The 144179-nt window shown below is 28.0% G+C and overlaps 2 protein-coding genes across 3 annotated transcripts in view; one reads left to right on the top strand and one right to left on the bottom strand.

Annotated features, from left to right (window-relative positions):
• Positions 1 to 11973, top strand: part of LOC136089591 (ribosome quality control complex subunit NEMF-like) — a 15971-nt gene extending 3998 nt beyond the window's left edge. Inside the window, exons 2-3 of the mRNA XM_065815643.1 lie at positions 11565 to 11636; positions 11814 to 11973. Coding sequence (XP_065671715.1) covers positions 11565 to 11636; positions 11814 to 11973 — 232 coding nt within the window. The remainder of the gene's footprint in view (positions 1 to 11564; positions 11637 to 11813) is intronic.
• Positions 11974 to 30471: 18498 nt separating this feature from the next.
• LOC105844195 (uncharacterized) lies at positions 30472 to 120032 on the bottom strand. Of its 2 annotated transcripts, none has more exons than XM_065815372.1 (11): positions 119934 to 120032; positions 104671 to 104716; positions 63818 to 64312; positions 50483 to 50962; positions 49633 to 49702; positions 49377 to 49536; positions 48973 to 49198; positions 48811 to 48886; positions 47440 to 47489; positions 30995 to 31231; positions 30472 to 30915 (listed from the first exon to the last, which is right to left on the bottom strand). In XM_065815372.1, exons 1-11 carry the CDS (start codon positions 119961 to 119963, stop codon positions 30821 to 30823), a joined length of 1965 nt encoding a protein of 654 aa, XP_065671444.1. In that variant the 5' UTR covers positions 119964 to 120032; the 3' UTR covers positions 30472 to 30820. The 2 variants fall into 2 exon arrangements, with proteins under 2 accessions (XP_065671444.1, XP_065671443.1); XM_065815371.1 differs by having other exon boundaries at positions 30601 to 30915; positions 49377 to 49551.
• Between the last annotated feature and the right edge of the window lie 24147 nt (positions 120033 to 144179).

Below are 144179 nucleotides of genomic sequence, written 5' to 3'. Positions count from 1 at the left end.
GAAACCTAAACTTAATATGAGCACATCAGATTTACTTCAAATTTTGAGGATAGTTGGTTTTATAAATATTTTAAAAGAACCTTTGAATTAAAGAAGGACCCTTGCTTATTTTAGGAGCAGTGATTCATAGAAAAACATCAAATATTTAAAAAGTAAAATTACACTATTTTTTATTTACAAAAATAACCATGAAATAAATCAAATTTTAGTTGTACCCTTTTTTTTAAATAAATACAAAATTTCATTTCATTTAGTTCCAAAATAGAGGTGCAGCCTGGTTTGGCCTAATTCAACTTTTTGCTAAATCAAAAAAAATGCGGACCAATTTTTATAACACTTTTTTTACGGCAAAAAACGCATATTCTCACATCCCTAATATATATATATATATATATATATATATATATATATATATATATATATATATATATATATATATATATATATATATAATAGTTTATATTAGATATATATATATCTAATAGTTTCATATTATATGTATCTACGTATTATGGTTGACGTAGTATTAATATATTATGTAATATTTAAAATATGCATCTAAATTATTTATTACTTAAATACTAAAAAAAATTATTTAGTACTTAAATAGCGCACCTAAGTTTAAAAAAAAAAAGAAACTAAGTTGTAATAAATCTAATAAAGGCCTATGCAGGCCTTCCATACTCAAGGTGATTTTGTATGCTAAATTTGTGGTTCACATGGGTTCTATTCAACAAAGTTGATGAAAAAGTTATCAAATGAGTACAAAGAAGAGCCACTAAATTATGCCATTCATTAAGGAGAAAAAAATATGAAGATTGACTAACCCTACTCAATAGCTGATCAATCTAAGCACGTAGCACACGAGTAGATGCAATTCAGTATTTTAAGGAAAGCACTGGTCTTAAAACTGCATCCTGGATCCACCCTCCAAACAAGTCCCAATCCGGCGATTGTCCTGGGCCAGCAGGTGCAGTTAGGAGAAATAAGGAATGACTAATCAAACAGTTCACAAATAACTGTGGTCAAAGAGAATACTTTTTCTTAAATAACCTGGTTAACGTTTGGAACACACTTCTGGATGCAGTTAAAAACTCCAAAGCTGCTAATTTGCTTAAAAACAGTTGCGATGCCTATGTGAAAACAATAGAAACTTTTTATACAGTTCAGCTGTCATAGTTGACCATATTCATTTGGTCAGATCTGCTTTGTACCACAGCTCAATCTTATTATAAAATCTCCTTAATATGTATGTATATATATATATAAATATATATATATAAATATATATATATATATATATATATATATATATATACACTTATTAAGCTATTTAAATTTTGTTGTTGTTGATTGTATGCCTTGTAACTATGTATTATTTGCATGCTTTTTAACTACTTGTAACTATGTCATGTGCCTCCAATTATTGGAGTTCTATTTAAAGAGTTAACATGCTGAAAGCTTCATGAGTTGGTCATTAACTTTTTTGGAGGGGTACCGCATGGCTAATCAAGGCAAATCCTATATTTTTTTCAAAAGTCTGTATATCAAGCGCAATACAGAGTGAGGTCCATATATAGATGCAGATCTTCCTTCCTGCTGTAAATTATTTATTCAATCAGAAAGAAGAGAAACTGAAGCTTTGCAACTGTTAGAGTCAAACACAAATGATGAGATTAAATTTTAAAAAATCAGGAAAGCAATTTAAGAAGCCAAATAATCAACTTATAGTAGCAAATTCTACTATAAATATATTAAATGAACATAAAAAGAGACCTTCTAATATAATTATTTATTGAGTGTAAGAATCTAATAAAGTTCCTTTAGATAATAAAACAAAACACGAATTTCATCAAAAAAATTAAAAACTACTTCCAAGTTTCAAAAATATATACATATCTCCAGATTTAACAGATGCTAAACGTCAACAGGGTTTTATACTCAGGACAGAGCGAAATAAACTGAATAATGCCCTCAAGGAGATGGATGCCTTTTAGTATGGTATCCGTGGAAATCATACACAAAAATTTAAAAAGAAACCAATCAAAGTTAGGCAGTAAGGCTAATTGTGTGTTATTAATGAGTAAAAAAGTATTGAAAAAATAAGTTGCAATTTTTGACCAATTTAAACTATTAGTTGCAACTTTTAATCCTAAATTAAAGCATTACTGAGACATGGCTCAAACCTACTTCTCTCTGCAATTTAGTTATTATTTAAAGAAAAAAGATGTTATGGTTGTCAAGGTGGAGGTGTATGTATTTATATTGACAACAGAATTATTTCATATGAACTTAGCAATTATACATTTACATTGAATCAAATAGAGTCTGGGCAAGTTTGGCAATGATAAATATCTTATTAGATGTATTTATAGACCATATGATTTTACGGATATTGCAGATATTGAAAATGTATTTAAAATTGTAAGAGAATATGTCCCCCAAAAAGGTTTCAAAGATCTAATTATAGTGATTTTAATTTATCTGGGATAAGATGGTTTAATGGTTCAATAAATTCAATTAAAGGATTATCTGTCATGAAGCATGTTTTCTATCAAATAATAAAAGTGATTACCTATATCAGCATGTAAACCAATAATTCAAAAGCAGCAACAATTAATCTGTTGTAAACATTTTAGGTTTAATAATCACAACTCGTCATCAAGTATAAGTGCCATCGCTTGTAAATTTGTTTTAGGAAATATATTTAAAGGTCATTTGATATCGTATTTTGATTTTACTCTTAAAAATAAAAAAATGAATGTAAAAAAAAAGTAAAGAAATTTTTATATAAAAAAGCTGATTATAATAGAATTCAAGGTTTTATTTCAAGTGTTGACTGGCTTCAGTGTTTTCATACTAAAATGTTCAAGAAATGTATGATGAGTTATTTTATTACACTTAAGAGGCATATAACTTATATATACATTATACGTAAATTCATCATCGAAGAAAGTATGGATAAACAAAAACCCCACTCATTAGAGAAAAAAACAATTTATGGTACTGATATTGTTTTTAGTAATAGAAAATGTTTAAGTAAATGGAAAAATTCAAGTCTTTGTAGCCAATATAAAAAATTATCAAAAAGAGTTTTATTTGAAATTTCCATAGCAAGAGAAAAATATTAAATAATGATTGTGGATGAAGCTAAAAAGAACCAAATTTTGTGAATTCATATACCTGTATTTTATGCAGGTGTATGAATTCACAACAATATGTAAAAGACTAAAAAAACTTATTTCCCCACTTAATAGTCACACTACTAAGTGGTGAAATAACTCAAGGTTTAGAAGAAATTGCCTATATAATAAATAAAAATTTACAAACTTTTTTTTACAACAAAAAAAAAAAGTGCACTTCATTTTTTGAAGCAAGAATCAATAATACCACCTTTAATTTAACTCATGCAGATATTCATTGTGATGATGTTGTTGAATCTTGTTGTGTAGTTTTATGTGATTTTTCAAAAGCATTTGATACGGTTCCACATCAAAGTCTTATCTTAAAACTTGAAGCATATGGTGTTAGTAGCTTGGCACTTCATTGGTTTCAAGCTTTCTTATCTAACAGAAGGCAAAGAGTTGTTATGGAAGATGTTTTAACTTGGGCTAAGGTGTACAGTGGAGTCCTCAAAGCTCCGTCTTGGGTCCTCTACTTAATATACTTTTTATAAATAATTTCTAATTTTCTCTGAAAAATATTTCAAAATTGTATGCTGATGACACAAAAAATCATGTCAGTTGATTGATGAGTTACATAATAGACTGCAGTGTGATTTAATATCTGCATATGCATGGGCACAAGTTTTAATATTGATAAATATCAATATTACAACTAAGCAACAATGTTAATATCAAAAAGGGACCTAGGAGTAATTTTTTGAGTTAACTTGAAGTGGAAAAATCAGGTATTATTGAGGGCAAGCAAAGAAAATTGCATATTAGGCATAATAAGAAAATCTTTTATTCGATTTGACGCAGAACTGGTAAAATCTCTATATCTTTTATTCAACCAATTATTGAGTTTGCTGTACCAGTATGGGCTCTTTATCAAAAACAAAATACTTCCATATTAGAAAGAAATTAGGACAGCGTCGTGCCACTAAATTAATACATTCAGTCAGGAAATTATGCTATGAAGATTGACTTGCTTGTCTTAGAATGCCCTCACCTCTTAAAAGAAGACAACAAGGTAACTTAATACAATTGCATAAAATTAGGTTTATTATATAAGATTATGATAAAGTTGAATTTAAAGATAATTATTACTTCAAATCAAGTTGTACTGTTGTGGCAACAGTTTAAAATATTCTAATGAGTTTTCTATACATAATTACAGAGAAAATATTTTACTTAACTGAGCTGCAAAATATTGGAATGAATTTCCAAAAAATGATGTTGAAGTTATTTCTGTAAATTCAAAGTAGTAAATTCAGTAAAGCAAGACTTGGTCAATGGGAATCAAACCACCATGAGAATCAGCTGTCATAGTGAGCCTAAGCTTTGTATTAGAATTTATAAAACTAAAAGTATAGTAAAAATCAAAGTTACTGATATAAGTTTTACCATCCTTTCAATTCTTTAAAAAAAAAAGTGCTTCAGATCACCTTATCAAGATGTTACAAAGTATGTTACGACCATCGCGATATGTTTTTTTCTTTTGATAATGGCTTCTTAATTTTAGTATGAAAAGTTAAAGCCTGAATGATTTTATTATTGAAATCAAATTATAAAACAATTTTCTTTATTGTTTTATTCACAGTTTGTTTAATCATTATATTGCTAAGCTTGTTAAAAGTATTTATTTCTTTTTTAAAATATATAAGTCGTTTATTCCAAATAATTGATGTAAATATTATTTTTTGTTAAAAAATGAAAAATTTTTTCTAAAAGGCAATTTTTTTTAAGTTTAAATTTTGTTTATAGTTTTCACTTCAATTTTAAATGTTTTTGTTCATTCGATTCTCCTGGGTTTTTTTAAATGATAACAGAACAAAATCACAAGTGAAAGTTGTTATATTTAATAACATTTTTTAAATGCTTAAATCAGATGCTGAAAGATTGCATAATTTGGTTTTTTTATATTAAATAAAATTTTTAGGACAAAACAAGCTCTTCCAAAGTCTCCAAATAAAAGATGAACTATTGCAGAACATTTAGGTGCTGAATATAAAATTTTCAAGAAATTGACAAAGTAAACATAATGTCCCCTAGAAAAAAAGATTGTTTCAAAATTGATGAAGACAAAGTTCAAAAGAGCTATTTAGTTATGAATTTAAAGGAGCTGTGTTGATTATCATAATAAAAATTTTTCTCCAATAGGTGCGAAATTTATATTATGCTAATCAACACAGATGATCTTAACCTAAGGTGACTTTTATAGATGATCAAATTGAAGAAGTGAAAACCGTTAAAAATATTACAAAATGTATTTCTCCCAAGTAAAAAAATAGAAAGTTTTTGGTTTCAAAATTGTCTTATATTTTGTAACGGGTTTGTAAAACAATTTTAAAATTAATGTTTTCACGTTTCTCAAAGAATTATTTTTTAAACCTATGTTGGGAACAAGGAGCATTAAGGGGATTAACCATTACAAGTTTAGTAAAGCAATATAGTATAGATAAATATAGCAGCCAGCCTTTGGTCGCCTATTCCAAATTAAACAAAACTAGTATTGAAAAATCAAAATTGAGAACTATGCAAGGCTTGAATTAAGTGATTGCGAATTGCAATATCTGAAAATATTTCTGGTCATCAAATTCTCAGTTTATTAAAAACCATGAACATTGTTTTAATAAAACAATCAGTTTATAATATTGCAAAAATTAATGAAAAACAAAACAATAAATTTATTATTAAAAAATAATAATAGTCAAAACTTATATGTTTTAAATTATTGTTTGTTTAAACACCAGTAGTTAAAGGATTATAAATAAAATAAAAAGTTTTATAAGAAAAAAATAAAAATCACTAAAGGCCCAAAAAATTTGCTCTGTAATTAAAAATCAACCAATAAAAAATTATGCTTAAGCTATTTGCACATAGTATGAAACATTGAAATGGAATTTTGTTTAGGGGAAAAGTTTGAGAACTATTTGTTTATTTATTTTTTGATTTAAATGTTTTTAATTAGAAATTAGTTAATAAAAATAATGGTAGAAAAATTATAAAAAAAGTTCTTTTATTCTGTTTTAAATTACTTATAAAAAGTTTAAATTAGTTTTTGTAAATTTTCAAACGTCTTTATAAAAAAAATTGAATATCTAAATATTTAAAATATTTGATTATTGCTAAATTCCTTTAGTGTTGAGATTTGTGGGGTTTTTTTAGTATTACATTCGGGCCTTGTTTTAAATAAAAAATGCTTAATGCAATATCCTAATGTGAATTTGACGTCATAAAATTCTCTTTTATTTTTTTATTTTTTATAAACATTGACTTTTTTAAATCACTGCAATAATATTAATTACCACAAAATGAGTTAAATGTTATTAAACTTCGTTTCTATTATTACCATAAAGGAATGTTTATTTTCTTTTTACTTTTTGCCAATATTAAATAATTAAATTTAATATTGCATTTTTAAAATGTTTGATATTAAAAAATTTCTCTCTTTTCTCAACATTTGCCTAAAGGAATTAAAATATGTTAAATTTTTGAATTTTTAAATTGTTTCTTAAATTTCTAATTGCGGCTTTGCAACTACAAATGATTTTTTATTTAAAAAAATTTAGAGATACAAATAAAAAAATTATGTTAATTTATTAACTATATTTATTAAAAGTTTACTATTTTATTAACGATTTTGTTGTGAAAGCAAAGATTATTTTTCCAAACATCATTTATTAAAGTTATATCGCTGTATATATTGTTTATTAAAAAATAATTGCTGTGATTTAACTTGCATTATAAAAAAAAAATTTTACTTATGTTTTGCGCTAATTTTTGGTGCAGCCGTTTATTTAAAATATAATTTTGAGTAAAAAAAAAAAAGAAAGGAAAACTGAAAACACAATTGCGATAAAAATGAGTTAATTTTTAAGAACAAATAAAATTTAAATATTGAACAATATTTAATAATATTTTTAAATAAATTTGACAGTTAAGTTAAACCCAAGCATTAACTTTAGTTTTAATAAATTTAAATATATTTTTTAAATCAAAATTTAATTATAAATTTTTAAATCTAAATTAAATTATATATTTTTTTTATCAGAATAAAATTATATATTTTAATTAAGTTAATTTTAAATCAAATTTTTCTATCAGAATTAAATTGTATTATTATGATCTTTGCTTCAAGCATTTTTATGCAAAAAAATCAATCATTACAATATAATAAAAACAAAATAAAAAAATGAATTTTTAATTTTATTTGAGTTTTTTTCATTAGTAAGTAGCGCTTACATCTAACATAATTGTCACTCAAACTTTTGTAATAAATGTTTTTATATAAACATCATTTAAAAGTTGATGTGATTTTTTTAAATTTTTTACTTTTTTTATCTTACCACTTATAGAATAATTTGAAAGTTGAAAAATTATAAAAAGCTGCTTAACCTAAATCGCTTACTGCTTATGTAAATCACTCTATGCATAACACTTAAAAACAAGGCCTGACATAATATCTGATGATTTATAAAATGAATTAAAATATTAAACTTTAAATCATGATTTTTAATAATGATAAAAATAGTAGTAATAATATGGTTTTATGAGATTTTATTAATTGTTACTATTTTAGAACAGACATTAATGTTAATGTCTGTCTCAAAATAGTAACAATTGTTACTATTTTAGAACAGACATTAACAATAAAAAAAATTGTTGATAGATGATACAAAAATTTTATCATGAGAAGTAGTAAATAATCATACAAAGCATAAAGTAATAATTGTTTTTATTAATTGTATTTGTTATGATAGCTGGGTACTTGTTCTTGAATGTATATATATAAATATGTATACATTCAAGAACAATATTAAGTAAAATGTTGATAAAATTTCCACTTGGACAATAAAAATTAAACTATTTATGTCAGGGTTTACATAATTGTAAAAATTTTGTTTTAAAAAAAATTTTGTTTCAATGAAAAACAAATATATTTGTAGTTCTTTTTAAATAATTGCAAAACTAATTCCATAAAATGAAATTAATCTAACACTCACTTTTACAACTGCTTCTTAACCTCATGATTTGCTGATTACAAGCTTTGACATGACATCATTATTAGTTGAATTCATTGTTTTTTCGTTTTGAAAGAGGTATTTTGGATTCCCATTTTACTCATAAGTTTCTAATGGGGTTTAGGTGCAACTATTTAATGGTAGCCAAAATGCTGACCCTAATTCCAAGGTTTGGTAATGGAATTAACTTTCCTTTTTTAGAGAAATTGTTGTGTCACTTTTCTTGTGTGTTTAGTTGTTGTCTTGTTAAAAAAAATTTCAATATAAATGCAATTGTAGAGTGAATCAAAATAAACTTTAAGAAAGTAAATCCAACATATAATTGTCCTGTCTTCAATATTTACCATCTTTCCCATATCATTAGAAGGAAAGTATCCCCAAATATAAGTGAGCTATCTTCAGATTTAACAGTTTTTTAAGATTTCAATCAAATGGTACGTCACAAAGTCTTGACCAAACTTTTTTTTGTTTTTTGTTATTTTTTGAAATTTACTCTCAATAAACCATAATGCTGTATTCCAAAATGACTCTTGTTAATATTTATTTTGCATACGCAAATTGTTTTTTTGTTTTTGTTTATACCACTAATGAAGGGTTCACTTTTCTGTTGGCGTTTAAGCATATTGAAACATTCGATTTAAGATTTTCAAAAACTTGTTTCAACTAGTTATTTCATATTTTACTCACATCTTTCTAACTAAGGTTGGCAGATATCTAAATTGATACTAAATGCTGTATTTGAAGCATATTGAGTTAAACCTATGAGTTAAATCTATATATTTTGAGTTAAATTTTGATTATTTAATAGATTTTAACTTTTTTTTTTTTTTAAATAATTTTACTTAAGAGGGTGATTTGTTTTTTATCAAAAAATTATCAAATAAGTCCTTAAAGCAGCACCCTGGTGAAGTATTGTAAAGTGATGTATCTACACTTAACAAGGTATCCACTGGAAGTAGATAAACAACAAAGTATAATATGCGGGAATGGTATTCAAAAATAGTATATACTACAATTTATGAAGATCAATTGGTTAAGTTGACAATATTATTAACTATTATTTGATAAAAAAAGTGTATTATATCAAAAGTGTAAACATCAAAATGATTTTTGTAAGTTATCTTTACTGATTGATATGATAAAACTATTACAAACATTAGAAATTTTCTCTAAATTTTCCAAACATTATCAAGTATCTTTTTTTTAAAAAATAATGCAGTGTTTAGTGTATTATAATGTTCCAGTGTCTAAATAGGTTGAATTTTAATGCAACTTTTTGACTTATGAAAGTGTTGTCAGTAAGCACCCAGGCTTGCTGCTAAGCTAAAATTTTTACAGGTTTTGAATTGTTTTTTTTTTATTCAAGCGTCTTCGTTGACTGATAAAACAACTCCATACTATAAATTTCAGTTGCCTCATGATCAAGCCTTCCCAGGAAACGCGTGTGGTTGCATGCCTTGTTCGTCCACGCTTAAAGTAATTTTTTAGACAACTTGACCACATTTTTATATAGTAAGCATTTACGAATTTGAGGCAAAATAAAGCTAAGAAACCAAAGAGAATATAACAGCAATACTTTTAAATTTTTTAAAATTTTTATAGAACTTTTGTATTCTTTTTTTTACTGTTGAAAATATCTTTTATAATGATTTAACAATAATTAAAAATTTTGGTATGCCATTTATTCAAAATTTTTATCAGTCCATATAATTAAGAAACTAATTTGCTATGTATGAGAAATTTTTTTACATTTTTTTCTGATGTTTATTCGTTTTGTACGTCTTTTGACTTTTAAAAATCTTTTTGCTATATTTGATGTTTTTTTCTCAATACTAATATAATAAGAAAATAACTTATTTATTTGTAAAATATATTATTTGAATAATAATTTTTGTAATGTCGGAATAAGTTTATTATCAGCGTACTCTACAAAATATCTATTGAGGCTAGTCTGCATAATGAAAAAGGTGCCAATGTAACATCTGTTTCCACAGCCAGATTTGAAAAAGAGCAGAGATTTTAATTGATGAAGATTACAAAAATGAAAGTAGTTTACTCATAATTTCCACTGAAAATAATGATGATAGTTCTTCTTTTCTGGTACATCAGTTTCCAGACAAAATCCTACAAAAGTATATATAAGAAGAGTTTGGGAAAGAATTGTCTGTTAGACTCAAGAACACAATGGAATAGTTTGGTGTCTGTAATAGAAGATTTCATCAAATTAAAAAACTGCATTAAAAAGAGTCCAATTGATTTAAAATCACCTATTTTGTTTTCAGATGCCAAGTTTGAAATGTTGTTGGATATTCTTTCAGTTTTATTTCCCATTAAGCTTACAGTTGAAGCAATCTGCTGACAGGATGCAACTTTGTTATCTGCAGATGCAGCTATTCAATTTATAATGAAATCAATAACTGACCATCTATGTTCATTAAATTCTGAATTGAAAGCAGCTTCTTGAAAGATGAACAGAAATTTCAGTTGTTTTGCAATATTTACGCGATACAAACTGCAATAAAAATCCAAGTGATGATGAAGCCAATAAAACAAAAGATCATTATTCAACTGACCAGTATAGAATTGGAGAGAGCTTTTTCGGCAGCTGGCTTAATCTGCACCAGAATTTGGTCAAGGATGGGAGATAATTCACTCAACAATTTATGTTTACTGAGGTTTTATATCAACAACCAACAGCATGTGCTGAAGAACCTTAAAATTTTATGTTTTTTCCTTTTCTTATAATTAATATATAACTAACATTTTACTGAATTTTGTTTTTTTTAATTGGCAAACCATTTTTTAATTTAATTATTTATTTTTTATTATAATTATTATTATTATAGGAAAAATAATAATACCAGTACTAATACTGGAATCCCGGGATTACAAATTTTCATAAAATTTTCATTTTTGTTCCAGTATTCCCAACAAATATATATATATATATATATATATATATATATATATATATATATATATATATATATATATATATATGCATATATGTATATATATAAATATATATATATATATATAAATATATATATATATGTAAATATTAAAGTGAATACTTTTATATTATCATCAATGATTTTGTAAACATGTGCTCAATACATAAACTAGAGCCATATACATTTTACTTTACCTCAGTATTAATATTCTGTTAATATTCATTTTACCAACCTTTTTATTTTGTTTGAGATTGATTTGTTTTCAGTTGGTTTTTTTAAGCTCCAAATTAGACAATTCTGCTTGTAGGCATAATATGGTACATAAAAAATGATTATAATCTTTTTCAATTAGGTATTGATTTTATTGAAGTTTGATTTAATTTTCATTGCATATATATAAAAGGAATTCCTTTTTTTTTTAGCTCTTCAATAGGACTCCGTGTTGCAAATGTTTATGATATAGACAACAAAACATTTTTGGTTCGACTTACTCAGTAAGAATATTTTTAAACTTTGATTTGATAATGATGCTTGGCTGACAACAGTAAAGTTACGTGAAGTTTTTAATAATAAATACATATTTTGTTGAAATAGATATATATAATATAAAAATAGTTTTAGATATAAATATTATATTATACCATGAGTATGATGATTATCTAAATTTATAGTGGAGAAATTAAATCAACAATCCTTGTTGAATCAGGAAATCGTATTCATTTAACAGAGTATGATTGGCCCAAAAGTATGATGCCATCAGGATTTTCTATGAAGGTAGTTTCTTATTTTTATAATATAATTGGAAGACTTGAAATAGTTAATGGACATTAGATGTTGTCCTCCACTAGTTCAGCAAAAATAAACTACTATTTTTTATTTCATCCCACATAATATGAGTGCAATTTGAAAATGTGTATATTTTATGTATAATTTTTATTGCTTTTAAAACATCGTCTTTATTATAAACCATTGTGTTGTAGCCCTATTAAGAGCATAATATGTACTTAATTATATGCTTGCAAAATTTTCGTTTACTAATTTTATTTTTTTTTAATTTTAGTTTAAACATTTTTTGTTTTAAACATCGCCTTGTTGTTAAGAATCAATTTTTAAATTCAAAATTTTAAAACCAAGTGAATAATCAAAGTTGAAAGTTTAAGAAATTATGTTTTTATAAAATTTTATATAACAATTACAGTTTTCTATCTAATTATTTTAGTAATGTTAATTATTTGCTTGAATTTTTTAGCTCTGCTACAAGTTAAATTTGTTAAGTTAAACAAATATAAGGTAATGACACAAAAACAATTAAACTTAACAGTTAGGCTTCATAGTTAAAGGTAATTTTTAAATTAAAAAGATAGTTAAGAAAGATAAACATGAATTTATTAAAAAAATGAAACATGTTTTAAAGATCATGCTAGACTAAAACGCAAAATATTGACAAATAAAGTTTTTATATAAACAAAATCACAATAAAAGCAAAATCACAATATCTCAATTTGTAATTCTCTCTCTCTCTCTTAGCACATTACACATTAACTTTTTTGAGAGAGAAAGTGAATGTGTAAGTTCTCCTTTTAGAAAAAGTAATTTCTGCAAAAGAAAACTTTTCTTTGTGAAGTTTATACTTAAAGATATTGATATTATTGATATATAAATTTGAATAGCAAGTGATTCCAAGTGTCAACAACTTGGTAAGAGCAAGCTATGCTTGCAAATATCTAATTTGCGTTGTTGCTTGTGCATCTTGTATTTGTGACATTGTATGCAGATTTTGTTGTCAATTGAAAAAATGACAAAATCTGCAAAGATTTTGAATCTCAAGAAATGTTCATTTGCTTAGACATGAAAATTTTGTTAAAAAGTTCTTGCACATTTTTTTATTAATTTTTTTATTATATTTTTAATTAGCATTACTATAATATTAATGATAAGAGATCAGAAACACTGATGTGTTTCTTATCTCTTATCACTTATCTTTTACTTATATTATACTTATCTTATACTTATCTTATTTTTTATTTTATACTTATTATCTCATTTCTTATTTATAAAAAACATGTTTTAATTGTTTGACACAAGACAAAAATGGCGCTACTTGTTGTATAGTGCAATACTTCAATCATTTACATATTTATAAAAGAATTGTTTTATAAATTTTGTACATTATCTTCACAAAATTTTTTTTAAAACTAGTACTTTTAGATTTATAGTAAAAGTCTTAATAAATAATTAAATTATTGAAAAAACTTAAAAATCATCTATTCTTCTGTGTTTGAAAAATCACTTAAATTAAACATGTTTTTAGACTTCAGATACTCTGCTAAATATTGTTTAATTGAAAATTAAATCTAGTAAACATTAAAGTTTTAATAAGATTAAATACAAGGCTTCAGCTTTAAATATATATTTAAAATAAGTTATTTCAATTCAAAAAATAAAAATAAAAAAGTCAAACAATTATTAAACTTTAAAATAACTTTTTGATATATTAGTATTTAACTGTTTATTGTAGTGATGCTTTTATTCGCTCTGATGTTTGTTCTTAAAAGTTTATTGTGAATGACTGCAATGAAGAGTTACCTTTAGATCTAATGCAACCAAAAATATAATAAAAATAAGTCTGGAAAAAAGTATTGCAATAGTTTAGATGTTGCATGTGGTGCTATCGAAAGCATTTAAACAGTATTATTGTTTGTCTTATGTATAAAATATATGACATAATAGATATAAAATATATAACTTCTTTTCATATAGATATGTTGTTTGAATGCACTACAACTATTAAACGACCGACGTTGAAATTTGACCGGGTTTGGGGCCAGGTTTGATAAAAAACAGCCAGAGCCAGGGCTGGGTTTGTGACCAGGGCTGTATAAACTTTGATACATCCTGGTTTTTTTTTCCTACCTAACCAACTGGACCCAAGCAGGTATTTAAGCTCTTATTCCTTCTTGTCGATTTTATGTCAAGTTTTTAACTCCACATTTTTCACCTTCTTGTGTCATTGCTATGTTAAACCATAATCATTTTTTAAATCTTTTTTCAATAATATTCCTCCTTGAGAACAAATGTCTTTTCATTATAAGAGTCAAAGGTTCTAGAAAATTGAAAAATCTTCTGTCATTAACTAAAGTAACAGTGTCATTAACTAAGTAACTGTAACATTCCATCTCTAATTTATGGGTGTGATCTTATTGCCATTCCAGTTAGACAGATTAACCCATTGTTGGACATCTAAATTACTTCGGCTTCCAATGCCAAAATCAATTCTCAGTTAAACACTTCTATGACTGGTGGTTCACACAACATTGCCTTACAAAAGTATTCTCCAGAACTCTCTTCTCACTAAACAATTAATAAGTGCTAAATCAGATTAGTCTTCTCTCCATTTTAGTTTTTTATCTGAAGGTTTTGAAATGATTAATTTTTTTTCTAGTTACAGGAAATACCGAAAATGAAGAAGAGTTTCTGGAATTTATTTTATCTATTAAAATAATATTTATGCAGGATATACACATTCAGCTATAAAAACTGCTACCAACATGTGTCCTGTTTAAAAACTAAAACTTAATGCAGAAATTATAATTATCCGAAAATAACAAAATTATAGAAAGTATTAAAATTATTAAAGTGTACGTTAATGCTGCTTTAAATAAAAGTGGTTGTTTAATTTTTTTTTAAATAATGATAGTTATGTCGTATTTCTAATGTTCGAAGGTAACTCGTACTTCTGTCGTATTTCTAATGTTCAACTCATTAAAAAGTTTTGCTCCTGCAAAGTAAAAAGAGCTTTTTGTCATTTTGAGTTTTATTTTCGGAAGTCTCAACAATATTCCTTGTCTGGTACATTTCTTGTTTTTAATCGTTTTGAAGTGATTAGTAAAATTCTCATAAAGTTGAAATGAGAATGGTTAAAACCGCAATGTTCTATTTATGCTCCTGTTTTATTTCTTATCTACAAAAACGATCTTTTTGACAATCTTACATCTAAAGTGGCTCTATTTGCTGGCAACTCAACTTTATACTCTTGCCTTGACAAAAAGTCTTAACTTTTTGATTGCTTCAAATAAACAGCCTATCTTTATTCTGATTACTTTTTTGTAATAGCTTGGGACTTGTAGTGGCTTGTGGCTTTAACTCCAAAAAACTCAGTTGTTTACTGAAAACAACTACAGTTAATTCTCAATAACTCGAACCACTGAGGGACCAATGAAGATGGTTCGACTTGATTAAAATTTTGATTGAAATGATCAAACAAATATTTGACTAAAGCGAATTCCGATAAGTCAAACTTTGGTTGATTTGAGAAATTGATTTGAAACAAATAAAGTTTAAACATTAAATATGCACTATTATACTAACAAAAACATGAAAAATGTTTCAGTATAAAAAGTTTCACTCTGTACACTCAAAAGATAGTATTAAAAAAAGTTTAGCAAGAAAATGACTTCCTTATTGTTTGGAAATAAAATTGCATCAAAAAGCTAGCGAATTTTAATCAAGTTATTTTGATTTCTTAATTTCCAATACAAAAAATTTGAGTTAACTGAAGAAATTTGCTGAAAGGGGACAAAAAAAATGGTTTGACTAAACAAAATTTATTTTTGAGTTATCTGAGGTTCAAAAGGAAATTTTTAATATTATTCAATTAGATGATTTCAAGGAACCAAATTAAACAGTTCAAGATAACAAAAGTTTGAGTTAATGGTATTTGACTTACCGGGAATTAACTGTGTCATAATGTTGTGGACATTCCTATATTGATGTATAATAACTCTCTCACTCTCAGACAAGCTCCGAAACCACATTTTAAATGTAATTAGACCTGTTTTATCTGCCAGAATTGAGCCCATCTACCATTGTCATAAGGTTCCATCTCTTTCTTTTTTCTACAAACTCTCATGGTTGCTGCTCAAACATGCTATCATCCAAAATTCAATTAACCAAAACTCATTGTTGATTGGCTTGTCATTCAGCAAAGTATGCTTTTACTATACTTTTCCCTTCATGCAAAATTTATGCAAAGAAAAAATTTATGCAAAGAAAAATTACCTATGCAAATATTTTTCTGATTTAATAAATGAAACCAGATTAGGATTCTCCATAAAGTTCTCATATTTTCATGATGTTTCTCAACTTTTTCTAAAATCAGAACACCAAAATCTCAAATCATCTCAAATCAAATCACCAAAATATACGCATATACAAAAATTCATAGCTTTATATTTTTTTATATTATATATTTTGTAATATTTTTATATTAGAATTCATTTTATTTCTTTTCTTTTTCATACAAAAAATCAGTTAGTGATTATTTATATTAAACCCAAATAACGATTTGTTTACATACACATTTCTAGAATTTTTGAATGGTTATGTCTAATGAAAAATGAGTGTGTGATAAAATAATTAAACAGGATATATTTCTTATTTTGAGATCTGTGGTTTTTAATCATAAGTATTTATTGAATTCAGCTGATTATTAGCCATATACTGTAATGTTTTACTGCTTACATATTATACAATTAATATTGAGCTTATGAACTATGATATAATATATTATATGAATATTATAACTCATAATTATCTTATAGTTTAAATTGTAAGTTGAAAAAAAAGAGTAAAATTCACTTCCAAGAAAGCTGCTGGCAGCCATTATAATATCAATAGTTAATAAGATAATGTGAAAGAATGAAGAGTGAGAAAGTGAAAAACTGCACCACAAAAAATAGCAACGTTGTAAACAAAGCTCTATAAGTTTTTTGTTTCTGATATAGTAAGCTTGGTAGCACATCTGTAGGAGTCATCTTTATTTAATTGATAAATAAGGATTAAAGAAGCTTCTTTAAGTGGAATTGATGGATAGAGGTTTATTACATCAAATGAAACTTGAACTTTGTTTTCGTCTACATTCCATGAGTTTGCTTTGTTAATAAAATCAAAAGAATTTTTCAAACGTGTTTTATTTTCATTTAATATAGGTTGCATTGCTTTAACTTAGTAGTTAGATATTCCATATTTAGGTGTGTCGATAGTTGATATAACTATTCTCAAAGGGTAAGCTTTTTCAGGCTTGTAAGCCTTAATTAGACGATACATACGAGGTGGGATTAGAAAATAAAATAAACATTTAAAAAATGAAATAAACTTTCTTATTCAAGCTTTTAATAAAAATGGGTACACCGAAAGCCAACTAAAAAGTATTGCAAATCAAATTAGGAAAAAACGGTCCGTAATGAACAATAGAATTCAATCCGAGAAAAATGCATTCCCAACAGTATCATTAACGTGGATACCTTCACTATCACCCAAGTTAAGGAAAATATTTAGAAAAGATGGCTATAGAGTAGTTTTTAAATCAAATCCTAATTTAAGAACAATATTACCATGTAAAACAAGTCTAGATTGCCCCAAAATAGCCAGCCTGGCACATATTTAGTTGAATGCAATTGCTCAAAAAAATATGTAGGAGAAACAAAATTACAAATTAAAACAAGAATTCAACAACACCTAAAAAGTTCAAATGATGGCAAACATTATCAATCAGCAATTGCAATACATAGCAAGTTTTGCTTTGAAAAAATAAATTGGGAGAAAACTAAAACTCATAAAGCTGAAATAAAAAAATTCGACCGTAAAGTACGAGAAGCACTCAAAATACAGAGGCACCAATGTTTCCCATCGAATGGCTGAATAAATCTCGATAATGGGCAATTTGTCAAAACTAAATTTTGGACTCCATTTTTTATATTCTTGCGAAACAAGAAAAGAAGCCATATAACTTCTGACGTCAGTTAAAAAACTTTTTTATTAAACTATTTTTTAACGTTCAAAAATTTTGTAATATTTTACGAGCTGATGATGCTGGTGTCCATAACCCAGTAAAAATTTCTCAAAATAAACTATTATTTGTATAAAGAGAATTCGTATTGTTTGATGTTTTCTTATTAATATCATATACACTCTTATACACGATGTCTACTCTCTAATTATATATATATATATATATATTAGGGATATGACTTTTTTGCAACCTACTAGGCCTGTATCGTAATTCAATGAACTTTTATGTAAAAAGAACGAATAGATGTTTCATTTTGACATATTTTGAAAAAAGGTCACCCCAAAACCAAAAAATCGAATTTTCAATAGGTACACTTTTGTACAGTAAATGAATATTAAAGGCTGAAGATGTTGTAAGAGTCATACTCCTGTTGTTATTTTATTTATTTATGCAACATGTACTGTGATATAACAAAAAACATTATGTGATATATAATTATACAAGTATTACAAAATTAACAGTATCAAAGCGTCTAGTACAACAATATACATAACTGTCTGTGTCTATAGGCCTACTGTGTTTAGTACATGGGTCACATGATGCTCACGTCTCATAAAGAGTCTAGCGCTTATTACTTAGAATGAATCGAAGTTGCAGTTTGTCTTTCTTTCTGCAGGAAGCATACAGGTCTTGCATCACCTTGATTGCACGTTCAGCTATCTGATTACTTCGTGGTATGTCGATGACGGATGGCTCTTTCTTCCAGTGATTTTTGAATGACTGCAATGCCTTTTTGTAAGGCTTCAATACATCAGATAAATTCTTGAAGTCATTGTCATTGTACTTTTGACTACTAAACCAATGTTCTGCCCACTCATATGAAATGAACCTGCAAACCTTCTCCAAATTCTTTCTCGCTTCAGGCATAAGAATGAACGCCAGAATGGCGAGAATGGCTCTTGAGTTCCATCTGGCATTGCTCATATTAGGAATGTTCTGAAAGTGAATCAGAGGGAAGTTTCTTTGTTCTTCATAGAACCTAAACACTCTTGTTAAATGGTACAAAAACTTCATATCGTCTCTCCACCCTGATTTATCAAGAATTTCTACAGTTCCATTCACAAACTTATCCTTCAGTTCATCATACTTATTCAACAGTTCAGACACAAATGGGTATTCAATGTTTGGAGATTTGGTATCACCCCCAAGTTCTTCGTCCATCACCAGACGGAGAATCCTGTCTAGTACGTGATGCTGACAACCGATAAATTGTGGTATTGTGACACCCTTTAATTTAAACATACGTTGCAACTTCACAACAACTCCATTTCTCTTCCCAGTATTGACGTTTGTTGTATCAGTAATGATCATCTTAATTGAATTCCACAAATTGTATTCATCAATAAGTTTGGCAATTTTTTCAGCAACAGTTTCAGCTTTGCCATCTTTTAAACGCAGTGCATCAAGTTTCACGTCAGTTCTTTCATTCTGAAGTACAACTACCTGATATTCCTTATCATCTATTCGTTTGCCGTCAAAGTGTAAGGACCACTGTTCCATTTTAAGTTGTTGTATCATTTCTTTTTTTAATTTACCTGCCTCTTTGAATATGGACTTGTAAATTGCTGATTGACTTGGAGTTGGAATATCAATACCTTGTTGTGATAATACATTGCATATTTTAGCAGCTTTCTTTGTGGAAACTCCACTTGATGTAACCATACTTACAGCAAATTTACTTTTGTAGTGCTTTCTAGTTTTTTTCTGAGTGTCCTCATCATCGTCTTTATCACCGTCGTCGTCTTCATCATCTTCACTCTTACTTTTGCAGTTTTCAGATTCAGTACCACTGTCTGTGGTAGACAGGACTTGTGATGTGGAAGGTATTGCTGTTCCAGACTGGACTTTCCTTCTCTTGGAAGGGTGAATGGTTTCTTTACTTGCCACTTGTCCTGTTGAGTACCCCACCTGTCCTTTACTTTCTTTTTGTAGGTGGTATAGACGTTTATCTTCCGAGGATAACCACTGGCCATTCACTTTCGTGATGTCAAATAATGCATTGAGAACATCATATTTTCCACGCTTGACACATTCATCATAGACCTTCAGCACCTTCATAAGCTTTGCTCTTATCACTTGATCAGACACACGTGGAAAATTCAGTTTATTGTCCCACAATTTTGTAATTTCCTTAGAAATTTGGTCTATTCGTTCTTTTCTTCCTTTAACATATGCTCCGAGAAACTGGTATCTTCCTACGATCTGCAATTGAAGTGGTATTCTGGATTTTTCATCGAGTGAATGTTCTTCTACAGCCACGCTTCCTCTTCTTCTGTGTGACTCTTGAAATCTCACCAAATTTTTAGTCCAAGTCTTCTTGTTCTTTGTTACTGTGGTATGACTTTTCTTGTGAGACATCATATAATATTGTTACGACTTTACGGATAGCTGAGCGTAAATATCCGTTTAATAAAGTCGTTTAATTAATAAAATACTTTAACTGTATAGTAATCCAATTATAGTTCGATAATCCAGTCAATGTTGATAACAGTTCGATAATCCAGTCCGTATCCTAACGATAATGCTACAACTACTTATACTTCGTACACTTACAGCGTCTTTAGTTCGCTACAGTAGTTCCTTATTAGCTCAGTTACACGCAGAGTACTTCATAGAACTATTCACATTATCAACACTGAGCTCTGACAGCAGCTCGCTTATATAATTATTTAGAGCTTCCAGAATGTTCTACTAAGTTCTATAATCTTCTACAGTCTGTTACAGTCGTCTATATCACCGTGGTAACACAATGACGTCATCACATAACAATTCCAAGTATTTGCCGGCACACGGCCGTTTCGTTGCCATGGTAACGTGTGGCGTTATATTTATAAATTCATAACAAAATAATGAAATAAATAGAATTAAGCTGAGAATTAAGCTTAAGATTAAAACATCGGTCAAAAATGAATGTATAAAAATGGTAAATCAAATTTTTATTTTGGGGGTGACCTTTTTTTGTTGCAGAAAGCTATTTGGGCCTTTTTTCATGATTTTAGGTAAAAGTTCATCGATTTATGATACAGGAAACATTTTATTTGAAAAAAAATTAAAAAGTCATATCCCTAATATATATATATATATATATATATATATATATATATATATATATATATATATATATATATATATATATATATATATATATATATATATATTTATATATATATATATATATATATATATATATATATATATATATATATATATATATATATATATATATATATATATATATACAGAGCCGTAACCACAATTTTGATATTGAATGGGGGGGGGGGGGGGGGTTTACAATATATAGATATTGTAAAATATCTATATATTGTAACTTTTACAATAGTAGATATTACAATATATAGATATTATAAAATATCTATATATTGTAAAATATCTATATATTTTACAATAGGTTTCTTACAAAAAAATTATTTAAAAAAAAATTATTGGGGGAAGCTTTGGCCCTCTGGCTCCCCCGACGGTTACGGCTCTGATATATATATATATGTATATATATATATATATATATATATATATATATATATATATATATATATATATATATATATATATATATATATATATATATATATATATATATATATATATATATATGATTAAAAACTACTTTTTATGGCTATTTTATATAAATAAGTTGCTTTATTATTATATAATATTGGGTAATCTCATATGCTCAAGCGCGTTCGTACTACTTTACCACAATAATACATTAACTCTTTATATTATATATTAATATAATTACTTAGTAGTTAGTAAGGTTTGCGGTATCTGCCATTAAGGATACTGTGACAACCCATTCGATTGATAGTTGTTCGTCCAACAGTCGAATCTTGCTTTAAAAGAGATAACTGAGGACAGCTCCACAAGTTCTGAAGGCATTGAGTTCCATAGTTTTCAAGTTTCTAACTTGATTTTTAACAATCTTTATGTTGGTTTCTATCTTATTTATTTTGCTCATGATTTTATTTATCTGGTTTATATCCGCCCCCTTCCTTTTCTCTCCGTTCAGTTAGAGTTGTCAATCCTACTCGCTTTAAACGCTCTTCTAAACTAGTACACCAAATTGATTAAACCAATTTGGTGGCTCAATGCTGCACTCTTTCAATTACTTTACAGTCACTTTTTTGTTTGGGGACTAAACTAGTGCTGAAATCTCTAGAAGTGGGAGTTTAAACGTCATATAAAGTGATTTTAGTATTTGGCAATCAAATATGGCAAAAGCTTTCTTCATACGACCCAAAATTCTACTTGCATCACTTATTGAATTGGGAGTTGATGCTCTAAATATAAGAAATCAAACGATACAGCACAACTTTTTAGGACTGATGAATAAAGTTAGTCAGTTCAAGATGGTTAATTTTATTTCAATAATTCTTTCAAAGTTTTGACAGAACTAACTCAAACCTTATAACATTATATCAACATTAGGTTTATTATATTAACATTAGGTTCGATGTCTTCAGATTTAGTTACATCATTTAATTCAAGATTAAAAGGTGGGAGATTGCCTTCTTTTTCAATTGTAAAGACATCCTGAAAATGTTTATTAAAATGATTTACAATTTCTAAATGTTCATGGGATAAATCAACATTAGGCATTCTCATTGCTTCAATTGAGTTCTTGATTAATTTTGTACTGTTTGAATACTTGTATTGCAGTTTTGGATTATGATAGAGTTACAGTTTCTTTTCAAATAAAAGTAAAGCATTATGTATTTCTGTTGTAACTAAATTGAAGAGCAGTTTATATTCTTTAGCCAGGTGACTACCCTTCAATTAACTTGCACAACTTTGTATTTTAAATTTTTTTTTCTCCTCAACCATTGCTTGACATCATTGTTAATCCAAAAGACTGTTGAACTTTTAGTTAGTGAAGCGCCTATAGTTGGAATAAATGAGTTACATCCCTATGTTGTTAAGTAAATTACTTCGTTGTACATATTCTGCACAAATTTTGTTTCACACAACTTCACCCAATTAACAGACGTATCATCAGAAACTCTACAAAATTTAGCTTGGCTGTATGGAAACTTGTAATGATTATGAGCTAATCTGGTAACAGCTTTTCAAAAATAAAAAATAAAAAATCAAGTCTATGAACTCTTGTTATGTTACAAAGCACAAAACTTGCATCAACACTATATACACTACTAAATTCCGTGATAAATATTAAGTCTAGTATATTAAAGATAAAACCTTTAGCAAATTGAAAAGTTGGTATGTTAATATGTTGATAAAGAAAAGTATCATTTAAGGTTTTAAAGAACTTTTGTTATATGCCTCTGTCATTGGAAATAAGTATTATACCACCATTGGAATATTAAATGGCTGGGGAATTAAAATCACCCATAACTAATACATCTTTGTAACCCTTAACGTCACATAATTTTTCGCTAGTTTAAAAAAGTTATCCATATCGATCATACCAACAACATAATTTGGTCTGTAGAGACAACTAACTAGGCACAAGCAGCCTTAGTACAGTGTTTAGTGCCCTTATCTCAGAAGCTAGTGAACCGAGGTTTAGTGCTACCTCTGGACAAGCATTACAATATCGGTAAGGCGATTTTTTTTCTAATTTATTTTCTGGTGAGGTAGCATTCAAACAAACACACATAAGTTCTAAAATACTTTTAGGTAACGTGCTTCAAATTGTCTATTGGTTCTTCCAGATTTTATGTGATTGATTTCCAATATCAAATAGATAATATCAAATTATAGATGTAAGAGAGAGATAAAAATTTAAATTGTCCTCTGGTTGCAGGCGTATACAAGGGGTTAAAGGTAGTAACAAACTAAGAAATTTTTAAATTTAAAATTCTTGTATCAAAAAATTTTTTTATTTTAATCCAGACCAAATGCAATTATAAGCAGTCCATCTTACAATTGAGGCTATATGTATGGTGAGAGTTTATCACACCCAAGTATACAAAATCTTTAATTCGTATACTTTTAGTTTATTAAAATGAGTGAAACTTGTATGAAATGTAAAAGTTAAGTTTTACTACATTACAACATATATAAAAGAGTGCCCAGCAAACTCTCCATGCTTGGTCCATGCATGATCCATCATCTGTGTCATGACCAGCCCTCCATCGGTAAACTTGGACGGGCCATGCCAAGTGTTGCTCACCGTCTAATGCATAGTTCATGCATGGCAGCCGTTTTTTGAACGGCTTTTAACCTTTGCTTTGCCATTGCTCATTTTTATGCTACTTTTAGTTTATTTTGTCCTATTTTCACATTTTAGTTTATTTTGTTTATTTTCGCATTTTTAATAATGACCAATACGTAAACAAATCCTAAAATTTAAATTAAGGAGAAAATTGATAAAAAATTTGATACATCACATATAGCACATATATTCTTATTTAACATATATGTTCTTATATAAAGCATATGTTCTTATACATCAAAATACATTTTAGATGAAGCTTGACCATCGTTTTTATTCGATGATGCTAATCTTTGATATTTCCTGATCTTTAAATCTTTTTTGCCTGTCAAAATGTATATACTATATTTAAAATAAGAGATTTAAATATTTCATCACTTTATTTTTAATATTGAAAGCTTATTAAATTACTTACACTATAAAACTAACTTCATTAAAAAAATTATACGAATAAACTTATATTTTACCACCAGTCAACGCAAGATTGTTGCTTTTTATTGCAATAAAAATAAATCAATAAACTATTGTATTTGTAAAACTGTGGACACAAACAGGGTTCGTGTACAGGCTAGAACACTTTAAACCGTAATTTGTGACAACATAGACAGCTTGTAAAAGTAATCATAAATTGTATAAATCAATAAAAAGATCAAAAAGGAAGCAAATGGTTGGAAAACTTTGGTGCGTCAGGATTAGTGTTGGAAGAAGTTGTTGCTCAGTAAAACCACAGCTCCCCTAAATGAGGAACAAGAATATATATATTTGTAAAATTATATACACGAACAGGGTCCGCGTACTGGTTGGCTCACTTTAAGTCGTAATAGCCTGAGAGAAATAAAGAAAATTAAACTAGTAAGATTAAGTGTTAGCATCAGATTATCGAAATTGGACACATGTCCTGTGCAAAATTAAAGTTAATATAGAAGAATAAGAAAAGGGGACAAATATTCTTTTCTAATGACTGTCTGCCTATAACTGCCTAAGTCTACTCTTTATAAAGTATTACCCTGCGAGTATTCCAAGCAAAATGATCAACATCCGCCTACATCTTGCATAAGAATTATCACTTTTGAGAGCATAATTTTGGGTTAAGAAATCTAACCAATAAGAATTGGTTGTTTCCTATTGAATTTGTTGAGTCCTTCATAATAGTCTCGCCTAAGAAATTTTACTTTTACTATCACGTTTATGAGGTTTAGTAATCTGACCGATAGGAATTTGTCGTTCTTTGCGACGACTCCATAGTGATCTCGCCTAAAAAATTTCAATATTGTTTATTTTCGGAATCTTTCATAGTTTCATATACGAGATTTTACTTTAAATATCACGGTTTTGAGTAATAAAGCCAACAGAAACATGTCGTTTTTTTAAGACTTCTCCACAGTAATCTTGCCTCAGTGAAACTGAGGCAAGATTACTGTGGAGAAGTCTTAAAAAAACTCTATAGTCATCTTGACTATAGAAGTTTCACTTTTGAGAGCATAATTTTGGATTTAGAAACCTAAAGTATAAGAATTTGTTGTTTCCCTTTGAGTTTGTTGAATCCTTCATGTTAGTCTCGTCTGAGAGATTTCACTTTTAACATCACGGTTTTGGGGTTTAGTAATCTACCCAATAGGAAATTGTCGCTTTATTTAAAACTCCTCCAGAGTAACTTTGCCTAGGAAATTTTGCTTTTAGTATCATGCTTTCGGGTTAAGAAATCTAACTAATATGAATTTGTCATTTTATTTCAGACTCCACCGTCATGTCATCGTGATTTTAGGTTCTAGAAACTAGCCAAGAGGATTTTATGTTAGATTTTATGTTAGATTTTAAGCCAGATTGACTTTAGTAGAAGTTCATTATTTCATTATAATAACAATTTTAAATATATACGAAATAAATATATATGTTTTATGCTTTCTATACATGTGGAAAAATGGCTTGTCCCTATCTGTCGTCAAAGATACTTTTACTCCGTAACCTATCAACAAATAGAATTTTAGAAATAAAAATTTTTTAAATGAAACTTTTTGTCAAACGAATGTTAATCAATTTTGTATTGCCTATCGGGCACAGCACATTTGAAATAAAATTGTTTTGCGATGTTTTCTTTTTTCTAGTTATTATAAAATATGAGGAAAAAAAAAAAGATTTCCTGCGACAAAAACAGTAAGTTTGATTTTTAAACTTCTAAATTATTGAAAAGTAAAACTTTTTCTGTATTAAATAATTGAAATATTTAATAAATTTTGTATTTAAAAAACCGCAAACAAAGACATAAAGTTATACGTAAGATAACATATATATGTAAGAAATATTTGTAACTTTACCTTAAGTTATTTTACGATTCAATGTAGTCATACCATGTCAATTATAAGTGGATCGAAAGCATGACATTATTTTTGTAAAGAAAAATTTAGCGAATCTGCGATTTGCAAAAAGTGCAATGTAAAGATAATGTGCAAAGGATTTTGGACAAGTGTGCTTCTTCGTCATTTAAAAAATGCACATAAAAATTTGGATTTAAATATGAAGCGTCTACATGAAGATTGGTTTGAAAATTAAAATTGTGCAAAAGAAAATCACATTGTTTGTTAAGCAGCAGAATATCGAGGAAATTGTGTCAAAGCTAGCAACGGTGGATGGGTTCTCAATAAATGCCATAGCAAAAAGTGAATTCATTAGAAAATCATTGTCTGAAAAAGGGATGTTATTACCAAAAAATCTATTCCATGTTATAAGTATAATAAAAAAACAATATGGTTCAGCCAAAGAAACCGTGGTTTTAGAGATAACAAAAGAAATATCTTTTGGGTCGCAATTTTCTTTATCGTTAGATGAATACGTCTTTAAAAAATCGACGTTATTTAAATGTAAATTTACACCTATCAACAAAGTTTTGGAACCTGGGATTGACTCCGATAGCTGGATCACTTCCTGCAGAAGAAATTGTTGATCTGGTTGAAAAAAACAGTCAGATTTCAATTTATCAATTAAAAGCAAATCAAAGCTAGTGTCACTGACGGAGCATCCGTAATGAAAAAATTTGGACGGCTAAGTGGTATTGAACATCAGCAGTATTTTGCCCACAGATTTCATTTGGCAGTATGTGATATTCTTTACAAAAAGTCAGACTCTTCAGCAAAATATGTTGAATTTGAATCGCAGTTGCAAGATTCCGATGAAAATCTGAGTGATTACGATTAGTTTGATGATGTATTTGACTGTAATGATGAGTCATACAGCTCAACAGGCGTTACGTTTATTAATGATTTACAAAATAGCGTAAATATAGCCTTAACAATTCAGAAGGTTCGAAAAAAGGTACAAATGTTCGTAAAATCTATGTTTCATAAAGTACTGAAGCTGATATTAGATGTCAAAACAAGGTGGAATAGTCTTGTTGCAATGCTAGAAAGATTCCTTAAACTAAAAACATGTATAATAAAAGCAATGATTGATTTAAAAGAAGTATTGAATGTCTCCGAAGATGAATATGCAATTATGAACGCCATAACAATTTCTCGGAAACTGTTAAAAGTTGGAATAGAAAGACTTGTTTGAAGTAATGCTCCTCTACTGGACGCAGAAGATGTAATGATATTCATCTTAGACGATTTGGCCGAGAAAAAAAATTTGGTAGCTAATAAACTGCTTCAATCTGTGCAGCAGTGAATTGAAGAACACAGAAATGCCAAACTAATTGGACTACTAAAATATTTAAACTACCCAATTAGATATAATCAGGAATCAAATATCAACTCCAAATTACTCTTACCGTCAAACATGCTTTAAAAGCAGCAAAACAAATTTATACCTGGTTGTACATAGAGGATGCTAGGACTAGTTTATCAAATAATAAAATAGTTAAAGTGAGTCGTGATAATAAAAGCATGGTTTTTGACCCGTCAATACCTCAACTTGTTGCTCCAAATTTATTAGACAAAAATATTTTGTAACTTGAACAAAACTGGATGCGACTATTTGTAATGTCAAACAAGTAGAAAAAGCAGCTCTAGAAGACATTAGCAATTTAAAAATCTCACAAAAGAAATCAAACTTTTTGAGGCAACTGGAAAGCGTAGCGAAAGTTTAGAAAGAATATACTCCACATTAATGACCTTCAAGCCGACATCAATTGAATCAGAAAGAGCTTTTTCTGCGGCGGATCTATTTATGGGAAAAATTCGTTTACGATTAAGTGACAAATCAAACCGTATGTTATTGTATTAAAAATTATGTTGGGGAATCTCGGGAAATCCCGGGATAAATAAGTTACACACCAGGAATCCTGGGATGCTAAATTTACGGGAAATGAGAAACCCTAGTGTAGACTATATTTATAGGAGTCATTAGGGTAAGTGAGGTCATACAGGTAGAAAGATTGACTATCAAGCGCTATTAGGGTAAAAACGTTGTATTTATAAAAAACATACCAAAGGTAGGACTTGAACTCCAGACTGCTCTACAATATTAACGTAATAGGCGGATCGTTAACCTTTTGAGCTAAATTACCTAGTACTGATGTAAAACAATTTAAGTATAAATAACTAAAATATTACACTACGTAGTACAAACGAGAAAGAAAAGAACAGTGGAAATCTATCAATTAAATACCTATCATGCAAGCTGGAATCTAATGTATGAAAATCTGTGATCCTAAATATGCCTTGGCCATATTTACGAGTAGAATTAATTTACACATATGTTTATAATCATGCTTAATTTATAAATATGCGTGTTCATACAGAAGAGCTTCCTTTTGAATGCTGATATCTATTAAAAGCTTTACTGAATGAAATCAATACTTTTTTTTTAATAATTTTTTTTTTTTTTTTTTTGTAAAATTTGCCTAAGACTATGTACTCAAACATGGTCCGTGTACTAGTTGGAACACTATGAGCCGTAATAGCCTGAGAGAAATAAATAAAATTATACAAGCAAGGTTGAGACTACTAGACCCGAAAACACTATGCCAAAAGCGAAATTTTTTAAGCGAGATTACTGTGAAGAGTCTTAATAAAACGACTAGTTCTTATTGACTAGAGTACTTAAACTCTAAAACCGTGATATTAAAAGTGAAATCTTATAGGCTAGACTACTATGAAGGACTCTCAAAATGAGGGTGCATACGTTCTCCTTGCTTTTCCTATATTTCGGTGCCTACTTATTCCAATGTCTACACCTTATTGACACCATATACACGTAACATACTTTAATACTTCTACCCGGGAAGTCTAACCTGTACGCACTAGATTTAAGAATTACCATTTGTTTAGTCGACACGTAATACTTAACAAACCAACTAGATGTATGCGGATGTTGATCATTTTTCTTGGAATACTCGCAGGGTAATACTTTAGATAGAGTAAACTTAGGCAGTTATAGGCAGACAGTCATTAGAAAAGAATATTTGTCCCCTTTTCTTCCTCTCTATATAAACTTTAATTTTGCACTGGACATGTGTCCAATTTTGACAGTCTAATGCTAACACTTAATCTTACTAGTTGAATTTTCTTTATTTCTCTCTATTACGGCTCAAAGTGACCCAACCAGTACACGGACCCTGTTCGTGTATACAATTTTACAAATATATATTCTGACGCACCAAAGTTTTCCGACCATTTGCTTCCTTTTTGATCTTTTTATTGATTTATACAATTTGTGGTTACTTTTACAAGCTGTCTTTGTTGTCACAACTCAACTCTTGAATTATTTTCAAATTTAATTTGGTTTCTGTACCTTATGTACAAGTCGGCATGGTAGTAAAAGTTTTTTTAAATTTTATTAGATAGTTCTAGCCTCTGTCAGTATAGATTTTTATTGCTTCCCCTCTTCATCCACTTAAACTTTAATTTTGAACTGGACATATATATATATATACATATATATATATATATATATATATATATATATATATATATATATATATATATATATATATATATATATATATATATATATATATACATATATATATATATATATATATATATATATATATATATATATATATATATATATATATATATATATATACATATGTATTTATATATATATACATATATATATATATATATATATATATATATATATATATATATATATATATATATTTATATTTATTTATTTATATATATATATTAACGATTAACTATACTCACATTGTGAGAACCGTTTAACTAAATCAGCTCATAACCCAAAAATCACCAATATATGGTTAAATAAATTTTGATTTGCATTTATTAACATATTTTTACAAAACACTTTGTCAAAAATTTTGATGTAAATAAATAAATATAAGTAATAAAAATGTAATATTAAAGTTTTAATTGACGATTTCACTTTTTTTTTTTAAATAAATACATAACATATTTCACACTTTTTACAAAATACACAGGAAAAAAATAAAAATGTCGAATAAGTTTTTAAAAATCATTAGAAAGCTAATTAGAATTAATACTACGAATATTAACACTTATTAACAATTAAGTAATTAACAAGATTAGATAATAATATTGTTAATGTATTAAATTATTATAAATAATTTAATACATTGAGTCCACCCTGATGAAATCTATTTTAGAGCTTTAATTGACTATCAATTTTCAGGCCTTTAGATAAAATAGTAAAACAAAACACAATCCATTTTATGTTTGAGTTGTCTGTTGTAAAAAAGGCCATTTTGCTGTTTGGATCCATAACTCATTGTTTGATTTTCGAAAAAATAACCCTTTCGCGTTCCCTAAAAAGCAAAACCAAATTTATTTATATTTTAACGTTTTTTGCTTAAAAAAAAGCGCAAAAGCATTTCAAGAACTCACCCATCCATTGGTTAGATCCTAAACTGAATATTTTTTTATCATCTTCTTCGAGATTTACTCTGTTGTTTAGATCAATATTCATTAAAACCTCCTTTGTAAACTGATTGTTTGACAAAGTTACCCATTTCTTTAGCGAGCTGGAAAACATCAAATACGATTTATGATTTCGGTGAATAGCATATAGATCTCTTGTTAATCCATGGTGTCCGATTATTGTACCAATCCGAATATCTAAAGCTATTATTTAAAAATAAGTTTTTTTTTACTCAAATAACCTATTAAAATAAATGCTCTATTTTTCAAGTACTTTATAAAGTATTTGTTTAAAGCAACACAGGTTAAATCGAAACAAACACGGCTATTTGTTTAAAACAACACAAATCACATCGAGACAAGCACGGTTATTTGTTTAAAATAATTAAGGTTACATCAAAACAAACACGGTTATTTAGTGGCCAATAAAACTCACCAACTTTGTTTGTACACATAAAAAATCAAAAATTAAAAAAATTTGAGTTTATTTTTTGTTTTATAAATTATTTAAAAAGTTTTTCCCGTTTTCTATCAAAATGTGACGTGCTCAGTTTTACAACAAGTTTTTTTGGTTCTTTGGGATTAATAAATCCAATAAAAATGGTATGGTATCCAATAAAAATGCTATTAATATTATTTTTCTTCTACTTTAGCAATAAACACCAAACATTCATTTTAAATAGATTTAAGAAAACGATAGGCTTAAAACCATTTTTTCATATTTCAGATTAAAATCATAAAATATTTCGCTGAAAATACACCAAGATCGTTGAATAAGCTATATTGCATATTAAAAGTATTTTTATTTTATGCGGGATCATCTAGTAATGTGCAGATTTTAAAACGTTGTATATTCTATTAAAAAAAGGTGACGCTCTGATGGCCAGAGATTTGTTTTAATAAACTAAATTATTCACCTAAAGAAGTAGCTATGATGTTATAAACTAAGCATCGGCGTTACCGCACCGGCGGTAAAAAAATTTCGGTAAAATGCGGTAAAATGCGGTAAAACGCGTAATACGCGTAATACGCATTTTTACCGCAGTGCGGTAAAAATGCGTATTACGCACTTTTACCGTATGCGGTAAAAATGCGTATTACGCATTTTTACGCTTTCTTGTAACAGAAGACGGTAAAATTGCGTAAAAATGCGTAAAATCGGTAAAAATGCGTAAAAATGCGTAAAAATGCGTAAAAACGGTAAAATTGCGTAAATACGGTAAAACTGCGTAAAAGCGGTAAAAATCGGTAATTTCGGTAAATTGTGATAAAAGTTTGTATAAGCGGTAATTATTATGGTAAAAAATTACTTTGTTTTTATCAAGTCAGATAGTTGTTAAATAATTAATTACCCTCTAAAATTAAATTAGTCTCCTATATAAGCTTGACAAAAGTCAAAAAAGACTAACAACCTCAAAGTTCTTCAGTGATCTGATTAGTATACCAAAATCACTACCGAATCAAACCATCTTCAAGAAACAATGTCTCTTTGGAATTATTTTACCAAGCTAGACAGAGAAGAGGATAACATCTCTGGCTCTGGCAGAAAATCAGGATTTGCTGAGTGCAATAAGTGCAAAAAAGTGATTAAGCTGTCTCAAGGTAGCACCAGTGGAGTTAAAGCTCATTTAAAGTAAGTGTTTTACTCTTACTATAATTTAGTATATTTTAAACCACTGATCTCAAAATATAACTAGATAGCGTATTCTATTGTTGTTTTCGAAAAAATATTGAAGCAAAAATTGGCCTTCCAAGATGGCGGCGATCAGAGCTCTTAGCGGTGAACCGATGTACATCTAATAAGACTATTGCAATATGAAAGAAAATAATTAAACAGTTTTGAAAGAAAAACAAGACAATGAAACAAATTTTTAAAAAGTTTATAGAAATGAAATGATTTAAAAAAAATTAGACAATTAAAGAAATTGTTAATTTAAATGTTAAAGTTCAAAATATTCGATATAATTTTTTTATGTGCAATTTACGATTAAATTAATATTTATGTATAACTTATGTACCTTTTAGTTCTTAGTTACCCAATACAGTGTGCTAGAAGGTTGATAACACAACTGAATGGTAAGCGGCAGTGGTGTCTACCTACAATTTTGACAAATTTTATATTTTCAATAACGCAACATGCAGTTGTGCTACTAACCTTCTCAGGGCGTGTCTAGGGGATGTCTGCTACGTCGCTGGACATACCCAAAATATGTATCTTTATATATTTTTTCACAACTTCAATATTTTGAATAAATATGATGCGTCGGTAGATAAAAGCAAACAGAGCGAATAATTATAGCAAACTAAAGCAATAATTAAGCAAACTATACAAGGTTAATTGTTCGAACGGATGGTAAGAAGTTATTAATCCGGGATAACAGTTAGATTTACGATTTGGTATTTTATTATAACGCTTTTCAAATCGAGAACGGTCTAAAGTTTATTAAGAAACGATTTATATATTAAACGGAGGTTGTTTTAATTTTTGACTTAAACAAATTAATAAAAAACTTGAATGGACATACCTTTTTTATTAAGTTATAAAGTACTTCTTTTTTTAAATATTTTCTTTTGTTAATTTAAAAAAAATAAAAGTTATTATTTCTTAGAGAACAAATTCCGGACTTCCATTTCAATTAAACCCTTAGTAAAGTTTTAGTCAAATTCTTTTGATATTTATCATCAGGAGAAGAAGACTACAGTTAACAACAAGCATATATTAAAATATATCAATGGACATCCCCAATTGTTTTATACAAAGCTGTGTATCTTTTTAATTACTTGCATTTTGAACAATATAAAAAGAAAGTAAGGGTTTTAAACACTAAAAATTAAATTCGGACTTACGTTTGTACATACACTAAGCCGTCTTACCTCATATATGCGTTTCTCAATGAGGAAGGGGGGGGATGCTAAAATTTAACATTTTTGGGAAGGGGTTAAAATTGCGACTTATCCAAAAAAATTCCTGTAGAGGCCCCTGCTTCTAGCACAAGCATTGGGTAGTTAAGAACTAAAAGGTACGTAAGTTATATTGCAAATGCTAATTATTTTAAATTTGAGATTTCTGCACAAGTAAACAAATACTTTTTCTTCACTACTATTAAACAAACTAAATTGAAACAAACTAAAATTAAAACTCCTACTTAGTTTTACTGAGAATCTGTGTTTTATCATATGTGCCCATAATTATGAAAGTGGTCTAACTCAAAATTAAAAAAAAAATGAATTTATCACTTATTTCACACGACATGATTTTAAACTAAATATATTCAATGTAATTTTTACGATATCGTCAAAAATGAACCTTTAAAAAGTAGTTGTAATTACAACGTTATACGGAATTTTTAATTTATTCAAATGCGAATCATTAAATATCTCGAAATAAGAAATATGACTTAGACCACTTTCATAATTATGGGCTCATATTTATTCTAAAAAACGAAAAGCAGAAAGTTAACATACAACAAGCTATTGTAAGAATATGTTTTGTTAAATAAAAAAATATTTATACTTGAAGTTTATGTAATTATGTAATATTCCGTTATTTTTATGGAAAAAATCTTATGCTAAACAAAAAAATAGATTTTTATTTGAAACTTATCAATATTTGAGCTTAAGATATAAAATTTGATTATCATTAGTTTCTTAATTTTCATATAGCCGTTCGTTGTATCCGCCGCCTTCTTGAGAGGCCAAAACTGGCTTCGAAAAATTTTGCGTTTTTATGAATAAACGAGCTGGCCCGGATAGCGATCCGGGCTAGTTTGTTTATTCATATAAACGCAAAATAAAATTAAGTTGAAATAAGGACAACGTCGAGATCTCGGTAAACGGGCTGGCTCGTTTGCCGAGCCAGCCCACTTTCCATATAAAGAGGCCCTAACTCTAAATTTTCATCAGTCAACAAAAAAATCTATTAAAATGGCTGCCCACAGTTTAAAAACAGAACCTCTGATCACGTGGTATTAGTTTAAACTTTTATAGCATTTGTTTAATAAGACTGTACTTCAGGATAAAGTAACTACTTCACGCGTTGACAAATTACTAAACAAATTACAGGTAAATAAGGTAAAGGAAATTAGTTGTCGGCACGAACAGATTTTCATCATTTTTTCAAGATAAATATTTGTAAATTTGGGAACTTTTTTCGTGTAAACAAAGTCTGTCAATGATAAAATAGATCTGTATGGATAATTTTAAAATGACTAAAAAAAGTATAGCGAAGTATAAAAAAGCTTAAATTAAATTTTTTATTAAGATCTGGTTTCATTCAACTCCTTGGTCCTTCATTCACCAGCCTTAATTTTGTGTATTTTTTTAGTATTTTTTCCGACATGTCGCCATTTTTTGCCTCGGCTACCTTATAAGCTCCATAATTTATATTCCTTAATGCATTATTTTTTAGTAGGTGTATTTTCTTATAGACTTTTTTATAATTCATTTGATAAAGCATAACCTTTTAAAAAGTTATTCAAATTTATAATTATCTTGCAAAATGCGGTCAGATATTTCATGTTTTCGCTTTTCATATTTCATATATTATTTCAATTGTCATAATAAGCTCATAATAACCCATTTGTTTTTGTCAAATAAAAATTAGTTTATATATAGCTGGTAAATCATTTTATGTTAATATTAAATACTTAGTTATTCTTGCGGTTTGCCATAAATTGACTTTGCTAAATTCTTTAAAACTGTGACAAATTATTTTTTTCTTTATTGTATTTACATTCATTTTATGTATAAGTTATTTATCCTTTACTGTATATATTTCTGTTGTTAAACATAAAAATAGAAAATTCTATAATATTCATAAACTGGATGTCTACAGCAATATAATAGATGGAGTAATTCCCTAGACATGAAACCATTGTGCTCTAGGTAGCTACAAAACAATTTGATTTTGTATTATTTATTTTATCTCAAGTTATACATGTACTAAGGTAGTCAAGCAAATGATCTCAATTTCTTTTCATTGTCCGCGTTATTTCTTAAGGTATTAAGAATGTCTATCTATATAAAATTAAGCTTAAAACTTGGTTCTTTTGCTGTTATCTTTAATAAATGAGAGGAAGTTGAAATGACTGGTTAGACGAGTCCAAAAATTTTCGTTAAATCCGACAGACTTTAATATAATTTAATTTCTATTGCTTAAAACAAAAGATTTCTAACTATGCGCAACGAGCATGGTTCGCAAAAAAAACAATAGGTTGCACGTCCATTTCTTATATGTCCATGGTAAAATGCAACATAATAAAAAAAAAATTATTTAGAATTTTTAAAAAAACACTAATGTGTCTTGTGGTTCATGTATTTATTTTTTATGAACTATCTACTACTGAAACATTGTAATTCGCATCCTTTTAAACATATATAATTCCACTATTTTATTTCAGATCCTGCAATCCGCTATCTTTTTACCAGATGCAAAAAGTCGATAACGAAAATAAAGAGAAGAAATTTCAAGAAAAGAGGAATGCTCAGGCAGAGGCTGATAAGTCCAGTACCATAAGAAGATATTTTGGTCCTATTAATAAAAACAAAAGGCTTGATAACCTCCCACATGATGCATCATCAAGTCACCAAACAAAAATGGACGACTTTACTGAAACAATAAAGTGGCCTTCACATAGTGCTCAACAGTTGGAATTTGATATCATCCTAACCCTTTCACTAGTTCTCTCTAACCTCCCGTTTCACGTTATTGAAACTGCTGGCTTCAAAATGCTGCTGAATTATCTTTGTCCACAAGCCAACCTAAAAAGTCCAACCACCTTATCCAAATTCAAGCTACCGATGATTTATCGCAATCTAAGACGTGATGTAAAAATGCAAATTGAGAGAGACATCCCGCATTGCGAAATCGCAGCTTTCACTACAGATGGATGGACTGCAAGAAATGGTGATCCCTTCGTCTCCCTTACATTGCATTATGTTACCAAAGACTTTGAACTCAAAAACTTATCTTTGGATTGCCAAAACTTTATTGGGAGACATACAGGGGTTTTGCTTGCACAAGGAATAGACCACATGATTTCTCAATTTCCTGGTCTTCAGAGGGAAGACCTTTACAAAGTGGGTGTTACTGATGCTGCAGCCAACATGAAGAAAGCAATCACGGAAAGCAAAGAGATCAGTGATCATCTAACCTGTGCCGATCATCTGCTCAACACTTGTTTAACAAAGGCTGTAGAAAAATCAGAAGGAATCAATGGTATAATTAAGAAATGTAAAGGACTTGCTCAAAGGACCCACCAAAGTTCATTAGACTGGCAGGACATCAAGAAAGCGTGCGTGGAAGCAAATATAGAACCAGTAAAGATCATTCAGCCAATTGTAACAAGATGGAATTCTAACTTTATGATGCTTAAGTCAATCCTCAGATTGAAGGCTGGTTTACTGGTTGCTCTAGAAACTCTAAACAAACCAGATCTTCAAAGTTTGATTCCGGATGAGTTAGAGTTTATTAGTATTTACAACATTTTACCATTTCTGGCAGAATGTAAGCGATGCTCTGATTCCTGGTCTTCTGAAAATCTAGTGACTATGCATAAAGTTCAAAAAGACATATTAAATCTCCACTTGCTTTGCAAAAGAACCATAAATGACATTGAAGAGCGTGACCCTCAAGTTGCAGAGTGCCTACACAACTTCATGAAAGAATTTGAGAAGGGTTTACCTAATTATGGCGTTGGAGTCAAATACTATAATGTGGGTTCACTTCTGCACCCATATTATAGAGGATATACACTCAAAAATATTGCAAACAGTGAGGAAGGAAGGGAAGCCGCCATCAAGGAATTGGTTGACAATCACCCAACCACAATCCAGTTCTGCGAGTCATTGGTTGATGATCATACTTCGCTAGAAACATCAGATCTTGACGAAACAATGGATCCAGTGGACCTTGAGTTTTTGAAAGACAGGAGGCAGGTTTCAGCGCATCGCCCTGGGACTTCACAGCCTAGCCAATCAAAGCTCAAGCCACCCTTGATGCTTGAATTTGAAAAGTATCAGACTATGGCCTTACCTGAAAGGAATGTGGATGCTTTAGAATGGTGGAAGCAAAATAAAAATGAGTTACCTTTGCTAGCTGGTCTGGCTAGAAGTTACTTGGCTATACCTGTGACTTCTGCTTCATCAGAAAGAATGTTTTCAGTAGGAGGTAGGACAGTTACTGATTTTAGACATAATGTAAAACCAGAAAACACTAGCATGTTAGTTTTTGTGAGTCAAAATTACGCAAGGGTTCCTTCTAACCTCAACGATTGGGAAAAAACTTGCGAAGAAGAGCCGTATGAATTACCACATGTCACACCACCAACTAAGAAGACTCACCAACAGGGAAAATTACATAGTCAAACTGAAACTAAAAAAAGAGGTGCACTTGAAAAGGCTTCTCCAACTTTATCAGATACTTAAACTGGTCCTGAACCTAATAAGCAACAACAGCTACAGTTAGATACTCAAGAGAGTCAAAGGATTCTAGCTCAACAAGAAGGGTATGAAGTGACTCAAGGTAAAGACCAAACTCAAAGTGTCTCTTTGTTTATTCCAATGACACTCCAGCACAATCAAAGTAGAATCAAAAAAGCAAAATTAGGTAATATAATGAAGTCGAATTAGAAGGGGAATGAGAAAAAAAAGTACAGAGCATCTGAGCTTGCAAACATTTTATTAGAGACAGATGATGATATATCTGATGATTAATTTTTTATCAATAACTTGTTTGTTTAAAACTGTAAATGTAATATTTACTAATAGAAATACAAAAAGCAATTTAAAGTATCTTTTTTTAGTTTTTCGGTAATCAGCAAAAAAAGAGGTAATTTGTGATAAAATGCGGTAAATCGTGATAAAAAGCGGTAAAAAGTGATAAAAACGGTAAAAAGTGATAAATGCGGTAAAAAGTGATAAATGCGGTAAAATTGCGTATTACGCATTTTTACGCAAAATTACCGCGGTAATTACGCATTTTTACGCATTTTTACGCTTTTTACGCAGATTTACGCATTTTTACGCAAATTTACGCAAATTTACGCATTTTACGCAAATTTACGCATTTTTACGCATTTTACGCAAATTTACGCATTTTTACGCATTTTTACCGACGGTGCGGTAACGCCAATGCTTATTATAAACCTAAATGTAAAGTGTTAAAAACAAGTATACATAAAAACTTATAATAAATGAACTATTAATACATAAAATACATATCTTTAATGAATATAAAGATACGAAAACCAATATTTTCTTTAATTAAATTAAAGAAAATATTGGTTTTTGTATTTTGTGATTGTATAAATATTTCCTCAAATAGCAACTGGTTGTTTCAAAATTGTATAAAGAAACAAACTTTAATAAACAATATTTATAATGTTTTCAAATAACATTATTTTACATTAAATACTTCTGAAGAACAAAAATTAAAATGTCAAAGCTCTGATAAAAAAATATAAATATATATATTTTTGAATTATAAATAAATTGTTTTAACATGTAAAATCAAGCTAAAGTATCTTTTCTTTTATTACATTTTGTAATTTTGTTAAATAGCATACTTTTGTTATGTAAAAGTACATTTATAATTACTTTGTAGCATTTTATAATATTCATAATTTGTTTTAACTATTATAGTTTTAAATTTGCTCAGAAAACAAATTTGCTAGAATAATTTTTTGAAGCACTTTTTTCAAAACTGCATTAAAAACTACATACTGGTAATTGAAATCAGATCAAAACTTATTTACGTTTTTGTCACAACTTCATATTTAAAAAAAAAACGTTTTAACTAAAGCTTATTAACTTAAAATAAAAAAAAAAAACATACCATTAAAAAAGAGCAAACTAGTTCAACTGCTTTATTGAGACTTTAAAATCATCATCATACATTTTAATCTTGATTGAGCTTTTTTTTAAAGATATATTTATACAATTTATACTTAGTTTCTCAGCGTTAACTTCACATTGTTTTGCTTAATAGAATAGATTTGTAAAACGAATTTATTGATTTATTTATATATATTTAAAATAGAAATACGTTTAAACACAAAGAATTAATTGCCACCAACAATAGTAGAGTTAAAGTAGATTTCAAGAGACATCATTAACCTCATTAATTCTCAACGGAAAAATCTTTTTGTCTGCAGGTCTTTCTCCAATAAGAAAGTAAAGCGTTGTAACAACTTGTTAGATTTTATTGGCGCAGCTCTTTAATCTGGAACGAAATTTACGCGGTTATTAAACAAGTAAATATATAAATAAAGGCCTGTTAGAAAACATTGGAAAAATCAACCTATTTACCAAACCCCAAACATTAAAAAATGTAGAAGGAGAACTTTGTAGTGGTACACTGATGCATTTGGCATTAAAAATGGCTTTAAAAGCATTTTATTTTTCTATTTTTGTGTTTCCATTTAGAATACAAACATAAAATCAGCCAAAAGCATTGGTCTTTGCTGAATCCATCAACATTAGCATCGGCCAAAAATAGTCTCCAGCGCAACTCTAGAATAGTGTGAGAAGTGCTTATCATTTTTGGACCCTCGAATTTATACACCCAATAAAATATTAGAACTTGTATAAACCAAACAAAGTATAAAATCTTTTTAAACAACAAACTCAAGTTTGAATTAATGTTACAAAGTGAGGAAAAAAATTGTATATCCTAAAAAAAACAAATACTTACAAAAACCAATTAAATTGTTGAACCGGAATCTTTGCGACAAAGGAAAAGTTTACTTCCAAGTCAAAAATATTAAACAAAATATTTTATATAACTTTTATAAATTAAGTGGAACTATTTTATAACTGTTTGCACGACAAGTGACAGAAAGTTGTTTTTCTTGACGATATCATCACATGGAAATTTAAGTTAATTTAGTGCAAAAAAACATTTGGATTAAAGTATCTAAAAGTATTAGAATCTTATACTAGGCCAGAAGAAACTTTAATTAAAAAAAATTTATTTTAAATTTATTACTCATTTGTTCACAGTTATATAAATTATGCAATTACTTCCTTGTGTAGTACAGGCAAAAATAAGTTAAAACGTCCTTACCACCGTCAGAAGCACGATATAATCAATTTTGCAGATCGATTTTTCTTACTTGATTATTTTTTTAGGAAAACAAGAATACTCAATGTATACGAATTAACTGTATTTAATATTTTATGTTATATTTGTAATTGGACAATCTATTTATGCCTTTTTAGTTTTTAAAGATTCATTTACTTTAAAACCCATAAACAAATATACCTTAAGAAATAATAATTTTGTAAATAAACCGTTTTGTTAAACAAAATTTAATCAATTTTGTATTTTATATAGTGCACCGTATCTCTGGAACAGGATTGTTTTACCGAACTTTTATAAATCGATTACTTTTCCAGTCTTCAAAACTAAACTAAAACTTTCATTCTCTTAATTGAAATTATATTTGAATGCTTTTGATAATGATAAGGTCCCTAGGATCTTATCTTACTAATTACAAACAAATTTTTCAGATGCCTGTGTTTGTAATATTTTTTTTCTAGACTTTAATAGAGTGGTTTATAACCGCGCGGGAAAATAAGGAAGGATGTGAAGAAAGAAACTGGTACATGAAATATTTAAAGCTTTTGATGAAAAAAAGCTTAACTTAAGTGTCTTTACGGATCTAAGAAAAGCATTTAATACGGTAGATCATTATATCCTTCTATATAAAATTATGGCATTGAAACTCTAACTAAGCTTGGTTTACAAGTTATTTAACAAATAGAAAGCAATGCATTTTGTATTATCGCAAAAAAGCGGATTTAATGACAATTATCTGCATTAATTTCAAATCTGGGACTATTTATATAAAATGAGGTTAATTAAACTCTCAAATATCTTGATTTCAATTTTGTTTACCGATCGTGCTAACGTGTTTTATTCTAAAATAAACATTATTGTTTCATTTGCAACAGTAAACAACGAGCTTGCGAAAACAAGTCAATGGTTTATATCGAATAAATTTTTCATGAATATGAAAAAAACAAAATATATCTTCTTCTATTGTCTTCATGAAAAAAAGGATATTCTCTTAAAACATGTAATCATTTATTAAATAACTTATATATCAATAGAGAGCATTCCTTGTCGTTTCTAGGTGTAGTTTTAGATGAAATGTAACGTGGAAGGTGCACATACGTATAATCCAAAATAAAATATCAAAAAATATAGGCCTCTTAAACAAAACCCAACAATTGTTAAAACAAGCTTGTTTGAAATTTATTTCCTTTTCTTTTGTTCTTTGCTATCTAAATTACGTTAACGTTGCTTGGTGCAGCAATAATGTATCTAAAAATAATAAGCTGCTTGTTAAACAAAAACACACAGTAAAAGTATTTGAAAATGTATATCGCTTCACACACACACACACACACACACACACACACACACACACACACACACACACACACACACACACACACACACACACACACACACACACACACACACACATACACACATACACGCACACGCACACGCACACGCACACGCACACGCACACAAACATACACACACACACACACACACACACACACACACACGCACGAACACACAAACATTTCAGTTTAATAAAATACTGAACGTATTTCAACTTAACCTTTTTCAAATTCTTATATCTTATATTTTTATATATATGTCCAAAGTACTTGTGTCTCCAAGTCTCCAAGATACTTGTGATTGAATGGGAAAAGTTGTTTTTCTAAACATGCATCAATATAGGTTGGTTAATTAATCGCTAAAGTCTTGGAAATGCGAACAATAACTCGGACATATCGCGGTCAGATACCATATCCAAATTAATAATTTTTATGGAAATTTCTCTTTTCCTATAAATTCAACACTTTCTGGGCATATTTTCTTGTTGTTTGAGTAGCGTCCAGAATTTCCAGGCAAGTTGTCCACTGCAAAACAAAAGTATTTTTCGTCATCAATTACCAAAAGCAATTTTGTGTCAATGAGTTAACTAGTTTCCTGCTTCTTTTCTTTGCCTTTAATTGTTATTCTATGCTGTATTTTCGAGTCTTTTCACATTTTCTATATTAAATAACAATTTTTTTTAACTGACGACAAATAGTCAATTGATTTACATCGAATTTAAAACCTCTTTTTCTCTGACTGTAAAAACGTTGCAACAAAGATAGGTAATTTTTGTTGAAAATATAATTGATTTAAGCTTTCCTGTTGGTCGTTTATTACACAAGATTTTTAACAGAAACACCATTAAAATTACCTACTCATGCATGCCAAACTTCAAGTCAAACATCAATTCGCATAATCAAAATATTTTATACAATCATAAAAAAAGCAACAAAACCCTGCAGCTGCATCAATAAATCTACCCGCATTATGAACAACCAGTGTCTAAGTAAGAATATTGTTTATCAAGCTACTGTTTCATCCAATAAAGCAGAATACACAGAAAAAGTTTCTATTGGTTTTAGTGAGACCCCTTTCAAGTTAAGGTATGCAAACCATTTAAAATATTTTAATTTACGTAAGTACAGAAATGATGCGGAATTATCTAAAGAAATTTGGAATCTCAAAGAAAAAAAACTTTTCTTTTTTTACTTAGTGGAAAATTGTCAAGCGCTGACAAATATGTAATCCTTCGTCCAAAATTTGCAACCTTTGTCTTAATGAAAAGCTTAATATTTTAATGCATACAGGGAAAAATCCGTTGAAAAAAGGAATGAGTTGGTTTCAAATTGTAGACATAAAAATCAATTCCTTCTTTGGTTTTGTAATACAGGTGATTAGCTGATTTATATATAATTTTTCTTTGACGTTTTTTTGTTTTTTTGTTCGCTCAACTGTATTTTGTAATTTTGTTAAAGTTTTTTTTGTTTGTTTTTGTTATAGTGCATGGCTAATCATTGCCGTTTAGGCATGAAACTTATTGCTCCATAAAAAGTTGTTTTTTCTCTATGTAAAAAAAAAAAAAAAGAAAAAAAAAGAGAAATATATATATATCATAAAAATATAGAGGTTATCTGTCTCCCCGAATGGCTATCATTGGATAATAATTGGCACCACCGCGCCAGTGATGCTGTTGAATGTACCAATGATTTGCCAAGATCATTTCACAATTAGAAACGCTGTGCCAATTTTCTCAATCTTGCCGACTTTTTGCTAATCATGTTGTTTATGAAAAAAAGCTATTGTTGTATGTTAGTGTTTGCTTTTATTTAAGCCACGTGATCAAATCTAGTGCAAAACAAACGAAACTTTTCTAATGAAAGTTACGAAATAATAAAGATGTTGATATTTATTTTAAATTAATATAATAAAATAATAATGGTTCCTTTCTATTGTCAATGGTTTAAAAACTTTGATTAATTTAATTATTTCTTTATTTTCTATATTTTTAAAAAAGTCCAAAATATAAATCCAAAGTGCCAGGTTCAAACTGTTGTCTACCAGGATAAGCAGATTCAAGTCCTGATAAGCACAAAAATATCGCCTTATTCAGAATTTCTATGAGGACAGAAGGTTACTACAAAAAATGGATACAGAGATTGTTAGCTGTTGTTGCTCGGTATAGAGATTTTGACAACAATTTTAAAGAAAGACTCTCAAAGGGCAATACTTATATATGCGAGAGCCATTTTTTAGCAGAAGATATTGAATTGACTAGTAAGGACATTTTTATGTATTTATTTGTTTAGATTTGCTTTTACACTCTGTATTATTTAATTCTAAAAGTCTAATTTTGGGCAACTCTGATATATTTACGTTATTGAAATATTTTATATTTTAGAAACTGGAAAGAAATCATTCCGCTTTGAGGCTTTACTAACTATTAACTTATAAAATCACATTAAAAAGAAAAAAACGTACTTAAAAGACACATAACTCTTATAAAATATATTATCCCACAGAAACGAATAACCTATTCAAGCTTAATAGGTTTACTGAAAAAAACTCAAAAGTTAAAACCTAGTGGATGGGAGACGACATGTAAGGAAAACGATATCAAATTTAAAAAGTTATTGCCTATGTATTTGTTACCAAAGTATAAAGTTGTAGTGTATGAAAGTTTAGTGTTCACCATTATTGTATTTGGATTGGTCTTGGCAGATTTTTTTTTGACCAGTTTTCAACGACCAGTTTTTGTGTTGTTGATAATAAAAAGTTACCATAACGAAAAAAAAAACTATAAATATAATCTAAATATAAACATATATAAGCAATCCATGTATAAGCATATAACAAAATGTATGAATTATTTGTATTAAGTTTAAAGTTTAAGTATTTATTTATTGTTTGATTTACGCTTTGTAGTTTTGCTTAAAGATTTTACTTTAAAATTTTGATCATTATTTTTTACAGTTATATCTTTTGCGAATGAAAATGTACAAACTTAATAATAAAGTTCTATCATTTTTTATAACAAGTTAAGCTTAATTTCTTCATCAATGGACACAAGTTTCACATCATACGCAGTTGCATTGTAAAAACGTTTAACATTAGGATCCTTTTAATAGGTGTTTTGTTTAATTCTTAATTTCAGTATTTCAGAGGTTAGCAACTCAAGTGTCTTGTCTAAAATGCTTCTCAGCTAGCAAGAAAATCTGATACCATTCTTCAGATACTCCTGTTAAACCCCCTCTGTTTTAGGCATTTGTTAGCTTCTCTGAACTTGAAACTTCTTAAGTTGTTTGAAGTAATAATGCAATTACAGTTTGATGGTTCTGGCTTTAGTAATTTTTTGTTATTTTTGATTTTTGAAGTAGTTTTCTTACTACATACTCGCAAAAATATTTTAATCCATCCACTTAACGTGATGAAGTTTTTTCAACTTCAATTTTCTTTTGAAGAAGAGCTTTAAAAATAGTGAAATAATTTATCGCATAACTTTGTTGTAAATACCGTTGATGCAAATCTCTTGAAATTAAGATGTGTATATGAAAATAGAGCAGTAATGCTATAGAAACAATATTGCTATAGAAGTTGTAGCAATATTTTTTAGCATTTCCAGATGAATTTAATTTTTACGACATTTTTCTTACTTCATCAAAAAATTTTTTTGTTATTTTTTTTTTTTTTTAAGTCTTTTATTTTTGAAATAGCTTCAGGATAACGCATATTTGTTGACAAATCAGCTTAAGTTTCTGCAACAATTCTTTTTATATTTGTGATAAAATCATTATAATGCATATCTGTTTGACTCTTTGTGGTATTTTTGTTTTTAATGTGTCGTGCAAAGCCTCCTTTTGTTTTATACATTTTGAATTCGCAAACTTTGCACTTGAAGTCTCCAATATCGACTATATAATATATATTGAAAATAGTATGTAAGATTACAAACACTAAATATTATTACACAGTAACTTATAAATTTTTTTTTTGTTTGACTTTCATTTGCGTTAATCTTCACACCAAAATAAACAGTTCTAGTTAAAATTTAAAACTATTATTACCTTTAATAATGAATTATCAAAATATTCTTGCAAATCTGGATTTAATTCATCATCATAATTAATATTTATTATATAATCAAGCGTTTCGCCTGTAAAAAACTCTTCAGAAAACAATATTTTATAAGTTTGCTTTGCACTAGATTTGATCATGTGATTACTTTTTCCACACTTTTCAAGATATGGCTTTAAAATAAGATTAAACAACAGCTTTTCTAGACCAGGGTTTATTTCTATTGACTATGTTAAAATACAGTACAAAAAAATCAAATATTTAACGAATGTACCCTAACTTTATGTTAAGTTGTATTAAATTATTTATTATTAAAAACATTACCAATTACACAAAAAATACTGTTATTTGCTAATTATAAATTAAAAAGTTTTGAATTCTTTGCATCTGTTAAATGTAACACATTTTTTGTTTACTTTTGTTCAGATATTCTATGTTTTGGCTTTTTAATTTTTCCCCCTTTAAAAAGAATGACTCAAATTTACGGTTAAATATGAACAGTTTGGAAAGTTACTGAAAAAAAATAAAGAACAAAATTTATGTTTATGCCCCTAAAATAAGGTTTCAACGAATTAAACAAACAACTATTTCAACAAAAAGCCAGTAAATACTCAAACAATTACTTCACTTTAAATAAAACAAAAAAAAAAAATAAAAAACAAAAAAAACAATGACGTGGTTTGCTGTACTTTTAATCAAATAGAATTAAAAACAATTGATTGCATTTTGAAAATAAAACAATGGCTCACTTCTTGACCAAAGCGGTAAATTAATTTATTTTTAATGTTTGCGCTAAGAAACAGGTATAAATTTGCTAATAACTTATGTAGTCAATTTAAGAGATAAAGAAACGGTAGGGATATACTTAGGTAGAAAATATTGGTAATTATTATATAGAAATTATGTTTTGATAATTCATTAATTAAACATAAAATCATTATACCTTGCCAAAGTTTACCATTGTTTTTAGAAAAGTAACACGCTGCTTTGGTTCTAAATAGAAATCTTTAAATTGATATATAATAATTTGACATCAGATTAAAAAAATAAAAGATAACAAGTAGTATTTTTTTAAAGTTACCTGTTTTTTTCCAATAATTTCATGAGCTTACTTTTTCGGAAATAAGGTGTTTAGAAAACTGAATAAAGTTTTTTTAGTTTCCGAAATACTATTTAAACATGTTTTCTTATAAGATTTAATAATGTTTTATCGAAGCAGTGTTAACTACGATTGCTCGGTTGTTGTTGTGTTTTTTTTTTATTATTATAAGACCTTTTTTATTATGAGGCTTTTTTATTATAAGGCTTTTTTTTTTATTATAAGGCTATTTTTTTTTATTACAAAGCTTTTTTTTTTAAATAATGAATAAAAAGTGAAAAGTTTAATTAAGTAAGAGTGAAAAGAGAAAAAGTTTGAAGTTTTTAAAGATAGTCTATTAGAAGTTCTAAAGACCATATATATTAAATAAAATAATCAAAAGACTTTTATTTTTTTATTTTGTTGATGAATCTTTTTAAATTATCAAATACTCTTTTATAAAGATTATTCAAAATACACAAACGTTACTACTTTGAAAGTACATATATAAAAGTAAAACAAATTGTAAATTGTAAATACTTAGATAATATGAAAAAGCAAAACAAGTTGAGATCAGAGGCGATTCTGCAAATTAAAATGAGGAGAGGGGGGGGGGGGAAGGAGTGGGTAAATTCTTACGAAGACTGGTAAAAAATAAATAAAAGGGCACTTAAATTAAAATCATCTAACTGAATTTTGTTAAACACCCAACTACCTATATTCGTCAAAAAACCAACTTTTCATTACCTGAAAATTACCTTGTTTGGAGTGGAGGAGGATTGTTAAACACCCCCTAAAATCCCCCCGTATAATTGCTTCTGGGTAAAATGGCTTTAATGAATGAGTCTTATGAGAAAAGTTAAAAACAATTTTAACGAGCACAAATTATGTAGCCAAAATACAACTTTAGCAACTAAAATCATAAAAGTTCATAACCAGTTTACATAAGAAATTTTTATAAATTTTTGTTTCAAAAAATAGAAACTACGTCTTGCAATCATTTCATTAATGGTATTTGCAGAGTAAGAGAAAATAATATTTAAGAATGAGTGAGGGATGACAGTTGAAGTAGAGGTAGTATAGTTTGAGCATCCGCACGGTTTATCAATAAAACAATACAAAGTAACATTAAAAAAATTGCTATAAAATCAATGTAAAAACAAATCATATAAAAACAAAAGCTACATTAAATTTTGTTTTTTATTAAAACAAAAGAGTGTAGCAAAAAGCATTTACGTGACAACATCCTGATCCATACATAAATAAATATGCTGGTATTTGGTGTCCCAGTAAACTCCACGGCCAAGGTTTTCTGAAAAAAATTAGTTTTCAAAAAATTTTCAAAATATTTTTTCAAAAGAATTTTTAACACAATAAAATAAGAGATAATTAAGTTACCTGGTAACGAGTTTAAAGTTTTTGGTATTCTAATTTGACAGGTTTTGATAAATACCTCTTGCTGAAATTCTTTGTATTGGCTCCATACTTTTCCTGCTGAGCTTTGGTAAGAGATTTTAACATACGCATCTACCATAAAAGAATATGCAAACTGAGAACATTTTTTATTATGTGTAGCTTTAATTGAATGGTTAAAGTTACCAAGTAAAGTAAGCTTTCCAGGGAACTGTAAACAACAAATAAATCATTATTTTAACGGCTTGGATAAAGCATTTTCAAGAGAGCTCAACAAAATCTTACTTTACCGTTGTATCAATACTTTTCTCATTTAAATTTTTTTTCATTTTAAAGCAAAAAATTTAAATATAATTTAAATTTCAAAATATAATTTAAATAATTTTTACATGATATTTAATTCTTGAAGAGTCATCTTTAATAAATCCATTCAATATGCTTTCGGATGTCAAAGAAACAAATGATGGGAGATAATATTCAAGTGATAAGTTAAGAGCGCTTTTTCCTGGTTCGTCAGCATTTTTGAATAAAATAGTTATCGAAAATGTGCTAAAATATGAATAACTAATTTATAAAAAATTTATTATCATAATCATCATTTCATATTTTACAGTATATTAAACAATATTTTGTAAGATTTTTTACCTTTCTTCAAGTAAAAACTCAAAATCAATGTTCAATGAAGGTTTACAAAAGTTCTTCTTGCTTGTTACAACTTAAAATTTATATATATATATATATATATATATATATATATATATATATATATATATATATATATATATAAATAAATATATATATATATATATATATATATATATATATATATATATAAATATATATATATGTGTATATATATATATATATACTAAATATATATACTTTATAAAGGAAGAGCTGGGCAAGACAGTTAACGTTTTGAAAACCCTAAGTTATTGCAAAACTATCATTCATGAAGCAGTAATACTTTTTCAGTATGTTCATCTTATCATAATGATTCATTCTCATTTCATGATAATTTTCAGTTTGCAAGAAATAAAAAATGAAATAAAAAGTTCATAAATATGTCATCTGGTCACGTGACATGGGCAAGATGATTTATTATGCAATTTCTGACTCGATTTTTACAAAAATATAAAAACTACTAACTAATAGAATTAAAGAAGCACAAAATAAATGCGCGTTGCAAAAAATATATTCCTAAAAAAGTAACACCTGAAAGACACCATAAATAACCGAGAGCATTTTTTTTTAAAAGCAAAAAGTAAACTTATGCTTATTCGTATAAAATTGCGTTTATGATATTTAAAAAAACCAATTGGCGTTTTAAAATACAAGATGTAAGTACAGTTTTATTTTTACCCATTTTCAAATTTTTTTGTTGAGTTGCTGTATGAAAAGCATTTTGGCCCCATCCGCCACGTATATATTTATAAAGTTAGATACAAAAATACACTTTATTTACTCATTTTATAAAAAGATGCATTAAATTTACCTCCATAACCATTATATATAACTAAGTTTCGAATGTATCCTGTCTGTGCTTGGTACCAGGGATCCCCACTGTAAATTTTAGCATTTTGAAATTCTCTTACGTCGGTGTTACTTGTTGTAAAAGATGTTTCACCATTTAAATTTACACTGTAACTATAACCTCCGTCTACAATAACCTGCTTAATTTCGATTTTTGACCATACTTTTGATTTAATTGGCTTTGTATTAATGCAAAAGTTAGAATTGCCGTTAATCGCCGAACAAATTTGCAGACTTCCGTTTTTATATAGCCACACAGCTGGAATTTTGTCTCCATAAGTACCATCATTATTTCCGTTTGTGACGCGTAGAACACTATTCATTCCATCTTCAAGGTATGCCGGCAAAACTTCTACTGAAATCAAGTATTCTTTTGAAAGAGTTTTTAGAACACCTAACTGGTTTCCTTGACAAGAATCTGCTTCCTCAACAATTAACGAATCTAAGTTTATTAAATTTATACGTGCAGTTAAACAAAACATAAAATAAAAAAGATAAGAGAATACAACTTTTATCAAAGTTGTTAAAAATAAAATACAAAAATATAGCATTAAGCTAAAAGACAGAAAAACTAAATCGAATATATAAAGTAATGAAAACAAACTGCATATTTAAAGTTTGTTCTAATGCCGCTTTAACTTCGTTAGAACAAACTTTGAGTGTGCAGCTTATTATCTCTAATATGTATGTATGTATGTGTGCATGTATGTATGTATGTATGTATGTATGTATGTATGTATGTATGTATGTATGTATGTATGTATGTATGTATGTATGTATGTATGTATGTATGTATGTATGTATGTATGTATGTATGTATGTATGTATGTATGTATGTTTGTATGTATGTATGTATGTATGTATGTATGTATGTATGTATGTATGTATGTATGTATGTATGTATGTATGTATGTATGTATGTATGTATGTATGTATGTATGTATCTATGTATGTATGTATGTATGTATGTATGTATGTATGTATGTATGTATGTATGTATGTATGTATGTATGTATGTATGTATGTATGTATGTATGTATGTATGTATGTATGTATGTATGTATGTATGTATGTATGTATGTATGTATGTATGTATGTATGTATGTATGTATGTATGTATGTATGTATGTATGTATGTATGTATGTATGTATGTATGTATGTATGTAGGTATGTATGTATGTACATACATACATATTTAAACATTAAAATTATGAAACCATTGTCCATAGTTTATGAAATAAATTGCGTGGTAGGAAATTTGTTACTTGTTCACAGCAAACCATAAATCTATTGTCTATAGTTAACTTTATTATAGCTAAAATATTTATTTCTGAAAACATAATATAATTCTTGTTTTAAGAAATAAAGTGTGAGGTGGAAAATTTTTACTAAAACTAGAAATAAATTTCTCGTTTAAGAAAAATATTTCTTTATAAAAATTATTATTTTGCTGTAAATATAAGCATATACATATAAACGCACAGACTGACACACATATTCTTATTGAAATATACAATTTTATACACACGTTTGTATGCGTATACATATATGCAAGTATAAATTAAAAAAAAAAAAATAATAATTGAAAAAAGGCTAAAAACGAAGTCATAAGGGATATTATTTTGAGCTTTCTAAAATTTTAAAATTAGATTTCTTTGTTTTAAGCTACTCCTAATTATAATTGAATCAAGAATAATGGAGAACTTTTAAAGAAAAGTCTGCCATGTCAAGTTAAAAAAAATACATATTTATTTTTAATTAATTAGCGTTTTCGGGAAATAAAAAGGGAATATCAATAAAAATTAATAAAGATATAATAAAAAATGCTGGAACGCAAATATAAGTTTTTGGGGTGTCAATCCTTGTGGATAAGATATTTCGATGAAATTTATTTATGCGGTGAATGTGTTTAAGCAACCTGTCCAAAAACAACTGGGTTTTTTCAGATTACTTTATCACGTCATCTTAAAAAAAGATTAGGAACACGATTAAGTAATTTGTTTACAAAATACAATGGTACAAAAACTCCTCTTTCTGGTAAAGAAAATTTGAAAGAAAAGCTTAAATTTAATGCAAAACTTATATGGAATGGCTATTACAGCCATTAAGTTTTATCAAATAACAAAAAAGCATACTCATTTATTTAACTAGCTTTTCTGATAAACAGAAATACAGCTAATACTGTACAGCAATACGTCAGTATCACCATAATTTTTTTTAATTAAATATTTTAGAAGCCCCAACAAGTCCTTACGGTCTTATCACAGAGCGTTGCGGAAGAGCTTTTGAAAGGAAGTTCACGTCTCCTTCCATACTGATATTATTAAACTTGGACAAAGGTGGACCACGGATTAAAACTAGAAAAACTAGTTGAAACTAGAAATCTGTGTAGAAATCACAGACTTTGATCTTTCCAATCGTTCATTTCCTACAGGCTGACAAGCTACTAAAAAAATGACTATATGGTTAAGCCTAAAGTTCGCATAAATTTAGTACAGCCATGGTGTATTGGTTAGAGTTCTGGTTTCAAAGTTGAAAGTTCGTTGTGTAAAGACGGCTCTCGCCATATATACATTGAGTAAATTATTTTTTTTTAATGCTATTTTTAATTTTTTGTAAGATCTAGTACGTTTCTCCACCTACCGCGATATGGGACCACCTACCGTTATTAATTCTTTACCTACCATGAATGAAAAAATCGTATATTTTGATTTTGATTTTGTTTATTTAGCTTAAGAAAAAAATTCATAAATTTAATATAATTACTAAATAAAAGAAATATTGGTTTATCAGTTTCATGAAAATTATCTACTAAAGATTTTCTCTGAATTAGAACTTTGTTGCTTCGTAAGTATCTTATATTGAGTGTTTTTGTTTTTTTATCGTTTAATTCTTCGCTGTAATTTATAGCTGTAAGTGCTCCTGTAGTTGTTCGTCGAAATATGTTAACTTAACTATTATACCTTTTTCCGAATAATTTTTTTCTATTTCAAATCTTGAATCTTATTATAATTCATTTCATATCATAAATAAATTGTAAAAAGCATACCAAATAAATATTCTCTAGGGTTAAATTACTTTTAGTTGGTAAATTTTATTAACCTGTATGGTTTCTCAAAGGAAAAAATAAAGCAAATTAAAACACGTATAAAAAAATGTTTTTATAAACGGTAAGTGCTAACGAGTATAGTTTTTGTAATCACTCACCATGTCAAGGATTAATCAATGTTATAGAAAAAATACTACTACTTTTCTAAAAATTTAAAATAAAGACTAATTGAGATCGAGGAGACTTCGGACACGGGGAGGAAATGGAGACTTCAATTTCTCCAACCATGTTAACATTAGGACAATGATGTCTTTAGTCGATATGTTGGTAGACATACGGTCTTAGCTTTAAAATAGTTAGGTTTCCCGCTAAAAACAGATTTTAGAGAGAAAAAACAATTTTTTGGTTCTTTGATGTAAAATTTTCAATTCCAAATGAATCATTCAGATCCTAGTTATAAACTCTGCCAGAGTTGGTGCAATTTCTTTAAGAACAAACGGTTATCTATGGACGCATGAAATTTAAGTATTTGTAATCTATATATGAGTTTTTAACAATTCCCTTGATTTTTTCAATATACCTCTTATGAGGAGACTGCGGACTTTTTGGACATTCTCTAAAGTCTTCTCTGATGCTTTAATAAAATAAAAATAACAATTCACTATGAACAATTATCAAAGTTTTGTAAATTTCTATTTGCACAATCATTAACGGTTGCATCATAATTCCCATGTAGATATATTCCGCAAAAAGAATTCTCGCGTTAATGAAAATCCGTTGCGCCAAACTAAAAAGTAGTAGTTGCTAAAGTAAATAAAAAGAGTTTAACAATTTTAACAAGTTTTAGGTTTATTGTTATTTTCATAACAACTAATCAAATGATGACCAAAAACTATAAGAAAAAAACAAAGCGTAAATTCTCACCTGTAAAGTTAAGGTAGGCCGTAAAAGATGTCCGAACAAATAATTTAAGCATCAGAAAAAGTGCTGCTAAACACGGTGTTAGCAAATCAAGACACTTCTACCATATCAATAAAAATAAACATCAGAATGTTAATTTAATAGTTGTTGATGTAACAACTAATTTCAAGAAAAGTCATGTTTTTTCTCCGTTTATGGAAGCTTCGCTAGCTGAATATTTAATTAAATGCACAGCAATGTTCCATGTTCTAAAACCAAAAGCTTCAAGACGTTTAACCTTTGAGTATGTGGAAAAAAATTGTATGAAATATCCACGAAAATGAAGGCATGAAAGTCTGTAGGACCTAATTGGTTCTCGTCATTCATAAAACGTCATCCTAGCCTATCAATACGATCACCTACTGCTACGAGTCTTGCTCGAATGACAGTTACAATAGAGTACTAGCAAAAAATTTTCAAAATAAACTTTATAATTTTATTACACGTTGCAATTTCACACTATCACAAATTTTCAATTGGGATGAAACTGGGGTAACGACAGTGCAGCTTGTTTTAAAATCATAGCTTGGAAAGGGCAGCACCAAGTCAAACAAGTGACATCACGAGAAAGAAGAGTATTGGTAACACATACAGGAATCATAAGTGTGGATAGTCATACCTTACCACCTGTTTGAATTTTTCCTCGCCGCCAAAGGAAAATGATGCAAGGTATTCCAGACTCTGCATCTCTATTGATTCCCATGTTACCCAACAACAAATTTATCCGTATCCTAAAGCTGCTCCACGGAAATCAAACACTAATAATCGAGGAAAACGAAAGGGTAGGTCAATGATAGTCACAGATACCCCAGAAAAAGAGGCGCTTGCAGCTTCAAAAAAAGAAAAAATGGCAAAGAAAGTTACAAAAAAGACAATCAAGAAGAAGATTCTAGAGGGAAAAACTTTTAAAAAAGCAATCCTTTGAGAATTGTCGTTAGATTAAATTTCATGAAATTTCAACAATTGAGAGTACATATAACTTTGATGACAATGGATTCAATTACAGAAGCACTTTTGATGATCTGTAAGGAAGTTTTATAACTGTAATGGTATATGGATGTGGAAAACAATTAAGTCGCAAATACACAGCTAAAGTTGTTAAAAAAGTGAATAGTTGTTATGAAGTGTAGTTTTACAAAAGGAAAATCCCTTCCAATACATTTATAAGAACTAATGAAGAATTTGCATTCATCGCCTATACCGATGAAGTGTGTGCATTGCCAGTTCCTACTGATTATTAAGTGTCCGAAATCGACCCGCATGTGTCGACTTCGGAATACTGTTGCCGTGTCTGGAGCGGATCTTCAGATGATGCTCCTTCACTTTTAGCAAAGGTGCAAAAATGCATTGTAAACATAGTTGGACCTGCACTTGCATTCAACCATGAACAATTGTCTCTTTACCTTTAAACTAAGAATCAACTCTTTCTATAAATACTATAACTTACGCTGCAATCTCTTGTGTCATCTACTAAAACACACTCCGTGCTACTTATCATTGTATTAAGCCGCATCGTTTTATTGCGACTGTTGGTAAGTGCTCCAAAATTTCTTACTCGTCTAGATTTTTTTCCTCGAACATTGGTTCTTTAGAATTCGCTTTCATCATCTTGTTTTCCTGATTTATATAATTTACAATTCTTTAAGTCGTCTGTTAATCATTAGCTTACTTTTTAAACATCATCTTTTCTTTTCCAACAACTTTCCGACTCTATTACTAGTTGCTTGCAGCCATGTTGGAAGTGATGATGTTTAATAAAAAATTTATCAAACTATAATGAATTGCAGGATTTATTTAATTGTAAAAATTTAGTTTAAGCAAATGTAGAATAAACTTTTTTAAAAGCGTCTAATAAAAGTAAAAGAAAGTAAAGAAATCTTCATTTAAAACCATAGCCGTCTATACTAACAGCCCTCGTAAACGCTTAAATCTAAATCTAGCGCTGGGGACAATAAAAACAATAACAACTAAGAAAAAGTTAAGTGCAGCATGAAAATTTGCTTGTAAAAAAGCGTTTCCATTTTGTGTGAGTGAACTATAGCCAATCTATTTATTTTACTTAATAATTAAAATCTATTTATTCATAACAAGCTTCCAACAAAGATAAAAAAAAAAAACATTCCTTACCTATAAAACTTTCTATAAAATCTTTCACAAAATCACACAATCAGAGGATAAATAAGAAATATTTTATAGTATATTTTAAAATGCTGAAGTTTCGAAAAAAATATAAATTAAATATATTTAGTAACAACAAAATTTGTAACAAAGTTTTTAAAGTATTTCAGATATAGATTAGTACTAAATTTTTTACTTAAAATCACTAAACAAACAGAAAATATGAGTAACTTAGAGTTGTAGAGTTTTCACGAGTAAATTACACACACAATAGGTTTACTTTGAAGGCTTTAAGATCTTTTGTTGTGACTCTTTAGATGATCTTAGTGCATATAAATTAACTTGGTGCATATAAGTTAACATAGTTTTTAAAAAAGTGTTTGAAAGTGAAATAGGATGTTTCTTTTTCATATTAAAGTTAAAAGACTCTGATATTAACATTAATATATTGCAGAGTGACTTTTGGCAGACATTATGAACAATTTCACAAAACAAAATATAAGAAAGTATGGTCCACTGACGAACATTGTCATTTGGTATTTTCAAACCTCCACGATTTATTTTAGCAGTATAATTGCCGAATTCTTGATAATAAAATTCAGCTTCTTCCTGCTCTTCAACTTCATTTCGCACAATACATCCAGCTGTATATACTAATCCTGCTTTTGTATCTATTTGTATACTCTTTTCTAGCTCAGGCAAATTGTCAAATATATCAATAGCATTACTGCTAAGAAAATATCCACATTTCTGGCAGTTATGTCCACTTTCTGCAGATAAAAAGCGTACAGTCCTTTTGTATTGACTATTTTCCTGAACTTAACAAATATTTTAATAAAAGTTATGGTGTCATATGCTTCTTTTATATTAATGTTAGATTTTAAAGCAGTTACAGTTTCATCACAAAAGACTTGTAGACAAGTAGATACCTTTTGTCTTTTAATAGATTTCGGTACAACAGACATACTTGTAAGTTTAGACAATTTTAAAATACTATTTTCTTTGAGTCTGAACAAACTTAAGATATTAGACCAACATGCATATTCAGTTTCCCCATTATATTTATAACATAACTTTTGGCTTTTTTCTGCAATCCAGTTATTGCGAAGAGATTTAAGTAGATCAACAAAGTCACATAACAAAAACATATTGTCTTTGGTCTACATTGGATCAACACACTCAAACATTTTAAATAGTGCTTGATTTACACGATTATTATCACATATTAAGGCAACCGGTATCCCTCCAGCGCTCTTTATTCCCTCAAAAAACAAATTGAGTTTGTTTAAACAGAAATTTAGAATTAAGCTCAAAGCTCACAAACAGGTAAAATTCCGCAAAAATATTGCGGTCCTCCATAAAGTGAAACTAGTATAAAACTTAAAACTGTAGTTGCTAAAGTGTCTGCTTTCATTTACTGCTTTTCCAAAGATTGAGTCAGCGTGATAAGTAAGAGATGATTTGATGTATACTTATTCAATCAGTAGCAAGCACTTTTTTTGCATTTTATTTTCAAATTTAGAAAAAACTGAGTTTAATAACTCTGAAACATCCATTGCAGAATTTAGTTTTGCAATTAGCTTTGTTAGGAGAGGTATACTTTTGAAGATTAAGGAAAGATTAAGGGAGTTTCATAATCTTCCCTTAATCTTCCATATAATGATCTTGAAATTGCAAAGCATTCAAATTTTTTCCAACTATAATAGAACTCATATTACGGATGTGTTGCAAAAGATTTTCTTCTTTAACGGATTTTGTTAAGTTATTTAAAAAATTAATAGCTTCTTGTAGTTTTGAGCAAGAATCAAATATGAAAATCCTGTTTTTAGATAAAATTTCAATTTTATGTTTAACCCCACAAAAGTATCCCTCAAAAGTAAGATCATTCTTGATTTTAAGCATAAATTTGACAATTAAAGAGTTTTCTTAAAAATCTGTTGACTGAATGATCAGCAACTTTTCACCAGCTAAATACCAAGTTACTTTAACTGTACCAAAATCAATTTCTTTATTTTGTGATGTAATGTGCTAAAGGATGTAGTTTTATCAGCAGCTAAAAATATATCAAGTTTGTCGGGCATAATGTTACAGACAGATGAAGGCGGAAAACTCTTTCTTTATTTGCCTTATTGTAATTACAATTATAGTTCGTCACACAAAATTTATAGGGCATTTTTTGTATCTATAAACTAGATAACTGTTGTACTTTAATTAAAAATTAGTAAAGACGACGATTGCAATAATTGAACAAAATAAATTCAGAATATTGTTGGCCCCCAGCCCCACGCCTCTATGTACGTGTTTACGAGGCCTGTTAGTAAAGACGGTTATGTTTAAAATCAAATAATATTCCGTGATACTGTGGAAGAAATAGTAAAGTAATTTAGCATTTTTAACAATTTAAAAATATCTTCAAAATACGAAAACTTGAGTAAAGTAAAATTTTGTTTAGCTGAAATTTGCAGGATATGTTTATTTGCTACTGATGCTCCAGTTTTTTTTTTAGAATTTCTTAAATGATTGGATTTTGTTTTTAATTTATGAAATAAAGTGTAAAGTATATATTTTGTCAGTAAACTTGATATTAAATGATTTTTGATTAAAATTTTTTCACACTCGTTTGTCGAATGGTGTATAATATTTTTTTTTTTCGTGAAATTTCAAACAATAAACCTTTGCCTATAAAAAAATATTTTGAAAAGCTCTCTTTTTTTGTACTTTTTGGCATTATTGATATTTAAAGATATTTTTAAATATAAATACTTATAATAGTATTTTAAATAGCTTTTTTATCTAACGGAAATATTTATGTATATATTTAACAACTTAATTTTTTCTTGGTGTACCACCGAAGATGTTTATAATACTGACATATATTTCAACGTTTATTTAATGTTTAGTAAACATTTGTGTCAAAATGTTTCAAAATGTTGATTTCTATCAAGCGTCTTTTTTGGGTCAGCAATTTGCCGTTAAACGTTGTACCCACATTTTGACCAGGTTAAAATAAATATTTACCAATTATGAATGGCTCTGTGTTTACTGAAGTCCAAAAAAATAGACATTTTTTTATGTAGCATTTTACCAAGAAAATAAATAGAAATTTTTAGATTAGAAATTTTAAATTGAAATTGGACCATACTTTGTGAATAGGAATAATAATGAATATTTTGAAGAAGTCAGGAAAGATTCTTTTTTTTAAATAAATTGTTGGCAGTTTTTCAGATTGTTATATATAATAAAGACAATTTTGAATGATAGTATAACCTTTTTTTAAAACTGCTTTTACATGCCCAATGCCAAGATTGCTCTTTTTCTACAAAAATTTTTTACAATGATTTCTCAGCTCTAAAACACCATAAAAAAAACTTGGGTAAAAACCCTGAGCCTAACTCTAACCCTGACTAGCAAGTTGAGCGCAACCATGAAAGTGGTACGGATTCAGTTCATTACTTCCTTCAATTTCTAGCAAACCACTACTGCATTAAGATAAATAAAACAATTCGAAGTAGAAATACTATTTAGGCCTATAATATTTTTAACATTTATATTTGATTTAAATATTTTGATTTTTTTTCGGTTTTACCGGTAAGAGATAAAAAAAGAGACATAATACTCAAGAGACATTTGAGACATCATAAAATTATTAAATTTGTTTTCAGATTCAATTTTTTCGGAAAAGTTATCTTCAATAAAAAAAATTTGTTAATCAAAAGAGTTAACTGTTATGAATAAACCTGGCCATATGATCTGCTATAAAAACAGTCTTGTTGCCAGATGTTACACGACAAACATTATTATCTGATATAACACTTTTACAGTTTATTTTTATACACAAAATTGTATAAAAGTAGTTTGGACAGTTTTTCATCTTAAACTGACTATTGTTTGCAAGGTTAAATATGAAAAAAATAATATTTAAAGCCCATTCTGTTGATAAAAATTGATTAGGTAATTAACAATAATTAACGTAATCTTAAATCACCTATAAGTACTCTATTTTATTTATTGATGAGGAAACCATATATCAGACCCGTTTCAAAATTAATCTATAAAAGAGAAGTGTTGCCGGATATAAACGACTAACAGTGTTCCTGATGTAATACTTTTACAGTTTATTTTATTACGCAAAAGTGTATAAAAGTAGAATGGATAGTTTTTCATCTTAAACTGACTTTTGTTGGCAAAGTAATATTAATAAAACAATTTTCAGAACCTATTCTGTCGATAAAAATTGGTTTGGTAACTAACAATAACTTATATAAATCGCTTATAAGTCCTGTATTTTATTGATAAGCGGTCATGCAAGAATAAAGATATATACAACTTTTATTTGTATTTATAACACTGGGCAACAAATAAAAAATATAATAAACATAGATTTAATTTACAGCATTAGATTTTTCTAGATCAGATTTTTGAGCTGATTATGAATATGGAATCCATTTTAATCCTTTACGTCTAAATTCTCCTAAAACTTTAAATTTTGTTTTTTTTATTCCGAATTAATTTTAAGCTAAAGTTTTCGCACACTTTTAACATAAAACATTCCTTTTTTAAATTACGTTAATGTAAAGTTATATTTATACTCGATTTGGAGTAAAAATAAGGCGGAATTCAGATTATTTGTATTTTATTAGAATTTAGACTATTTGTATTTTATTGCAGGATGTCTTTAACCTGCAGACGATCTTGTAGAAATAGTTCAAACATTTTCTGTTACACTCAAAATTTCTTACTGCTTACGACTTCTATTTTGGATTCAAGGTGGGAAAATATGGCAAAATGTTGGCGCCTCAGTATAGTTGCACCCACTGCTACGTGTGTTTGACTTAACGGCTGAATGGAAAAGACCAACTGGCATGCCTTTTTCCATTCCTATTATATGGAAGGAGCCACGAGATCATACCACCGACTGCTATTTTTGTTCAACAAAATAGAAGGAAATTAAAGACAAAGGACGAAAGAACGTGTCCAATTTGTGATTCAGCAAAGTTGCCAGTACCTTACAGTGACAACCTGCCTATTCCAACTCCACTTAGTGTTTTCATCTTCTTGCCCGCTCCATATACATCAGACAAATGAAACAAAAAAAAGACGAAGATGACTTTATGCCTGAAACGGAATCAGCTCCACATTTTATTAAACAACAGGAGCTGAGCGATTTAGTCAGAGACTTACATCTATTAAAATCTACAGGAGTGGCACTAGTTAGCATCTGACACCAGAATGACCGTTACCAAAACAGACATAAAAAGTACTGAAAATATTTTATCAAACAAAGTAGTATCATCTTTTGTACGAATGTTGAAGGGTTGTTAACTAAACTTAAATGTGCCTAATACTCTAATCAATGGCGTCTCTTTATCGACTCCTCAAAATGCTCTCTAAAGGCAGCATTAGTTCATATTGGAAACAAATATCCTTCCATTCCAATAGCTCATGCAGTGGGACTTCAGGAAACTTACGAGATAGTGAAAACTGTACTTGACTGTGTTAGATATGGCAACCACTAGTGGATTGTTTGTAGTGACATTGAAGTAGTTGCCCTGTTGCTTGGACTGCAAGTTCACTAAGCATATGTTCTTCCTCTGCCTCTGGGATAGCCGAGACAATAAAAATCAAAATCTAAGGAAGAAATGTACCAAACGTATAGAATTTAGCCCAGGATACCACAACGTTAAACACATTTTCCTTGTTAAACCGCTGAAAATTGTGCTTCCTTCTTTGCATATCATATTGGGTTTGGTGAAATGTTTCGTAAAAGCAATGAATAAAAACGTTGCTGGCTTTAAGTATGTCGAAACAAAGTTCTCTAGAATCATTTCTGAAGCAAAGATTAAAGAAGGTGTGCTTAATGGGCCTCAAATAACAGAGCTCCTAAAAGAGAGGAAATTTTGAGGAAACTCTTACACCAGCTTAACGCAATGCTTTGCAGTCATTTAAAGCCGTGGTTCATAACTTCCTGGGAAACAACAGGGCAGATGATTTCAAAAATCTGGTAGAAAGTCTTGTGAAGCATTATCAAGAAGTGGGTTGTCAAATGCTGTTAAAGTTACATTTCTTGGGTTATCTTCTTGACTTTTTCACAGAAAATTTAGACGCAGTTTTAGACGAACATAGTAAAAGGTTTCATAAGGAGATTCGGACCATGGAAAAGAGGTTTCAAGGCAAGTGGAAAGAAGCTACGATGGCCGATTATTGGTTTTCAAAAAGAGACACTCAAAAGACTCAAAAATGACATTCCAAGCTCACTCATCATTTCTAAATACTTGTAACCATATCTTATTCATATCATGTTTTATATTTCTTTAAACGAAAAGTAGCATTTACACAAAAAAAGTTTTTTGAATATTCCTAGAAGTTGGAACGTATAGAACAAAAAATATTGGGATTTTTGGATGCAGCATGCTCGAATTAACTAGAGAGGCATAAATATCAGCTGAAAACAAATTTTTGTTGACCAGTGTAATGGATTGACTATTTTAAGCTCATACACTGTTCTAAAAAACTCTTGCATTTTGGGTTGCTTTATATACATTATAAAGAAATTTAAATGCACCTATTTCAATTTTAATGCACTATTTTAAAACTAAAAAAAAAAAATATAACAATACCAGCATTTAATTTGTGAGAAGTTTACTAATTTTTTCATGTTACACAAGAAATCATTATTTAATGTCTCAAGTTCTTGAAATAAGAGTACTCATCTCACCAAACAACAAATGAATTTATCCTAAAAAATGTTATTAATAAACTTAATTGGAATAACAAATATTTACTTGCGCGAGGTTTTATTTACCATAAATAAGTAATATTAAGTTAAGTTATTATTTTTACAGAGTTAGCTTTATAAAATAAAAGTTTCATGTAAAGAAGTGATGTACCGGATCCGGATTTAAAACTATAGACTTTTTTAATTTTATGTAAAAGTAGATACTTTGAATAAATTGTTAAAATTTGCTTTGTTTATTTTAAATATAAACTTTAAAATATAAAGAGAGCTTAGTAAAGATTATTAGATTTTAATTATAAAAACACTTTTTGTTTAATTAAATATTTGGTATATATTTATATAAGTAATAAAATGTTATTACTTTCATATCGATACTATGGACTTTAGTTTCTTTTTTATATGGCATTAATAAGTAATAGTAAGTAATTCTTACCCCAAGTTACATTTGTTATTTCTAAATTACGAATGAATCCAGAAATTGTAGGAAACCATGGAGTTCTACCAATGTAAACTTTCATATTTTGAAATTGTACTGCTTTGGAATTCGTTTTATTATAAACTATATCATCGTTTATCTTAACTAGGTAAAAAAAAGTATTTTGAACAAACTGCTGCTGAAATGTAAAGGTACTCCAGGCATTTGTTGGAAGTGGTTTTCCCGAAAAACAAGAACCTACACCAGGAACGTTGTTTAATGCTGCACAAATTAAAGGAGTTTGTTTTCCGTCATTTTTTATCCATGCGCCCGGTGACCTGTCTCCGTAGGTATTGAGAGAACCTCCAATAGTTAAGTGAATAATGGATGGCCATGTTGATGGAAAAGAACTTGGTTTTAATTCAAAGTATATAGTGTACTGTTTTCCAATATTTGATAAGATTGTAACTAGATTCAATTTTGTCGTGTCTACTTCCTCATTAACATAAAGGCCTAAAAAAAAATAAAACTTTAATAATAAACTAGTTTTACTTTTTTTCTTTAAACAAAAGGTAGTGCTTAGCAACACAAAAAATATAAAAGTTTTTAACTGGAAGTGTATAAACATTATTGGAATATTTGTCATTATTGTTACTTTTTCGAATGAACTTTTAGCAAAACCTTATATAAAATATCTTTTTACTGCGTATTGTATTTTCAATCTTTTCTTCACTTTAAAAGTAACAGTAATTACCTGTTACTAAGTTCTTAACAAAATTACAACTTTTGTATTATTGAATTTTTTGTAACTTTTCTTAGTCACATTTTTTGTGCAGCGCAAAGTACTTTTGCACTATCCAAAGATTCATAAAGTATAACTATTTATCTCCATGACGCAACAGATTTACGAAGATAACCTTTTTAAACAAATAAATTGGCATAAAATTTGTTAAGAATATTATTGTAACGGAGAATGAGCGAAAAAGTACGAGCTACTTAAAATGAAGTTAATCCTAAATAAGACTTGTTAAAATAAAAAGTATTTTTTTTAATCCTTTTTCTCTTTTTACTATTATATTAATATTTAAAGTAAATTTAAAAGTAAATTTTAATGTCAGGTTATTGTTTTTTAATATTAATTATTTTTATTTAAATATAAATTATTTTTATTTATGTTAGCAATTACTTTTGATATATTTGCCGACACGTTCCATTTCTTATGGCTATATATACTTTGTACATTATACATGTACATTATACATGTACTTATAGCTATTATATACTTTGTACATTAGCTAGTTAGTCCAACATTTTTAAATTGCAAATTGAATTTGGGAAAAATATTTATGGATCAGTATAAGCGTATAACAAATATGCGTATTAGGTTTAATATTCTTAAAGGTTTAAATTTGTTTATTGTACTAACACCAATGACACATTATATCTGGTAATAGCATAAAAACGTCAGAATTGATGGAACCACATTGGTCCAACGGGTTGTGCCTTTTGGAAAACATTCACTTACTTTTTTAAAAAGTCATCATAGTTGTATTTAGTTAGCTTTGTAATTAAAATAAAACTTTTAACATTTTTGTTTTTATATCTCCCTCAAATTCACTAAAAATTTTTATTCTTAAATATATCTCCCTCAAATTCAATAAAAAGAGCTCAGATCATATATATATATATATATATATATATATATATATATATATATATATATATATATATATATATATATATATATATATATATATATTTATATATATATATATATATATATATATATATATATATATATATATATATATATATACTATTTACTTAACTATAGCGTTGCAAAAATTACAATAAAATAAGTTTACGAAACTAAATCAGAAGATACTAAAATCTTTCCAATCAAAGGAATGTCACAAAAAATAAAAAAAAATTAATAAAGAAAAACAAGAAACAAAGTATTAGACAAAAAAGAAGAAGAAGAAGAAGACAAAAAAGTGAATGAAAATAAGATCAGTAAACAAATTCAATTATAATGAGATAATGTTATGTATGATGTTCAAATATGATGAAATAATGAAAATGAATTATAAAATAATGTTTGATGAAAAAATAAAATAATGTATGATAAAAAAATGAAATAATGTATGTTTTTCAAGTATGATGAGATAATGTATGAACTTAAGTATAATGAGATAATGAAAGCAAATTATGAAATAATGTATGATAAAAAAATGAAATAATGATCATTTAGTTAAATTCCTTTCAGTTTTCTATTTTCACTTTTCTTCTTATGTTCATTTTTTTCACATTTAATCGTTTTACTCAAGTTTTTTAATTACACCTTTTTATGGCAAAAATTGTATTTTTTGGAATTTTAAAATTTATAACATTTTTACAAATTTCTAAAAAAAGATTTATAATTATTAATAATAATATTATTTTCATTTTAAATTTCATCTAAATTTAATTTCAATTATTAGACATAAATAGTGCCACCAAATTGTTTTATCTCAAAATAAAATGTTTAAAAGAATAATATTACTCTTTTATCCACAGCTACATTCGCCATCTTTAACGAGCAAATCTCTATAATAATAGATTTTTTTTAAAGTTAGTTTTAAATACTTAACGAAGTGCTTGTTCCATACCTTCAAATTACTAAAGTCAACACTTTGAAAATCCAATTACTCGATTTCATATAGAGGTCTGTAAAACATTGTTCTATAGAACATGGTATTCTTCAATTAACACGTTCCATTAATGAATCTTAAAAAAATCTAAAATTTAAACTTGGTGATTGACTAGTTGAAAGCTTTTAACACCGTCGATTACAATAATTTGCTTAAAAAACTTGAGTGCTATATGATACAAAAAAAATTCTGGTTCAGATGTTATTTTATCCAACCAAAAGCAATTTGTTTTTAACAAAGATTCTTTATCTCAAACATTAATGAGCATAAAATATTATATCCCACAAGGATCCATATTGGGACTACTTCTTTTCATTATATAACAATCTTAATTTAATTTTAACAAAACATGAGAACAAACAAAGGACTTGAAAAAAATCTAAAACACTAACTATTGATAAAATGAAAATGATTCCATTCAAAATTTAAAAACCAGGTGCTGTATGTAAATATGTCTGAGGGGTCGTCCATAAATTAAGTTACGTAATGTTTTTAAACCTCCACTCTTTCCCTTGTCACAACATCGTATCACTTTAATTGCAAGTCCCGATTGAGTCGTCACAAAAACATTAATCCCCCCTTCCCTCCCTAAAACGTGACGTACTTAATGAACGACCCCTAATCTTTTTATCGACAACGCCATTCTGAGGATGCTTTTATTTCTCATTTATATAAATGTCTTTAGTAAATCCTCAAATATCTTAAATTCAGTTTTGTTAAAACTGAATTTAAGATATTTAGGAATTTAAAATATAAAATAAACTACTACAAAATAACTACTTTTATTGAAATTGTATGAAAGTAATAAGCAATGCATTTAAAAATAGTAAGCTCCTATTTAAACAAAAACAAGCTGTAGTAGCAGAAACTACAGATTCTGGGCCAAAAAAAATGAGCTATAATTTCTATGGTCATACATAATGACCATAATTTCTAAGCCAAAATAAATAAAAATTATAAAAAATAAAAAAAATAAAATTATGGTTGTTATACAACCATAAATTTTTTGCTAAATTATGTTTGCAAAATTATAGCAAACATTATTTCTAACGCAATTAAAAAAATTACATCAGAACAATTTTTTAAGCGTAATAGTAAAATTGTCCTATTAAAGAATAAAAACTTCCAGATTGTCCAACTTGTTCATCCCAACAGTTTAATGTAACCACTAATCTTCTTCCATTAGTAACGCTGGGCATAGAATCGGACTGATTATAATTTCTGTTAAATGAGATAGTAGTTGTAGAATCAGTTGTTGCTTTTGATTGATACAATAGTCCAGCTGATGTATTATTAAATGAGGTAATATTAGCACCGTTCCATGAAGAAAGATAAAAATCTTCCAAACCAGATGAGCAGAAAAAACATTTACTATCAACATCATATCCAAGAAATACTGTATAATTATTATAGTTATATGATGTCCAAGGTTGTATATCAGAGTTAGTATTTACAGGAGAATTGAGTCATACATGCGTCCTCTTGATTCCCACCAGTCTTCAGATACGCTAACTACATGAAATCTAGCATATTTTAAATAAACACTATTAACATTGCCTGTAGTGTTCAATAACATATATTCTCTACCAGAAGTTGTATTCAAATATCTAAATGTTGATTAGTATAATTTAAGAGATGAAATTGATTGTGGTATTAATGAACCTATTGCAATAAAAGGTTGTAACCAATATGTTAGTGTATTACCAGATTTATTGAGCAATTGAACTGTTAGATTGGTTTTAAATGGTAAATCAAGTGTAAAACATCCTCATAATGTATTATTAGTAAACGCATTACAACCTAGTAAAGAGTTTGGATAAAATGACCCACCAAGTGGAGCAAAAAAAAAATCGGCCGTTAAACCTATATTATTTATTCCGTTAATATTTGTAGAAGAAAAAGAATTTCTTATGCAAAGTGCATTATATGCGTATGTTTTAATAACGTTACTTAGTACACTTCCAGTAGTCATTGTTCCTGTAATTGTTTACCATAATCTTCTGGGAATTCCTGGACCAGTAGATTGATTAAAAATTGCTGTTCCTTCAGTACCTGTATGTGGTGCAAGAGTCTGTGATTTTACTCTAAGGCACGTTAAACTTGAATTTAGTATTATTTCTAAACTGCTAAGATTAGATTTTATTTTATCAACATAATATTTTGTAGCAGCGTCATTTAAGTTAGTAGGTTCTGCTACATTTATCAATTTATTAGAATTCTTGTTAATATTACAAGTTGAATTATTTTGTCCATCTCTCCTAATAAACAAGTTAGTAGCTTGAGATGTTGTTAAACAATTTGCTATTTGATTTGTAAATAAATTATTATTTAGCCCGAAATTATCAACAGCCATATTTTTATATATAGAACATTTTTTTTTGAAAAACATTACCGTAGATTATTAATAATATTCTGAAAATCACATCCTTCATCTGGCTTTTTTAAAACATATAGACACAAGTGTCCACAGAATGAGGTATTTGCCAACTGAACTCTTTCACTATTATAATTAACAGGACTTTTTAAATAATGAACAATTTCAACTGGTGGTGGTTGTGCATAAGAGTAAAAACGTTTTTTATCTCCGTTTTTGTTCCAGCAAATCAAATTAAATCTTATTTTACTTAAATCTCCTGTATTCTGCTGTTGCTGTTGTAAATCTGCTGTTGCAAAAAAAAATGGTAGTGATTGGATCCGAATTGCGGAATTAAAATTGGCAGACGTGTTTGTAAAGTTTTAATCATTGATATAATAATATTTGAAATAAAGAATTTTTATAATTTGGAAGCTTAAAATCCATTCATTCAAAAGTCGGATTTTATTTTCATCAAAACTTGAAATTCATAACTTCAAAACTTGAAATTCTGAACTTTAAAACTTGGAATTCAATCATTTAAAAGTTGGAAACTAGAGAAGACTACTTGGGTGATAAATCCAATTTATTGAATGAAAAGATCTAATCAGATAAGCAGAAAAGAAGCATGAAGTAGTAGAGAAACTAAAGTATCAAGAAAATATCAAGAAGATTCTTTTTATTTTTTATTTTTTTTTTTTTTTTTTTTTTTTTTTTTCTTGCTATCTCTGAGTATTTGTTATTTGAGACCATTTGTTTTTTGGAAGTGTTAGCTTGTTTACTAATTTTTTATTTCAATTTTCATTTATTTTTAACTTTTTAACTACTTAATTACTTATTGTTCTGGATTATTATAAGTGTATTTATATTTAGTGTACTACCTTTATATTCATTTATCATACTACTTCCATGATATCTTGATATGTATATTGGCATGATGTTGTTGCTTATATGCTAAAATTACTCGTTTTTCTTTTTTAAAGTACTGTTTATTGCTATTTTTTATTATAGTTATTGCTTTTTGGTACTTTTTATTATAATTGTTGTTGTATTTAGTACTTTTTGTTGTATTTGTTGTATTACTTGTATTACTTGCTTTGTTGTATTGTTGTATTACTATTTTGCTGTATTTGTACGTAGTTGCTAATGTTTTATGTTATGTATTATAGCTACTGTATTATTATCTCTCATCTCCTTGAGTTTATCATTTTTCATTACTGTTTACAAGCTATATTTCATCTAACAAACTCCATTTTTTTCTAAGATCATAAATTACTAAATATAACCAAATTGTTTTAAAATCATAATACCTCGCCATGCCATCTAAGACTATTCAATTTGGATCTTGTTCTGACCTTAAGCTTGACCAAACATTATCACACAAGAATACTAATTTACAATATTCTCTTGACACTACATCAAGTCCACAAAATTCAACTTCAGATCTAAATAATCCTCAAGATTCAATTAATTGTAAATACTATGACACCATAGATTTCAATAAAAAAGTTAATCCTAATTCAGATCTTTATATTCATCTCAACATAGCTTCTTTACCATATCACATTGATGATCTCTGCAGCTTTATTAGCACTCTTAATACATTACCTTTGGCAATAGGTATTACTGAGTCAAATTTATATGTAAATGATTCAAATATAACAAGCATATCTATAAATGGTTTTAACATTGAGCATTGTCCCACTGAGGCTAAAAAAGGGGGTGCTCTTCTATATCTAAACTCTAATTTAAACTACATAGTTCGCAACGACCTAAAGATCTACTCTTTCAAATATCTTGAATCCATTTTTGTTGAAATTATAAAGCCTCACTTAAAAAATATAATAATTGGCTGCATGTATCGACATCCATCTATGAATCAAGACGATTTCACTAATAATTATTTAACTCCACTATTAGATAAGCTAAATATTGAAAAAAAAAGTATTTTACTTATGGGGGATTTTAATATGGATATACTAAAATATAATGAATCAAATCCTATATCTAGCTACCTTGACTCGCTTATTTCTTTTTCACTACATCCTGTTATTACTCTACCGACACGCATAACAGCTAAATCACAAACACTTATTGATAACATCTTTATAAACTTTAATTCACCTGACCAAATCTCTGGCAATCTTACTATCTCAATATCTGATCATATGGCTCAATTTATCTGCATTCCAAGAAAAACTAATCACCCTAAAAAAAGTAAATTCTACAGGCGATGCTTCAAGAACTTTAACAAAAATATATTTATTGAAGATGTTTCCAACATTAACTGGGCCCTTTATATTAAAAAAGATGATGATGTAAATCAATCTATCAGTTTTCTTTTAAAGACATTTGAAAAAATATTAGACCAACATGCTCCATACAAAAAACTAACTAAGCAGCAAATTAAACTTAAATCAAAACCATGGATCACCAATGGCATACTTAAATCTATTTCTATTAAAAACAAACTATATAAAAAACACACAAAATGTAAAGATATTAGTACTAAAAATGAGCTGTTTTCTAAATTTAAGTTTTATAGAAACAGAATCAGCAATCTACTAAAAAGTAGTAAAAAATCTTATTACACAACCTATTTTAGTAAAAACTTAAACAATATTAAGAATACTTGGAAAGGGATAAAAGAAATCATTAACATAAAACCTTCCTACTATAGTTCAACTCTCAAACTTAAATTGAAAGAAAATATTATAACAGATCCAACTACTGTATCAAATATATTAAACAACTTTTTTGTTACTATCCAAAACAAACTTCAAAACAAAAACATACCTTCAACATCCAAATTTACTGACTATTTCAACTCTCCAAATTCTAATACGTTCTTTATTGATCCTGTCACAGAGAATGAAATCTCTGGTCTTATTAAAACCACTCTTAAAACTGGAAAAAGCTTTGGTCCTAATAGCCTTCCTACATTCCTTCTTAAACTTATTCCAGACATAATTTCTAAACCTCTCAGTATTATTATAAATAACTCATTTCAAAAAGGTTTATTCCCAGATGCTTTCAAAGTTGCTAAAGTCATTCCAATATTTAAGAAAGGTTCTATAATGGATATGTCTAACTACCGACCTATCTCTCTTCTTTCAAACCTAAGCAAACTCTTCGAAAAAGCTATGCATAAGAGGCTCTATGCATTTTTGAATAAATTTAAATGCCTTTACAAACACCAGTATGGGTTTCGTGCTAATCATTCCACGACTCACTCACTTATAAAAATAACTGAGTCAATTAGAAAAGCTCTTGATAATAAAAACTTTGCATGCGGTGTCTTTGTAGATCTACAAAAAGCTTTTGATACAGTAGATCATTCTATCCTACTCAAGAAATTAGAATATTATGGAATCAGAGGAATACCTCTTAAATGGTTTACCTCCTACCTTCACAACAGATCTCAGTTTGTCTCAGTCGGTGACTCAAAATCTACTCAAATAAAATGTTCCAACGGTGTTCCTCAAGGCTCAGTATTAGGACCACTACTTTTTCTTCTCTATATTAATGACCTCAATAACTCAATTAAGTATGCAACTCCTTACCACTTTGCTGATGATACTAACTTGCTCATTATCAACAAATCTTTAAAAAAAATTAACAAATACATTAATCATGATCTTGCCAATTTAATTCAGTGGCTTCGCTCAAATAAGCTTTCCCTCAACTGTAACAAAACTGAACTGGTCATATTCAAATCTAAAAAAACAAAAATCAATAAAAATATAAACTTCAGATTAAGTGGCCAGAAAATCATTCCTGTAAACTCAATCAAATATCTTGGAATTATAATTGATTCCAACCTATCGTTTGTATCCCACCTCAAAGACTTAGCCTTAAAATTGAGCAGATCAAATGGAATGCTGGCTAAAGTTCGCCATTATGTCAATCTGAAAGCATTGTTAAACATATATCATGCCATTTTTGGCTCGTATATACGATATGCTTGTCAAATATGGGGACAATCTCAACAGCAAGAAGTTTTAAGGATATCTCATCTTCAAAACAAAGCTTTAAAAATAATACATTTTCAGAATTACAAATCCAATCCTAATGTGCTTTATCTTACTTCTAAGATCCTTAAACTATGTGACCTTGTTCAATTCTTGAATTGCCAGTTTGTCTGGAACCACCAACACAAAAACCTACCTCTTACCTTCAACAATTTCTTCCCAAAAAATGCAAATAACCGATACTATCTTCGATCAACTGATAATCTCAATCTTGCAGTCTTAAATCATCGTTCTGTTACTTATGGATATAAGTCCATAAAAAACCAAAGTATAAAATCTTGGAATAACCTTCCCTATGACCTAAAAGCTCTTCATTCAATTTATGTTTTTAAGAGTAACCTATTCCATTCCTTCCTAATCAAATACAGTTTATAAATCCAATGATATGCGTATATATGTATAAGTGTTTGTGATAAGCTCATGTGAATAAGTGTGAGTGTATATGTATGTAAGTGTATATGTATACATGGATGTGTATGTGTGTATGTATATGTTTGTATATATTTATATGTGTATATGTATGTGTGCGTGTGTATGTAAGTATATATATTTATATATATATATATTTGTGTGTGTGTATGTGTATGTATATGTATGTATATATATATATATGTGTATATGTATATGTATATATGTATGTATGTATATATATATGCATGTATATATGTGTGTGTGTATATATGTGTGTATGTGTATGTATATATATGTATATGTGTATGTATGTGTGTGTATATATATATGTGTCTATATATGTGTGTATGTAACATAATGTGTGTATGAACATAATTTTATATTCTAATATTTTCATAATTACTGTCGTGTAAGGTTTTTATATAACCAACTTTATTAATATATTTGATTATCTATTTGAGTTTGTAAATCACAGTATAGTATAAATCACATTAATAAAATATGATAATAATATAAATCACATTAATAAAAGGTGTATGTGTGTGACTAATACTAAATGACTATTATTCTTTTTATGATTATTGTAATTATTTTTATTGTTGTCATTTTATTTTTATTATTATCATTATACTCTTATCATTGTATTGTTAGTATTGTTACTACTACCACTCTTATTATTATCATTATTAGTATTTTACTCCTTTAACTTTTAATGTTTGCTTTGTTACAGCTGTGGACGATTATTACTATTAACATTAACAATATATTTAGTAGCATTTATTTACAAGGTTTTTACTTAAGATTAGTACATGTACTATTTGTAAACTTCCGTGAATGTAACAACTATTTCAGAATATATATATGAATTGAATATTTATTATTCCACATTCTTTTTTCTGTGTATTTTTAGACAATTCATCTCTCATAAATGCACGTTTAAAATATTTTAGTTTTAGTTTTTTTGCTGCTATAATTAACTGAAAATTTGCTCATTTGGTAAAATTATTCCTTCAATATTGATAAGTTTATAATAATTGTTATTAATCTTTTCCATTTTTACATATAAATTATTGTTTTTTCTTCTTTTAACTAGTAGTGTCAATATGCTAATGTGTTTATACCGTTTTCTAAAATAACTCTTTGGTCTCTTTATTGACCTCTTTATTAATCTCTTCAAGCTCTTTATTGACCTCTTTAGCGTCTTTGACCTATAAATTATTGTTTTATTTCTTCTTTTAGTTTGTAGTGCCTTTTATTTAATAAACAATATTTATAACCTTCATGTGTTATATTTTTTTTAACAATATTTTTCTTTACTCCCTTACTTTTTTGTTATCTTTTTCGTGTACTTTGAAAGAAAACAACTTTTATCTGATTGCTATAAATTCTTCAAATTGTGCTCCTGCTGCTTCATCTTTAAAAATTCCTATTACTTTCTTATAAGCGCTAACTCTAAAACCTACGTTATTAATTGCTGGGTGACTGAGGTCAAATTCATTTGTATCAAATTTGCTTTCAACATCATTAGAAATATCTACATAAAAGTCTTCTGTTTTTATTTCGTTTGCTAAAGAATCAGTGAATAATATTTTTGCTCGATCAGAATATTTATTCTTTATGTAATCATTGTGAAATTCATACATTAGTATTTTACTTAAATCTAATATACACATACCTAAGTAAAGTGGTTTGTTATAATTTTGCTCTTTCTTCAAACTTTATACCTCTACGAATTTTCGTAATCTTTAATCATAATCTTTCATATAATTTAAGATTTTCATAATAAACTATATAATTTTTCTTATTATTTAAGTTTGGTATTAGTTTTTCAACATTATCAACGGTTATAATTTCAGAGGCAAGTGGATAATCATTATGATCATTCTGTAGATTTTCATGGTAACTTAAATTAACCTCTAGTATGCAGGAAATTGATTTCCAGTTTGTTAACTCGTTTTCATCCATCCATTTAAAACCATGTGTTGGAAGTGGTTTACTCATTGCTCACACATAAAAATTATTAGGATCTAGATACTGTATATATGTTGATTGTTTGCTTTGGCCACGCATCACCCATATACTTATTATTAGAAGTTCCTAATCTATTAGATATCATACTAATTCCACCTCTTATTCCTAGCTTTATCATCAATATTATATCATAATCACTCAGCAATTCTATTTTTAATTTTGCTTTCTTCAATGCTGCATATCAAGTTAATCCTGGTGATATGTAATACCAAGCAGAATCTAATTTATAGCAATTAATACAAACATCTCTAAAATTTTCAAATACATCAGTTATTAACATCACATCTGAAACGTTGTACAAATCATGGTAATCTCTAAACGTTTTACAATTAAACTCATTCCATACAATTTGTGCATGTAAGTAATCATCATCATTTATACCTTCATCATTTAATTTTGAAAAGAACGATTCTTTTGGTGGTAATTGTGGTCAAGACAATTTACTAACAAAATCAACCTAATCATACAATTTTTTTCTATTTTCTTAACAAATCTAATTTATTACCTAAATATAATTTTATGTGTCCCTACACGATCTCTTATTAAATTCTTTTATGAACTGTCTAAATTAGAAGGCATAAATCTATGACTATCTCTGAAACGGAGTTCACGCTTAAGTAGAACTTTCTTACCATCTTTAATAATAAACTTTAATTTCCTAGAATTTCCAACTTTAATTTCCTACAAAAGCTAAGATACTTTTCTTCACTGTTTAGTATACAACTCAACTTTCCTCCTGATAATTTTTTTATAAACAAGTGACAATCATAACCATATAAATTGTGAAATATAACTTGAAAGAATTTTGGAATTTTATATTTTAAATTACAATGATGAGCAGCACCTCTATATTTTTCAGTAATATGACAGTGGTCACTAGATCTTTTTTAAGATTTTTTTCACAAATATGATATGATATTGCAGCATTAAAATCATTATTGTTTTCAGGACAAATCATCTTTATTGGAAATTTAACCATGTCAAAAATTTTTTCCTTATATCTTCTTCTAAGCTGTCAACAAAAATTGGTGCAACATCATCCTTTTTATTACTTGCAGTAAATGTGACTGGACTGCTTTGAAAAATAATTTTGTCAAAACATTTAATATAATAACAGAATAAACTTAGAACATGTCTTTGATATTGCTTAGTATAGGAATCATTCGGATTTGGTTCACAAGTGTTAATTGATTTGATAAAACTTTCAAAGTCGGCATATACTACAAACGAAACTCTCTTAGATTTGCTATGATTATTGAATTGCATTGTTAAGTTTGGTTTTGGAAGTTTAATACATCCTGAGTTATGTGAGTCACAATACAATTTATGTTTAGGTAAAGATTTTTTGGTATTAAATCCTAATAAGCAATTTCTGCAATAGTGCATAGTCCATCGATTTTTAGATGTTTGTGAAGAAAGTAGTCTTCTTAAACTTTTTATTAAGCAATAATGATTAGTAACACTATTTAAGATTATTAATAAATCAATTAAATGTTTACGATTACTATTTTTTGACACACGTAAAATGTGAACTAATGAATTTTCATATCCAAATACATTGACACTGATATCTGTATTATTTTTCTAAAATTGTGCAATTTGGTTTAATGATACTGGAAATTCTATTTTTTCCCAATTAATTTTTCAGCTTGATTTTTAAACTCCTTATCTACTCTTTTAGGATGATCGTCCGTTGGATTTAATGCGTGAAACACCACTTAAAACACTCATTATTTTTATTTTTTATATTAACTATTGTCTTTTTAGTTGCTAAATTTTTATCAAGTGGAATGTATGATTTAGCTTTAATAGGATTATACTCAATAATATTTATATCCATCTTTTTAATAGAAACAAACCTCCGTCCTAACCCTAACTGTTGAAATGATGATAAGTTTTCTAGAATTCTCAGCTTTGATATTTCATATAATTCATTCAAATCTGTTGATTCTATTACAACTTGATTCTTCGCTGCAAATGCAGCAGTTGTGAATTTAGTGTTTCCTGTTTTAATATCACTACCCTCCATTTTACAAGAGAGAACTATATAAACTTTTGATTTTCTATTTTTATTTCGTATTTTAATCAGACTATTTTTTGCAAAATCATAAATGATAAAGCATCATAACCTTTTTCACCTTTAACTGTAAATTGTTTTGTAACATTCTTAATTGATGATGGTGGTAATTTAGATTCTATTGGTTTTTTTAAATCCCAATTTATTGTACAACTTTACAACTTTAGATTTTATTACCTAAATCTTTTTATCAGATGTTCTTTAAATTTTGTCAGTAACAGACGGAATCCAATCTGCAATAAAATTATATATATTACTTGATTCTTTTTTAGATATTGCTGTATCAGTTGCAATTAAAGGTGTAGGGGTCAAAATTGATCAAGATGCTATATCCGGAATTGGTTCGTCTAATACAGTTTGTAATAATCTTATGAGATCACTTTTCCACACTCTACAATAATATTTAATTTATAGCTCTCTAGCGATTTGTCTCAATTCTTTGAAATTTTTGTTTTCCATTTTTTTTATTAAAAGATTTTTTTTTTATATTTTTAATTTTCTTATATCTTTTTTAAAAATTTTTATTTTCTTAGCATATAGTTTTTTATTTTCTTTATATGCATTTATTAAAAAAATCTTTACAAATACATGTAAAGATTTTATATCATTTCCGGGACTATTGTTTTTTCAGTTTTTTCAGAACTAAATATCTCAATTTTAACACCATTACCAATCTTTCCATCACGTAATTCAAAATATCTCCACCTATGCATTGTTCCACGCATAGCACTATATAATGATGCATATACAGTAATTTTTCCTGTTTCCATGTTAGTTATTTAATAGACACTGACTTATTTGTAATTGATTTTAATCTTTCATATTTTGTATCTGTAATTTTTTCTGGTATTTCACGATTTTTTCTAGGTTTCCAAACTGGATTCTTCACATTTGTTTCTTTTACTGGATGTATTCTAGGTCTACCAATTGGTCTTTTATCATTTACTTCTTTCACTTCAGTCATAATAGATTCTTTATTTAATACCCCATTATCCGTAGCAATCATTAGCAATGTAGCGAGATTGTCAGATGTTTTTGAAATGTTATTTTCTTCAAACAGATTTTTAAAATTTTTCTTTGTATATTTCATATTCATTTTATTATATAAAGAAAAAAAATTAATTAATTTTCAAAAAAATTTTAATAAACAATATTCATTTCCGTCTGATTGAAATTGTAACAATCTATCAGATATTACAATAGCAATGCTTCAGTGTCTTCTGGAACAGCTGCATTAAATGTTGCTTTAATTTGTACATCTACTACTGATGATTTTAATCTTTCTGATTGTTTAATAACAACAAAAACAAAAAGTGGGTATAAATCTTTATATTCAGAAATAGGTATGTTGCTTTGTGTGATCAATTCATTCATTCCATAAAATTTTTTTACTAAACGTAGATGAATCTCTATAAGCTCTTGAAAATTGCTGATTTGGGAATGATAAATTATGATCAACAGCAGGATATCTTTCCTGATTAAGTATAAGGTACATAGTTTTCAAGTCACAATGATCAAATATTAAAGGATTTAAATATTGACTTCCATCCTTATTTGTTTTAAATCCAACAATAATGTATCTTGGTTTTTCAGGAGATGTCTTTACGCTCAATTTCCAAGAAAATGTAGTAGATTGTGGAACAGATATAGTATCACAATGCCGCGTGCGAAAAGTTACTGGAAATGTCACTTTTGATTCAATAGTTCTATAAAAAATAATCCTTTCTACATCTGATGGATCACATGTGGTATGAAAAATGATATTTTATCAAGATTAATTTTTCCTGCAGCTGCAGCAGCAAGTCTAAAAATTTAATCATCATCACTTTTTCTAACAAGAGTAAGTGCTTGTTTAAATCCATAAATAATTTTCTTGTAATCATCATGGAATCCAAAAATTTGTCTTAAAGGTATGCTAAATGAAAATGTTCCTTTTGTTGTTGGTTACTGAATTATGTATGCTTGTCTTACTGCAAACACTGAGTTATCAGCAAGTACTGCTGTTGTAATAGAATCTTTATACTACAATTGATTTAATCCTTGTGCTAATTGAAAGTCGTTTGGGTATTTAAGCAATCCTAACATTGTAGTTCCGTGACCTGAATGATAAACAGCTTCTACTTCTTGGTTTGATATCTTGTTTGATAATGTTATTTGACTAAATAAATGCATAATACCATTATATGTAAGTGACACTGCATTTGCATTGGCATAAGCTGTTCCATCAGCTTTAAGAAGTCTTCCTTCAAACAAGAGAAAAGCCTGAAATGGAAGTGCAAAAAATCTTGTTCTAATTAAAACAAGATTATTTAAATCTTGAACTATTTAGATTTGTGCGAGCCACTAGCTCATATTCATGGAATTCAAATCTTTCAAATCTTTCATCCACAGTTGGGATTTCTGTAAAATTCATTACTTCAGAAGTTGCCACTTTGTTTTTTTACATAAAAATAAATATTTTTTTTTTGCCAACTAATAGTTGTATAAAAAATAACGCAAGTCTAAGACCGCGTCTTTTTTTAACAAGATCTTCTATTATTATAGCATTTTCATTTGAAATTTTTTTCTCTTGATTTTTTATCGCAGCACCCATCATTAGTTTACCTATATTTGTCGTTACCTCATCAGTTCCATTATTTATCAAACTTGAAATTATTTCTTTACTTTTTTTATTAATAGCAGTATTTGGATGTAAAACTAGTTTTGAAGATGCTTTATCAATTAGCTGTTTTCCTTTTTCAACTGCAACATCTTTAGCAGCTTCTATTGCTGATGTTGAAAGTTCTTTTCCTGCTGATTTAGCAGCAGTTAATGTAGTTTTTCCTAATTCGCTAGCATTCAACCTATTCAACATAGCTGATGATACTCTTGTTGCTTTTGACGCTGCATCTTGTTTAAATAAATTTTTTATACTGACGAATATAACACTTCCTCCAACAACATGTTTTTTCATATATCTCTTATTATGAACAATTAGCATTTTTTATGTGCTATATATTTTTTTAATATACATTAAGATATATGTAATTAAAAATTAATTTGTATCGATTTATACTGTGCACTATTTATAACACCTTGCCGTAATAATTCATCACAAATTGCAACAGCTTCATTTCTTGATCCAGTATTACCTGCTTTCCATGCAGCTATGCGTATTTCAGGCATTTAAATAAGTGTATTAGGGTCGCTAGAAAGAATTATAGCTCGTAATCCTGTTCCTTTTGATTCACATGTTTTCTTTTATTCCAGCTTGACTATCAATTAATGGGTAGTACAATTTTGTCAAGTCTAACTGTAAATTAGCTTCGCCCATCTTTTCATTTAAATTTTTCTGCTGTATTCTTTTTTTACTACCTAAGAATTCTCTAACAATTTTATCTCTTTTTTCAGGATTTTCAATTTTTAGAAATGACATTTTATTTACTATAAAATAAAAAAAAAAAACCTAACGATAATGTTGCGTTTTATGGTTTACCATTTTTTATTTTACGTTTTTTTACGTTTTATTTTGATAAATTATTTTGTGTTTTTACGTTTACATTTTTACTAAACCTACTTTGAAGTATATTATTTGCCTCATCTCTTCCTTGTTTAATTAATAAATCTTATAGTATAGTTTGTTCATCAATTTCAGTTTTTATTTTTGTTCTTATTTGTTCGAGCATTACTTGAAAATTTTCAAGTTCACGAAGTATTAATTCATATTGATTGTCATATACATGTTCATCATCTAAAGCTTTAGAAATATAATCATTTATTGTATTTAGTTTTGAATCAGCAAATACCTTAGTCTTTCATTGCTTTTCTGCTTTTAAATTTAATTTTTTATCCACCTACTATTGATAACACACCTGCTCCTAATGCTATACCTTTACATACAATAACTACTGGTGCTGCAATATTGTTGTAAAAAAACTAATTCCAATAGTTCCAAGTGCCATAGTGCTAGCTAGTAATGCACAATCAATTGTTGAAAAAAAACTATTTTTACAGCTCTTTGATACTTTTTACTTAATATAATTCTATCTCACGCTCTATTTCTTTTTGAATCTCAGTAATTTTTTATGAACGAATATATATGAGCTTGGTTTTCAACACGTGTCTAATTTTCAGCAGGTGCATCTGGAAGAGGTGGGTATATCTTATTATAGTTATAACCCATTTTTAATGAGGAAAAATAAAATTTTTTCAAAAACTATTCAATAAATTAATAAAACATAAACTACTTTTTTAATTAATACATCAGAGTCAGAATCATCAACAACATTTACTACAATATCAGCATGAGACTCTGATATTACAAAATCTTGTAAACTTAACATTTTAAATTTAAATTCTTGTTTTAGTGAAACTAATGCAACACCTTCATTAACCAAACTTTAAAAGAATATTTTGATGTAATAAAGATTTTATTGTAATGTCATGTTGTGTAAATAATTCATATCTATTCTCATTCCTTAATACTGAAGGGTGTTCTAAATTTTTGTGTGGCTTAAAAAGTATTTTAGGAAGTTTAACTCTTTTATATTTGTTTTTAAATTTATGCATTGGCGGATTATATCTTGACATTTTATTATACATATATAAATTTTTTTTTATATATGTGAAAAAGATTTTCAAAAAAATCAGAGAATCATATTCAAAAATGGAATATTAGCAAATGGTGAACTTGGTCCTAATAATAAACCAGAGTCTGCTGATGTATATCCATTCCCACTACGTAAATACATTCCATCAACTACAGAACATCCTTTACTCCATGGTCTCAAATATAAATCCTGCAGCTGTAATTTTAACTCCTTTCCATTCTTTTTTAAGTACACAATACCGCTTCCAGAAATTTTATCAACCATAGCTGATCCAGCTGCTGAACCTACTCCTGTTAATAGTCCAGTTGCAAGTGCTGGAGCAACGCTTGATAAAAATCTTCCAGCTGTACTAAGTAAAGGTAAAAGTGCGCCAATAAATCCTCCCTCTATTTGAGAATTGTGAGCTAGTTGTTCTATACTTAACGTAATTATTACACTGTTACCTTTTACATTTACTCTTGTAATTCTATTCAATTGTGTATTTATTACAGCTAATACATGTTCACCATTAAGATCTGAATGTGATAATTTGATACTAGCTCCATAACCATCTTAAATTGCTTCTTTAAGTTTTTCTAATTGCTTCTGCGAAGCATTTACTTTAATATGAGTTTATTTACTCATTCTATATTATAAAAATTATTTTTTTTCTCTTATATGAAATCTAATAGATAATTCTTCTCTTCGTAAATTCATGATTTCCATTTTGATCAAGCAATATAGTATCCATTTTCGAAATTTTTTTTAGTGTTACTGGTAAGCAAATTAAGTTAAACGGCTCTTGAGCAATTTTAAATCCAGGATTTACAGTTGGGAAAAATAAATATATAACGTTTTCCGTTTCTCCATATATATATGATGATTCTATTATATCACTTGCAACACGTATACTATTAACTCTTAATATGTTTACTATATTAGTTGATTCATGGTAACCTGATGAATACACTCCACTGTTAAAACCAAAATCATTTCTAACTTTGAAGTTGAAGTTGCAAAATCAACATTATAACCAGATGCAATATTTAAAACTGATCCTAATGTATTCTTATTACCTCCAAGTTTAATACCTGCAACTCCTGGGCTAACATTGTTGTTTTTTGTCATAATAAATTGATTATATCTATTCATATCAGCAATCTCACAACATCCTTCTGGAATGTTTGTATCATGCCAAGTTGCTCCATTATTTGTACTAAATCTAAAATTGTTGTTTGAAGAATCAATATTAGGAAAACTGTAAGACTCAAAGATCTCTAAACTAACTAGAGCTATTTCATATTTTTTATCTTGACTAAGTTGAATAATATGAGCAAACTTCGTTTTTATGTTTTGCTATTTCGACTTGATAATATATAGAAAGACATTTTGTTTTTATATTTATAAATTTTAAAATTTACAAATTGGTATAAAAAAATTATCTAATCCACTTCTATATTTTCCATAATCTCTTTCAGAAAATAGTTCTATAATAACAAATCCATGAGGCTCTAACATTGCCTCCTAACTGAATCTTATAAACTTTTATAAACTATTTTAAATCTATTAAACTTTTAAACTCTTAAATCTTATAAACTTTTTTAAACTAAATCTTATAAACGTCATTTTACTTGAAACATGATCTTTATAAATATGATTTAAATTTTTTGAATCTTGTGGAAATAAGCAAATAAAATTTGTGTTTTCTCGTACAGTGTGCCTAGGTAACATAAAATAATTTTGTTCTAGATAGTTACAATCTACATTACTGTGCCTTCCTCTTTTATAATATTTTTCACACTAATTTTGCTTTGTTAAATGTAAATCATCAAATATCATCAAACTATTCTTATGAATTTCAAGATCTTCAGGATCCGGTACATCATCAGCTATTTCAAAAAACTTACAATCCATATCTGTTTTCTCAATTAAATTTTTTGAAGTATCTTCAATTAAATAATATAAACTCAGGGTTTGCATTTAATTTTTCTATTTTTTCTTATAACTTAAGTAATTCAAGAATAGCTTCTTTTTGTAACTTTTTTTCAAAAGATCTTTTTATTATTTTATATTCTGGTTGAAAAAGAGATTTTCCAAAAACTTGTTAATTACTATAGTCTAACCAATCAGGTCTTAAAAGTAAATTCAATAATAAAGTAGTTTTTCTACAATCTAACTTTCCAAAAACGATTTCTCTTATACTTTTAGGTAACAACTTATAATTATTTTTTATATTATTATTTACATTCCATGATAAATCTAAATATCCATTTTTTTATTTACTCTATATAAAAAATGTATTGTGTTAAATGTATAAACAAAAAAAATACATTAAACTTACAAAATGCTGTACGTAAAAACAAAAGAAATATGTTATGTGGAACTTGTGCTATTTGTGGAAAAACAAAAACTTGTGGAAAAGCACAAAGAAATGAAGCTGATAAAATTATGCTCAAAGAAATGGATTCTATAAAAAAACCAACAATAGGTGAAAGAATTGAGCAAAGTATTATAAAACCTATTATTACAACTAAAGCAAAGTTTGGATTGGGTGTTCAAAAAAACTTCCAACGATCTGTAAAATAAGACAAGGAAAAAGAGTTAAAATGGATTGACAAACTTGCAAACGAACTTCATATGCCAGTTGTAAAACATATCAGAAAAAGAAAATCATATTGTATATGGAATTGATGAAATATGGGCTGTTAATGTAGTCGACATGCAATCTTTTTCCAAATTCAATGACGGTATAAAATACTAATTAATGGTGATAGATGTTTTTTCAAAGTCTGAATGGATTTTTCCATTGAAAAGTAAAACTGGAGTTGATGTTGCTGATGCATTAAATAAAATCATTAAAGAAAGAAGGTGTCATAAAATATGGGTTGATAAAGGTTCAGAATTTTATTACAAGCATGTTAAAGCTCTCGGTGTTCAGTTATATTCAATCTTCTTGCCCCAGCCGAGTATATACATTCTATAAAAATTAATTTTGTAAATTTTTCTTTGTGGTAAAATATATAATAATGATGATAATAACCCTAAAATGAGAAAAAATGATAAATTTTTTAGGAGTTTTTATTAAAGAAAATTTGTCTTAGAGATCAATTATCAATAATATTTCTAATAAAGTTGCTAAAAGCCTTGGAGTTCTTTAAAAATCTAGGTATATTTTTAACAAAAAGCAAATAACACAATTATGCTACTATTTTATTCAGTATCATATAATTTATGCAACTATCGTATGGGGAAGTACATATAAAACTAGACTAAAATATCTTTATCGACATAAGAAAGACGCAGTTCGTATGGTAAATATTTAAAATTGTTTCTCGAACTCTGAATCGCTTTTTAAAGAATGGACGCCTCAAATGTTTATCAGCTAAATCTATTTAATGTATGGTGCTGTATGTACAAATGTGAAGAACTGTTGTCCCCCAATGTTTTTGTAAACCTTTATAAAATAAAACCTCAAATCAAATATAATCTACTTTAAAACGGGGTGACTGATAATGAAGATAAATATAACAATTTCGCCTGTTAGTAACAGAAGTATCAGCTTAAAATGTAATCAAAATAAACAAACAATTCTATTTTTTTCTCTTATATAATATATTAATTATAATATATAATTATATATAATTTGTTGGGATAAGTTGCTTTATAAAATTTATTAAAACTTAATTATAAAATTATTTACATATTTAGATGTTCAAGTGGCACATTTCAGTTATAATCATATGGGAATATACCACTCGTCAATTATTCTCATCATTTATATACTTTCACTTTATCAAATACAGTTTGCAAATGTGAAAAATGTTGATAAAATGTGGTAAGTGTATCAGATATGCTATCAGCAAATAATACATTACTATCTAGCATTTCAAACATTGATTTTTATACTACATACATATATATATAAATATATATATATATATATATATATATATATATATATATATATATATATATATATATATATATATATATATATATATATATATATATATATATTATAATATATTATATTGCTATGTTTAGCATATTAACATTAAATTAATTATTTAATTTTTGATATATTATATGGTTACTTATTTTAGATATATATTTATTTGATAAAGTAAATAGATGTTTTTGTTGTAAAGGAAAATGGATTTATATTGTTAAGGGCTTCGCGTTAAGGTCATTAAGATTACTGTAAATATTATTATTCGAAAATAAAATGAATAAATAAAAGATATACTTAAACCAAAAAAAAAAAAAAAACTATAATAAAATAACTAAATAAATAAATAAAGTAGTATAACCTCAATAAATTGTTTTTAAAATAAAAATAAAAAGTATTTACTTAAATTAACAGACGCAAACATATTTTTGTATTGTTAAGGGAAAAAAAATGTGTTATATTTTTTACTATATCTATTTATTCTTGCAATATTGTTGCTATTTATGGTGTTTTATTATAACTGTTTAATAACTTACTTTCTATAAAGAGTACTTGTAAACTATTATTATGAGATATTTGTAAAAATACTTTACGCTTCATATGGGGTCATCTATAAAGGACGTCACACTAAGTTTAACTAATGGCTTGAAGTAGGAGAATGTTGTGCGGCCGTGGCGCAGTGGTTAGAGGGCTTGCTTTCAAAGCAGGAGATCCAGGTTCGAAACGAGCTCTGGACAAATTATCGCGTTACGGTAAGGAAGGAGGGTTGAACTTCCTGGTTAAATGCACTTCCGCGGTGCTCTGTGATAAGACCGTTAGGACTTCTTAGGGCACCTAAAGAAACAAAATAAAAAATGTTGGCTCTCGTGCGCAGAGATTTGTAAAGTATTACAGCGCTGTATGTTCAATGAAAATCTCCGCGGAAGGAAGCCGATAAACTTCTATTTCTAGTTAATATTTTAATTCTGAATGACGTCTTTTATGGACGACGCCTTATTTAATGTCAATCTGTCAATATCACGTGGAAAACTACGTTAATGATTTTGAGTTTTTTTAGGTAAACACAAATAATTGTTGAATTTGTCAATTGTTAGTAGAATTCACAAATAATTGTGTTCCCTAGTCACAATTTAAGGTGTTTTGCTATTTAAATGTAGATTGCTTTGTTTATCTAAATAAAATAAAAACTTTGTTTCTTATCGGACAAAAATATATAAATGGAAAAATGTATTGAAATTTCTACAACTAATATATTTTTGGAGTTTTTTTTTTACATATTATTTTTAAAACTTTATTTACTTTTTCAATATAGTTATAGTGTAATTATTTTTCAGTATAAGTTAAAGGAGGGAGAGGGAGAGGAGGGGGGTTAAATAGTGTAATTATTTTTTAGTATAAGTTGAAGGAGAGAGAGGGAGAGGAGGGGGGTAAAAATTGACTTTTTATGGATTTTCTGTAGTTTAAGTGAGATGCACCCCCAAAAAATTTCAAATGTTCAAAAAAAAACTTTTAGATACATTAATATATGGGGATTTCAAAAATCGTAGTAGCAATGTCTGAAAATTTCTCTAAGTATCAACATTTTGCATTTTTCAACACAATGTCGTAACAATGTCGTTTTTCAAAAAATATAAATTTACATCTTGTAGTACACCTCAATAAATAACTTCTTATGCAATGAAAACTTAGATAAATTTTGCAACTAAAAATCTTATTTGGTTTCTTGTTAGATTTAAAGAGCTTCTTGTTAGATTTATAAAACTATTAGTAATAAAAAATAGTTTTTAAGTTAGTTTCATCTCAATTATTATTGCAACAGAAATAAATTTTTTTAAAGTTTTTAAACACGGTAAAATTAAATGGAGCTAAAGCAAGAATAAAACGAGCAGTAATAAGAAAAAGGATTTTTAATAGAAAGGTGTTACGCGGCAGTAAAATTTTAAATAATTTAAATCACCTTTTAAATGATAATATCGAATTTTTTGTTAATAAACAAATAGACGTCTTCAAAACGTCATGATACAGTTATTTGAGTTCTTTCTCAGAATCAAGAGGTCTGAGGTTCAATGTTAGCACTGAGGAGATTAGCGACATGATTAAGGAAGGATTTGTAAACTTCCTAGTTAAATTGTTCTTCCACGGTGCTTTGTAATAAGATGTCTAGTCCTTCTTGGAGCATCTTAATAACTAAAAAAAAAGCCATTGTATGTGATTAAGGATTGTTGTAAGGACTTTCAAAGTTAAGTAGAAACTTTAAATTATTAGCATAATCTTCTGTAGACATAAGAAGATATTTTTTTGTATTTTTACTAAAAATTATAATTTTAAATGAAGTGGATCTTTACTGCTACAATTTACTATATTTTGATTATTACTAAAATCCATTCATCAATCGTTTTTCGACATTTAATAGGTCTTTCTGTTTTCAAAATATTTATTGACATCTGATTTGCAAGTAAATGGGCTGTCTTGTTAAGTTCAATCTTATTTGAAATTGTTTAATAAATTACAAAAGCCTGATTAAAAATGTAATAGGGGAGAGTGGGGTAATGGCAAACGCGGGGTAACTCCGAACGTGGTCAAAACAACATTGTAGAAAATAAATTCAACAATTCCTTTTTACCTACTGAGAAGGGATCCTATGCTCAGTTCCAGACGTGCAGTAGTGTAATGAAGCTGCGGATGTTGTTTACTATAACTTGATTTTAACTTTTTCTGATAATTTTATGCAACATTTTTCTTGAGTAACACTCAGTTGTAGCCTCTATGGAAATGAAGCCTCTCCTTTTTTTTGCTGTTGTTGCATAATATAATGTTTAGACTTAGTTATTTCAATTACTATTTTATTTGTTATTAAACAACGGTGCTTGTGATTGTCCCCCGATGTGTTTGGAATTACCCCTCGTAGGTAGGGTAATTCCAAACACCAATGGTTTTATTTTTGCTATACATTTTTATTTTATAATAAGATTTTAAAAAATTGCTTTTGAGGGTTTGCGACTGAATAGTTAAACTAATTGATAAGCAATAAATATGATTAATTTTGTGTAGCTGGTGTCTTTAATTTGCATTCCCGTTTAGGTGTTTGCCAATACCCTACTCTCCCCTACATCAGTTATTCCAATATTGTATCTTTTTTCCAAACTCATTATACTTTTTTATTTTCTGTTCAAGAAAGATAGTTAAATTTTGCAAAACTATTTGCAAGAATGATACAATCATGCAAGTTTTTTGATGCATATATACAAACTGCTTCAACGAATACTGAGTAGTCAATCTTATTTAATGAAAGTTTCTGAAATATAATTTATTGTTGACTTTATTAAAGACAAGTACAAAAACAACCCTGAATGAAGGCATTTTTTATTGATAAGTTTTGTCCTTTACTGGGAGGTTTCTAAAGAAGTTTTTTAATTTAGTTTTATTGGATTACTAGTTTATGATTTAATGATTTATTACTTTGTTACTTCTTGTTGCAATATTTTTCATTTTACTCGGTATCTAATTACGGTTAACAAAATTAATAGCAAAGTATTTTCTAGCGAAAACAATATTTTACACTAGATAAGACTGATTTTCGTTTAAACGCAATTTTTATTCATTTTAATTCAAAGTTATCCAAATTTAAATTGCATAAATTTTAACAAACTTTATAGTTGCATAAATTTTAATAAACTTTAAAGTTGCGTAACTCTGCGTAACCACACGCAAAGAATACGCTGCGAAGATTGCTAATTTAAAGTTTTTCAATATTTTTAAAATGTTAAAAATTGAAGTAGAAGGTCAACCGCAAAAAAGTAGCAAAAACTGAATTGTTTATTGAACTTTTCTTAAAAATTAATTAAAAATTAATAAAAGAATATATAGAATTTTTGACCCCTTCCCCTCCCATTTATAAGGTAGAAACGCAGCAAAACAAAAGTAAATTAATAGTTTTTTCAAAGAAACAGAATTTTGCCTTTTCCAATTTAGGAAACCAGTTGCCTTGATTGAAACAATATGGTGCCTCGACAAAACAGAATTTATTTCATATTACAGAGCAATTAGTTATGTCAAATTATAGTCAAAAGTATTGTAGGGTTGTCTGTTTGTATTAACTAATAAATGTTTTTATAGTAAAGCCATCTTTGGTTAAAAACATTAATTCTTAAGGTGTTACAATTTCTCAATTCTCCGCTATATTAATTAGAAACCTTTCATTCTTTGAAGAAATTTAAGTGTAACCTTCAGCAACTTATTTATCTTTAATATTTTATACATGAATATTTTCACTTTGACATTAATATGTAATTATATTAAAAAGTTTAGAAACGATTAAATAAATATATTAAAAAATACAAAAATACAATTTATTTTTTTCATCTAAAAAAAAAAACGGCGTTAACTTTTTATAAAATTTAAATAGACCAATCAATAATAAAATGTTTTTGCGAGTGGTTTGAATCGGTACAGACATTTTGCGCCAAACTTAAATTTTATTTATTAGAAAACAAAGCATATGGATCATTGATCTGTGTACCTCATCCTACCATTTTTTAATTATATTTTGAGATTATACTATCACATTGATGACATAATATCAAATTGATATTTGCAGAAAATAAATTACAAAAATTAGACATTGCAATTATAACCATACTCCTGAATGAAAAATTTATTGTTATTGTAATAAAAAAAAATATTGTAATGTCAAAATTTAACAAATATTTTAACAGTCCAGTCTCCGAGATATGAAACCTGGAAATAAGGTACAACTAAAATATAATCATTGATTCTATTTCTATTTCATTTACTGAATATCACTTGTCCTCGTTGCAAACTTTATATAGCTCTAAAAAAGTGTGTTTGATCTGACCTGTACTTCTTTTACCGATCTTTTACTGACATGATCAATTACTACCATTTCTTTTACTTAGTTATTTGCTTTTACATTAGGCTCCTATCCAATTGTTTCAAAACTTACTCAACTAACACTTATTCTAATATAACTTTGTCTTTTGTTTCCCTGAGGCTTTTACGACTGTAAGGGTTTCATAAAGTAACTGGACTTTTAAATCTAGTTGCAAAGTTATACAAGAATTTTGTTACATAAATCAAGAACAATAGTTATTTCGTATTCTAAACTGCCTCATTTTTCAAAGATGACCCCTTACAAAATTTACTGGTACGAATTGATAGGTGATGAGTAATCTGAAAATGTAGTAATTTTTTTTGCAAAAGTAGTTCATATTTTTAACTATCTAATTGATAATTATCAAGGTCAATGGTTCCCTGATTCCAAAACGCTGTAATTTATTAGTCATTGACGGTTAGTTTTATTAAAAGTTATTCTCATGCGCTTTATATAGTTAATCAATTATTTTAGACGTCATTATCCGGTGAAACATTTCGATATCAGTTTAGACAAAATTATAAAAAAATCAAAAGTTCCACTTCACAAAGTAAATAATTATTTAATTACAAGAATATGATAAATTATATATTTGGATGACTTTGAATGAATATTATTACCCAGAAGGCATGCGTCCTCCTGGGGACGACGCATGCCCACGTCTTACGGTCGTCTGGACGTCCTTGAAACGTCCTACGGACGTCTTCTGAACGATGCGTGCCCACTGGGTAATGTTAATTCTAAATAAATTATTCTTTAAACAGTATTTTATTGAACTCAAAATAAATAAAACTTATTTATGCAAATGGTTGCTAGAAACGCTGCCACGAGCGCTCCTGAACTTTATATTTATTAAGTATTCGTAGTATAAATACTTCTTTGGCTTTCCTGGCTTCACTTCACTTCTCAAAATAAATAAAGTTTATATATATAAATGACTGGTAAAAACGAGCGTTACAGGCACCTCTGAATTTTCTAGTGCTTAAATAAATGCGCGGAAAAAGAATCTAAATACTTTAAAATACAATAGCTATTGGACTTTGAAATAGTAATACAATATACCACGATAGTTATTGTAACTGTTTTTCATCCCAGCAATAAAAATCGTTACAAATCGTTACAGCAATACATCGTTAGAAAAAAAAACAATACAATAATTATTGTAACTGTTTTTAATCACAGCAATACAATAACAATAAGTTATGTTTTAATTACATCTCTGTTTTTACAATTCAATATTATTGTATTGTAATGTGTTATTGTATTTAATTTTTACAATTACAATTACAACAGTCCGATTTAACAGCACTGAGAAAAAAATTTGCAAAGAAGCTGCATTTATTAATTCTCTAAAAGTTTCTACATGTTCATTGTATTTCATTAAGAAATACAATTAACTTGTTCTTTGACATTGTAGTCACTACTGCTAAAAGTTTAAAAGATTCCTAATTTTCTGAATCTACCATGGTATGTAGATAGACAATTTGCCATTGACTTGGTATTTAGACAAAATGTATGAGTATTGGGAATTTATTTTTACAAGTAAAGTAATTTGCATTAAAAAATTGTTTACTTTTACTAGAAAATGTAACTTACTTTTAATTGTAAGTAGTGAAAAGTAATTTACTTTGAAAAGTATCTCTAGTTTTTAACGATATGATGTAAGAAATTTGCATTGAAATGTAATTTATTTTTTATATGTAAAAAAAAAATATTATTCAAGTAATCTTACGTAAATATAATAATTAAAAAATATAAAATTTTAAAAAGTAAAATAAAACTAAATTATAAAAATGAGTTAGTAAGCAAACTAATTAGCAATGATAACTTGCATAAAAGTAATTAAAAAAAGATTGCTATTTACAAATACAAATAAAAGTAAATTTTGACTTTAAAATTGTTTTTATTTTTTGTTTCTTTGTTAGTAAGTAGAATGTAAGTCATATCACTTACTACTTCTAAGACAGTCATTTTATATTAATTTAATATAAATTTTGAGATAGGTAGCGTATTCTAAACCATTGCCTGTTTGTGTGCGCTTCTGGGTAATGCTTCGAGTATTACTCTGATATATGTGAGCAGTGTTTGCGGTGGGGTATTGTAAAAAGATTTCTTTTCACATATATCATGAAGGGTGATTCTATAATAATTAGGGCCTAATATAGTCAGCATGCGGTTATACCAGAAGCGTAGAGATGGGCCCCAAACCGCGTAAGAGCCATAGTGCTAACAGCACCAAGGTCTCCTAAAGATTTATAAATTTTTTATTTATTTTTTGAGCAGAAATAGGTTATTAGCTGTGATAAAACTTTGGCGGCGGGCATAGTTTCTTGCGTATTTATCAGATATAATCGTTTATTTCATTTTATCAGATACTGTCTATCTAAAAAAGGATGGTTAGGAAAGCTGGTCAATCTTCCACTATAGATTTTGGGACCCAATTAACCTTCTTTTTGTAGAGTTGATTTCCAACCCGCCCAAGGAAAATTAGAAAAATAAAATCTTATTTATTCAAAAGAGTGCTTAAGAATAAACTTGCAATTTTTTCAACCGTTTATTTGACCTCACGAGTAGCTTGTCGGTTATCAGTTGCCCGGAATCTTGCGATTGATTTTTCGCTATCTTCCAGACTAGCTAGAGCTCTGAAACTTTCAGCATTTGTGTATTTTTGATAACTGTGCGTAATAAAATTATATTCAGAGCCAACCGAGGAACTCTATTTTGTTGAATCTTGCTATTGGTTTTGGTTATCTTTCAGACTTGTTAGAACCGGACACTTATAGCATTTATGAAGTCCCAATAAAAATGCATGTTAAAATTGTTTCTTGGGCACGGTGGGCCGTGCTTTAAACTTTTTTCTCAAACTATTGTTATTTTTTTAAATTTGGTTTATTATTTTTTAGAAAGTAAGACTTTTTGCAAGATAGTTTTAAAAAGGCATTTGTAGCTATGCTGCTGCTTTTTGCTTCTTGTATTCAGCTTGGTTTTTGTTAACAACTTTCGAACCAAAATAAACATTAATTGAATTGGTGAGAGGAGGCACAGTGCTAGTTCATTTCTTGTTATTTGCAATTTTTTTCATAGTTTCATTAACTTATGTCGATCTCTCTATGTAATACAAAAATAATACCAGTCCATATTTCTTTCATTATTTTTTGCCATAAATTAAATTGATAAATAGTTTATAAACTATAACCGTTTAAAACTTAAACATTGATTATCTTGAAATGAAAATATTGGACTAGTACTGTTTTTCTCTTCACCGATTCAATTATTGTTTTTGTTTTTTTAATACGAACTTATTTATAAAACTTTTGTCTGGAACAAACTAATTTCAGACAATAATTATTCCAATTATTCTTTTCCAGAAATAACGTTCATTTTTATTTTAGAGTGGTTTTTAACAACGACCGCGCTGAATAAAAGAAGCAAAAAAATAAAACTTAAAATAAAATTGCAAAATGCCTTTTCCAAAGCAAAATAATAAACAGAGTGAACAATAAGACAGTCTTTTAAACAACTGATATGAGAAACATCAAGTTAAATTTCTTTATTTAAAAAAAAAAGTTAAAGTTATATAAGTAAAAAAACAAACATAAAAAAATGGATATCTTTTGAAAATCGCAGCAGCTGAGTTTATTAAAGTATATTAAAAGTAATTACGAAAGCGTTCAAAAAAACGTTTTAACCTGAAATTACTTGGTTAATAGTAAAAAAAAGTGTTCTATATAAAAAATAACATTATGTTTAAACTTTTTTTAGTAAACTTGGGTCAATTTTTTGACTTTAAATTTTTGAAAATTAAAAGTGAAAAAACTAACAAAATTGCAAATCACACTATTTAAACAATCAGATTCCAAACGCATATTTAAAATCAAGCTTGTAGAAATCTTTTTGTTTATGTTTAAACAAAAATGCTTGACAATTCAAATTTAAGCAACTACATGAAGCAAACTGCAAACATTTATTTGTTCATATTTATGTAAAATAAAAACCTTGAAAAAGAATTGCGAAAATCTGGGAACAATATACACCTTAAATATGTACCTCACTCCCATGCAATTAGCGTGAGAGAGATAAGTTTATAAAACAATTTGTTTTAGTTTTAAAATATATTTAAGTTCATTGAGAAGTCGCAACGTTAAAATTATCTTGTTCTATTCCCAATATATTAAAAAATTTCTTTATTACAAGCCATTATTAAGCCATTTTCTAAAAACAGGAGAATATATTAAACAAATAATATAAACTTTGAATTATCTTATTTTTTAAACGTTTAAAAATAACGGTTCTATATAAAAATATTGTTCATGAAAATATCCACGACAAAAGCAATGTAAAAAGGTTTAATAATTAAAAAATGCAGCGACTCCGTTCTTTAAAAAACCGATTTGAACTAATAAATATAGATGCACTATTTAATATTCTATATAATACCAATGAGTGTTTATGTTGACTTAACTCAAAACCAACAAAAAATGACTTAGTGCGTTCTGGCAGTATACCCTCGATATATACTTGATGAAACACTTTTTCGATTATGTCCTTTCCTTTAATACATTATGACATTATTACGGCATAAGCAAGAATATACTCAAGCGCCAAACTTAAGTATGTTCTTACTTATATCTTAATAGAATGTTTAGATGATAATTAAAACAACCGCTTCATTTGGTGAAGGTGTAAACTTTATAATTTTTATAACAATAAAAAATTATAATATGAATTTTAAAACCTACCGAGTTAAATTTAGTGTAAGAAAATAAAAAATTACTAGTTTGTTGCCCTCATATTTAGGATAGGGCTGATAAATGTTTTAGGGTATTTTTGTTTCCAGGCTCCAATAACGACAATTTTTATTTCTAATCTACATATAAATCGTAGCTTCGCCACATATATGTATATTGCACATATACATATGTGTAATACATATGTATAAGTATATTATATGTATATTACACAGTGGCTTAGCAAAGTATTTTTGTCAGTAGCCACACGTGACCAAGGTACCCAAATTCTGTTTCCCTTGAACAATAACTATTCTGGAAAAAAGCTTTTAAAATATATTCCAAATTTCCTAAACCTCGCGGCCCTGGGCCCAGTTGCTGGTATACGCAGCAAAGCCTAGTAGAAATAATTCTTACAAAAAAGAAATTGCATTAGAAACGGATTATATTTTCGAAACCACCGTACCTCGTTCTGTTATGACCTAGATTTTGAAAATATTGTGTCAGTATGTAAAAAATAAAAAGGGTTTAAAAAAAACTAGTCCAGAATTTTTAGTGTTCTAAATAGATAACTTCCAGAAAAGGTGCTTTCATAAAGTTTTTTAATAACCATAATGCAAAAAAAAAAATGTTTAAGAAAAAATTGCGACATTCGGAGCCTTGAAACAATATTAAACCTAAAATTTGGGTCCTTGTGTCCCATGTATGGTTACAATAAAAAATATTTGTTTTTTCATAATATCTTAAACTAGGTTAAAATTAATAAACAGACTTCAAATTTCATGAAAAATATCTTTTCGTTAAAAAGTTATTATTATTTATATTTTATTATTCTCCAATTAACTCCAAAAAATAACTTTAAAAGGTCATAAGTTTTAAAAAAAATGTTTTTATGCAACGAAATTTAAAATTTGTCAATAAATTTTGATTTTAAAATTTGCCAATAAATATGAAATAAAAAAAGAATTCAAAAACGTTTTAAGAGCGTTACGTTAAGGACGTGTTCTTAGAGTTTTAATATGATTGAGTCCGATCACTTGGACACAAATAAAAAGACTTTATTTTTTTTTGTTTAGGTCTTTAGTGATATTTAACATAACAAGTTATTAATAACTGTTTCATATTTTACAAACTAATTTTTTAAAATAAATTATAAATATTTAATCAGAAAGACTTTTAAAAAGAAAGTATGACGAGAGTTAATAGTAACAATAGCTTTTGAAAATTTTAGAATAATTTTTGTGACTTTTGGATACCTTGTCACCGTTTTCCCAGAACTAACCAAAATTATAATGACAAGACTCAGAGGCTTGTTTACTCCAATAGCCTAGACCTTTGTTTAGATAATCACTTGATATCATTTTTAAAAATGCTACTGTATGTTTTACTAATGCAAGTACTTTAGGTTATACTCTTAACTCAAGTTTACAGCAGGCTTTTTGATAATCTTTTAATTTTAGTTCGTATTCGGGTTTTAAAGTCATTACTAAACAACTAACTTTAACTTCTCTCAAGCATTCAAATACCTCTGGTATGAAAAAACGATATTCATCATTATCTAGTAAAAAGACTTGATTAATTTGTTAAAAATATCCAAACTATAAGGAAAATTTGAACACTGTTTTCCCTTAAATTTCCCACCATCAAGCCTTGGTCTTTTAAGTCCCAGTTTTTCATTCCACTCCTCTGCTTTAAAACAAAATTCTTTAGATTTTGTATATGAATCAAGACAATTAAAAATTCTTTTGTAGTTTCAACTGAAAAGGTGTAGCTCCATTGGAGCGAACTTTTATAACCTTTGTTCCATCTGAAAGATCGATATAAGTGGTGAGTCTACACAGTTATGATAGGATACACCAGATAACTCTGATTTTTTAATTTTATTTGTGCAAACATTTTTGTACTTATTAGCTAACGATCTAATCATCCTAAGCGTTCTATGTTAACCTTGAAATTCAAAATTTTGGGAATCATCTCTGCTAGCTATACACCAAGGGCAAAGATGAGTTGAGGCTGGAGTTTCTATTCCAAATTAAATATTGGCTAACTTCATATTGTAAGCGCAAAAATATTTAACACTGTTTATTAAATTAAGAAAACCAATAATTATTTTCATATTTGTGTAAACTTGCAAATTTTCTGCAAGTGCAATTATAAGAGTTTGATAGCACCACCATCATTTTTCTTAACATTGGCTTTGTCATAACTAAATTTTTTCAGCTTTTCTTTAGATAATTAAGATAGCAACAATCTAAGATATTTAAACAAATGTTCAAAAATTCAGGTCCTCCATCAATGCTAACTTTTAAAATGTACTCACTTGAAATATTTCCTTTTTTGACAACATTTTCCACCAGTCCTAGAATATCTTTGCAATAAGTCATCACCTTTCCAACCTTATCAAATTTAACAGATCTTACGTCAAAGTATTCATTTAAAATGGCGTCATCTTCAATCAGTTTGTTTTTTGTATTTTTTAAAAATGGTTTGCAACCTTTCCAACTTCTAAAAATACTTAAAGTTTTAGCCCTCTTCTGAGTTTATGAGACCACATGCATTTATTAATTTGTTCACTTCACTTGTAGGTATTGGTGAATCAGTAAACAATGCTTTAGAAGAAGTTTTTGGTCTTTGTATACTAATTGAAGTTTTGCATGTCGCAAAATTAATTAAATCGCCTTGTTTTTCAAAATTTTGTTCAAGTGTTTTGAAACATTGCAATTCGGCAAATCTATTGTCTTAATAAAAATCTACAGTATAAAATTTTTTATTTCTTTGGAATTTTTGTTACAATTTAGTTTTAATAGGAACTTAATAACATAAGTATTATTTCTTACCTTAATCTAGTTGCTTCATTAGGTTTTCCCTTCTCTCTAATACAATAGGTGTGGGCTAATCCCGGTTCAACAAAATTTAGACATCTTTTACAAAATTTAATTGGTCCAGGAGAGGGTGAAGCTTTCATGTTGAGTTTTGGTATTCCTCTTTTTTCTATATTTGATCCACTTATTAAATTACTCCTTGCTAGAAGGCATATATCACATTGGAAAAACTGTTGGTTTCTAGTAAGTATAGTTTCTTTGATCTTAGGGAAATCAAATGGTTTACATAAAACTATACTAGTGTTACCTTTTCCCATTTTTACTAAATTAGTTCGACATTAGGCTGTTGCAAAAAAAAACAATGATTAAAAATGTTTATCTCCCTCGCTGTTTTCTGGTGATGGGTAGCGTAAAAACCCTAATTTTCAAATTTTGGCCCAAAATGTTAAACTTAACCCTTGTCCCTAGTCCCCCAAAAATCTAATTTTTTGGTTTTTCAATGGTTTTAAATTATTTTTAATCTGTACTTTTTTTTAGAAAACAAACAAGTATATTGAGTTTTACCTTTTATTTTACATATATGTAAAATAGTTACACATTATATATGTTCAGAAAAAAAAAATCATAGTCATGGTAGCAAATATAATATAGGGATTAAAATATTATAAATATTACTAATTTTTCATATTTATTGGTATTTTTTATATATAATATTATCGGTATTTCTTATATTGGGTAACTATTAAAAGTAATCTCATTAAAAAACAACAACACACTTTCAATCTATTTTACATTTGAATATGAAGAAATACACAAAGCTATTACAAATTAATTTTAATAGGAAAAAGTAACTACATCAATTAAAGTTTGTTTAACGATTACTCAAAGTTATCTTTGTGATATCGATAAAACACTTTCTATGGTTTTCAACTACTTGTAACTCACATTGCTTGCTTTTTTTCTCATTTGTGAGGAACAATGAAAAGTCTTGCATCAAATTTACACCTCTCTCAGCAACATCATTAAAAACTCTAATATTTTTAAAAAAGTTCATTGCTATAAGATAAACTTTGTACTTCTCCCATGTTTGCATAAGAGTTTTTATCCACAATGTGTTCAAACCAAGGGTTTTAAACAGAAGCCTAGAGTTTTGTCCAAACAAGGATTAAACTTTTTTGTTTTTTGTCACTACAGGACTACATTGGTAGAATTGAAGTTTTTTTATCAATGTTTTTTATTTCATTGTTAGACAACGTTTTTGAAAATAATGAAAAAACTGCAATCTCCTCAGTTAAATACCAAAAATGATTTTTAAATATTTCTGAGGTGCTTTCTGATATTTCCTTTTTGTTGACTTTGAAATCCTGCAACTCATTGAAAAGTTTCAAGTCATTAAAAGGATTGTCAACCTCGGGGGCATGTTTACCAGTGCTTGATATACACAAGAGCATTAAAAAGACTTATTTCTCTCAGCTTTGCAGTAGTTACCTCATTATAGTCCATAGAATCTTTAAAGAGGTACATTTTTGCAACGTATATCGTCAAAAACATTCATCTTGGGTGATAATAGGCCACTGGCTTGCGCCAATGTACACCTCTATATGGAATTTCTATACGTAAAGTTAACATAAATTCTGTGCATTCCTTGTTATCAACTCTTATTTCGAAATTCTTATTATTGAGCTGCTCTTTGAAAATAGAAATTGCAGAATTTTGTTGTAGCTTCATATTTCTGACTTTAAGATCTAGGCATTTGAAGTCATTTTTTTCCAAGATAGAATCCCATTTTTCCTAGAAAATGTGATGTCTGCGTAAAATTTGAAATTCTTTTAGAAAAAAAATTAAACAATTTTTTTCTAAAAGAATTTCAAATTTTACGCATACACTATTCTGCCACCCTGAGTTTGAAACAGTTGTGTCAAAGACAATTTCACTATATTATCTGCTAAATCCCATTACTGTACAAGTAAAAATGTAGCTTTAGCGTGACTAGACCCAGTGCTATCCACTATTTCTGGAACGTCTAACTATTTACCTTGTTCGTAGCCTGGAGTTCCTGAAATGAACACTGCTAGTCTGATTGTTTCTTGTTAAGGTCTTTCATAACTTTTCCATCCCAGTTTCAAGCACAAATTTCAGGAGTAAAAAACAATTATTTTATTTTATCTTTCATTATAACCCTATTTTCTTGTCGATATCGATGACACAAAGTTTTTGAAATACCCACATTGTCTTTATCAACTCTAATACATTTTAGTTTTGCAGCCGCGATTTCTGTAGCTTGATTAAGGGATTGATTCGAATGATTAGCATTAGACAAACCCCTTTAACTTTTAAAGAATTAGTAAGTGATCTTACAAGCAGTTCTTTCTTAGGCTTTTTTAGAGGAAGAAATTCTTCATCTGTATAATCTAGATCATAATCTTGTGGAGAATCTTCTAAAATCACTTGTGTTGATTGATCTATAACTTTTTTTGACGTACTTTTTACATGATTATTTTCTTTTTCAACAGAGTATAAAACGACTTTTTCACCATCTTTTAAAGTATCTAAAAACTTTAAATATTCACTTTGTTTAGTGTTCCTTAATTTTTCACAGTTTACAATATCAGCTGCTTCTTGATATGCAATATAAAAAAACTCTTCAAGTTGATTTAAAAACATCTGTGATTTTTCATCATTTCAACCTTTATGCCTGGTTAAGGTTCTGTATGATTCATACATTTTTTTAAGTTTCTGTTTTAATTTGCTTTTCCTTTGCGTTTTTTTTCCTGTTTTCTTCAATATAGCAAAGAGCTTGTCAGTTATCTTACTACATATAACTGTGTTACTAATAGAGTACTCATCATGTTTCATAGGCCCTTCTTTCAAAAAAAAAAAAGTATCGCAATAGCTCACGCTAAGTTTGGTTTGAAGGTAGTTATTCCAGACGATTCCCTTACAACCAAATTTGGTATTTTGAATGTAAACTTGATTGACTTGTATTGGCAAAGCAAGCTTTTACAAAACGCGCTGCATAAATTATGTTTCTGTTGCTATGTCTCATAGCAACATAAACATAATATCTGTTTTTAAGTACAACAAAACAAAAAGATTGTAGAGACGACAACTTTAAAGAACGTTTCAAATGTATTGTTTGTAATTTATATTTAACTTGAAATTAGCAAAACTCCCTAGAGACAACTATGTACATGTACACGATTATCTCAAAGAAGTTTTGTATGCACTTTTGATAATTATGTACATGTACATAACTATTCCAAGGAAGTTTTGAATTAATTTTCATTGAACATAATTGAACATAATTATCAATTATGTACATGTACTTAATTATCCCAATTATCCCAAGGGAGCTTGGTATATATTTTATATGTCATAAACTATTTTTTCAAAAATTGTTTATGACATATATACACTGATAAATTGTAAACACTATTAAATCATAATAGCTTATTCAAATAAGCAATTAACACATATGAGCGTTAAAACTAAAGACAGTTAATTGATAAAATTTTGATGTGCTTTTGATGTATTTTAATGTATTTAAAAATACCAATAAAAATGAAAGAATCAGTAATATTTATGTTTTAATTCCATATTAAACTTGTAATCATGGCCTTTGACTTTTTAATAAAATAAAAGTTTAAACTAAGTTTATTTGATTGGTAACTTACAAAAAGTTATAGAACAAAAATAATTTAAAATCTTTGAAAAAACCAAAGAATAAATTTTTTGGGGGGACTTGGAACAAGGCTTAGGGTTAACATTTTGGGCTGAAATTTAAAATTTAGGATTTTTACGCTACCCATCACTTAAAAACAGCCGGGAGATATTTTTTAACTTTGGTCTTTTCGGAACACCCGATTCGACATCTTCCACAAATTCCATTTGGGAAACAGTTATCATTTAATTTGATATTGTCAATGAAATATTTTTTAATTTTCAATAAAACTACACTTCTTTCTTGTTTTTTACTTAATTTTTTCCTTTTTCAAAGCAAAGTAAACAAACTTTACTCCTACTCTGGCTTTGAATACGGCATTTTATAGGTGAAATAATTATTAATATTCAAACATTCAAAGCACATCTAGCGATATTGCAAACGCAACACGTAGCTAAACACAAATTACAATAATGCATAAAAATCAAAACTCGTTAAAGCTAAATGTACTTTTTATTTAATAAATTTCAAATATTTTAGTAATAAAGAATGATTTTAGGTGTTATTTAAATTGACGTGACACAAATTAAAAACTAGTGTGTAAAAGTAAACCATCTAACGTTTTATATACACGCTTTGGTAAGACATACAGAAAAATTAAAGACAAGTTCCTTTAAGTAATTATCCACAAAGAAGCAAACAAGACTCTGAATTTTTCATCATACTCAACTCTGGGAAAATGGTTACGAGCTATCTAAATGTCTCAAAAATTATTGAAATTATTTTAATAAAGCTGTTGTTACATATAACTCTTGTCATACATTCTTTTCTAAGTCTTACTAATTAAATCTGATTTTTTTCTTTTCATATTTATTACAATCAAAGTTTATCGAAAAATTTTAAATTTCATTCCAAAAAAGATATGCCGTTTAAAAGTTGTTACCTTTTAAAGTTGTTTTTTAAAGTTAATTGAGGAATATTAAACTGTAAATAAAAATACCTTTTTAACGTAAAAAGATTTTTGTATGAAATTTGAAATCTTTTGATTAATTTTAATCTAGTATAAGATATTATAAATTTTTTTTTTTTTTTATTGAAACCATATATGGGACACAAGGACCCAAACTTTAGGTTTAATATTGTTTCTAGGCTCCGATCATCGCTTTTTTTTCTAAAACATTCTTAATTGCATTAGTATGATTTTAGAATATTTTTTTAATTCCAGGTCATAAAAGAACAAAGTACAGTGGTTTCGAAAATGTTATCCGTTTTTGGTGCACTTTTTTTTTTTTCGTAAGAAATATTTTCACTATGGTGTGACAGGTAAAGATATTTACATAGAAAGCCAAGATTTTTATAAACCAATAATTTTACAGTATAAGCATATTCTTGTGCAGGTGGGCATATTTGTATCAAAAAGGCAAAAACATCAAAAATACAAAAATACAAAAATAAAGGTTATTGAGGCTGTATTCCCATGCTCCTAAACTTTCAGGGCATGGGAATACAGCCTCAATAACCTGTGGCAAATTTCCACTTTCCACCCTTAATTTTTAGATAATAAAATTTCATCCTTAGTTTTTAGATAATAAAAACATTAACGCAAAAACTTTTAAAAAACAACTAAAAATTATGCCAATTTAGTAGATCCTCCTAATATTTTTGCAGAATATAATTTTTTTTTGATTATTTTTGTATATACTTAAATATATTTACGGTTGTTAAGTTACTCTATAATGCACAATTTTATTTTATGAATGTTAAATTATTAAATCAATGATGTAACTAAATTTTATAGTATTATGAACATTGGGGTCTAAAAACAACTTTTTTTGGTTCTTTGTATCAATTTAAAGTCATTTACAATGGATATTAAGAACAAAGATATTAAGACTGTTTTATAAGTTTAGTAAATAGGTTTTATTCAATAAAAAGTCTCAATTAAAAGTCTCGAAAAAATCAATGCCTAGACGTCTAGAAGCTGTAGTTTAAACAAAAGCAGGCCCTGTTAAGTATTTAAAAAATGGTTTTGTTATTTATTAATTTATTACATAACAAAAAATGCGATTGAAAAAACATTTTTTGACAATTGAAAATCTAAAGTTCCTATATTTGAAGGCTTTCTGAGGCTTTATATTTTACGCAAACATAAATAAACCTTTTTAAAATACGTACTTTAATTTTTATTTGCCTTGACATTTGCCTTGAGTTGACCAAAAAGGTTTTAAGTTTCAAAAATATAACCCTTTTTTTATGTAAAATATTTTTAAAATTGTCTGGTTGGATAATTTTTTAAGATATTATATTTACAACACAAACTAGAAGTTTATTGTAAATATACAAGTAAAATTTATCGTATACATTAAACTAAGGTTAATTGTAAACATAAAAATAAAATTTATTGTAAACATACTAGTGATGTTTATTATAACCAAAAAAGTGAGATTATTGTAAACATAAAAATGAAATTCTGATCTTACACCTAAAGATTATACCCATACCTAGTATATAAATAACGGGTATAATAAGTTAACTCGATAAATTAATTCAATAGCACTCAGGGTATAGTTTATATAAAGGTATACTTTGCATTAAAAAAAATGAAGATATTTATACAAATTTACTAAGTTTATTAAAATTTAATAGTCCGATTTTCTTACTAAATACATCTGCAGTTGTATTGCTTACCATCCAAGCTATGAAAATCTATACATAAAAATAATAGCTTTAATAATTTAGAAATAATTGTTCAAAATAATATTAAATAGTAAAATGTACGGATAAATAGATACATATATGTATATATATAATAATAATATATATATATATATATATATATATATATATATATATATATATATATATATATATTACATATATATATATATATATTAGGGCGCAAAAGATGAACAAGATCCTTCAACGTCTGACAGGTCCTTTATATTATTAAAAAGAATTTTTTATGTTTTTATTTATCATGTTGGGTATCAAAAGAAGCGAAACTTTATAAAAATTGCAACAATAAAAAAAGAAAATTTATATAAAAATAAGTTGAATAAGTTCTTTTTAAAAAACTAAAAAAAAAAAAGTACTTAAATTTTTAATTTTCGTTAAATTCTATAGTTTTTAAAGTACAAAATATGAACCAACTATCTACATGAAGGGTGCCGGTATTGCGAAACAAATTTTTCCCCCATATTTTTTTCCCCCCGGAAAGTTTGTACCGAGACAAACCTTCCTCCCGGAAAGTTTATTCTAGAATAAACATTCCGGGAGGATAAAATATTTCATCCCCGCCCGTAATAAATGTTCCCCCGCTAAAAATGTTGCAAAACTTTGGTTTTTTTGATAAAGGGTTTGTGTGTTTTTTTATTTATATTATTATAATTATTGTTACGCTATTTTAATTATAAAATAACATGCCATAACGTTAAATACGAGAACCTATACCAAGAACGTCGATATGCATGGCGGTGCTTAAGGCGAAATTTTCACATGCCTTCCATATTTCATTTAAAAAAAAAAGAACCAAATAAAATAAAACCGTAATTTAGCAGTATTACCTGTATTTTACAGCATTTTACAGTAATAACTTATAAATATTGTTCAGTAATTGTTCTAAATGTGAATAGTTTGCATCGCTTTATTTTTTCCACGTTTACGTAAGACGGTTATCGGAAAAGGTTTGATGATTGATGTTTCCAAACAGCTGATGAGATGTGAACGCACCATTTTGTTTTTAAACGTCTGCGTTGTACCATCTTTTCCATAAATGACCAACTGAAATGCAAAGGCAGCTGCATAAACACCACAGTCTGATGCATTCGGTTGTAGTGCGCATGGTACCACAGTTACTGGAAGAAAACCCTCGGTATTAACAAAATTAAAATACAGTTGTCTCATTTGAGTTTTAACATAGTTTGAAACAGAACCATGAAGGCTATCTAAATACAAAACCTCTCTGTCAATACATGCAGTTGTCACCCAATGGTTGACGTCGTGAAGAATGATGATGGACTCACAGGTAACTGCTTTGAACCCAGATCGTGTCTGAACTAGAAGAGTCGATTGAATGTTTTTGTTACCAAGATGTGTTGAAACCATTTTATTGACTGCATCAATAATTCTGTCGTTCAACCATGCGTTTGAAAACAGGATCTGTTTATCTCCAATGGTCAGATTGTACTTTGAAATCCAGTATTCAGATTTTAAAACCATTTGTTGATTATCGATTGTTTCTGTTGCTATAACTTCATCATTATTCTGATCGGAGGCATCAGACTGATTTGACATAGCTGTATCCCGTTGTTCACTCCATCTTTTTAAGTTGATACCGTTAACAGTTTGTTTCAATATTCTTTTTTTATCTTGCAACCGATAAACTCCTTTGTCCAAAACCTCTATTATCGTGTAAGGGCCGTGAAATCTCTGAGCCAACTTATCGCCCATTCGTGTGTCTTTACGCCTGTTGCATTTCAAAACTTTGTCACCAACTGCAATTTTTTGACTTGAATGTTTAATATCGTAACGTTTCTTCTGAACATTTTGTGCCGTTGCGATGTTCTCTTTAGCTGCGTTTCTTTTCGCACCAATTTTTTCAGCGAAATCTTTCATTCGTAATCCTTGTTTGGCTTCATCGATTTTGGTATCCCATTGAAAAACTTCTCTTGTCTGGTTTTCTAAATCAATTGGAATCTGAGCTTTAACTCCATACATAATCTCAAAGGGAGAGTATTTCGTAGAAGCTTGTTTATTTATTTGATATGCAAAAGCCACCGGGTCCAGTAGTTCATCCCAGTCATTTGCTTCGTTGTTTACGAGCTTCATTAAATGGGTAATCAATGTTTAGTTAAACCTATTGTGCAGATTAAATAAATAAATTATAGTTAGTAACTGTTGTATTTAAAGCAAGTAATTAATGCTCCTTTTTTAAACAAAAAACTAATTCTAAAGTTACCATTAAAACTGTACAAAGATAAAAAAAAGTATAACCATTTATCACCTTTCTGTCAGTCTATTAGTCTGAGGATGATATGCTGATGTTTTGGCGGATTCCATATTTAATATCAATAAAAGATCTTCCACGAGCTTGTTACAAAATTTGCGTCCTTGGTCATGAAGTAGAATGTAGCAAGCTCCAAATCTGAATACCAGACGGACAATGAAACGATGAACAGATTCCACGTCTTTTGCTGCTATGGAATCAACTTCAGCCCATCTAGTAAGGTATTCTGTTGCTACTACAATATATTGCTTTCCACTCTTAGTTTCTTTCAACGGACCAATTAGATCTATTCCCCAACGGTGAAAAATGTCATGTGTTGGGATTGGATGAAGCGTCGCATGTGATAGTTTGTTGTTAGGATTCGCACGTTGACATTCAGGGCAGGATACTACAAATTTTCGTATGTCTTTTGAAATCGACTTCCACCAATACCTATCAGTTGCTTTTTTGATAGTGGCGTTTTGCCCAAAGTGACATCCTCCAACTATGTTGCTGTGGAGAGTTTGTATTATACGGATTCGTTCATTTTCTCCAGTTACCACATGTTGTAGTTTTTTTTAATTTCCGATATGAAATAAATCTCCGTGTACCAACCGGAAGGATTCTGCTTTCTTTCGAAGTTTTCTTTTATCGTCTTTCGTATAGTTAGAAGGATATTCATTTTTCCCGAGATACATTTGCAGAGCTTTACTTTCTTCATTTTCCATATTCTTGTTTAAAATAACTAAATCATTATATCGAATAAAAACAACTTATTTTTGCAAGTAATTTGTAATTTTATTTAACTAGTTGAATTATAAACGTTAGCAAGTATTCGTGTTCGTTACAGAAAGCAAATAGCTATAATAAATATGAAATGAAAGTTATATCATAAAAATTATTTGCAATTTATAGTATTATTTTACTAAACATAACAAAAAAACTTATATAGATTTGAATAACATAATCATAAATATACAAACAAAAATTCCAAACAACCTTTTCAAAACATTTAAAAACGTTCTAAACTTGCACGAAGTTATTTTTTTAACAATAAAACGTATAATTTGTTAGCAACTTATTAGAGATTTGCATGAAAAAACTTTGTATAACAAAAATAATTATGAAAGATGCGTTCGACTCAAGCGAAACTTTGTTTTTTTATGTAGATATTGTTAATTTAGCATTTGAACCAAAAGTAGCATTTAGCATTTAGATCTATCTATATGCGCATTTAATTGCACAAGTTATGTCAATTTGTATATTATTAAGTATTAAGGGGGAACTAATATCACGGAGGAAACTTTATTTCGCAGATAGAGGAACAGATATTACGAGGGGGGAAATATTATTTCGAAATAAATTTTCCCCCCGGAAAGAATATTTCGGCCGGGGGGAAATTCTGTAATGGGGAACATTTATTTCGTGACACCGGAAATGCCAATTTTTGAAAATGTTTTTATTAACACGTACAAATCATAGACAACTTTTAGTATTAAATTTGAAGCCAAAAAAAAATAAAGGTTCATTTTAGATATTTGAGAATACCTCTCCTACGTAAAAACAGGAAATATTACACTGTTGCTTCCACACAACTAGAAATTTTACAATTTTTTTTGTTTTAATTGAGAGAAATACGACAATAAAACATAGCGGACACACATCCTGAAATCACTAAAAACCTAAAAAGTCAAGTAAATTGAAAAAACAAGTAATTCAGTAAAAATTTAGGCTTTAAAGTCATAAAATGTCAATTTTTGTTTCTGTATTCGTTTAAAATGTTTAAAAGTTCTTAGCTTGCAGAAATAGACAGAAATTTTAGACAAGTTTAGTCAAGTAACTTCTAAACACTAGCAAGAGCTATGTTGGTATTGATGATATCTCTAAAAAAGTAAAACAAAGAAGACCTAGAATAACAAACAAGTCGGGCGTTTTACATTGCTATTTATATCAAAACAATTAATTATTCAAAAAAACTCATAACTGTTACAAAGAATTTCTTTCCATAAGAAACATTAGCAAATCTAGATTAGAAATAGTTTAAAAGATCCTAAAAACGACTGGTTAGTAAGTGTCTGTTATTATAAAAAAGTGCTTTGAGATTTTTAGAATGCTACTTTCTTATGCTATTATTTATGCAAACTTTTTTATTAACAAGTAAATGGTTAATGATTAAACTAATAAATATTTTGTCTAATATACTATCATAAACCAATGAGCATATTTTTGATCTAGTCAATTATTAAACTAATTTAAAATTAAAAAAAGTAGAAACTTTTTTTGAGCATAATAATGAAAGTAGTTAATTTTAACCTCGTTGCCAGGTAATATAACCAGGATTATGTTATCATACACATTTTCCACACTGAGTTTAGAGTCCGCATAATTTAGAAATAAGTCTGCATACTTTTTTGAATTTTGTACAATACGAATTAATTTGATTTACAGGAATGCCACCCAAGTACCATAGAGGAAATATATTAACCGTCTTTATAGTTTTACTAAAGACAAAATTGATAGCATCATAAACAATATTCAATCTTTTAGAGGACACATTATTCTATCAAAGATTAAAAAAAAAACTTCCTTCCAGAGGATCTAAATCTTTACGAGATGCGTGCAATGTACTTAGATGGTCATCCAGGCCAATCCTGTTCCAGAGAAAGTTATGAGTAAGCTATTTCGTTTTGTTTCACTTTCAGAATATATGTAAATAATCAATTTATTTTAGCAATAAAAAAATTGGTATTATTTCATTATTACTTTTTATAAAAATTAAATTAAAAAAAAATTATTCTGCGTTATTTTTTTGCTTTATTTATTTATGACGTTGTAAACAATTCTTATTATTAAGTTATTAAGTTTTACTAGTGTTATTTCTTTTTTTAAATAGACGGATCTTTAAAGAAAAATTGAATATTGCTTTTGGCTACACACAGAAGGACACATGCTCAACATGCGATAGATTTAAAATATTGTTGTCAGAAAGTCACTGTCAACATAAACTACTAAAACTTTAAGCTGAACGAGAGCTTCACTGGAGGAAAGGACAAGTTTTTTATGAAAGTAAGACTCCTGCTATACATGGAGCACACTCTTTGTCCAAGTTTTCCGCAGTTGTCTTTGATTTTTAAAAGAACCTATCTTGTCCTAATATTACAATCAATGACGCACACTACAGACGAATACTATTTTTGTACACTTTTATTGTACATAACCTGGGAATTAAAAAGGTTTCCCATTTTTCATATAACAAGACAGTCGGAGATAAAAAGTTTTAATGATGTAGCATTAAAGTTGTTGAACTACTTTAATATTGTCTAAATACGAAATATTGTCTTCAGATGTAACTTACCATTAACTCTTTTGTGAATCATGTCCTGGACAGTCTAAAAGTTGGACAAATGTTACTGTTTCTCCACTCCATGGTCCATCAGAAAAACAAATTTGAAAGCAATAAACCTGCTTTTCCGATCAGAGGGCACTCTTATATAAAGAGTGATCGAGACATGATTCTGATAAATCAAAAACTTCCCGCAGACACACCAGCAAGCTGGCTAAGCCACTTTGAGGACGCCAGAAGAAGCCCACCTCCTTTTCACATAGTTATACCTGAAAATACCATGTTGCTAAATATAGAAAAATGTGTTAAAACTCTCTTCGTTACCTCTTCTCCAACTAAAACTAGGCCACGTCGAGAAGTCGTTATCTCTAAAAGCCATCCAGATAAATTATTTTTCAGAGGGAACTGGGATGAAACATTTCCAGTTAACAAAAAGAAAATCTTCTTGGAGTCCCTTTAACCTACAAACAAGCTGTTGTACCTTTGTCCTCAATAAAGTATAAATAGTTACAGCTTCCCAAACGTTTTTTAAAGCAAGACGCATAGGTATTTTACGACTATTTTTTATACTAAAGTGAAGATCAACCATCTCCTGTAAATAAATGCTTTGACTCTGATGATGAAAAGAAAGTTGAATTTTAAAATTTAATTTTTTATACCACTTTAGTTTTTAACTATTTAAGACTTTTTTTTCTAGATTTCTTTAAATGATTATATACATTTGTGTGTTATTTATACTGTTTGGTTTTTAATATACTTGTTGATATTGCACTGAATGATTTTTTAAATAATATATGTTGGATTTTTCTTTTTTTTTTTTAGTAATATAAAAAGTAACATAATAAAATATGATGTTTGTAAAAAAATATTGCCTTTTATTTTGACTTTTCTCTCCTTACGCCCTTTATATAAAGGGCGTAAAATAAAAAGAATGATTATTATTTTTACATTTTTTATGAAACTTCTTTTCTTTTGAGACCCAATATAAAATGCTTTAGGTGCTTTGATGCAACCTCTAAAAATTCTTCAACTCACCTTAAGGTGGTTCACCACTAAAAAAAAAAAATCCCCAAATTTCATAATTTCAAATTAAAAAGTGTATAAGAGCATAACATAAGAAAATAAAAAACAATATAAGTATCATTTTACAACAATTTATTCCTAAAATTACGAAAATATGTCAAAAAGGTTGCAAAATCAGTCAATTTTGAACAAAATTTTGAAAAACGATAATTAGGAAACAATTAGAAATTAGAGCTTCATATTTGGCAAACAGTTTAATGCACATAAAATGAAGGGCCTGAACCAAAATCACTGCTATATTTTTAATAAAAGTTGAAATTTTTGATTTTTTTGGCAAAAACATCAAACTTTGCAGGGTTGGCTAATGAAATAAAATAGTAAAAAGTAAATAATTCATTAACTACTTTGTTTTTAGCATATATTGTGGTTCAGGCCCTTCATCATTATATGCAGAACATGTTCTAAAAATTTGAAGCAAAAAACTCAAGTCATTCAAAAGTTATGACATTTCAAAAATTAAAAATTGCACAAAAAAGTGAATGCAGAAAAACAACAATAAACAATTTATAACTAAAAAAAATATCAAAAACTTCCAGATAAGTATGGTTCAAAAGTTTCCAGTTGTTGTTCTTTATCTTGCCAACCCTTATTAATGGCTTTTAAATGTATCCTTCTACTTTTTTTTTCAAAAGAGTCTTTTTTATTCATACTGGTAACGCGTTTTTGATCCCTACAAAATGAGGACACAGTGGATTTTGCACCATTTTCAAGGTTAAGGTGACTCATTACTCTCTGAACACCAGCAGTACCCTCATTAAAATACAATACAGCTGAGTTGACTCCCAACTCAAATGAAGCTTTATGAATAAAAATATTTTTTGGGCATCTTGACCATATAATACTATTAAGACCCTCATTAGAATTTTGTGTTTGACCATGAGTGCATTTTTTCAAAAGGTTGTCATCACTCAATTCTTCAAACTCTTTCTTAATGATATGATATATCCATACTGGCAAATTAACTTTAGGTATGTAAATGCTGTGACCTGAATAGTTTTCTTTCTTCCATTTACACCAGCTATTAGGACCCACTGGACATAACACGTGGCGATGAAATTGATCAGGAAAATTAGTACAATGGTAAAGAACAGCGCGAATGTTTTTTTTCATTTGGTATACCTTTTCATTTTCACTTAAGGAATTATTAGCTGCAGCCTGTCTAATAGCCATACCAAAATAATTTTGTATTCTATTAATTGTGCATTCTGTCAATTTTCCTTTTCCAGTTAACCGATTACCATGATGTCGATCTTTTCTTCGGTTACGTAGTCTTGTACCAATGCGCTTTTGTATGTGACCAACACATTCTAACTTTTCTGGTTTGATTTGATACTTTCCATATGGATTACTGTTAAGAACATCATTAAATGCAGAGGAATCCCCATCTCCCAAATAATATTTATAAATTAAATCATTTTTTTCTACTGAACGATTAAATATCTTTACCACACCAGCACTTTCCATTGCCCCTGACGAGGCAGTGTGATTTAAAGAGCAAACATGATTAGCCTTCCATTCAGCATAACCTGGACTATTTTGCTTTCTTTTCCACATTCTACATCCCCTACAATACTTGCAAAAGACTTCAAAGTCAATACATCGCCCTTCTGAAATAGTGGTCACCACACCATTTAGCGAAACATGTCCGTGTTTTTGCCATGAGCCATCTGAAGAAACCCTGATCAGTTTTTTTCCTGAACCAATGTGCTCATCTTTAACTTTATGTTTAACTTTTATTGCTGCTGCCTTTGTGGATTGTTCTGCTGATAGCTTATATGCATTTTGAATAGTGCTGTTGACTTTGTTAAATGCATTGTTATTCATACATGAAGTGTTTGCGATTCGGGAAAAGTCCACTAAGGCTTGGTGTCCTTTCCCAATTTCACGAAAAGCAATAACCATTCTAAGGTTGATATCAAAATAATTTCTACCTTGTTTAGGCACAGATTTTTTAACATCATTAGATGTATATGTGCAATAATGAAAGTTACACTTGGTACATTTAAAATTCAACATGTGAGAAAACCCACTTCGTCTATTGTTGTCATCTGTAAAAATAATGCAACTCTTACATTCTGGGCAACTCCCAATACTATCAATAACTTTTTTTAAAATAGAGAAGTTTATTATAATGTTATAATTTTCTGAATTACTAAAATTATCAGCTTTTATTAAAGAAACTTTGCTGGCACTAACTGAAACACGCTCAACACTTTCGTCTTCTTTTAGGGTTGGTGTTTTGGTCCACTGGTTGCCATGAAATGCTCTTTTTCTTTTTAAACTTTTTTTTTGTTGCTTCCCATTATATATAATATTCTAATATTTTAAAATATATAATATAAAACTGATAAGTTGTACTAAATAATAAAAAAATATATAAAGATTTTCAATTACAACAATAAATTATAAGAAGATAGTATCTGATGAATCATACAAAAATAGCAACTTCCATACACTGTTATATTCTAAACTTTTGTCAAACCATGCTGGCCTACTAAACTAATGCGTAACTTACCAAATTTGACAAAAAAACTTAAATCAAAGCAATGAGAGAGGGCAATTATAAACATAAGTTTGTGTTGCTAGGGGCCGTTGCTATGGAAAGTTGTCTGATAAGGTCTAAATAAAGTGAAATATCTTAAAAAATACTCAAGTTATATCAAAACAGACTCAAGAAACGTTTACAGCTATGTTGAATTACTATAAAACAAAAGTAATCTCAAAAACCAACTTTTGATAAAAATTTAGTTTTTTTTAGTGGTGAACCACCTTAACTTTGTACCAAACTTTTTTTTTAATTGAGTGCACAACATCTTTCAGTTATATGTTAAGCAAAGTTGATAATATTTTGTTTTTCTCATTAGTTAAAATGGATGTTCCAAATCTGCTGGTAAAAAAATTTTCCCATTAATCCCATAAAAGTTTTTTTCTAGAAGAAAAAGTCTTAAAATTAGTATTTTTTTCTTATCTTAAAATTTTTCTTATCTTAAAATTATATCTTAAAATTAGTATTTTTTTGTTTTTTAATTTGATACCCATTTGCTTCTAATTTATATTTTTTAAAACTTTTATGTTTGCAGATGATACAAACTAATTCTTCACCTCAACAACAATCAAAAATATGTTTAAAAGAATAAAGATAGAAAAAACTAAACACATACTATTTCACTTTAATAAACAAAAAAATAAGATTTTCCACCAATTTTTCAACAATCAATATAAAAACATAACTATTGAAAGAACTTAGAATACCAAATTTTATGAAACTTCATTGATGAAAATATCTTTTGGAAAACCCATAGAAATAAAAACACACAAATATATAATAATGTAGGTTTACTCTTCACAAAAACACCATTGTTGTATATTTATGTTAATATGTATGTCAATATGTATGCCAATATGATGTACACAGCTACTTTATGTTGTAATGTTGTACATAGCTACCTTATGTATGCCAATAAAGGATTGGGTTGTACTTACAAATCAAAATTAGAACCGTTATGTTTATGTCAAAAATGCTCATGCTCAGCCGTTATTAGAACAAATGAAAGCAGCCGTGGCGCAGTGGCTCGAGTTCTGGCTCAGAACCCAGAGGTCCGAGGTTTGATGGCGGCTTTAGCTCAATAAACAACATTGGTAAGAATGGAGGCGTGAACTTCTAGTTAAATAATTTAAGATCTCTTTTAGTTAAGATCGTAAGGACTTCTGGGAACACCTAAATAACTACAACAAAAACAAAAAAGCAAAACAAAAATAATAATAAAATAAAATATCTTTCAAATAAATATTTATCAAAATATACTGTTCATGTCTAAATACAAACTAAATAGGGTTCCAGACCTCTTTACGGCGAATTTTTTCAAAAAAAACTTGAACAAACAAGAAAAATAATAAAAGAGCGACAGAAAAACATAAATAACCAATTCAAACAAAAAAGACTCCCAAGATTCTTGATTTCTTATCGAAGTCCTTAGTTATTCAAAAAATACTGTCTAATAACGAATCACTGAAAAACTTAAATAATGAAAATTCTTTGAAAAAGAATTAAAAAAAAATTTGATTATTAAGTTAAACAATTAAAAGGAATTTTTTTAATTTTACTTTCAACCAAAACAAAAATCGAAGCCAAAACTAAAAATTAATCTAATATTAAAGAAAAAATAAGAAAAGTACCATAACAATTATTTTTTATAAAAAAAATTTTAAAATGATCATTACATCAATTACAAAGTGAACTGACTTGTTTATATTGTACTACACGTCTAGTATTAACGAACTCAATGGCAAGACTGATTTCTGCGAGCTTCCTATGACTACGTACTCAACGTAGTTAAGGAATTGGTTAAGCTTTAATCGTAATTTTTTTATAAAAACCTCATCATTGACAATCTTATGTTTGACAATCTTATGATTATGACAATCTTACCTTATGTTTTAGATAAAATTAAATAAATAAAAATTTATTTTTAATATACACACATACATATTCTTTTTTTTTTCTTTTCTTAAAGTTTTTTTTGTACATACAGAATTTTAAATTTTTCTGTGGTCTCTTTCTGCGGATTTTGCTTAGTTGATTCGCTTCATACTATTTTAAATAATAATTAAAAAACGTCCTTAATTTGGATGTGATTATAGATTAAAAGAGCTAGAATATTTACGGAATGTTTAAAAACATAAATTTTCAACAAACCATGTGTTTTACACTTTATTTTATTATGTTCTCTAGTTCTCTAGTCAATAAGTTAAAGTAAACAGAAAAAATTAAATCTTTGTAGTTCTTTTTCTTCTACTTCCTTGAGGATTATTCTATTGTTTAATAGTCTTTGCAACAGTTTAAATAATTGCAGCACCGAGCAAAGTCCTCACTTAAACAAAGTACTTAAGAACTTGAGGTTTCACAGGTCTGAAAATTTAAGATAAAATTAGGGTTCCATAATATACCACAATTGTATTATATTAAATTATATAACATACCAAATCTTGATTGGGATACTAAATTTCAAATAAACTTTAAAAGATTGCTTGTTGTCCATAGTTAGTTCTTTAAACAATCGTTTATTTTGCAGACCTGATATTTTACGGAAATATCTTGACTGTTTTTTTAAACTAATAACCAACTGATGGCAATTTCTTGAAAAGCACCTTATCTATCTTGAGTATAAATAATTTCAAACTAACTTTTTTTCTCATTTTAAAAATAGTAAAATTTTTGAGCCAGTTCAATGAAATAATACTTGTTTAAACATATCACGATGCAAAAATTTACAAAGTTTAGTAAATTATTTTATTTGTAATAAAATAAGGATGCATTCATTGAAACTTCATACCTTTACATTATGCTACTGTTGCATCATCTTATTACATTTGTTTCATTTTATATCGAAGTTGTATACAACTATTTCTTAAATATTTACTTTGCTTATTTTAAACTTTATGCTTACAATATTTGTTTTTTGAAAATCTTCTCCCCCCCCCCCCCTCACTATCCTTCTTGCTAGATCGTCTGCAATATTTAAATCGCCTTTATATTTAACTCTTACAACATGGTTTTGGTCCGCCCTTGCCTGGAACCAACATCATAAAATGCAACTGTACGTATGTGAAAAAAGTGTACGTAGATGAAAATAAAATACAAATTATAACTAAAATATAAAACAGATAAATACGATGGTAATTAGTTAATGCATCAACATTAGAAGAGTAATAAGGAAAAGAAACTTTAATAACCTGCATTAGCATTTCATAAAACCTTTTGCAAAGAAGAGAGAATAATTGGCAAAAATAGGCAAGAACCTCAGAGTTAGAAGATAAAAACTGTTTGAAAGAAAAATCTGGGATACACTAGAAAAGACCAATATGTCAAAACTATGTTTTAGTAGCTATTTTGTAAATTGAAACAAAAATAAAGTCATTTAACCGGTCACTTCAGTTGTAAAAAATTTATTTCAGCTATTCTGCAGCTACTTTTTAAAACGCCTTGAAGCTAAATTAAACTAAATTCGTCTTTTTCACAAAATAATCTAATGTAGATGCCTACAAACGTTATTAAATTGATATTATTGAGTAATTTTTAAAAATTCATAAAAAGTTTTAGTTTCAAAAAACTTTTTACAAAGTTTCTCTTAATAATTTTTTTTAATGGCGATTCTCTCGAAATACATAATTATTGCATGGCGTTTATAAAAACAGCTACACAGTAAAAACCTAACCACTACATAACGGTTACATAACAGTAAGTAGCTCTCCATAAAGCGCTCATAGGGGGATGCGGGGAGATTTTTAAATAGTGAACGGAAGCGTATCGGGATAGGGGGTTAGGGAAAGGGTTCAATATAAAAGTAATAATAAAAAGTAATAAAAAAAAATTTATTAGTAAAGTTTGTTTTTCTAATTTATAACAACTAAAAAGTACTTGTTAATAACTAAGTGTTTTTTTTAATTTTAATGTTTTTGAATAAATAAAAGCTTTAAATAATGTATATACATGAAATAAGGTTTGCTAAAGCAAGTTAAGGTTTTTATAAATAAATTTTTCATAATGGAAAAGCAAAAATATCAATATTTTGTATCGCAATAAATGTAAAAGTAATTAAGAAGGAGTTATTAAGAAATAAGTAAGGTGAAATAGAAATCATTGATGACCTAAAATTTAGAAAATTATATAAAAACAACGTCAGATTTCTGAGCATTTTTCGGAACAATAAAATAAAATTGCATCACCTTACAGAACACGTGTCAAAAAAAATAAGTTAAGCATCTTCCTACTCAAATATCTAAATAAACTATGACCAAGAAGGTTAAAAGTGTAAAACAACCAAAAATTAAGTAACATATTCTTTATTTGTTTCTCTATTTTCAACAAACATTTTTGAAAACGAACATTGATTTCTTTTTCTGGAAAAGATTGAAAGATGAAATAAAGAAATCTTCGTTATACTTGTGATTAATTGAGAATATGATAGCAATAACCAATTAGAAATTTTTTCTAATTTATGATTCATTTTTACGCACGGACCATTTATAAATTTCAAGGAGATAAAAAAGTTGCTATTGTCAGCAAACATTATGGTTGAAATCTTTTTGATGTTATACAAAGTATGTTTACGTAGACTGATAAAATGTATTCTATTATCATTAGAATAACAAATAACTTTTAGAATTCAAGCATAGAAAATATTTACTGGCTTAGCCCCATCATCATTAATTAAAAGTTATACAAAGTATGTTTATATAGACTGATAAAATGTATTCTATTATCATTAGAATATCAAATAACTTTTAGAATTCAAGCATAAAAAATATTTACTGACTTAGCCCCCTCATCATTAATTAAAAGTTTTAGCCGGGTAAGCAAATATAAGTCAGTGAGAGTTAACAGAAGAAGAGCTATTCCAAACTTCAAAAGTCACGTGTTATCATGCTACTAATAAAATAGCAACTAAATTTTGTTGATTAAAAAATTCAGATTTGACTTTAGGTGCAAAAAAATTTGAGGACCAGTAAACAAAAATATACATTTTATTAACAGAACGGTTGATGCGGATATCTTTTGTGGAAAATTAATGCTCTCAACGCTTATAAACAGAATATTCACCAAGTTTTGCTATTAATGCTTAAAACAAATCATGGTCATATATCTCCTAATATATTTCATTCTTTTTTTAGAGAAAATTCTCAAGAATACCCCACACACTTTTTAAATAATAATTTAAATAAATAAAATTTTTAAATAATAATCGTGGACCATTTCTTTAGAAAATATTTTTTTTTAATATTTTTAAGAATAAAACTGTTTTAAAATACACTACAGAATAATTCACAAAAAATCTAAAAGTTTCTTTTGAGAAAAAGAGTTCGATTCTAAATATTTCTTTTAAAAATTGTGGACAAAGTGAAGAAACTGGAAATCACAACTCACTTATTTTGTCTTGACTTTATTTATTTCATGAGATAATAAAAATCTTATAGTATTGTTTATTTATATCTTATTTATTTAACATTTGTTTACGTGTAATTAATATATCTGTATATAATAGTATAGTGTTTTTTTTTGTTTTTTTTTTGCGATATTAACTTAACTGCAATATATATTACTACAATATAAACGGAACTTAGTGTTACAATGATGTATAATGTATGTTAGATTATTAACTTCAATCCGAAAAATGAATCTGTCTTTGCACTAATTAGATATGGCTTTTACAGCAATAACTATGTAATATTTTGCACTTTTTACAAATGACAGATTAAATTTGTAAAACAAAAAAAACGGCTTCACTTTTCGTTTAATAAAACCCCGTTACACATCTATTATATATATATATATATATATATATATATATATATATATATATATATATATATATATATATATATATATATATATATATATATATATATATATATATATATATATATATATATATATATATATATATATATATATAATTCTACCTTTTTAAGATCTAAATAAAAATCTGTTGAACGTAAATATTGATAAAACTTACCAAAAGATTACTATTAAAGTCTATTTTCATTTTTAACTTTAACTTCGTTAGTCAATTTAAAAATATTATTTTCTAATTAACAACTTTAAAGTAGAATAAAAAATAAAATTTTAAAAACAAAAGAGTTTAGCTTTTAGTGACGCACCTATTCTCTTGGGCCACAATTTTTTTATTATTTATTATCTGTTTTATTAATAATTAATATATTTAACTTTCAAATAATTACAAGCAAGAGTATTGCCAAATAGCACATGTCACATCTTTTTAACATATTTTTCTAAAGTAAATATATATTAGGATTATTATTTTTAAAAAAAATGGTAATACCGCAATGGCTTGAAAATTAATATTGCATTATAGTTTATTCACAAGTTTAAATGGATTTCAACTTGAATTGACAAAATAAAAAAAATAAAAAAATACGACTGACTTTCAATTTTAATTAAACATTGGCGTTACCGCGCCGGCAGTTAAAAAATTTCGGTATAATGCGGTAAAACGCGTAATATGCATTTTTACCGTATGCGGTATTACGTATTTTTACGCTTTCCTAATACGGAAGACGGTAAAAATGCGTAAAATGTGTAAAATTGGTAAAAATGCGTAAAAACAGTAAAATTGCATAAAAACGGTAAAACTATGTAAAAGCGGTTAAAATCGGTAATTCCGTTAATTTGTGATAAAAGTTCGTAATAGCGGTAAATAAAATTGCTCTGTTTTAATCAAGTCAGATAGTTGTTAAATAATTAATTACATTCTAAAAATAAACTAGCCTCCTATACAAGCTTGACAAAATTCAAGAAAGACTAACAGTCTCTTAGTTCAAACTTCATTGATCTGATTAGTATACCAAAGCCACTACCAAATCAAACCACCTAGAAAAAACTGTCTCTTTGGAATTATTTTTACCAAGCCTGACAGAGAAAAGGATAAAATCTCTGGCTCTGGCAGAAAATCAGGGTTTTCTGAGTGCAATAAGTGCAAAAAAGTGATTAAAATGTCTCAAGTTAGCACCAGTGGAGTTGAAGCTCGCTTAAAGTAAGTGTTTTACTCTTACTATAATTACATATATTTTAAACCACTGATCTCAAAATATAACGGGATAGCGTATACTATTGTTTTTTTGAAAAAAAAAATTAAAGCCAAAATTCGCCTCCCAAGATCGCGGCGATCAAAGCTTTTAGCGGTGCACATCTTTACAGTAATATGAAAGAATATAAATAAACAGAGTTTTGAAAGAAAAACAAGACAATGAAATAAATTTTTTTAAAGTTTAAAGAAATGATATGATTAAAAAAAAACTAGACAATTAAAGAAATTATTAATTTAAGTATTAAAGTTCAAAATATTCGATAAACTTTTTAAGTGCAATTTACGATTAAATTAATACTTATGTCTAATTTATGTAGCTTTTAGTTCTTAGTTAACCAATGCAGTATGTTAGAAGGTTGATAACATAACTGCATGGTAAGCGGCAGTTGGGTCTACCAACAATTTTGAAAATTTTTATATTGTCATTAACACAACATGTAGTTGTGTTACTAATCTAGCACATGCATTGACTAGTTAAGAACTAAAAGGTACATAAAATATATAGCATATGCTCATAATTTTAAATTTGAAATTTCTGCACATGCAAAAAAATACTTTTTTTTTCACTACTATTAAACAAGCTAAAATTAAAACTCATACTTAGTTTTACTGAAAATTTGTTTTTTATTTTATTATAGTTATTCTAAAAATCAAAAAACAGAAAGTTAGTATACAACAAATTATTGTAAGAATATGTTTTGTTAAATAAAAAAATATTTATATTTGAAATTTATGTAAATATGTAATATTCCGTTATTTTTATGAAAAAAATTTTATGCTAAGCAAAAAAATAGATTTTTATTTGATATCAATATTTGAGCTTAAGATATAAAACTTGATTATCATCAGTTTCTTAATTTTCATATAGCCGTTCCTTATGTCCGCCGCCATCATGGGAGGCCAAAACTGGCTTCAAAAAATTTTCCGTATACGCTATCCAGTTACATTCTGAGATCAGTGATTTTAAACTCCAGTAACTTTGCCTAAATGCGGTAAAATGCGCGAAAACCCGGATTTTCTGAGTAAAATGCGACATTTTTTGATATAAAAGTATTGTTTGAATTACTCAAAACACAGTTATGTGTCTTGTAGTTCATGTATTTACTTTTGAACTACCTATGACTTAAACAAAGTAATTCGTATTTTACTTTTAAACACATATAACTATTCTATTTTCTTTCAGATCCTGCAACTCGCTATCTTTTTACCAGATGCAAAAAGTTAATAACGAAAATAAAAGAGAAGAAACTTCAAGTAAAGAGGAATGCTCAAGCAGAGACTGATAAGTCGAATACCATAAGAAAATATAGTCAGAATTACGATTTTGTTAACGTTACAACAAGAACGCGGATACTCGCAGAAGATCATAAGATCTTGTCATCGAGAACCGCCTAAACAGATTTTAAATAATAAATAATCCTTTAATAATTCATAGACAAATATTCACACATAAATACAAATATAATTATTTATACATATTTAAACATACAAACATGTAAATAAACATACTTACACATCAATATATATATACACATACAAATAATACGCACAAATACACATACATATATACGTATATATATATATATATATATATATATATATATATATATATATATATATATATATATATATATATATATATATATATATATATATATATATATATATATATATATATATATATATATATATATATATATATATAAATATATATATAAGTTAAGATAAAAGATTTCGTATATATAAATTACGATAAAATATTTCCTAAGAGTATTAATAAAAAACAAAACAAACTTAAAAATATATTAGAATGTTTTCAACTGAGAAAAGAATTTCTTTAAATTTTCTTTTAAATAAGAAAAAGTTCCATTCATGAGAGAAATCAAAAAGTTTTAACACTATTTTGTTCCATAAAAATGCTCCTCTAAATGAAATACAAAATTTACCAAAATTAGTTTTGAAAACTGGTTGAAGAATAAAATTTTCATTACGCAAATTGTATTTATTTTTAACTTTTAAAGAATATAAATTGTGAAAAGAAATTGGAGATGTGCGAGACTTACATTTAAACATAAAACACAATACATTAAAAATATTAAGTTGATATATATTAAGAATATTCATTTCGTTTAAAAGAGGCTTAGCATGATAAAATCGATGTTTAAAATTAATAAGTCGTGCAACATGTTTCTGTTGGCGATAAAGTGGTTCTAATTTAGTTTTACTTACACTACCCCAAGCCGCATTAGCATAGTTTAGGTGGCAATGAATAAAAGGGTGGTAAAGCTGAATTAAAGTATGTTTATTTAGCATGCTTCTTATTTTAAATAGTATTCCTATACTTTTGGAAATTTTAGAGGATAAGTTTTCAATGTGTTTTTTCCATGTCAGATTTTCATCAATAAAAACCCCTAAAAAATATCTTGGTCCTATTAATAAAAATAAAAGACTTCATAGCCTCCCACATGGTACATCATCAAGTCGTAAAACAAAAATGGACAACTTTACTAAAACCATAAAGTCACCTTCACAAAGTGCACAACAGTTGGAATTTGATATCATCCTAACTCTTGCATTCGTTTTCTAACCTCCCATTTCACATTATTGAAACTGCTGGCTTCAAAATGCTGCTGAATTATCTTTACCCACATGTCAATCTAAAAAGTCCAATCATCTTATCCAAATACAAGCTGCCAATGATTTATCTCAGTCTAAGACGTGATGTAAAATTTATCGCAATCTAAGACGTGATGTAAAAGTGCAAATTGAGAGAGACATCCCGCATTGCGAAATGGCAGCTTTCACTACAGATAGATGGATTGCAAAAAATAGTGATCACTATGTCTTCTTTACATTTCATTATGTTACCAAAGACTTTGAACTTAAAAACTTATCTTTAAATTGCCAAAACTTTATTGGGAAACATACAGGGGTTTTGCTTGCACAAGGAATAGACCACATGATTTCTCAATTTCCTGGTCTTCAGAGGAAAGATCTTTACAAAGTGGGTGTTAGTGATGCTGCAACCAACATGAAGAAAGCAATCACGGAAAGCAAAGAGATTAGTGATCATCTAACCTCTGCCGATCATCTGCTCAACACTTTCTTAACAAAGGCTGTAAAAAAATCCGAAGGAATTAATGCTATATTTAAGAAATGTAAAGGACTTGCTCAATGGACGCACCAAAGTTCATTGGACGGGCAGGAAATCATTCAGGCAATAGTAACGAGATGAAATTCTAACTTTATAATTTTAAAGTCAATCCTCAGATTGATGGCTGGTTTACTTGTTGCTCTCAAAACTCTTACAAACCAGATCTTCAAAGTTTGATTTCAGATGAGTTAGAGTTTAATATTATTTACAACATTTTACCTTTTCTGGCAAATGTAAGCAATGCTCTGATTCCTGGTCTTCTGAAAAACAGGTGGCTATGCTTAAAGTTCAAAAAGACATATTAAATCTCCATTTTCATTGCAAAAGAACCAAAAATGACGTTAAAGAGTGTGACCATCAAGTTGCAGAGTGCCAACACAACTTCATGGAAGAATTTGAGAAAGGTTGAACTAATAATGGTGTTGGAGTCAAATACTATAATGTGGGTTCACTTCTGCACCCATATTATAGAGGAAATACACTCAAAAATATTGCAAACTGTGAGGAAAGAAGGGAAGCCGCCATCAAGGAATTGGTTGACAATCACTCAACCACAATCCAGTTCTACGAGTCATTGATTAATAATCACACTTCGCTTAAAACATCAGATCTTGACGAAACGATGGATACAGTGGACTTTGAGTTTTTGAAAAACAGGAGGCAGGTTTTAGCGCAACGCCCTGGGACTTCACAGTCAAGCCAATCAAAGCTCAAGCCACCCTTGATGCTTGAATTTGAAAAGTATCAGACTATGGCCTTTCCTTAAAGGGATGTAGATGCTTTGGAATGGTGAAAGCAAAATAAAAAAGAGTTATCTTTTCTAGCTGGTCTGGCTAGAAGTTACTTGGCTAAACCTGTGACTTCTGCTTCATTAGAAAGAATGCTCTCAGAAGAAGTTAGGACGGTTACTGTTTTTAGGCATAACGTAAAACCAGAAAAAACTAACATGTTGGTTTTTGTGAGTTAAAATTACGCAAGGGTTTCTTCTAACCTCAACGATTAGGATAAAACTAGCGAAGAAGAGCCATATGAATTACCACATGTCACACTACCAACTAAGAAGACTTACCAACAGGGAAAATCACATCAAACTGAAACTAAAAAAAGAGGTGCATCTGAAAAAGCTCTCCAACTCTATCAGATACTCAAACTGGCCCTGAACCTAAAGAGCAACACTAGCTACAGTTAGATACTCAAGAGATTCAAAGGACTCTAGCTCAACAAGATGGGTATGAAGGGACCTAAGGTAAATACGAAACCCAAAGTGTTTCTTTGTTTATTTCAATGACACTCCAGAAAAAACAAAGAAGAAGCAAAAAAGCTCGAATATTGTCGAAATGGAAGGGGAATAAGAAAAAAAAGTACAAAGCATCTGTGCTTGCAAATATTTTACTAGAGACAGATAATGAAATATCTGATGATTAATTTTTTATTAATAACTTGTTTGTTTAAACTGTAAGTGTAAAATTTGCTAATAGAAATACAAAAAGCAATTCAAAAAATCCTTGTTAAGTTTTTCGGTAACCAGCAAAAAAAGCGGTAAATTGTGATAAAAAGCGGTAAATTGTGATAAAAAGCGGTAAATTGTGATAAAAAGCGGTAAATTGTGATAAAAAGCGGTAAATTGTGATAAAAAGCGGAAAAAAGTAATAAAAACGGTAAAAAGTGATATATGCGGTAAAAAGTGATAAATGCGGTAAAAAGTGATAAATGCGGTAAATTTGCGTATTATGTATTTTTACGCAAAATTACCGCGGTAATTACGCAAATTTACACATTTTACGCAGATTTACGCATTTTTACCGACGGCACGGTAACGCCGATGCTTATTTTTAATGCCATTTTTTATTACACTGATAACACTAATGTTACATACTACAGATCAATCTCTATTTTTACAAAACATATTAGGTATTTAACCAAACTCTTTTTCATTATTTGGTTAAGGAACAAACAGGTTTTAAAACCATTTTTTATTAATTGCTAACAAAATTAAGCAAACGTTGCATTATGGAACCACGTTTCATTATGCAACCTACGTAAGTAAAATAAGTCTATTCGAAGAACTTTAACAAATATTTTTTCACTGAATTTAATTTCAATAAACTTAAAATGCTCAACGTTTTTTAACTTTATCAAATTGTTGTTTTTATAATCATAATTAATAAAAAAAAAAATAGCACCCATTTTTTTTAACTTAATCAAGTAGGTACATTAGACAAAATGGAAGAAGAACTTATCCGAAAATTGTTCAAAATCGTGGTGCAGTTGTATTAGTATAATAATTCCAGCGGTAAGTTAAAATGGCGTTTTTGCGTTGAAAAAAAAAAAGGAAAATTTTAAAATGTTGTTTGTAACCTAAAAATGTTGTAATCAAAAAGGATTACTCTCCTAAAAGTTGACTGGATACATTTTTATTAACTCTTCGAACTATCAGGAAGTATTCTTAACGAAAATTACGACTTATGAAAGGAAATCGTTTTTTGAATACCTTAATAATATGTCTAAATATCAAAGTTTTAGACAATCTTTACTACTTGTTTAAACAATATCTTTTGGTTCCCCGTTTAGCTATAGGTTTGTTACGTTCTTAAGGAACGTTTTTTAGGCAATTAAAATAATAATTTTATCAATAAAATAACTTTGCTAGCAATCTTTAAGTGGAATAATTTAAAAAAATAAAAAAGTTAGATAACCATGTAAGTTAACAATCACAAAAAATTGCGTTTTAGTTATATTGCAATATAAATAAATATTTAAATATAAATATAGAAAAATATTTTTTTTTTATTTAAAATATAAAAAAAATATTTCTTCATATTTTTAATGCTCCAAGCTGAGGTAAGAGAGGTTCGCAATGTGAATTTCTATTTGCCCTAAGTATTATCGTACAAGTATGTTTTTGTTTGCTATAATTTTTTTGAGTTTAGTGTAATTAGTGCTATCCCAGAAAACGTTACAGTTAAAAAGATAGCTGTGTATGTACAAAAAACATATACTTTTCAAAGTCTTAATTAATAATTTTTGAGATCTTACTTTTGATATACTTAATATAGAGTTTCCATGATAATTTTTATTCTAAAAGCACACTTAAAATGTTTATAGTTAATTACCTTTTAGTTATTATGTTATTGATTAAAAGTTATAAAAACTGTTATTATTTTAATTATATTATTAATTGGGCAAGTTTTAAGGAATATCTACGCCTTTACTAGGTTTATGGAATAAGATAACTTTTGTTTTATCTACATTTAATAAAAGTTGGTTACTTAAAAACTACTCGTTGATCTTATTTAATTCTTAGTTGAAAATTTTAACAAGAACATTAATATCTTTGCAAGAATAAACCAAAATAGTGTCACCTGCAAACAAGATGATGTTTAATATTTTTGATGCTAAATATAAGTCATTTATATAAATTAACATAGTATAATATAATATAATAGAAAGCTGTAGTAATTCGAAAACTACGAGTGAATATAATAGTAATTAATTTCAGTTTGACATCATTTACATTGTGAAGTTATTCTATAAGATTAAACTAAATTATGAATAACAAATCTAATAACTCTAGATATTTATCAAAGCGAGTTTTGAATATGTTCAAGCTTCCGCTTTTGATGATAAAATCTAGTAGTTTGTTCCATATTGGTGAGACTTTATTAGTTAAAAGTTGATGAATAATTTTGCAATTTTTAACTACTTCTCTTCTGATTTTGAAGTTAAGGCTCCTTTTGTTGAGCTAATTTGGGGTATGAGGAAAAATAATTGGGGTATGAGGTAAAAATTTTACAATCTAGTTCTACTATATTTTTTTTTTTTAAATAGTTTGTACATTTTACATAAATTAAATCGCCTCTTCTACGTTTTTTTTTCCAATAAGCCTGGGTAAAAAGTACAAGTCTCTAAACGATTGAAATGTAATTTTTTTTAGCAATAATCAATTATCTACGGATTTATGGAAGCTTAGGAATATTTTGGTACAAAAAGGATTGCTCTCTAGTTTTGGGCAATAAACTAGCTCTTTTTTCAAAAATTTTTTCATTAAAAGTGTTACCTCCCTTTTAGAATAGTCTCATTTAAAATGTTACTCAACTTTTAGAATAGTCTCATTTAAAATGTTACTCAACTTTTAGAATAGTCTCATTTAAAATGTTACTCAACTTTTAGAATAGTCTCATTTAAAATGTTACTCAACTTTTAAATAGTTTAAAGTGTTACCTCCCTTTTAGTCTCATTTAAAATGTTACTCAACTTTTAAATAGTTTAATAAGGTGCTAGTTAATATTTCAATTTTAAATTAAATGGAAAAATAGAAATTAAAGAAATAATTTTAAATATTTAATTTTAAATATGTAGGTTAAAACTTTCAATATAATATGTTTAAATGAAACAAGAACCAAATTAAGGATATAGTTTATATATATTTTATCTTGAAGGCAAAAATTAACATAAATATAATTCTCGTTTTATTGTCAATTGCGGCAAAACCGATTAAGACCAGAATTTCAAATTTCCATTCCGGTACACCCCTACTTATTATCTCAACGCATAATACAGACTGTATTGAATACATTGAGGTTGTTACGTTTAATAAAATCAGTAGAACTATGGATGTAAATACTTGAGCCACCACCGACGCAAATTTCGCGCATTTAATAAACTGATACGTAGTTTGTGAACTCAAAATTAGAATTTTTTAGCTAACTTATTATGAAAAAAGTTGTTTTAAATTAGCATTAAGCAACCCGTAAAACGGGTTATTAATAATTAAATCATTAATAACAATATGACTTGATATATGGATGGTGTTAAGTAGACTAACCTCAATTTTTGAAATTGTTCGGGAGACAGTTTATTTAATTGGTTATAAATTATATTCAATAAAAAAATTGTAATAGTTATAATTTTTAACAATAACCTTTGTTGTTGACGAGTTAGTCCACTTGGTTATAAATAAAACATAATCTTATTAATGCAGAAACACAATAATAATAATTTCCGAAAATTGATGAGTTAGTTCACTTGACCATCACACAATCCATATTATCTTAAAAAAGTATTTAAATTTATCTATAAATAATATTTTAAATTGGGCTCATTTTTAGAAGTGTCATTGCTCATAGTTAACGACATAAAGACATTAACATCAGTTAAGTTCTTTTTAAAATCTGTTACAACAAAGCTAGTCTCAGAAGAGAAAAGTCAAGCCTACCGATACCTAAAACAGTGTTTCCAAGGCAAGGTGTTAAAAATGTAAAAAGACACTCAATAAATATTTATGAGGATAAGAAAAGTTAGTGTTAATGATAGTGACATAAACAGCATCCTAGCAGATTATAGCTATAACATTAATAACCATGAAAACTGGTTTATTATGTTACCGGTAAACAAAAATATTTTTACCTTCTTATGTAACGTTTCAGCTTCTTCCTAACAGTTGAGTAATGATTAATTCAGTAAACTTTACATCATATCAATTTACTAAATTAAAACCATTTTTAAACAGTAAGCAAACTAATCAAGTGTTGACAAATGCAACTAAAAAAAGAAACTTAACTATATATAAATTTATTAAAAAAAATTAAAATCATTTAAATTAAAGACTTATTAACTGTTATTATAAATAGCAAAACTCATACTTAAATTTGTTTTAAAGTGACGCAAGAAAAATTAACTTTACTGACATTTACACTTCTTGATACTGAGTTATGGCAAGTAAGTTTTCTGCTAGTCGAGCGGCATTTCTTCCTTTTTCTTAGCGATTAATTGTCCCTGGCGGCACACACACACACACAAATATATATATATATATATATATATATATATATATATATATATATATATAGTTCTATAGTTTGTTGGCTTTAGGAAGAGCGGAAGGAAAAAAGTGATTCTTACGCCAACACATACGTCACTTTTAATTACTTTTGACTTTCGTCCAACATTTCCGTGTTGGACGAAAGTAAAAACCATTAATTTAATTACAAATTAATCGTTTTTTAAAAAAACCACAAAAACGCAAATTTAATTGACCAGAATGTTTTTAAAAACATTCTGAATGTTTTTATAACATTTTGAATGTTTTTAACAATATAAACAATGTTTTTATTTTAATTTTTTTTAATAAAATGTTTTTATTTTTATTTTTTTTAATAAAATGTTTTTATTTTTATTTTTTTTACTGTAAATCATGCGCGGAGTGTTGCTACATCGACTATCTTATAGCCTGACTCGCAAGGGAGTGCTGCTACATCGACTGACAAATAGCCTGACTCGCAAGGGAGTGCTGCTACATCGACTGACAAATAGCCTGACTCGCAAGGGAGTGCTGCTACATCGACTGACAAATAGCCTGACCCGCAAGGGAGTGCTGCTACATCGACTGAGGGTTTGGTTGGGGCAGGCAGTCTATCATTATTAAAAAAAAAATTCCGGTCTTGCATTTTAATTTTTACTTTTTGTCAACAAAATATCGAAAAAACTTTCGGACAACATCTAAGGGTTCTATATATGTATATATATATATATATATATATATATATATATATATATATGTATATATATATATATGTATATATATATATTGCATAGCTTAATATTAACAATTATCTACACTCACACTTTGAAAACCGTTTAATTAAAACAACTCATTAACGTCAAAAAATCATTAAAAAACAGTTTGATAATTTTTAATTGGCATTTAAAAGCAAATATTTTTCAAAATCAAAATTTTTCAAAAATAATTTAAATTATTAATTAACTAGAATATGATATTAAAGTTTTAATTCACTGTTTTCCATTTTTTGTTAAATAAATAGTATTTTTCACAATTTTAGGGAAATATATACAAAACAAAAAAAAGCCATATTACGAATAAATTTTTAAAATTAAATAGGTTGTCTTTTACAATTATTAATACTTATTAATTGTCAACTAATTAAAAAAATTAGCTAAAAAAAATATTTTTATATTAATTTATTACATAGAGTCTACTCTGATGTAAACTATAACAGAGCTTTAATTGACTATCAACTTTTAGAGCTTTGTTTAAACTAATAATATAAAACCCGTTTTAAGTTTGAACTGCTATTGTTAGAGAGACCATTTTACAGTTTGGATCCATAACTCATTGCTTAACTTCTGAAAAAATAAACCTTCTGCTTTCCGTGAAATAAAAAAAAATTGTTATTTTACTCTTTAATTAAAAAAAAAAAAAAAAAAAGCGCAAAAACATTTCCAGAGCTCATACATCCATAGCTTAGGTCCTAAACTAAATATTCCTCCATTGTATACTGATTTTTTGACCAAGCTACCCATTTCTTTATAATCCTGTAAAACATCAAATACATTTCATGATTTCGGTGAAAAGCATACAGATCCCTGGTTGATGCATGGTATCCAATTACTATTTTAATTCGAACATCTAAAGCTATCATTTAAAAATATGATTAAATTTTCCCAAATAACTTCTTAAAATAAACGCTGTAGTTTTTAAATAGAATATAAAGTTTGTTTAAAAAGCAAAGGTTACATTAAAACAAAGTTAATTCGAGGTCAATAAACCTCATTAAAAAAGTTCTTGCATATTTTATTTGTCATCTGTATAATTTAAAAGGGTTGTCCCATTTTCTTTTGAAATGCGACGTGTTTAATTTTACAGCAATTTTTTTTAATTTTTGGGTTAATAAATCCAATTAATTGCTTTGCTAGTTATTATTACTTTCTCTAGCTTTAGCAGTTAGTATCAAACATTCATTTTAAGTAGGTTTAAGAAAACAATAAATCTTATGCCATTTCAATGGTTTTAATTGAATGCAAATAAATATCAATATAAATATTTTTAAATTTGCTCAGAAAGCAAGTTTGTTGAAACATTTTTTTCATGCGCTCTTTCGAAGCTATAATAAAACTACATAGAGGTCATAAAAATTATCTCCAGAAGCATTAACAATTTCATCATAGCTTCACAAATAAAAAAAGATTTAAACTCAAGTATTTTAATACCATTAAAAAAGCATTATATCTTTAACCAAAAAATAACAGGCTCAACTGCTTTATTGATATCTTAACTCTATTATAATATTCACTCTAAAAAAAAATTAGAAATTTTTAACTTAGAGTAGAATATGTGATATAACTTTAGTCAGGTATAATTTTCTACCTTCTAAGGTAGAAAACTATACCTCTAAAGTAAAAACTGTACAACAAATGTTAATTTTTGATATACTTTTATACCTTAAAAGTTAAAAAACTATACTTTATTAAGGGTATATCACATATCGCACCGTAAAATAGAAACTTATACCTTCTTTTTTAGAGTGTATTTTAATCTTTTTTTCTTAAAGACATATTTTTATCTTTAGTCTTTCTCTGTTTCTTTAGTTTCTCTGAATTCTAATAACTAGTTAGGCTATATTAAGTTGTTCACAGAAGTCTTTACTTTATCACTAAGCACCTCGATAAAGAGCATTTACCTAGGAAGGTTTTGCCCCCTTCCTTACTAATGTTGCTTATTGGGCGAGAGACGGCGTTTAACCTAGGGCCTCTTTATTTTGAGCGAGAACTCTCTCAGAATGACGATAAACCTGTTTACAAATTTTATATAATAAAAAAATAACTTGTTTTGGGTCAGCCAAGTGTAAAAGGGATTGACCCTCTAGTTGCATTAGATTTTTATCAGATAGCGTATAAAATTATCCTGGCCGAAAATAAGTAATTTCTTCGGGTATTATATTTCCTATTTCATTAGTTTCATAATAAGTTGTTGTTTGATTGCAATACTTCATAAAATCATTTATGTTGAAAGCTGTCTCATAATTTGATTTTTTTATACAGTTGCTATTAGATTTTTTTTCTCCACAGAATGAATTAATAAATAGTTTCTGTGGGCAGATTAGAATCATCTAACAATATGAGTCATTCCAACCACATTTGTTTCAAATAATGAAAACAAATTTCTCAATGCAGTCCTAATTAAAACGAGAAATTCAAACAAACTGAAAACCTTCTGAAACTAGCTCTCTACTTAAAGTTAGAATACTATTAATTATGACACTTAATTCCCAGTGACTTACTTGTTTAACATATAACACTGCAAAATATCTTAGTTAAATAATTTAACTCTTTCAACTACTCCTTTAAAAATTAGAGAACAACGAGCTGGTTATCTGCATATAATTTATATAAATTCAATATATCAAATAAAGTATTCTTGCGTTCAACTTATTTTGCTGTTGGTAGTTTATTCAGAAAAGTAAATTTGTATTACAAAAGCAATGTAATTTAGAAACATTGATAACTAAAAACTTTTTTAGTTATTTATATTTTTAAAAAGATCCTATACCTTAAAACTTTAGTGGCTGTTAAATTTTTAAGAATATAAGCTGTTGGCTTTTTCCATTTGTTTGTCAAGCCTAAATTAAAAGTTTTCATTTTTCATACCGTAAACTCTGTCAAAATTTCTATCATACTCTGAATGCTGTTTCTATGAAATCTCATCCATAACAAGACTAACATTACGATCAAGCGGACTAATTGCATTTGCTCGTAACTTTAATAAAGAAAATAATTGAGTAGAAGATCCTTCCTGAAAATTTTTTTTAGAACATTAAAAATTTGATGACTATGAAACAGAATTCGCATAACAAAAACTTTTTCGCAAACTGCCAAGCGCTTTTCTTCATTGACTTGTTTACTTACATTGACTTTAAAAAAAATAACTTGCATAAATGATAAATATATCCTAGACAATTAAATAATCATCATATGTTTTTTGTTTTTGGATTTGAAATTTTGAACTTGTTTATGTAATCTAGAACTTTTGCGTCGCAATTTTATTAGTAACCTTTAAAATTTGTTAGAGCTTATTTTGTTAAATAATTAAAAAAAAAATTCTCTTTTTATAAATTGATTCCCAATGCTAACATTTGCGAGCTTTAAAGGAATAACGTCACATTGATAAAGACGATAAAAAAAAAATATACTTAGTTTTAGATAAGTTTAATGACAATTAATTTTTATTAAACCATTCAGTTACAATTCGAAGTTAAGTTAATATTCGAGGCTCCGCTGAAGTCGTTTATGTATATTAAAAACAAAAGCGGTTCTAAAATACATCCTTGAGGAAGTCCACAAGTGGATGTCTTATTTTCAATATTCGTTCCAGTATTTTAGAGAAGCAATGAAGAGTGGAGATAGGTCTAAAATTAAAGATATTAGAACAGTGGTGACCAAACCAATGCCCATGGGCAAAAAAATGCCCGCAGAGACTATTTTAAATGCCGTTAAATAATTTGGGTATTTAAGAGACAATCATCTTGATAATGTGATATTTCTACCTTAAACATCAATCCAGACATCAAAAAACTAGTTTTAGAAGGTCAAGTTCACCACTCTTAATAATTATATTGCTTTGATACAAATGATTATAGTTATTAGCCACCTAGATTTTTGTAGAAACAAATATTTTTTTCCGCATAACTGTTTTGAAACTTATTACGTATTATTCTCTTAAAGTTGGTGAATTAAAATTATTACGGGTACGTGGTAAAAGTCACGTAGATAAACGTGATGAAAATATGCATTCATTTTTGATTATTATTTTAATGATTTTCATTGCAGTTTTATAATTGACATGGGAATTATAACTTTGTATTTATAAACCATTTTATGTAGAAGAATAGAAGGTTAAAAAATGCTCAGATTATAGCTTAGCATAATGGCCGAAATAGCTTGTTGCAAAAATGCAACAAGCTATTTCGGCCATTATGCCACCAGTATTTAATGCCAACCATCAATTGTTTATCCATCAACTGCGAAAATATATTGCAGCAATGGACATTGATGAAGCGAAGAGAAAAACTATAACATTAACATGTTTGCCACCACAGATTTATTCTGCATTGGAAGATCTATGTTTGCCGTCATACCCAGAAGACGATTCAATGATTTACGAAGAGATTAAGGAAAATATTATGAAGCTTTTTAAACCAAAGTTATCTTTAATGCTACACTTTGAATTTGCACCAATTAAAAATAGCAAATAACGAAAGTGTAATGGAATTTTCACGACGGATTGCAAGAGCTGGTGAAGGGTGTAAATTTACGGATAGGTATGGCAGGTTGGGCGACCAATTTATTACTGACTTTAACGATGGAGCTATAATCAAACGGCTATTACTGGAACCTGAAGAAATTACATTTACAAAAGCTGTTGAGGTTGCTATTACTTAGGAACGAGTGACTCAAGAAGCCCGACAGTTAGATCGTTCCGATAATGCGATCGTTGCAGCAACATCGCTACTTCCTCAAACAACTGGTTTTGCCGGAACAAATAAAAAATATGTTTTAAGTGTGGGAAACTTTGACTTTATGCACGGGACTGCGAGGCAAAATGCAAGAACTGTTCACACAATCATCGAGCCAAAGACTGCATCAAACGATTGAAAGTTTTAAAAGGAAAAGGGAGAATTTGGAAATAATGGCATCCAGTATTCCCCGGAAACGGCGTTGCCATCATTAAAAGTTAAAATTAACGGAATTTTCCGAACAGCATTAATCGATTCTGGATGCTCAATTACAGTGGTTCATGCTGAATCTACACGTGGACTTGTTTTAAAAAGTCAAAAATTTATCACAACTTTGGGAGGAACTGTGCAATTACTAGGTGAAATGGTAACCAATTTGGAAATTGATAGAATATATCGAATGAATCTACACGTGGACTTGTTTTAAAAAGTCAAAAATTTATCACAACTTTGGGAGGAACTGTGCAATTACTAGGTGAAATGGTAACCAATTTGGAAATTGATAGAATATATCGGATGGTTAATTCGTTAATTGAAAAAGACAAACCATTACGGGTTTGATTTGATTTTTGGAATGGATGGCATTGAAAAAATCGGAGGAGCCGTAATATACGGTGATAAAAACCATACTGTCCAAATGTTAGCATGTGACACGGTAAAATGTGGTGCAAATGATATAAGAAGTAAAGAGAATAAAATAAACGAAAAGAACAAAATAAACGAAGGGAACGCAGATAACGAAATAAACAAAGATAACGAATTAAACGAAGATAACGAAATAAACGAAGATAACGTAATAAACGAAGATAACAAAATAAACGAAGATAACGAAATAAACGAAGATAACGAAATAAACGAAGAAAACAAAATAAACGAAGACAACGAATCAAAACCGACTTAACAAACAAAATATGATCAGTCGTGTATACTAGGTATAGTACGGAAGCAAACTACCTTGTCGTTTGACATCGAAACCACAAATAGGATATTCCCATGACATATCTCACACTTGCGTCGCTGTATTCCAGACTCTTAGAATATAAATGACTCATTTAAATAAAGTCTCGATATACCAAAAGATGAAATTGGAAACGGTAAAGAAAGATATAACAAAGATGCCGTTCAAGTTTGAAATGATTCAAAAGAATGCAACGAACAAAAGATAACACGCTCCGAACGAATAATAAGAGCCCTACATCGATTAGACTTATGAGTCAATTCACCAAGAGGCCATGTTCTAATAAAGTTGGTGAATTAAAACTATTACGTATACGTGGTAAAAGCCACTTTTTTTTTTTTTTTTTTTTTTTTTTTTTTATTCAAATTTTTTTTGTTCTTTAATCCTTACAAATTTGTAAAATATAATAGAATCTTTACAGAGTAAATAAAATTAAAGAAAAAAAAAAAAAAATTACAAAGTTACGTTAAACAAAAAAATATATAAAGTAAAACTGTAAAGTATTAGAAATTACTTCAAAGAACGCGGAAAACTTGCAGAAGACCGACGGTCTTGTCATCAAGAAACCGCTATGCGTTACTAATATTTTTGGATGCTTTTTTTTAAAAATAAGTTTATTTTTTTTTTTTTTTTTTTTTAAATAATAAAACAAAAACAAAAAAATGTTATCGGTTTTCGGCAGAATGAGAATAAAAATCCAAAATGCAAAAAAACAAAGAATGCAGACAAAAAGAAGTTTTTAATTTTTTGATTTTATTTCAATACACATTAATATAAGTAGGTACACGATTTGCTAAATAGGTAAATTGCTTAGATAAACGTGATGAAAGTCACGCATTCATTTATGATTATCATTTTAATGATTATTGCAGTTATAATTGTCATGGGAACTATAACTTTGTATTTCTATACGAATTTATGTAATAGAACAGAAGGCTGAAAAACGCTCAGATAGTTGTTTTGAATATATATATATAAACCAATGGAACAATGCAACACGTATTCTAAAAAGTTTGAACACCCCTGCATTAGATGAATCACCCGGTTTAAAAACCGGTATAACTCTTGTAGTTTTTAAATTTTTTCGAAATATTCCTTGTTTTAAAGAAAGATTAAAAATATGCAACAATGGTGTTATTAAATAATGCATGCATTTCGTTACAGTATTTCTGCTTATTTTATTAACTCCTAATCCTTTGTTTAGTTTTACCGTTTAAAAATCAATTAATAACTCATTTTTATTTAGTTTATTGTTGGTCTTTAATGTATTGTTAGCAGTTAAATATGACTCAACACTAAATATATCTGGTTTTAGTTCTAAGGCTAAATTTGATCCTGCACCAAGAAAAACTTGAACAAATGTTCTTGCAGTTTGATTCATTAAATATATATCAATTCATTAAGTATATCAACGCCATTAAATTATTTTTGAAGACAATCAGTTGTTATCTTTTTTTACCACATAATTCTTTAACTACATTCAAGGTTTACTGAGTCTCTCTTTGAATTATGGTAATTGGTATGAATAATACATCTTCTTTAAACGAATTATAACCAGCTCAAAAATTATTTATTATACTTGGATTCATTATAAAATGTACTTTTTGAAGAAATTTTTTCTACAAACGATGTTTATTTTTAGAATGATTATAAGGTGTAGCGGTATAGTGTCGCAAAATTTTGATTGTCGCAAATTTTATTGTCGAAAATGTAAAAAATGAATAGTGTCGCAAGTTGTCGCATGTTTGATTGTCCAAGAAAATAACAAAGAATAATGTCGCAAATGAATTTAATAAATAGTGTTGAAAATAGAAAAAGGAATAATTTCGTTAAGGAGTTTAATGAATAGAGTTACAATCAGACTTGTAGTCATCACAATTAGCCCAAGTTTTAGGAGACGATGTCAAGAATTTTTTTGGTAGATTGAAAGAGTCAAACAAGTTCATTGAGCGTCGTGTAACAAAGTTAGCTATAGAAAGTTAAGAGAATGTATAAATCTTGTTTGGAGCAAGTCTTCTATTGTCACCTGGTAATGGTTCTTTTTGTAAGGCATTTACAATATTCATTTTTTCTTCAACAGAAGTTTTATCACTGAATAATGGGAGAGCAGCTAGATCTTCACTTAAATACCATAACTGAAGTTTAATTTTATTTCTTGCAAAATTTGTAACTTTGCAGTCAACTTGACAATAGTTCTCAACTACATTTAAAAGTAGGAGATCATTTATTGGTGCTTTTGTTGTGAGAGGTGCTGAAAACCAGAAACATGCATATATTGTGGTTATGAAGAGACATATTCTCTATAAAATCCCAATTTCTTTTTCTGTGATATTTAACTGATAACGAAAACCAAAAATTTTTAAATAGTATATAACTTTAGCCATTCATCTCGCACGATGGTAAGCCCCAGGAATGCAAATAGTTGTTGTATCATTATTTTCTCCCAAAAGGAGAAGAGCTAGTCTTCCGAATTTTTTATAATTATTACGTAATTGCGTTTCCTTTAAGTACTTTTTCAAACTTTTCACCACATTGGGTTTTCGAGATGCAAGCTACTCTTTTACAAACTTTGTAAGGCATCCAGGTCCGCTTTAATCACTTTCAAGTGGTTCAAACAATGATTTTTCTATTAGCTTCCAATGGGGCTTCACTCTAACAAAAAGTTCAATGTTTGTTCCTTTTGAAACAAAAAACGCATCAAACACTGCATTTGTAAAGATTTCAAAAATATGATGTCAACAGGCTAAAAACAAAACTCTTCGATTCATTGACTTCTGTATGACAGCTATTGCCCCATTATGCCTTCCTGTATTACTTGCAGTTATGTCAAAGCAAAGACCTGCAAGATGTTCCTCAACGCCAGACCATTCATGAATGAACTCAACTTCCTTTTGTCCCATTAGAGCGCCAGTACAAACAGGTATCTCAGGGATCCCTAATAACTTCTCAATATCCAAGCCAAATACAACAATTGGCAGACATTCATGCCTGGTTCTAACAACATTCAGCAACTACTGGATCCAAGGGTTGAAAATTTTTTCTTACTGCTATTGCAAGAGATTCACGGGATGTAGTTCGAGCTTCCATTAGAGTGGAGCGTAAAAGTGTTAGTTTATTTACATCAATACCGATTGCAGCTAGGGCTGGTGTGACAACCATCATTGCTTGTCGTGGTGTTATTTTTGTTCGGTCTAATGCTACATGAAAGAGTTGATTGTCGAGAATACAACGTTTGGATATTGTAATCGAGAGATGACTAGTGCCCATAGTAGTATGTTTTGAATTATTTGGACAATTAAATACTTTTTGTGTTTGACATATCGCAGTCAGAAATTTTGTGTTTGACATATCGCAGTCAGAATTTTTGTGTTTGACATATCGCAGTCAGAATTTTTGTGTTTGACATATCGCAGTCAGAATTTTCATCCAAAGAGTAATCTGAATTGCAATCCATTAATGTATCTGTAGATATAATCTTACTTTCTTTATGTTGTTCAAAGCGCCTTTTTTCTTCAAGCTTGCGTTTTCTGTATATTACAACTGCTTTCTTATACATTAAGTTTTCTGATGTCATTAACATCTTTTGGGGACCTCTCTGGTCTCTCAGAAATTGTTTATCTTCATTTATCTTAATGAGACAATCCCATTCACCATGGGAAATATTTCAAAAAGCGTATTCATCTTGGCAGTGAATTTTTCTTGAAAGCTATATTGAGTAGCTGATTTTCTACTTCTGTGCTTAGACACTTAGACATGTTGCTTGTGAATACTCTTTAGTTTAGCAACTACATGAGGCTTTGCTATTAGCTTTAAACCAGAAAATTATAACTTCATCTGCAACTGTGTTGCAGGATATTGGAAGAGTTGACATTTTGATTATAATTTCATAAAAAACTCTACATAAGGCAACACCACTTGTTGGAAACTGACTCGGCCCACCTATTGTTGAGAGAATATGTCCAACTAGCCAAACATTTGTAGTTGAGCGTGTTGCTTTCTCTGAAGCAGACATCTTCTTAAGTATTTTTTTATACTTTTTTACTATAATAGAAAGAATATAATAGAAATTTAATATATATATAATTATATAAAACACCCCCTCCCCTAATTTCCCTACATTTTTCAATAATGAAATCAAAATATGCATTTAGGAGCAATTTTTAGAAAATAATGCTGAGGGGGTAAATCTAAATTTGGTTGTACTTTCCAGTCTTCTGTAAACTCAGAGGCGTAAAAAGAATTCTTTGGTGTTCGAGTTAGGTAATTTCCAGACATGGAGCAAACTCCAAACATTTATATGTTTATACTTACGTGAAATAATGAGGGTTTGCAAAAAATTGCGATGATTGGAGCCTGGGAACACAAAAGCCCTAAAATTATCGCCGCCCTGCCCCAAACATGAAAGCAACAAGTTGATGAAGTATTTTTTGTACTATTCTTAACTAGACTTATATTCATCGATAATTTTTAAATTTCATTTTAAAATATTTTAACGTTCAAAAATTATGACCATATAAAGTTTAACCCCCCCTCAATTTGAGGGGGTTGCAAATTTTATATGGTAATAATTTTTAAACGCTAATAGATAATGCTATGAAACTTAAAATTTATCGATGAATATAAGTCTAGTAAAGAATAGTACAAAAAATACTTCATCAACTTGTTGCTCTCACGTTTGGGGCAGGGGGGCGAAAATTTTGGGGCTTTTTTGTTCCCAGCCTCCAATCATCGCATATTTTTGCAAACCCTCATTATTTGACATAAGTATAAACATATAAATGTTTGGAGTTTGCTCCATGTCTGGAAGTTACTTATCTCGAAGATCAAAAAATTCTTTCTACGCCTCTGTGTGAACTATCTATGTTGTAACATTCTAATACTTTATATTATTTTTTTTAGATCTATTTAAGCAGTATTTTGTATGAAATAAAAATAGAATTACAAGATTAAGATATTAGACAAATTTTGGTCAATTTAGGGTTCCGAAATAGGGTTTGTGGGAACACTTCCCATTTTCAGTTTGCAAATAAATTTTAGGTACATACTTTTTCTATCAGACCTCACCAAATAAGAGGTTATGCGATTAAAAATTGAAAAATTTTTTTTATTCCATACAAAAAAAACCCGCCCTAATATATATATATATCTATACATATATATATATATATATATATATATATATATATATATATATATATATATATATATATATATATATATATATATATATATATATATATATATATACATATGTATATATATATATATATATATATATATATATATATATATATATATATATATATATATATATACATATATCAGTTAACAACATGAAATTACACTACAGAGCTAACTGATATATATATATATATATATATATATATATATATATATATATATATATATATATATATATATCAGTTAGCTCTGTAATGTAATTTCATGTTGTTAGCATGGTCACAAGTTATAATAACAAGGCTATCTGTTGCGTTTAATTAATGTGTATATTGCTCAAACTATAAAAAATGTATACATTATTTATAATTAATAATCATTTGAGCCGGTCAGAACTATAATGGTGTAAGTTAAATTTTTCTTAATTTGATATTTAAAAGGTTTTGTTAGATTCTTTTTTTGGTTTATGTAGAAAAATCCCAACATACTACTTTACCCAGGGGTCTCTGGATGAACTAATGACTTATACCAGTCCTAAACTTTACATAATGACGCATTGTAATTATAAATATTGACTTAACTGAAATCTGTTTTGAAGTTGTACTATTCTTATTTTAACCAACTAATTTGTTTGCACATGACATACATTTTTTATAAATGATAATTCTAAGATTCCTCTTTTTCCGCATTTTTTTGTATTTCAAAACTATGGGTTAGGCGGAGTTTATCTCTTTTGCTTAATGATACAGGAACACCAAATGCCCTGGAAAAGTTAATTTTTCATTATACTTTGTGTTATATACATATATTGTTTATGTATGTAACACAAAGTGAGAGAGAGAGAGTAAACTCTCTCTCTCTCTATGGCGCAGCAAGCACACACACTTGTGTAGTATATACAGTATGTACAAGCAATACTTAGTATGTATAGATCTAACAACTCAGGTGTTTATGAATACTTATTTACTGCATATAAATATATATCTGTTGAAGTTTCTTTCCATTGATTCTTAATATCATTTTTCATTTTATTGGCATCACATCTGTGTTTCTTTTTTTCATTTTGTGGATTAGGTATATTGATCTTCATAGCCTTTGTGAATGTGGTCGAAAATGTTCTATTAAAATCCTGATCTAGTTTGTTCAGTGCTTTATGAGTTGCAATTGAAAGTTTTTTCTGCCTATACAATTCTCTTTAGCAGGTAAAAAACACTTTTTTTTTCAAAAAATTAAAATGGTTAAAAATACTTTTTTTAATGGTATATACTATTAAAAAAAAACAAATGACACTAATTGCATAAAAATTCAATGATGACGTCATTAATTGTACACGTCATAAACAGATTATTGACCTATTTTGATATGTTTATTACAACAAGGATAACCTAGTGAAAAATGATCGGAATCACTTAAAATTTTAAAATTGCAATCTTTATTAGTAATACTATGTTCTGAGCGACCCAGAAAAAAATAATTATTTTTCTATCGCGTTAGGTTCACTGTCAAACTTTAAATTTCATTAAAAAAAAAAAATTTATGTAAAAGTGATATTGCTAGCCTTATTTTTATGAAATTTTAAAAAGTGTTTCGCTCAGAACACTCTAAATAGAACTAGGTAACACCATAAAAAATTTCAGCTTATCGGCTTTGTCCGATCAAAAGTTATCCTTGTTGAGAGACCACAAACATCGTAAAAAATTAAAGTCAAGAAAAACCTAATCAAAAAATCAAATAAAAGAAAATAAAAAATTTAAACCCAAAAAAACAAAACAAAATGCTTCACTAGCATATGCCACTCCTTCCTCAAGTTCTTTTTTATCATTAAAATCTTTTCTGATTACAAGAAGTTTTTTTCTTCTTTGTTTTACTGAGCTGGTTGACTTTTTTTCAAACTGCTTGACACGCTGAGTATCAGATTTTCTTAAACCTTCTTTACTAAAATTCCCATTTTCTATGCGTAGTTTTTTAAAAACTGGGAGCAATCCTTGGGCACCATCATTATATGCAATAACAACAGATGCAACTGCAGTTTTAAAAACATCATTCAGTTTTAAAAACATCAATGTATACTCTTTTTAGGCACCGTTTCCATATTAAATTGTTCAAGGACTCATTGATATTCTGCGTTTCACCGTGTAAACATTTAGTCAAAAGTTCATCACTACCAAGACCTCTGTGAGAAAATATTGGATCAATAACATCTGAAACAGCTTTATGAACATTAATTTTTCGTTTATATGTTTTTGCTCCTGTAGTTTTAATACTTTGGTATTTGCAACAAGAATCAGAGCAACGTGAACAGAATTGGTGTCAGATTTCTAGATTTGACTCATCTGTTGTATGATATAAAACTGCAGCAACAGCCTTTTTCATCCCATAAAGATTGCCACTATTTTGTCTTATGACCATTCCAACATAGTTTTAAAGAGTGTTGATCACTTTATTAGTTAAACAACCTTTCCCTCCCCCAATGCTTTTACCATCCATTAACTTTTTACCCTTCTAATAGGCTTTAAATTAACGAAGACATGTTCCAACACGGTTTTGAACATGTC

The sequence above is a fragment of the Hydra vulgaris genome, chromosome 13, assembly GCF_038396675.1.
Source record: "Hydra vulgaris chromosome 13, alternate assembly HydraT2T_AEP".
Lineage (NCBI taxonomy): Eukaryota > Metazoa > Cnidaria > Hydrozoa > Anthoathecata > Hydridae > Hydra > Hydra vulgaris.
Note: the sequence above shows the minus strand (reverse complement) of the source record. Positions and strands in the feature narration are given on the sequence as shown.

Bases quoted from the DNA above. Each gene is read 5' to 3' on its own strand.
- LOC105844195 (XM_065815371.1), bottom strand. From the start codon at position 119,963: ATGAAAATAGACTTTAATAGTAATCTTTTG. The intron at 104,717-119,933 runs GTAAGTTTTATC...TTTTATGTATAG, and splicing joins ACTTTAATAGTAATCTTTTG to ATTTTCATAGCTTGGATGGT. The intron at 49,199-49,376 runs GTAAAAATTATT...TGTTGTTTACAG, and splicing joins CTTCAAGAATTAAATATCAT to TTCCCTGGAAAGCTTACTTT.